The sequence below is a fragment of the Phoenix dactylifera genome, chromosome 14 (genome assembly GCF_009389715.1).
Source record: "Phoenix dactylifera cultivar Barhee BC4 chromosome 14, palm_55x_up_171113_PBpolish2nd_filt_p, whole genome shotgun sequence".
In the NCBI taxonomy this organism is placed as follows: domain Eukaryota; kingdom Viridiplantae; phylum Streptophyta; class Magnoliopsida; order Arecales; family Arecaceae; genus Phoenix; species Phoenix dactylifera.
In genome coordinates, this window is record NC_052405.1 from 4,526,829 (window position 1) to 4,670,588 (window position 143,760).

Sequence of the window (143,760 nt, forward strand, 5' to 3'; positions counted from 1 at the left end):
GCCTCCAGATCCATGTGCAATCCGGCCCCCTCTCCCGCTCTGACTGGATGACACGGGAGAGGTCTCCTAGCCTGACACTGGCCTGGCTCGATGTGCCCCATACCCTGACATCCCGCCCCCCACATCCTGGTAACGGAAGAGACCGGATCCTCGCTGCGAGGTGTACCCCAAATAGATGTCGAAGTCTAGTATCATCCCACTCTGCTCCACCTACTGCCAAAAGGTCGCTAACCCGTAGTCCCTCTACTGCCTCTACATCGACCATGGTCGGCCAACTCCTCAATGGCAAGGTGTCCACCCATGGCTCGCTGGTCACATCAATGCTCTGCCCGTCGCCGATCAGCCACCTGGTGCTCGCTAATGCAGTCGGTAAGTGCCTCACAATCTCACGCCACATGAAAGAGACTCGGCGGCCCCTCCATGCCCCCCCAGGCCCCCTCGTCCATATCGGGCTGCCATCACCTGACTCCATAGGCTATGTGGCTCAAGTATAAACCGAACTGCATGCCGAGCGATGAGCGCCTCGCGCCTCTCCATCAGGGACTGCACCCCAAGACCGCCCTCACTAATAGGACGGCAAACCTGCTCCCAAGCCACCAAATGCACTCCATGGCCTCCACCGTGTGAGCCCCACAAAAAACTCCGGAGAAGACGCTCAATCCTCAACAAGGTCGTCTTTGGCATAACAGTGTTGGCCATGAGATACATCGGTATGGATCCCAACACTGATCTAACCAAAGTCAATCTCCCCATCATGGATAGGGAAGATGCTCTCCATCCCTCAAGCCTGCTCTGTACCCGCTGCACCAGGCCCGAGCACTCTGCCACTCGCTGTCGCCGGCCGGTGATGGGAACTCCCAGGTAGGTCAGCGTCCCCTCCTGCTCTGGTATCTGCAGTAACCCCCAGATCTCCTGTCGAACTCTGGACTCCGTACTGGGGCTGAAGGTAATAGCTGACTTCCGGAAGTTCACTCTCTGGCCAGACGCTATGCAATAGTCCGTCACCACCCTGCGAAGAACCCGTGCCTCATCCGCTCGTGCCCTGGTCAAAAGAAGACAATCATCAGCGAAAAATAAGTGGGAAAGGGGTCGGGCCCCTGGTGCCGGACTATACGGCACCAGCTCCCGGCTAGCGCAAACTCTCTGCAAAGCTCGTGACAAAGTATCAGCACAAATAATAAACAAGTATGGAGATAAAGGACATCCCTGCCGTAGCCCCAATGTGATTGTTATGGCCCTTTAAAACCCAAGAAAAGACAACAACAATGCCTGCAATATAGTATGGAATAAGGTCAGAAACAATGAGGGCCCAAGCACGTATGGTATGCATCACATAGATGAGATTCATAAGGTGGATGTTTGTAAAACTGAGAAGGATATCTTCTTAAGTGCGCAAATTGTTGAAGACAGTGAAACTGCACTAAGAGTTAGAAGATGGAGATGTAGGTGTGCACAACAAAGATTTTGTGTCATCAGGAAAGGTGGGTAGATACAATACGTAGCCCAAATGGAAGTGTTAAGAAACAACATAGATTTGACCCTCAGCTAGCATAAGTGAATGGGAAAGAATAATTAAAGCCTATCTTCTATACTTTGTAAGATCAAAATTGGCTTTGGTTATGCATTATACTTGTTGAAATAGAAGAAAGAGAGAAGAAAATTGTATTTTTGTCTGCCTATTACAATGTACAGGAGCAGCCTTTATATAAAACTAGGAGGTTGACAAAGTTTGGCAGGCCAATTAAGTTTGGCACAATCAATCACAAATCAATCAAGCTCCTAATCAATCAGATGATTTTAACAATACTGGCTAGCACCTATAAATAGTTATTATCTTGTTTAAGGTTTTGAATTATAGAAGTGAAACTTTCAAGCATAATTAGTTGTTGAGGTTGAAGATGTCATTGTATTTGTCTAATTTAGTTCAACTCTTTTTCCCTATACGACATGCAAATATATTTATATGCTAAGAGCTTGAGCTTCTGGCACACACTTGCTCCTGTGGAGGTCCAAAGGTCACTATCTAGGTGAAGAGGTGACCTCACTTCTTCAGCTTTCAGCCTTTTTGTTTTAAGATCACTTAGAGTTCTGCTCCTAGAAATTAATTATATGCATGATGATGCCATTGTTTCCATCATTTAGCTATGTTAATTATCACAAACATCCCAAGTAGGTGAACAACTGTCACATATCATCTGCTTTAGAAACAAAAGCAATTTATCAGGGATTATCGGATTTGTCGTATGGTTTATAAGTCTCAGTGTAACCTCTGTAATAAGAATATCATACTTAATTACAATCACATATAGTTAATATTTTTCAATTTAACTAATGTATTTTTCTTTATGATATTTGTTCCCTGTGTATTGATGATGGGGTGTAATCTAGATCTCTTTGCTTGTCATCAATCAAGGTTGGAAGCATGGTGGGAGTCGGAAATGAGGCAACGATTTCCATGATGCAAAAGTTCTGGGATTCTGCTAAGGCCTTGAGGCATTTAGAGGATGATGATGATGATGCATGGAGGTTATCCTCAAGTGCATCCCAGAGTCATGTGGTTGTGTTCTGGTGAAAATTCCATCAAAATTGCATCTGAAGAAACTGACATAGTGGAATCTTCTTATCCTTCTTCAACCTTCACCTACTAAATTAGAATTTTAGCTCGAGGATAGAAAGGGCAGATGCATAGGTTTAGCTGCCGTACAATCTGTGCTCTCATTATCTTTCATAGTATAACTATCAAAGCTGCAAATGGGTCAGGTTGACCCATGACCTAATCTGACCTACTTAGATTTGACCCGATCTATTTTGAAGGACCCATGGGATTGGGTCGGATTCTAAAATTGGATCCGTTCTATTTTCTAGGTCGGATTTGGATTTACTACATTCAGACCCGACCCAACCTGACCCGATCTATTTGAAATTTGGATAATTTTGAGTTTTCAATCCTACGACCCAGCCCGACTCGAATTTGTAAAATTATTTGGGCCCGTAGAGATGCAAACAAGTTTTGAAGCCATTGATGGGTTAACTCGAACCGGACTCGAACTAGACCCAAATTTTTTGGACTGGGTCCGGATTATACATGTATTCGACTCAATCCGAATGATCCATTGGATCAAAAATTATAGCAGTAGATTCGATCCGACCCGACTCAATCTTCTGTTGGGTTAGATTTGGGTTCAAAATTAAGACTCGAACTAGAAATCGGGTTGGGGGCGAGGCCATTTATGATTCGGCCCAACTCATTTGCACCTCTAATAACTATCAATCTGTATAAAATTTCTGTCTTCTTAAAGAGTTATTTTAGTGGTAACCATTTCAGACACATGCAGTTTGACATACCTATATCACTTCTATCATTCAGAAGGTGGGTGATGACAATTATAGGAATCATTTGCCACAAGTACTGGGGTCTTAGAGATAACTTCCCTAATTTGTAAAGTAGTACAGTTGATGGCAGTCCTATTCTAACAAAGATTTTACAGTATCAAGATGAGGATGGAGACAAAGTCATCCTTACATTGGACAGCAACCTTGCTGCAGCTCTGGACCATGCTTGTTTTGCTGGAATTGGAAGGTATCATGGCCTTACTCAAGATAATTATCACTATAATACTGTGAACACTTCTTTAGAAACCAATAGCAGCTGTCATAAAATATGGCTTTCAACCATCTCTTTCTAGGATGCCAACCTGCTTTCAGCCACTGTCATGACAGTTAAATATTCCTCTTAGGAATAGAGGATCAGAAAGATTTTTTGGTGCTATATAATTTAGTCAATACCTAATTTATCCCAGATTAACTTAGTGTACTTCTTTTCACTTTTTCCCTTCAATTTGTAGGGTTTAAGTTTATATTTAGAGTGGGGTCGAAGCTATACCAGAGATTATACCATTTTGCTAGCCGGTTCCGGATTCAATTAGTTCGCAAAATACTAACATCAGCATGATGTCATAATTTAAAAAATAAATAAAAAAAGTGTCCGAACCCTGGCCCTGATCATGATAAGTGTAGTAGAATTTTTTTAAATTAGAAAAAATAAATTAGTAAGTATTTAAACCAAGAATTTTAATTTAGATTTCAAATTTCTATGATTTATCTGGTTCAACCGGCTCATCCAATTTTTGATCAATTTTTGACCGATCTAACTTAAGATATATATACCGGACCGGTTAGCTGACTAATTCTCAGTTCAATTGATTGAACCAACTGGTCCAGTCCGATTCAGCTCCGACAACATTGGCCGAAAAAATTGAAAGGCATCAGGATGTATGGACTATGCCAAGATGGTTGAACAGGGCATGCCCAGGAGAAAGATCAGGCTCATCCTAAGCCCACGCACGTGTATCATGAGAGCCTCTACGACCAATGGAGGTATTCGGGTGTATTAAATCATCCACGAGGTTGTCATGATACACGTGGACCATGATTTGCGGCACCATTGCATCAAAAGATTCTCCCAAGAAATTTTCGGTGAGAATTATTCTCCTTTTTGTCTAGCTGCTCTCTCCAAAGACATTCTTTAAATATGTGTGCGGATGGATCGACGGCTCATAAAATCGACAGCTCATGAGACTAAGTCGATAGTGTCTGCCAGTACTTCCAAGTACCTTGTCAAATACCGCGTGACTCGAAACCATTGGAATATTTTAAATATCATATAATATATTCTTCCCCGGTGATTGTTTGGATCCAACAGCATCGTGTGTGAGAGAGAAGGTTTGGAATATCTAAAATCTAGCGAGATGGAACACACCTACCAAAAATATTATACTCTATTATATTTTATTATATAATACTATATAATATTTTTTATAATTATTTTACTGTATTAAAATAATTTTTTTAATTTATTTACCAAATATATATTAAAATTTTATAATATTTTAAAAATATAGTTACCAAATAGCAAATAGCTTTTTTTTATAAAATTTTTACTTCAAAAACTTTAGCATCAACAATTCTGGAACTTAAGTTTGACAGCCATCACCTCATACGCTATACACGCGGCTAATTTTGGATGCTCTTGTGAATACGCATGCTATGGATCTGTCCAAACAGCAATTGATTCTTTTTTATGTGTAGATGTTTCATTGGAGTCCAGCCAATGGCTTAACAAAGGCTCATGGATGACAGATTTAAAGTTCATGTCAATGAGGGCTACAACGATTGAGACATTACTTACTAATGGAGACATCCTAAATGGGCACATCCAAAAGGCAGAGGACTTTGTCAACCAATCTTTATTATTACAAAACCACCCCAATCCTTTGTCTATGGTCCTCACGCTTCCATTACCATTGAGACTGGGCCATTTCTTAGCTAGATATTTTATACCTATCCATCATTTTAATAAAATTACATTCTCATTAGTTCATTTGATCAACAAGAATTAAAAATAAAAAGAAGTGCATTAGTAAATGTATTTGCGTAGCAGAACAAGTCTAGCTTGATATTAGTGGCAAATGCAACCTGACTTAGATGGTGATTGAGTGTGAAAGAGGGCCAAGCATATCATGTACATACTTTGGAATCACTTGTTTGCATTCTTGGCTAATAAGATAAACTTTTTTTTTTAAACATTATTACTTCCTCTAACATGGTTGTCTATATCAATTTCCCCGTGTCAAGCCTCTACTACCAGTATATATGTCCTTGTGTCATGTGTGCAATACTAGTATTATCGCCAAAATGCAATCCGATAGGTGGAAGGCCTTTAAAAAAATCTGCACAAGAGGAGGAAGATCCAATTTGTACTAGATAACCTACAAATAAAAAAAAAAGAAGATATAGAAAGTCGACGGAGCTTATTTAGTCAAGAAGTTTTTCCGATGATTAAGTCAGAAGGAAGAACTTGGAAAGTAGTAAATATTTATGTATATTGTATTGGGTATTTAGAAGGAGGAACTTGGATCCTTTTTTTTTTTTTAATTGACGGAGCGTCTTTGTTCAACATTCAAAGTCAGAGTAGATTTTTTTTCCTACTTAAATCAGTCTAACATTTTAAATTTGATTAAAATATTTTTTGATGTTATGTATCTATTCGAGATACGATGATCGATTTGGAGACATACGAAAAAGACGGCAGGTGAAAAACCGTATGTACTGCTATTTTCCAAACGTTGAGAGGACATTAACCGACCTTGTCACCGTCCGCGAGAGAGCTGCGTTTAAAATGACGGCTGCTTGCCTTTTTTTTTTCTTCGTCTCTCTCATCTAATTCCCATCTTGGTAATTTCTTTCATTTATCTTCCGCCATTTCTCCCACCAAAAAAGAAGGGCGAACTCATCCCTATCAAGGTTCAACCCGCCTTTCTCCTCCCCCTTAGTCTAATATCGCTCCAGTCCCGAGGATTTTGTCTTCTTAAACCCGTGCTCTCACTGGGGCTCCGACTAATTCCGTCGCCAATTCGAAGCTTGTGCTTTCTGCTGACGAAGATGCGGCCCGGTAACCCGCCTTTCTCCTCCCCCTTAGTCTAATATCGCTCCAGTCCCTAGGCTTTTGTCCTCTTAAACCCTCGCTCTCACTGGGGCTCCGACTAATTCCGTCGCCAAGATCGAAGCTTGTGCTTTCTGCTGAAGAAGATGCAGCCCGGTAACGCGGAATCCTTCTTCTTCTTCTTCTTTTTTTAAGTGTCAAGATTCGATTTTTCCTTGATGTTTTTGTTCGTTGACCTCGGGTCAATTGTTGTCTAATTTTTGCTTTGAATTTTCTGTCGGGAAAATTAATTAGAATTGACTTGTTGTCTTGAGAATCTGGTAGATGGATCTGAAATCTATTTGAGAAATTTTGGGACTTTTAGATCTGGGGGTGCTGCAGTTTTAAGGTTTTTGCGTCGTTTTTAGGACAAAAGATTGTTTTTTAAATTACCTTTTGTTTTGAATTGGGATCATGTTGTCATTGTTGTGAGCAAAATGGAAATTAATTTTCAAAATGGTACTATGTTCAGTTGTCAAGTTGAGATTTTTTTCGTAATCATTGGCTTTGTTGGACCAAAGTACTTTGCTCTTGACGTTTGTTGTTGGATGCTGGGATTGGGTATTACTTGAGCAAGGATGGTTATATATGGCGAATTAATGAAAAATTAATCCGGGAACTTAGGGCCTGTTTGGTATTGCTTCTGTTTTCTGTTTTTGTTCTCAGAAACCTCAGAAGAAAAAAGAACTAACTGGATGACGTGTATCATGAATCTTTTGTTTTTAAAATTGTTTGTAAGATCCTTAGAGCTTTCGGAAGTAAAGAATTATTGGTTTCAAAAAAAGGAAATATAAAAGCAAGGATAGCAGAAGTTTTGTGCAAGTTATATCTTCAATGTCAATCTCCATGTGGTATTTCACTAATTTGTGGAGAAACAGGAACAAAAACAATAACAATGCTGAACAAGCCCTTAGACTTTGTGGTGTGAACTTGTTATTAACCTTTCTCTGCATTGAAATGCTGATATAATAATTAGACATATGTTTGGTTTGTTGCTTTATGTGTTTTCTTTTTTGTGTTATTTCAGTTTATGACATAAATGTGCTTCAGCAAGACGCTCATACACGCTGGCTGAAGCCTTCTGAAGTTCTCTTCATCTTACAGAATTATGAGAGATTCCCACTCTCACAAGAGCCAGCCCAGAGGCCACCCAGTAATGCAGAATTTATCATACACTAGAAGTTTGATGTTGTTGATTCTATTCATCTATACATTCTGATTGCCTCCGATTTGTCTCCAGGTGGTTCTTTGTTCCTTTTCAACCGTAGAATACTCCGTTTTTTCCGTAAAGATGGTCATATGTGGCGAAGGAAGAGAGATGGAAGAACTGTTGGAGAAGCACATGAACGACTTAAGGTTTGTTCAAGCAACTTGCCTATGCTTGTTACATCTGCATTCTCAGAGTTATTTACATTTGTCATAAATATCACTGATTAATTATGTTTTACAGAAAGATAATGAATTGCAAAACTAGTTTGTTTGTGCAAAATGGAGCAAATGTTTAAGGAGAAGCATGCAATGTATTCTTGAGTTTTTAGCGTAAAATTCCATTACTCTTCTATACGTTATAATGGCGGCATCACCATAACACATATAAGGCCAATAAGTATACTATGCATATTGGATATATTGTGGCTGTATTATACAAATTGGCAATCGAACTCTCACTTCTCAATTTGAGGATAATCATACATAGAGATTTACAAGGAGAAAGAAGCAGTTTTGAGAAGTATGCTACTTCATGAAAAAATTGTTGAGCTGAAGAGCATATAAGAGGAAAGTTGAGGGGAAGATGATAGCAAGAAATTATGTTTGATAATTGGCAACTGACATTGTGTGCTTCATTTGACCATAGTATGCCATATTTTGTGCAATTATGTAGCACTGTCATTTACAATATATCGAAATATGTGGAATGCTGGTCTTTGTCATGGTGTCAATATGTATCTGTTTGATACATGAGAATCTTTCTTAAAGATAAAATATCTAACAGTAAGGTGATAATTGATGATCCATCAGAATTTACTTGAAACTGTAATGGACAATTTGTGGGCAAAAAGTGAGTCAGAAATGGTGCTTCGAGTGTAGCAAATTACATGTAAGATGACCACAAAACGGGGCATCACATGAGTTGCAAGAAACCAACAAACAACATGCATATTGTAGGTAATGCCAGCTCAGGAGGCCATAAGTTATATTGCATTGCAGATGAGCTGATCGCTAGAGTGTGTTTCATCTTCTGAAACTTTGCTCGTTAATGAAGGAGTTTCCTTGTATTATCTGTGCTGTTTGACAATGGAGAGAGTTTTTTTGGCATTAATGGAGTGGTTCCCAGGCATTAAAGAAGCAACCTACTGATTATGGCTTAAGAGTTTTTACAACTCTCCTATTAAAGTTTCTTGGCTTTATTCTGTACTGCTTGGCATCAAATTATATACTGGAACTTTTGGCTTTAGGATTTGCCATTCTCCTTTAGGGCTCGTTTGGTTCGCGGGAAGCATTTTTTCTTATAGGAATATGATTCCTGGAAAGCAGATTTCTGGGAAGAGGATGCTTGAAAAAGTATTTTTGGCATATTTGGTTGACCATGAAAAAGTGACAGATTTTCAGAATGCTTATGTTTGGTTGACCATCCATTTTCTTAGGAAAGTTATGTGTAATTTCTATTATACCCTTAATAAAAATTAGGTCTTTAATGCTTTGGATCAAATATGGATCCTTGATTTGATGTTGAAGGGCCTTTTTGGAAAAAAATAAAAATGTTTCGATTTCTGGCTCACGGAAAAGTAACTTTTCCATGTTTCTCATGGGAAAGACTTTTCTATGAAACGTGGGAATCATATTCTCATGGGAATACAACTTTTCCGTCTCTCTTCTTTGAAAACTTTAACCAAACAAGAGGCATCTCTTTACTTTTCCGTTGACCACACTTTCTCCCCTTCTTTTCCCGCGAACCAAACGAGCCCTCAATTGGATTAGAATCATCAGAAAAACTGACGTGAATTGAAAGGGAATCGAGAGAACAACATCATTAACTTCCTGGATGCTATGGCTTTTAGGTACTCTTATGTACATGTTTGTGTGGATGGTTTCAATGAGAGACCATCTAAAGCACATATATAATATGCATATGTGTGCTTGGTTGGTTCTTGGTTATTAGGATTTCAGAGGAATACAAAGAAATCTATCCTCATCAATAACATGATTTTAGAGTTTTTCTTTTTTCTTTTTGAAAAAAGTTTTCAGAGAACCTTTTATTGCAATGAAAACAAAATAATTGACTTTTTTCTGTATTAAGTTTCACTATTCAACATTATAAACTCTATAAGTCTCACTTTAAGATCATATGAGTTGAATTTAAGCATCTTTCTATATTTTGAGAAAATTCTACTTTTTTTTTTTGCATACTTGGATATTTTTCCTTTTTTTTGTTTAAATAAAGGAGCAAGACTTGAAAAGAAAAAAATTCCTAGATCCCATCCTTCACAAATGTCTTCATCTGACATGTCCCATTATCTATAAGAATGACCGCTAGGCTTTTGGGATAGTTGTTAATTTGGCCGACTTGATCGTACTTCAATTGGATACCAGTTTCAACAGCCACATGTTTCCAAAGAAGTACTTGGAACATGAGAAACACATTGTTCTATAACTTTGCAATTTACATCATTTGGCCCTGACTGGTTTTTGTAGAACTTAGAATTCATTACAGAGTGTTTTTGTACAACATTGTAGCTCAGTTAGATTAAATGACATAGACAATTTGCAAAAAAGAAATATTCATGCTTTCTTGGTGGTGCTTGTAGCAGGTCTATACTGTGATTAGTGAAAACCAACCTGGCTTTTGTGAAGAGGATGGAAAAGGTTGTTAGATAATTCATAAATGGCCAGGACTTTAGTAGAATCTATTTTAGGTTCCAGAAACTGGCAGCTTTAAAATGGGTTAACTAAGTTATTTTGTAATGTCATTACTGAAAAATGTCATGTTTTTGTATCTAATTTGCATTTGATGATTATTATTTTGTTAGAAGCATAAGTCAAGCATTATTGTAAATTCAAAGTATGCATACATCCAAATAGGTATTTCCAGGATATTGAATTGTGTTTCTTAAAGTTACGCTGCTATGACACATACCCTAGTGTCTGGTACCAACAGCAATAGAACTGTCCAAGCAATATGTATTTTCTATTACCTGACTTTGAATTATTTACTGCTGATTATCAGTGACCACTGGCCAGTGAATTTGTGGGACTGCAGTTGTGTTTTCTACTTGATTTGTAGGAAATGGTTGCCTCATTTGTCATCTGCAGTATATGTTGTTTATTTCTTGTTTAATCTGGTTGGTTTGGCCAAACATCATTTTTTCCCTGATGTTATTCACATGTGAATTTATAGGTTGGGAATGTAGATGTCCTGAACTGTTACTATGCTCATGGAGAGCAAAATCCTTATTTTCAGAGGCGAAGTTATTGGATGCTGGACCCGTAAGTTCACATACAAGCATTAATAGATTTTCAAATACTTTTTACTAATTTATCCTATTTCCATTTTTTTCTGTGGATCTACTATTCTGATAATTATATCTTCCAGCTTGTCAAAACGCTTGCACAATTCTAGTACACATGCTTGCCGTACTTTCAAGTTTCAACTAGTCATTCATATGAGTTTACTCTGTAAGGATTAAAGTTACAAGTGATAGAAAATTGCTCAGACAATCTTACCATGACCTATCACCTTCAATTATTTTTTTGGTCATAAGAAATCATGGAGGAAGGTTCATCAAGATGGATTATCAATGACATTTTCATAGAAGAAAAGCTTTACATCCTGTGTGTTCTGTGCTGCATTCAAATTAATGCAACAGATTGACCAAGTAATTTTTGTATATTGACATATGTTATTACCATTCATGCATAACCTACCATATTTGTACAGTCATTCATGTCGAATTCCACTTGTATAGTTGTTCTAGCCTTGTTTCCATTAAAGTACAATTGCATAACAAATTTTGCTACTATCAATTTGCCAGCTTAATTGATGGCATGTTCATAAAAATTCTAGGAGCATTTCTGAGATAAAATTTGCAGATAGATGTAACATTGGGAAAGGGATTGTTGGAACAATTTAGCATAACCATATATGCATATGATGCCATCAGTAGTTACGTTTTCTGTCCTAGTTTGGTGGAAGGCCGAAGACCAGTCAAGTTTTACAATTTTTAGTTCCCCTAAAATTGTGTGTGCGTGCAATGTGCTGTCATTTCTAGTTTACTGGGCATCTTAGCTCGCCTTTATTTGGGGGAATGGTGCTTGTACAGTGGCCCTTGCTCTTCTTTCAAGCACTTGAAGATTTATATAGCATAACATAATGATATATTCACTGCAGCAACAAAGAAACATGGCAATAATGGAATGTTTCATTTACTTGTGTCCAAAGGGTAATTTGGGATGTTGTCAAAACTATACATAAACTAACCAGTGTTTTGAAATGTGGCTATGGTGTGTAGGCAATCAAGGGACTGCATAGTGTATATATGATATGTAGGCTGCATATGTGGTTACTGGTTACTAATTTTGAATTATTTAAAAATAAATATAATTATTAAGTACAGTAAACCCATAATGCATCACAATATTAATGACAATAATAACTGACAATTAGTGCTTAGCATTTAGTATCTAATATCCAGTAACAATAATTATAACATAATTAACATTTTAGCACCATTAATACCCATATGGCCATGTCAGGCTCACCTAAAACCAATATCAAACCTAACCATCAGCTTGAACCTGGTTCATCTACATGGGCCCGCATAAGAGTGGGCTTCATATACAGCTCTAGAATGCTAAATGGACGTACATATGCAGCTGTACTGAGTAGGCCATAGATAGTCAAGCAATGCTAAATGGACCAGCTTTTTGGTCTATACATGGAATGACCACATATGGTAAGTACTGCATATAGGCAATGTGGTGCGGTCAAGGGACCGCATACACATATGTAGGCACATATGTGGCAGTATGTACTGCATTTTAAAACATTGAAATTGGCAAATGCAAATTGAAACTCTAGTCTAGCAAACCATCATGTTAATTCATGTGTTTTATCAACATTTCTACATAGAATTCAACACTCATTATACAGACCATATTTCATGAAATTGCTGGATGGAGTATGCAGCTGCTGTCATAATTAGTTAGGCATGCACATACGTTCATCATAGCTTCAAATTGGAAAATGTCACTCTCTTATGCTACTTTAGAATCACTAGAGAGGATTTCTAGTGTAAATCCTTGGATGATATGATAGTTCTAAGTTGATAACTGGCCATTGGAGTGGATTTTATGTAGTGCATTTAACTCTTTCAATTGATTTCTTAAAAGCACTATGCCCTTAACTATTATTGATCATGATCAACAGCTTCTTTTGCTTCAAAAGGTCTGGCTGATGTGCTCTACCTTCACCCACTTCAGCAAATAGCAATTTCACTTAGAATGCTGCCAGCCTCCTACTGTCACCTTTTTGTTGACCATTGACTTCTCAACTGTCCATTTGCATCTTGGAACAGCTTGCTATGATTTTTAATTTTGTTTTTTACTTAGGAAAGCTTTGATTATTCTCCTAACATGTAAACTTTAGAATGCAGCTGCCAAAGTTCTACAATTACCATGTAATTATGTGTCAGCATTTTTGCTATGGGCGCATTCACTCTATTGAATCCCCAAGTATCTCCTATATCACCATGTTCTATGGGATACATAAATTTTCCACTCTATCTGCTTGCTCTATAAGCATGCAAAACTGTGTATATTATATAACAATTTTCCATATGCACGCTGTGTTATGTTTTTCCTGAGAAAACATCATTATGCTTTCATCTGGAACTATATTCAGGAGTTTTGTCTCTTGTTTTGATTACTTTTTCTCTCTTTGCAGGGCCTATGATCACATTGTTCTTGTTCATTACAGAGAAGTGGCTGAGGTGTGTTATGGACCTTCCTTTACAAGAACTCATTTATGTTTAAATTTGTTTCTGGGTAAAAGGCTGTGGGTTTAATTAAAAAGGAAGAAGTCTAACAAGGGTTGTAACTGAAAGAATAGAATACAAAAGTAAGAAATCAAGAGGCCTCACTTTATTGGGATCTCCAGAACACTCTACAGCAATCCAAGAATGAAGAAAGAAACCTTAGACTGTCAATTTGGCTGCACATTACCAACATGAATCGCCATCTTATCGCACCATTCTTCACATGCCAGTGTACTGAAATGAGGATGTTCTATACCTCATGATGTTCAATTCTGTAAATATCATATCACCAGTTCATAGAACTAGTTATCAACATTTTTTTAATCTGCTCAACAACTCTGAAACCAAAGAACTGTTAATTTGGTTGCAGATCACTAACACGAATAACAATTTCTGTAGCACCATTCTTCACAAGCCAATATACTAAAATGAGCTTGTTCTGTACCTGATGATGTTCAATTCTCTACAATATCATCATCAGTTCATAGAAATAGTTGCGGACACTCTTTATCTACTTTAAGAACTCTCTGAGCCCAACAAAAGGACAGCACTGATTTATGTTACTTGGAGTTGCAACAAATAAGTACTTCTTGATAGTTTTCTCAAAGGTGCCTTTGTTATCCATTTGGTACTCCATGCTATTGTTGTCTTTCTCTTATGTTAATTTCTCATGTTTTTGTAAGTTAACAAAGAAGATGACTATATACCAAAAAGGGAAAAAAAGATGACCTTATTCTATTGACGTGATTTTGTAATTATTCTGCTGTCTATTTGCTCTGTATTAAGTTTATACAAAAGAAAATTACAACAAATATTCATTAGATCAAAAGTGAACTATGAAAAAGGAAAGATACGTTTGGAGTTTTCACTATGGCACTTGCTGCTTTTGTGTCGTGCAGGGAAGATATGTTTCAGGATCTATTTCAAACTTGTCAACTGAATCTTGTTCAACTTTCAATCAGAGCACCAGTGTTAGTAATGCCCAATTTCGAGGTTTCATGTCTGGAACTAATGGCCTATATGAACCATATCGGAGCTCTTGCAGTCCAGGGTCTGTGGAAGAAGTTAGTTCTAAGTTTGTTATAGAGAACCTTGAGAGCGACCGCATCAATAAAATGGATAAATCGTTAAGTGATGGTCAATCATCACGGCCAGAGGTTAGTCAAGCTCTGCGGAAGCTTGCAGTGCAGTTAAGTCTGGATGATGATGATAACTCTATCTTCTTTGATGACCTGCCTGTGTACACTGATCGGAATGAGAATTTACAAGATCAGGATTTTGGAACAAGGGACTCCTTACAGGAATCACGTGAAAATCTGCTCCATGGGTTGGAATTTACAGGGCAAGGTCAACTTGAAGAAGCCAGAAAGCAGAAAAATTACAACAGCATTCAGTCTCTGAAAACTTTTGGTATTTGTTCTTTTAATTACTCAAATTGGCGGATGGTTATCATAGATTTCCTGAATATCTATTGACATATATCGGCTCATTTGCCTATGAATCTCTTATGATACTTGAAAAGCTTGATTATGAAGTACAAAGTAGAACTGAGTATAGCATGCCTATTGTTGTTTCAGCATCGATATTCCATCTTATTTAGCTTATATTAAATCTAGTTTCACCATATGACAAGAGTTAAGCATATTTGTATTTTACAGGCTTATTTCCTTCTTTTCCTTCTATAATTGAAAACTTACTTCTTGTACAAGAAGTAAAGAGTGATGATAGAACAAAAAGCAATGGACTGTTGATGCATTGCACTGTAAAATTTTGTGAATATGTCAACATTTAAACATAAATATCATGCATGGAGATAACCACTAGGCTGTACCAGTCTATGCAGGCCAGCATGTACCTTGCTTGGGTGATTCCTGGCATCCAGCATTGGTTGGTTATGTGCCGTCCCATGCTTAAAAGTTAAAACCCTTTTTTTCCTTTGCATTTTAATAATGTTGGCAAGGCACTGCACATGACATGTCAACCACTGGCCGGCAAGCCCTGTGTTGGTGGCACTTTTGTCCTTGACATCAAGCTATTTAATTTTGGAAAATGTCTTTCCTAGCAGATCTGTTGGGAACCTCATTAACTTCTAACGTTGTAAACTTTAAACTAATGCTCATTAGCTTTCAAAGCACACTCTTTTGTCCTAGCGTTTCTTGGGCCAAGGTGGTTAACATATCTCATAATGACCATACTTGGGTAAGCATGAACTGACTTGTGATTGTACAAGCCACTCGTAGTCTTAGGTTTGTATGAGCTGTGAATAGGCCAGGTTTGGGCTTGACATGGTCAAATTAGCTAGTGGCCTAGTGCTACAATCATTCTAAAGAATCAGCTTTATAAGCAGAAGAAATAACCAAGGAGCTGGCAGTCTTTTTTTTTTTTTTTGTGGGGGGTGGTGGTGGTGGTGGTGGAAAAGTGTGTGTGTGAGAGAGAAGAGAGAGAGAGCTTGGTGCTTAACTTTATTACACCCTCCCCTATAAAATAATGTTACCCTAGTTAGGTGGCCTTTTGACCGTATGACTGAAAAATATTATCCATCTGTTGGTGTTTCGTTGTTTAAAATGATAACCTCTCCCTATCCACCAGTTAACCAGCAAGCAAAAATTATAAAATTTGTATGAAGTTCATTCATTTTCTTTTTTCCAACTTCACAAATTATTTTGTCATGGGAAGTGATTGAATTTACATTTACATCATCTGATGCAAGATGGCTGATATACAATGGAAGGATCTGCATGTAGGGTCGAAATAGAGATCTACTGTAGAAAAACCCACTAGTGTTTAAGTTGACCCTATTTGGGACATTTGCCTGAACCTGATAGCTGCTCGTATTTTTGTAGGTAAATATCGAGACATTACAAAATAAACATTCTTATCGACAATTTCCTCGCAAACATAGTGATATTCAACCTATATATGTTCCATCATTTTGTAGTGGTAATCTTTGCAATGCCTGGTGCAGATTAATTATTATGACAGTTTTACTTGTATCTTGGTTCATAGGCTGTCTTAAACCCTAAGGATAGTTTTGCTTGCTGGTTAGCTGGTGGATAAGGAGAGCTTATCAGTTTAACCAGTGAAACACCAGCAGATGGATAATATTTTTCACTCATAGGGTCAAAAGTCCATCTAACTAGGCTAAATTTATTTCATAGGGGAGGGTGAAATAAAATTAGGCACCAAGCTCTCTCTCCTCTCTCTCTCTCTCTTACACACACACACAAACACTTTTCCACCACTTTATCTCACTGACCCTGGGAATGTCAACCAAATAGTGGATAATTTTAACCGCTTGTTAGCTGGTTTGAGGGTGATTACAAACAGTTAAATCTATTCACCCCCTGGTTTGCTAGCCTGCATCCAAACAAAGCCTAAGTCTTTTTTTAATTATTATTATTATGTTTTGTTAACAGGGAATTGATAGTCAAGAAATAACACTTTTGAACCAGTTCCATTGTAGAGTCTATTTTGTTAAAAAAGCTTGAGGGCCAGATGAAAATATTAAATAGTAAATAGAGCAAAGTTGATGAAGTGGAGAGGTCCCCTGTGTAATATGGTTCAAAATTTGGGCAAGAAAGATGGTTTAACTGTCTAATCACACAGGATGGATGTTGAGGTCAATATGTGGTCAAACAAAGAAAATATCATGAGGAAGAGTATGTTTAAGGATTTGGAGAAGCTAGTCATGAAACCCTAGGTAGCGCTTGGCTGAAAGCTCGTAAAGCTGACTAGCGGACTGTATTTCATTTGGCTTCTTGTCTTATCTGTGCTTATGACATCAGGAGCTTGAGGGAATTCAGAAGGTTGTTCCTTGGTTGCATCAGCTTAAATTGTGATGGATAAGTCATATTTTTATATTCATCATTTGGCCTTATAGGTTTCATAGCAGAGCCCTCTCTTGTGAGGAGCTCAACACCAGTTTCTAGAGTTTTGATGTCAGGTTGACAATTGCTTGTCATATCTCATCACTCCTTCCATGTAGCCTTATCTACTTAATGTTCTGCCTTATAGCAAATTCCATATTTGAGAAGGAAAGGGTTGGATGATTATGATAGTGATGATTTGTGAAGCTGACTCAACCAGCTAGGGTAGATGTTTATGTTTATGATCATCCTTTCGCAAGCATTGTCTCACTGCTGTTTCCTATCCATCAATACTTACTTTTGGGCTAATATTGAATATGCTGATTTTTGGGGCCAATTGAAGTCTGGAACGTAGGAAGACCAGTTCAAGGTGCAGCTTATTATATAGTGTTATAGTAGTAAGCTATGATATAAAGACATTTGTATCAAAATTAACTTCAATAGTTATTATCTAGATTGTCATGTCATTTTCCTGGTCTGATAAGTTTTCTATATGTTGACAGGCATGCCCATACTAGTATGTCTCCCTGTGCGGTAATGCATGGGCTGAAATTAGGTTTAACCACCTATATTACCGCATCTTGATCTCACCTTGTATGTAAACTTAAATGATTTTGCTGTTTTTTATATATAGATGAATTTAACCTTAGTCATAGTGGATATATTATTATCCATTATGACCTATGTTACTAACTGATGACACCAAAGAAGACAGTCTATATGTATTTGAAAAGCTGATTGATAGAATTAGACCATTATTCTTATATAACCATGTTGTTGTCTACTAATATGTGAAGATGCCTTTCAAACAGCATTGTAATAAATATGTTATATCTTTTAATACAAGTATTTGGATGCACTCTACACACGTAAAACAAATGTCATACAAATGTATAATTGGATACACACTGCTCGATACACAACTTGATATAAATCCCCATTGCCTACAGAAAGTGGCACCTTAAACTGATACCATTAAGTTGCACAATCTTGTTGGCTAAGGGGTAGACGTCAGACCATTAACAAGGTTTCAAATACCAGTACCGTACCTCTTACCTTTTTTTTGCCAGAATTATACAGTACCGGATGTTGATACATAGTACGGGACTGCATCCTGTATGATACACTGTATAGCGGTGCTGGAAACCTGCAGGAATGGTATGGTACGTTCATACTGTCCCATTTCGGTGGTATTTGAAACCTTGAGTCCATATATTGGCCAAACCAAATGGCCCATATGTTGTAGCAACCAACCCAACCAGACAAGTCCAATTCCAATCAAGACGTTGGAGGCAATGAATCAGTGGCTTAAGGCATTGGTTTTCTAAATCAACATATGAGAATATTGTATCATGGGTTTGAATCCCATTCCTCTGGCATGGAAGTAGAATGGCTAGACAAAATTTCGTAAGAGAAGAACCTCTACGAAATGGAATAAAAGTGAAAGACACCTGATTTATGTGAACACTCATGTCCAGCTCCAAAAATCCATTGGGGATACGTATTTGAGTTGGATTTTTATTAGACACTTAGATACTTATGAAGTTCTTTGGTAGCTATTTTTAAATGTTGGAAGATTTCAACTCTTCCAGCAATGAGTTTGATTCTCTATTTTGACATCCGGAGTGATTATCTGTTCTTTTCAGATATTTGTAAAGGATGTGGATATTCAAACAACTTTGAAAATATTATTTTTCTTGTAACCTTATGTTAATTGGTTTGAATGAGAACATGTATATCGAAAGAGTTTGATAAACAATATCTTTTCAGCATTTTTTTTTTAATGTTTAAGCAGACAATTTTTAAAGGTACAAATCTATGATTTAGTTAAAATTATCATTTAACTTACGTATTCTGTATCCCCCTTTTTTCCTCTTGCCAACTCGGACACCTAGATAGGCTTCCAAATCTGATTCTCCTATATGTGACCAAGCAAAACTGAACTACACCAAACCCATGCCAAATCATGTCCAAGTGGAGCTGAATTGCAGCGCTTGCGAAAATTCATTTTATTTATTATCTAATATATTGCTGTCTCCTAGGATGACATTCATGCTCACATAAGCATTCTGATCTTGATATAGTGGAGGAATCATATTTGAAGATTCTAATATTTGAATATGTTGGATGCTTGTAATGAATTGGATCTGTATGTTTTGCAATTCTTTGCTTTTATTTAACCTTTAATAAGATATGAGAGGTTGAGTTATACTTAAAGGGTCACTTTGCACATGCATACATCCATATGCTTTGAGTATTCTCTCCCCCCCCGTCATCACTTTTAGATAAAACTTTTGCCATTTTTGGTATCCATATTTATAGAGGTACTTCAAAAGTTTTTTCTTCTCGTCCATGTTTTCTCAGTAACATTCATTCAAAAAGTTTCTTTTGTGTATCTTAAGTGTTTTAATTGTGATGCCTTTTTCACATGCATGCGGACTTAACAAACACATGAGAGTTTTCATTCTATCATGGTTTGAAAACACCAACCATATTGCATACATACAGCCTAATAGTATTATACCTACCCTTATATACCTCATGTTGTATTGCCTTGCAATGGCAAATCATGAGTAGATACAGCGACTTTCTTGCGGTATGTACTGTGTTGGACACAAGGTTGGCGGAACTGTCCCGAACCGAGTGGTCCGCTCGTTCTGAGCTGTACTGGTAGCTCACTGGTATGGTTTCGGCTGGAAAAACAAGACGATTGTTGGAGTCGAAGATAGAGAAGGAAAGAGAGAGTGAGTGGGGGAGGAAGGGAGTAGTGGCGGACGCCGGCGGAAGGCCACCTAGGGGGGGTGGCGAAGGCCGCGGCAGCCAAGGCAGCGGCCGGTTCTCTTATTTCGAACGAAACAGGGGTCTGGCCGCGGCGTCGCTTGCCGCCGGCGGACGCCGCGGCCTCCGCCGGCCCCCGCTGGCCCTCCTCTGGCCCTCCCTCCTCTGCTCTCTCTCTCTCTCTTTTTCTCTCTGCCACGGTTCCTCTTTTGGTACGGGCTTGACACGGCCCGTACTGAGTCGTCCTGCTGGGGAACCGGTACGGTGCCCGATACTAGTTTCTCCGACCTTGATTGGACATGCCGTGTATGCCTCCATTATGCGATATATCAAACCTTCATTTTGATACCCATAATGTCAAGCTGGGAAATTCAAAATTTCAATAGTTGATATTATCTTATCAAATAATTGTTATCAACATTTCATCTTGATTCCTTTTTGCTTTTTTGCTCCCAGTTTCTAATGATAAGCCTGATATGCACTATTGACCCTTTCCTTATCAGCGTAAGGTTTTGGGGCAATTGGTTAGATAACGTGATGTTAGAGCTCAAGTTTGTTGGAGGCCATGAGCTTGAATATCCTCTAGTTCAGTTATATGTTTGATTGTTCTTGATTTTTTATTTTTTTTTAATTTCTATGTCTTGACTCAGTTATCCCTCCACGTGTATGGTCTTGGCCACATGTTGGGGAGGGGGTGTTAAGCTTGGTATACATTAGTGACCCTTTCCCTAATTAGCCTAAGCTTTGGGAATCAATTGGTTAGTTAACATTGAATTAGCTTTATTAAAACTATGTTTAATCACCATGGAACCTATTATGCGGTTGCCAATGATTTGCAGGGTGAGATCTTGTTGTTACATTGGATTGAACACAAAAATAATTCAGGAGGAACCGTATCAAACTTAAGTTATATTTATTGGTCGCAGTCCTTTTAGAATTACTTACCCTAGTTAATTAAATCGTATGGATCAAATGTATTTGCTAACACATTGGTCACATTTTAATGAACCCCAGTTAATAGCTTGTGTTATCACTGCTCACATATGCAGAAAAATGAGCAAGTTTTATTGAAGCTTCTGGTATCGGTAATTGATAAAGCTTCAGAACTTTGCAGGGAATGTTATGAGCTTGCTGTCAATTTTTATTTAGTGTTTTTTTTGGAATTTATCTTGTAGTAATGATCAAAATATGTAGCTAATATTAATTGTTTTTGTTTATTGGTTTCAAAAATTAATAGAACGGATCGATGTCCTTATGATTCTATACCATCATAGTGAAGCATGAAAAGTGCAACCAGATAACTCCTTATGTAGGTTTCAAGACTCTTGTTCCTTCTTAGTCATTCTTAAATTCACTACTCTATTTAATAATCAAGTCACTGCACAAGTATGTTTTTTTTTCAATTTATAGTCACAGTTATCTCATATCCAGATGAATTTGCATTAGAAAATGAATAATTTTATGGATCAGTCTGAGAGATAAACTAGTTTTTTGATCTATCATGCTACGACATTCTCACAGTTTCTTTTCCTGCTTGTTGTATACCAAAAATGCTATCTTAACCTCAATAGTCCGAGCATCTTTTATTTTGTTTTCTTCTAACTTTTAAAATATCTGAAACTAAAATTTGTCTTATTCACATTTCACCCAGATGATCATGTAATGCAGCAAAACCAGTCACCATGCTTGGATTACGGTATTGAGAGGAAGCAATCTCCTTCATGGAAAGACATGCTGGAGTTGAGTTCGAGTTCAGCAGGAGTTGATTCCCATGTTAACACTTCAAATATCTCAGTCGTAGATGGCATTTCTGAGTCTTCCAATTGCAGCACTAGGGCATTTGGTTCAGCATCTCCTGCTAGAAATATGTTCAACCATGTAAGAGTTTCATATTTTGTTATATTATTTCTCTATCATTATATCTGGATTCTCTCTGGTTTCAGCATTAGCCACAAGGTACACCAGATTGGCTGTTATTTCTTGCATCTTTTACAAGTCCAGTCATATGTTAAATTATCGAAATAAACTATTTTGCTATGACTAAGAACTGGCTTCTGGTATGCCATCTTTGACAGGTGCATGAATTTGAGTTTTTAGTAATGGCTTCTTTTGAAATCTTTGGCTTTAGCAAAAAACAAGTCCTAAGCTTTTCCTATCTTTTTTCTTAAAAAAACAGATTTATCTTTCCTTTTGCAAAAGCATGCCATTACATAGGACATGTAATTTGGTCACCTTTCAGAAATGGACTACAAAATATTTTCATTTGCATTCTCTTTACAGGATGCGTGGATCTCTTCCTCAGAAAGGGTCGATATGTCTGCAACTCCATTTGAGGAGTCAGAAAATTTGACTTGGCTTACAGCAGAGAGTAGGCCTACTGGTAACCTGATCTCTGAGAGTGATCTAAGTTTACAGCTATCAGCAACAAGAAGATTTTTGTTAGGCTCTGGCAATCCTGTGGAGTCACCAACCTCTAGTTCACAGCTCTCAGATGCTGGAGTACACCATTCCTCTGGAACAAGTATTGTTGAGGCCAACTTTCTGCTCAGAAAAGAAAATAGCACTGATTGGATGGGGACTGTGCCTTTAGCTGCTGGGAATGATACATACACTCCTGACTTCTCGGGCTCATGGTTTGACCACAGCCAATTTGAAAGTTCTGTTGGAATGTATTCAAGTTTGACTGTAGCACAGAAACAACGGTTCAGCATTCATGAAATCTGTCCTGAATGGGCATTTTCATTTGAAAGTACCAAGGTACACTGTAGAAAGTTGAAATTGTTATTAATTATACTATCTATGTTTTTTCTTACTTTGATTCTTGTGTTGAAAGTTGGATTCAACAAAGTATTTGAGATGTTGCACATATCAAAATGTGATATGGTTACAGGGTCTCTTCATTCTTTAATAAATTAGGTGGGATTTGGCCATCCCCTTTTCACAAATTTGTAAAAAAAAAGAAAAAAAGTGATATAGGCGCAGAATCTTGTTCTCAGGTTCAAAAGAGTCCACTGAAGGATTTAACATGTGTTTTAGCAATTGAATCTTTTCCAGTTCTTATAGACATGTTTTACATGAAAGTATTGTAAGAATTACGTGGTCAGAAAATGATTTGGAGGTCTTGTATTTTTTTTTTACTGAATGTCTACAAAAGTCTTATGTGAAGTTCAAGATATCAGCTTCAAAACATGGATTCTTATGTACTCAGGTGAGGTTTCTGGTGGAGAATATTTATCTTTCATTGAGGAGCCTATGCTAAAAATGTTAGTACCCTGTACGTGGGATTTGCAAGAGTAGTTCACAGATTATGGCTTGGTATAAAATAACCACTGCTTTAATTGAAGATTTCAGTACTGATCAATTCCAAAACTTGTACCTAAAATTAGTTTGCAGCAACAATTTCTGATGCTAAGTTTGATTAAAATGAAAGGCTTTCTCATGTGTATTTTTAGAATTAATATTAGGCTGATCATGGTTAAGAACTTGGGAAGATTGATAAAGATGTCAATGTCTACGAGTTTGACTACTATTTATGCTATTCTACATGCGGACACATGGACATCTGGCTTTATAATTATTTATATTTCTTATTTTCCACAAGCATTTTTTATTCGACTTGATTTATTATGCAAATAACCAAGAAACATGTACGAAAACCATGGGAGAACTAGCGAAATACGCTTATTCTTTGTGCAAATTGATGGGAAACACCAGGTAAAGTTCCCTATTGTTTACATTGCATATTTTCTAAATCATTTTTCATTTCTTGGTTGTAGTCAGCTTCTTGTGCACATACCTAGCTTTATGTTTTTTCCTATCACTACCTGTATCTTATTCCGCTTTGTTTTGGCATCTGGGTTTATGGTCGCGACTTGGAAATGAATGTAGTTCTCTACTTAAAGCTTTAGATTTTTCTTTCGTCATGTCTTCTATATAGCTTTATGGGAAATATGGAAGGTTACCCCGTGGATTCATGAGCTTAAATTGTGTGATCAATAAGAGGACTTCATAAGCTTATATGGGCTTCATAGGTTTTATGGTAGAGCTCTCTGTTGCTCAAAGTTGCCTGGCCAGGAGATCAGTGCCAATCATTTGAAGGGTTGACAGCTGAAAGCCAGCATAAAAACAGTCCATTGTGGATCATATATTGGCCCATAAAGATCCCTTGTAGATGGGTTAACTTTTTCTGGTTAAGGTTTAGGTATCCGTCCTTGTATTTGATTCCCTTCTTAATTACAGATAAATTGCTAACAGTGTGAATAAGGCATATTTGTTTCATGACTATTCAGTACATTTTGTGCTTATCTCTTCCGTACATCATCTCTCCAATACCATCTTTTGCATTCAATATTCAAAATTGTCCATTTCCAATAAGTCATGCCATTTTTTAAAGTTGCAATCAGTTTAAAAGACCTGTTCTACTTTAGCATTTAAAGTTTACAAAGTTTTAGATTGTCCGTCAAATTTTGTGCTTCCATTTCTTAATATAAACACATTTCTGAAACTAATTATTCTTTCATATATTTCTGCAGAATTGTAATAATTGTTTTCCTTAAACAACAATTTTGCTCTCCAACTTAGTGAATGAGAAACAAGCTTATGATGCAAAACCTTGTAATGCAGGTTATTATTACTGGAGAGTTTCTTTGCAATCCTTCAGAGTGTGCCTGGGCAGTTATGTTTGGTGATCTCGAGGTTCCTCTCGAAATTGTTCAGGATGGTGTCCTTCGTTGCCAGGCTCCTCAACATCGTCCTGGTAAGGTCACATTGTGCATCACGTCTGGGAATAGGGAGTCCTGCAGTGAAGTACGGGAATTTGAATTTCGTGCAATAGCAAAAACCTCTAGTTCCATAGGCACTTCGTCATCAATAGATGCAACAAAAAGTGCTGAAGAGTTGTCATTGCTTGCCAGACTCGTACAGATTCTTTTATGTGGACATGATAGTTTAACAGTTTCAAAAGGTGCTGTCGCAGAAGTTGAACAGTCCAGAAAATTGAAAACAACTGATGATCCGTGGAGGCAAATCATCGAGTCACTCCAAGTTGGTTGTGAAAGTTCATTAGGTTCTATAGAGTGGATCATGCAAGAGCTATTAAAGGATAAATTGCAGCACTGGATATCATCAAAAAATCAAGGAAATGATGGGGCAAGTTGCTTGTTATCCAAGCAAGAGCAAGGCATTATACATTTGATTTCTGGTTTGGGCTATGAGTGGGCCCTAAATCCTATTCTTAGTGCTGGTGTTGGCATAAATTTTCGTGATGCAAATGGATGGACTGCCCTCCATTGGGCTGCACATTTTGGAAGGTGATTGAAATCTTTGTTATGAAATATATTATTTGATGATGTTTCTAATATAGACAAGTGGCCATGCATTTAACTTTGAATTTTTCTGATTGAGAAAGCAGAGCTATATGTGCTAACAAAGAAGAAAAAGAAAATGTTGAGATTTCTGTAATTTAGTGTATATCTAAAGTTCTGCTCCATAGTGGACAAATGTTATTTTTTACAGTTAAAAATGTTTTCTGTGGCAGGGAAAATATGGTTGCTGAACTTCTTGCTGCTGGTGCATCAGCTGGAGCTGTGACAGATCCCACTCCACAAGATCCAGTGGGCAAAACACCAGGTTTTATAGCTTCTGCAAGAGGCCACAAAGGTCTTGCTGGATATCTTTCAGAAGTCGCTCTAACTAGCCATCTTTCTTCTCTCACAATGGAGGAAAATCAGATTTCCAAAGTGTCCGCAGAGGTGGAGGCTGAGAGAGCTGTGGAAAGCATATCCCAGAGGAGTGTCCAAATACATGGTGGTGGAACAGAAGATGAGCTTTCACTTAAAGATTCTTTGGCAGCTGTCAGAAATGCAGCTCAAGCCGCAGCACGCATACAAGCTGCTTTCCGTGCTCACTCTTTCAGAAAGAGGCGCTACAAGGCTGCTTTAAGTCAAGATGACTATGGTATGACTCAAGAAGACATACAAGGGCTTTCTGCTGCATCAAGGCTGTTTCATGGTTCTCATGATCAGAAGTTTGATAAAGCGGCTCTATCTATTCAAAAGAAATATCGAGGTTGGAAAGGACGAAAAGACTTCCTAACTTTACGTCACCATGTAGTAAAGATACAGGTACTTAACTGCACTGTCCCATTCTTTTTATACAATGGCGCGTGTACGTGTGCACCAATGAGATTTCCAATTGCATTCACAATATTGTATGACCACACTGGGAAAGGTCCGCCGAACCATACTGGGAATTGTGCTGATTGGCCGGCGGTATAGTATGGTGTGGATCCGTACTATGCTGTTTTGGTCTGTTTCGGACTTTTTTTTTATTTTTAAATATTGAACCGAAGTCGGCATATGGTTTGCTGAATTCAATTCAAACTTCAAAAATTAAAAAAAAAAAAAGTGGGGACCGGTTCGTTCCCTTTCTCAGAGAGAGGGAAAGGGAGGGAGGGAGACAAGAAGGTGGAGGGCTGCCTTGGCAAACCCTAACCCTAAGCCGTGTACGCATGAGAGGGAGGGGGGGAGGATCGCCTTTACAAACCCTAAACCTATGGTTTGCTGTACCGCCTTGTGTCGCCTGGTACGGGGTGTACCATACTGTACCAAAAGAAAATCGGTATAAAACTTGACTTCAAGTCGGTACAAGCCCCGTATAGCCTGTACCGAGGAGTACTGCCCCATACCGACCTGTACTGACTTGTACCGAGGCGTATCGACCTGTACCGAGATGAAAATTAAGAAAAATGGTTGGAGAACTATTTTGGTACAAGGGTGTATCATATTGTACTATACTGAACTGATAAGATATCGATACGGTACCCGGTACCGAGATTGCGGATCTTGCCTAAACCTAACTTGAGTACATGTGCGCGTATGCGTGAGAGAGAGAGAGAGAGACCTACCATCTATGGAAGGGCGGACCATCGGGAGGGGGGTGCGGTGCTTGCAAAAGGGGATCGCTCTCTTGCCCTCTTTTTCGAGCCAAAGGGTTGCTCTCTCACACTCTCTGTCGATGTTTCTAAGCTAGGGGGAGCGAACTAAATACATAGCCAGAACTGTGTCTGTTGCCGACCTATCCTGCTCAGTACATCTCGAATCCGCCGATTTAGCACGGTTTGGCATTCCTTGATACCAGGTGGTTTCATCTGAAGTTTACAAGTATAAAAACCAGAGCTATGAGCCAAATAATATATGTATTGTGTCATTTTATGAACTGTTGTAAATTGAACTACCCATTGACCAACTATATATTTAGGACAGATTGTTTGACAATTATAAGCTTAGGTAAATGCATTTCTTGGATGAATTTATTTGAGCATGAAGGGTGTTCACGTTGCAAGGTCTCACGAGCTTTTCTAACTGATTTTGAAATAAGTTGAATGAACCATTTTGTTGGGAAATGGGGTTTTAGAGGAGAATCAAGTGGTTATCAAGAAGAAAGAGCGAAAAGAAAATTAAGTAGAAATATTACATACTTGCAAATTGGTTAGTGAAAATATTTTACATACTTGAAAAGGCATTCTTCAATTTTTAGTACCACAAGTTGAATATGAGTTGTTTCTTTCGTGGGTTCCTTTCTAATTCCGTGGGAATAGGGATTGTGTTACAAATCACAAAATATTCTTAGATGCTGTAAAAATGCTGGGACAGGGATGGGAGTGGTTCGGAGGAAGGGAAAATAATTGATGCAGATACAGAGATATGAATCTTTTCTGGAATATTTTATGTATTTATTTTCATAAAATATTCACATTTTTCGACTCATCAGACAATTAACCTATGAACCTGTATAAAATTTTCTCAGTGGTTATTATATGGCATTAAATCTTCAGTACCTAATCTATGCATATAGATTCTTTTCATCAGCAAGGGGATCAAGAAATTAGTTCATTCTTTAAATGTTATCTACTTGTTAGTGTTTCCAAATATCCCAAACAACTTTGTTAAATTTTCAGTCAAAATGAAAAATTACTAGAGTTCTCAAACCTGTTTCTATTTAGTTATCTAATCTAAATTCAATTTTTAGTGAATTTAGAAGAATGTAAAGAAGGCTTGCCTAACTGTCTCTCTGATTTATAATGATATGTATATTGATTGATGTTTGATTTCTGATATACCTATGTTGCCCTTGTTTAGTTGTTTGTTTCTTTGTTGATTTGCCTGACAACCCTAGACAGCGCTCTAAAAGGTGTCTGAAAGAGGATTGAAACAATGTCCCATGAAGATTGAATTGCTGGAATGTAACCAAGATCTTAAATGCATATAATTGAGAGATTGAAGTACATCTGGAAGGAGAAACGTGCATCCATTCAATATTGCATTTTTTTCTAGCAAAATATCATGAGTTCCACATCCTTTGGTGAAAAAATGCACCACACAACTTAAATAATATGCAGTTCAATTGAGTGCTGCTTAAAAATTCTTTACAAAAGCATGGAGCTTCTTAATTTCTTGTGGATTAAATGTTGTGATGAAGCAGTGGTTAAGCTTGAATATTGAATCTATTAGAACATGAACTGCAACTTCCATTCCATGACAGGTCTTGAACTCTCTCTTTTTCGCTTTTCTTTTTTGTTTTAGATGCAGAATTGATGCTTATAGGGATGATGGCTTTTTGTAATCTGTCTCCTATAATTGTTGATGCTCTTGTTGGTGAAAAAAGGAGTTGCATATATTCTTCTGATGTAGCTACTTTTTTTAATTTAAATTTTGACAGGCCCATGTAAGAGGTCATCAGGTAAGAAGGAAGTACAGAGATATCCTTCGGGCTGTCAGTGTTGTAGAAAAAGTTGTACTCAGGTGGCGTCGGAGAGGGGTCGGTTTACGAGGCTTTCGAGCTGAACCGGAATTGCTTGGTGATGAAGAGGAAGAAGAAGATGTAGCCAAGGTTTTCCGAAAGCAGAAAGTCGATGCAGCTCTTGATGAAGCTATGTCTCGAGTACTTTCAATGGTTGACTCTCCTGATGCGAGGCAGCAATACCGTCGAATGCTTGAAAGATATCGCCAAGCTATGGTAATAACCACCAACATTTATACCATAAATATTTGACAGATCTAGGACTAATTACAGTTGTTTGGTTCTATTTTCTGCCTTCAAATGTACTGTTTGCTTGTAAACCATTTGTTTCTTTTCCATTCTTGGGATATTAAACAAGAGAGGCAATCTTGAACTGCAAAGACCATCTGACAAGTTTTCATAATTTGGATTATATGGTTTTCTTTCTTTTGGAATGCGATATTACCGAACTTCTGCCAAAATTTTGGATTATATGGTTTTCTTTTAGAATCCTTTTCCCCACATAATTTGCATTCAGTGGCATATTGACTGCTAGCTGTGCTAATGGTCATTATAGTGCTTAGATTACTTTTGCCATTTCTGCCGTTTCTGGTATTCAGATAAATCTCAAACCATGTGCCTAAACTTTATTCTATGTTAATTCACAGCCTGTGTCAGATGAAGCAACATCAAGATTTCGAGATGATTTTGAGATAATAGAAAATGACGGCTTCATGAACTGATTTGAATTTGGAAAGACTTGGACTCATATTGACTCACTAGCCATCAGGTTTCGGCGAATCCAGATAGTGATTGTTTGATGATATTGCAACATTCAAGCAGCCTGTTCATAATGTACTGAATTGCTTTTGGGTCCTATATTTGTTCTTGTAAATTGTTGTTCTTAATGTTGTACATATGATCAAATGTAATCAGCAATATGTGCATGCATGGCACAGCTGCGTGCTGCTGTAAGGGTTATCATACTGTTGAAATTCTGAATCTAGGAATAGGAAGTTTGTTGAAGGATCTATTAGGCATTGTATCTGTTTCTCTCTCTCTTTCTTTTTATTATACAAACCAAGAAAGAAATGCTGTTTGGTAATTCAATTTTTTATTTTTAGTTTTTCTAAAAATCCTTTTGTATTTTTTAGAAATTGTAAAAATTAGAAACTTTTTTTTTTTGAAAATTAAACCATTCATAGGCATTATTGCCACCACCAGCACTCTCTGTGTCACTACCCATTGCAGTTCGTCGGCCACCATTCCTAGCCACTGTTATTCATGCTGCCGGCAGCCACCACTAATCATCGTTATCATCACTATCGCCACCTTTGCCTTACCGGTGGCTGTCCATAGTGATGCTTCTTTGTATTGCCATCCTTGCTGCTGCTGCTGCTGCCGCCATTTCTATCTCCTTTAGTGCCTCCACCATCAAACATAAAAGAAGTGATTATCTGTATAAAACAAATTTTTGGTTTCAGTTTTCAGAAAAAAATAATTTATTTTTGTAAAATTTGAAAATTGGAAGTGATATCCAATAGAATCTAAAGTTTTCAACAATTACAGGATGCATAAAAAAAGATATTTTGGTGGTATCTCTCGTATTATTAATTCCCCAACCTTAAATGGCATTATAGCTATGGTTTAGTGCAAGCAGTATGCTTTATCTGTAGCTTTTACCAATGCGATGTAGCAAAACTTTTTAAAATATATATTTTTGGGTTTAGGATTGCGGGCTAAAGCCATTAGCCTGCCTAAATTTGATTTGGAGTAATTGAATTATATGGTCATCTACTGCAATCCTGATTTAAATAATAGCTGTTATAATGGTTGAGGATCCTTTGTTATGCATGACAATATCAGGATAATGGCTGATATAATGGGTTATTCAGTGATACAACAGTCTGATATAAAACAAATTGCAGCTGTGATTTTATATTTGCATTGTTCTCTTAATATAATATACTTTTTTTAAGTTTAATTTTCAGAAATTTTCTGAAGTGCATGCATGCACACACACATATATTTCCACTTTCAATTTTTTTAATTAATTTTTTAGCATGCATTGCATGTATCTGTTGGTAGTGTGTATGTATGGATGTATGTATAAAAGGAAGATGACAATGGCTGTTACAATGGGTTGTTCAGTGTTATAGTTATCTGTTTTAGAACAAATAGTTGCTGTTATTTTGAATTTGCACTGTTCCTTGATAGAATAATATTTATTTCTGAAATCAATTTCTTTTATAAATTTTATCCAAAAAAGGTTTCTATCACCTTTTTTTTTTTTTTTTTAAAGTAAACAATAATGCTATTGGCTTTTCCTGTTATTGTCTATTTCTTTCAGTTACAATAGCCTGAATTATTTTATTTAGAATTAATTGGCTCTTAATTACAAGAGGAGTAAATAATGATTGTTATAATCATTAAAACAGTTAAGAATGGTTGTGGTGGTGGTCCATTACAGTAAAAATAACATTATTTTTGAAACCTTGGTACCAACCTTGCACCTGTAATTATAGTCTGAAACTGGAAAGTTCTAAATTGTGAAAGCATGCCATCATAGGACTCACCATTAATCCAAAAGATTAAAAAAAAAACTTAAAAAATCTCTGGCCTCCAAGCTTTCTCCAGTCCACCTTGCTGATGCTACTTCTAGGCCTAGCAAGGGTTTTAATTTTCCTTTTCATGTTTAATAATATATATACCTATTAAGGAGTCTTCCCCTTATTAACTAATTGTACGCTTTGATAAATTTTGTCACATCTTGTGCTAATGACATTTATATGCGGTCGGATTCCTATTAATGCTTGCAATATCATTAATGATGATATCACCTACTTTGTTGTTAACTTGCTCTTACTCATCACAAGACAATCAAATCAGAAGGCAATGGTGGCCTGCAATTTGGATTTTAGCCCAAACAGTCAGCCCTTGCCTTGATTTCTAGCATACAAATCCTTCAGAAGGGTGCCAATCAAATCATGGACTGTATTAACTAAAAACTTGGGGTGAAAAACTTTGGGTGACTGGGTGTTTTTCCACTCTCCCTTACATCAAAAAAAGAAAAGAAAAAGAAAAAGCAAAAAAAAAAAAGTCTTTGTTAACTGGCCTCTAGTTCGGTGCCTAGGTTCACTAAGATGCTCCACTTGATCTTGGGTAATAAAGATGGATACAGAATAGCCCAGACCATATACACTCGCATCTTTCTATTAAATCATTAGAATTATAAGACTGTGGATGGTTCTATGCTTCTATTCCTATTCCTATTCCAAGGGAAATGCGAATGTCCCAATTCCCCGAAACCCAATTCCAACTCTCTCTTGGTGTTCAAATCTTATTTTGGTTTCAATTCTAATTTCTGTGACGAACCAAATGCATCGGAAAATATGACCATTCTAATTTCCATTTCAATCCTTCCTAATTCCAATTCGTATTTTCATTTCGATTGCAAACCAAACATATCTTGGAATTATTATGGGGCCACTGCCCAAGTGCCCAGAAATGCTATGGCTAAATTTGCTTCGTCTTAATCATAGTTGTGCTTCTTGTCAAATAGACCAAGATGGATAGTAATTTTTGATGCAGGAATGGTTCAAATTTTTGGATTTTGGGCCTCAACTGCAGTGACCTCATAAATGATTTCAGCACAGTTGAGGGAGGTTGGCTTAAGGAATCCTTTTGGGTTGTTAATTTTAAAAGATTCATGGGATCCCATGAGCCGAACAGTGAAACAGGACACCCAAGCCCACCATAGAAAACAACAGCAGAAACTCTATTTTTTGGCAGCATAAGGAAGCTCTAGAATTCTACCTTCATCCATATCCAAACTTCCCAAGATTAAGTATTAAAATATTGTGACAACACATAGTTTGGCAAATTTCCATCAGAAAACAACATTGTCCCTTGATAATCCTTTGAGACACCTGACCTTTGATATTTGTGTAGAGTGGAAAAATAAAAAAAACTTCTGTGCAGGCTGGTTACAACAAAAATTCTCTATTTACTGGCACTAGCATGTTGATTCAATCGATCTGAGTCATACTAAAATGTTTGAAATGCTTCAATCCATGTGACAAGAGAAAGGTTTTGGGTCACAGATTGGCATACTGAAAAAAAAGTTCATTTTCCAATGAACAAATCATCCTTAGTAGGTTCTGTTGGTGTTTAAAAAAATATATCCTTAGGGGATAAAGACAAGGACCACCATGGGCGTTTGGTAGCCACATAATGGTGGAGAGTGGGCTGCTTGCCATGTGTGACAGCTGCATGAAGTTGAGTCCTTGTGTGCTTTCTTGCTGTAGGAAAAATAGACACTTACACTGACAGCTAAAAATATTTAAAAAGAAAAAGCAAACAAGCAGTGGGTGGTCAGTTGGATTACTTGCTTAGAATTCTTTTTTTTTTTTTCTTGTTCAGTATGGAGTTGGTTGAAGAGAAGGATGAGAGGTTGGAGCTGGTACATGTGGCTCTCCACCAGCTCTTGGAGGAGAGGAAGAGCACAGTAAAGGGCAAAGAAGAAGAGGAAGAGGAAGACCTCCTCCTCTCCAGATTGCTCTCCCAGGTAGTCTCTCTATATAAGAGTAGAAAAATATTTCCTTGTAAGTTTGGAGCATCTATTTTAAGGACTCTCACTTTTGAGTTATATCTCCACTTAATTAATAAAACACATTCTTTTTTAATAAAACGCATGTTTGACAGGGTATTCATCAACTGAATCACCAGTTTTATTTCCTTACATCAATTACATGAATTACTATGTTGGATTTCTAGAAGAGAAACCATGTCTTCAATCTTTTGGCACACAAGATTGCAGTTCTGTGCTTCGATTTTTTTATGTAATTAAATAACACTTCAATTGCACCAAATACATGAATTCTCCAATTGGAGTTTAATTCTTGTGAAATTTTCATATATTTATTTTTTTTTCTAAGTCAAAAAGATGTCAAGTGAACAGTTTCATTTTCTCACAACGTATACATGATATATCCACTGGGAGTTCCAGTCTAAAAACCCCTGAATTGCCTTCTTGGAATTTTAGTCTGAGAACTCCTGCACTCCATCTTTTGATGATTCAAAGATAACAAACAAACAGTTCTGTACTTTTGTTATTTGCAAGAATATCAATCAATCGAATCAGCTATTTGATAGTCTTGGATCAAATTCCTGCATTAGCTTCTTAGAATCATTGTACAAAAGTTCCTGCTTTTAGTCTTTATAGATGTAATGTAATGAACAAAAGTTGCGTTCCTCACTCATCTTAGATGGTGTCAATCAGCTTAAACAGAACTTATATTTTTCTTGCATGAAACACATTGATTATCCACTAGGAATTCTAGTATGGAAGTCCCTCTGTTCAATAGTTCAATCTAAGACAGATGAACAGTTGCCTGCCTTAGTTGTTTTAAAGGGTGTCAGTCAGTTGAGTCAAAGCTTCATTTCCTTGCATCAAACAAATGAAGAACCCAATCAGAGTTCTAGTCTAAAAATTCTTACATATTTAAGAACAAGAATGAGATCCAGTTATTTTTTGAGCAAGTGTTTTCTAATGAAATTATTTTGTTATTGTCCATTATGTGTTGTTTCTAATGTCATGCTATTCCAGAGCTCAAGAACTTATCTATTTTAGAATGTTGTGAACTTGTGATGTGTCCAGTTGGAATCCCTGCAGAAAGATGCCAACAACACCCAATTGCCTGCAGATTCACACAATAAGGAAGAGCCATCATCCTCCTCATCATCGAAGAATGATGATTGCAGCATCGATAAGGTGGGGATGGATGAGGTAGTGAGGGAGCTAAGGAGGGTGAGGAGGCAAAATTTTATTACTCATTGCCTGCTTTCTGTCATGATCATTATCACTGCCTATTGGCAGTTCAATGAGGTCTCCCTCTTGCTCGCCATCAAGGAGAAATTAAGCCATCCACTAAGAGCTGTTGGAGATATGATCAAAGGATCATTCAAGGGCCGAGCCAAGAAGCCACATAGTGAAGCACCCTCTCTCCATCCAATCAGTGTTCCGGAGATCACCCATGTTGATCTACCATCCATAACTCTAAACAACAATGCTTCTCATGCTACTTGATGAATGAATTGTGTGAGATGTCGCATCGCTTCTCATGCTATTGGAGATCAATTGGACATTCATTTGAACATACCATATCTGTGATCCTTCTGTAGTTGATCTGCAAACTACTTTCAAGAGGTTTCTAAGGTACAAATATATGAAGTCTTTGGTTGATTCATATTCTTGAAAATATACTAATTGCTTATGCTGTAAATCTGATGGATTCGAAGTGATAGTAATGGTCGCGAGGTTGGATTAATTTACTACTTACTACCTATAAAAGAGGTGGCATTCAATACTAAGAAGTTTTGACAGAGAAGAAGCATCTACTGATAGCAATCATTTGGACAAATATATCATCCCCGGGCTGATGTCTACGACCTATCCAATGCGATGTATTTTTATTTACAAATTATTCTAGTTGCATGCAAAATTTCCACTATACTTCTTCCTTCATTGTCTACAATAATCACATAGCTCAATTATGCCCTTGCACCTGATATTATGCACCATTTTTTATCCTAATGAAGTTTAAAAGGATCCTCTAGAAGTCATCTGTGCACCGGATTTTTATGTAATCACTGTGACAGTCCTTGCAAGTTGTTTTCCTCCCTTAACACATTTATCTGGTTTTTTTGTGGTTAATTTGTGTCAGCTCTGTGGCTAGTGTCTCCCTTAGCACATATAGCTTGTTTTTTTTTTTTTTTGTGGTTAATTAGGATGAAGGCATCCTTACAATAGATAGGACTTGAAAAAATTTTATCATCTGCCGCTTTTAGTCTTATTGGTAGGTTGGATTCATCTGCTAACACCTAATTGCTCATTGCATTATTGTAATAAACCTAATTTTTTTTTTCTATATAAAGAAGGATAGAATAATCCTTAAAATTGATATAAGGATTACAATTGGAAGGAATCAAAAGATAATGGCATATTGTAGATGCGTTGAAGTGGCAAGGGCAAAATAGAAATTTTGGAGTTTGATGTGACATTAAAGGGGGTTTTGAGTTGTGCTGGCAGTGGATTGGTGCTGTGGCGGTGGGATTTAAACAGAGAGGGAGAGACACAGAGAGAAGGAAGGGAGTGGTCTCAGGCGGTGAAAAAAGAAAAAAAAGAAAAAGAAGAAGAAGAAAAGAAGAAAGAGGAAGGGGATTTGAGGTGGAAGGGAGCCCCGGTTGCACTGCCAACTGAAGGAAAAAGCGTAGGTCTCTTTTTCCTCTATGCAAAGACCTCGATTTTCCAAAAAAAAAGGTAAATAACCATTTCTACCTAGTATTCTAAAGAATTTAGGCTATACAAAGGGTGGATATGGTGTAGAGAGGTTAGATAGAAGTGTTAGAAGTGGTTAAAGGAGAGGAAATCGGATTTCAACAAGTTTTTCCGAGGCTGCGGAAAATCTGTGTCGAAGTCCTGATTTTAGTGAATTGTTTCGGGGGTCAATCGGCCTCTGTTGCCAATATATTTACCATTCTGGAAATCCCTATGAGTGTGGAATATTAGGTAAAAATTTCATAAAATTTGGAGTTCGGAAATTGGATCAAAACCAGGATGAAGTAATCCGCTATCAGTCCGGGTTACTGTTCATCCGAGATGAAGAAGGTGAGAAAAATGATGGGAGTCGCCTCAAAACGCGCCGGAGTCGAGTCGAGGTCAACTGGAGTCGACTCGAGCCTCAGTAGAGCCGACTAGGGAAGTTGGAGACAGCTCGAAAGTCAGGAAAATTTTAGAAACAGAAATGATTCAATTTTTTATCGCATCTTGCCCCAATTGTAATAGCCCAAGGTGTGAGTGAGATGCTCCTGCATCAAAATACACATAAATAGCAAGTTAATTAATAGAAAAAGAAAGATTTAGTGAGAGGGGGAGTTGAGTCAATTAAAGTGTTTTATATTTATGATTGATACATAGATTATGAGTCCTTGATACAAGATTGAATATATAATTAATGCATGTCACAGTTGGGCAAGAAGCTAGGGAACAAAAGGAAGAAGTTCCCTACCGTCTACTGTAGATTTTGGAGGTGTATCAGGACCGTGCCGGATTGGCAGGTGAGTGGGAGTCATGTACTTTGCACCATGAGCATTCTTAATTTATTTTAATGAATATCGCCAAGTGTGAATTGATTCCACTTGTGCATATTGATTGATATTGTAGTAGATTCCTCTATAATCTTGTTTCTCCATGCTTGATTATTTTGTACATGCATTTGAGAAAACATTGAGAGGAATTACAAGGGGTAGAAAAGTAGTCAAATTGGTTCCGAATTGTGAAATGACTTTTTTTGTAAATTGATTTCATTTTCTCTATTTCAAAGACTTGTAGAGCCTTTTTAATGGTATATTGAGTTGCATTGCACTTCCTTGACTCCTCACTCCCAACCCTGATGTTAGTTTATGATTAGATCGTGATCGAGTGAGTGGTAGTCTTGATTATACTCCTTTTTAGTAGAGTATTGAGAGGGTGCATTATAGCATTTATGCATGGCTTGGCAGTATCTACAGGACACTTATAGTCGATGAGGTTAGACATCGGCCTGTGTGCACATAGTAGCATTCTGGGTGGGTGGAGCCCAGTCCCTTCCTAGGGGGGACACGGCCCTAGGTGTAGAATCGGCAGGTCCTGCGACTTATATCGGCTTGCCGCCGGGCAAAGTAAGACCCCGCGAGGTGCTGTTTAGTATTCAGATGTAAGATGATTTTTATGGATTTCTGTTCTGGGTACTAGCCAGCATTTACATGATCAGTATGGTGTCTTATTCTACATATGCATGTGATAGTAGGGAGTTGTTGTGGTTCGCCTGCAGCGGAAGACCCACCTTCCGACAGCTGTCTAGTAATGACTTCACATATTGATATCCTGATTTACACATTTCAGTGTTATGATCTATTGAGCATATTCATGATGTATAATTCATATTTATTTGATTATTCTATATATACTCCAGATGAGTTGATTGTGATTGTAGTGATACTGTGATGATTTACTCCATATTTCTTATGTTGAGTTATGTGTATCCTGTTATTGATGACTGCTCATATGTTCTTGAGATTTCACCTCGAGCCATGATTATATCTTGTCTCATGTGCATAATACTCTCTACTCCACTCACTGAGTATTCATATACTCACTCCTCAGTTTGATATTTTTGTTGGAGGGTAGATGTCGTTTAGAGAAGGATTAGATATTGCCTGCTGGTTGTACCGCTCCATAGTATAATGTAGATAGAGATTTATACATTTGGTATAATATAAACCTTCTGTTGTACATGGTGTATAGTTACAGTCATAGATTCTGTTGTGGATATGGGTTGACCATGGATGGATTGGGAAGCAGGTGTATATATATATATATATATATATATATATATATATATATATATATATATATATATATATATATATATATCTTGTCCAGGTTTATATTGTAGCAGGTTATGTGATTGCTGCTCTGACAGGTAGAGTTGTTGTATGTATTGATATATCCTAACAGGTAAATATAGAAAAAAGGTGATTATTTTGTGCATATATCATGCCAAAATTTTCAGGAATTTATTGATGATTATGATAAGTAAGTAAGATTCTACGTGGTGGTTGGTGGCCTTATGTCTACCTGCACCCTAGGACCGTCACGGCGGCCCGCCGGATCGGGGCGGGGGTCGTGACAATTATACTGGTTCCTGCTAGAATGGATCCTTGGCATAATCCATTAAATTTAGCTCTCACCACTCTAGTTGCAGCAAAGATCATCTGATCTGCTAAACTATATCTAATTAATGTGCTTTTTCAGAGTTTGCAGTTAAACTCCGCTCTTTAGAATGCTGCTACTTATTCCATAATCCAGTGTTGTGATCATGAGATGTATTTTTTTTTTCTTTTTTCTCCTGTGAAAGGAAACTCCTTTGGGTATCTGAATTTGTTTTGCAGCTCAAGTTCCCTAGTGGTTGGAGTTTGTGTGACATTATTCTTTATTGAAACATTCTTTCTTCAAGGCTGAACCTGTCCTCAGTTGACTTTGCCTTGTAAAAGGCATTCACCCAGTTCCTAATCTATATCAATACTGGGTATCACCCTTAATTATTAGGACCAAGTCAAAGAAAGATAGCTTAGGATTAATATAAAGATCATTCCACATGTTCCCATTGAAGAGTGGAAGAGAATGCTGGAGGCCTCTCGATGATGAGCTGCTTGAGTCGTGCGAAGCTGCAGTCTCTTCGGAATCGCCCTAGAGAACTCTGCTTGGGTCCGAGACTTTGATCCACAGACAGGCTCCAACCTGAAATCGGAAGGACGAAGAAGTCCTCTTGCCAAAGAATATCTAGAAAGAACCCTCCGATGCTTAAGTCAGAACGATGCTTAGGAAATAAAGGAGGTTTTCGAAAGTGATAATGCCCTGGTTTGCCAAAGTGCAAAAGTACTTATTTGGAAAATCCTCCCAAGAATGCATTGTATAGGCGAGAACCAACATCCGTTGTCGAAGGATTCGAGCACGTGAGTTGGTCATGATCGGCAAGTCACCACACGTTTCGAGAATTATGTACAAATGTTTCACACGCGCATCACGCCCTGTGCATCTCACTGGCGCAGTTTTAAAAACTGTCTAGAATCGTGGCCAAGGTTAGAGGATTTTCAAATTTGAAAGATCGTTAAATTCTAATTGGATCAGCGGTTTTCTGGATAGTTTTAGGTGGCGAATCTATTAGGTGAGCTGTAATCGGCTCTGAGGCATATCAGCACATAAGTCCAATACTAGCGTGTGAACATAGCATTAAAACATTGGCAATATGAGTAATAATTTACACACGGACTTCATTCCCTTTGGATACAGCTTTTTGCGTGTTTGTTAATGCATGGACAAAATGAAGTCGAACCAATGTGAGTCTACTACACCATGTTGTGGCATGTGGTATCTCGGTGGGTCCTTTTGAGGTTCGACGTACAAGGTCGTGAATTCCAACCCATGGACATCACGGCACGTTCCACTTGGCCTTTTCTTATGTGGGGCGGCACAACTTGGAATTTAGCCACAAATGATGCTTGTCTCTTTCTATGGGCTAATGATATCATGGACCTAAGGTTCAAAGTGGGACCATAGCTTACTCACCTGTGAAATTAGTTTGGTCTGTAAAAAAACTGTTCCTTTGATGTGTCCCACCTTTAATGGTCACAAATCCCATCTATCATTTTTTTTTTCAATAATTAATAATTTCTCTTCTCTCTTTTTTGTTTTAATAACAACGAGGGATTCTAATTGCATACTTCTACGCTCTTTTTTTACTCGAGCGGGGTAGATCAAGCCTAATATTCCAAGAATACGTGTATGTTTGTCCAATTGAGGTACTAATAAATGATGCCTCTTGGTATCGGATCTCTATCCCTTGCTTTAAGCGGCAAGAGATCATACAATTCAAACTAATATTTGGCAGTTCTATACGGTCACGATGGTCATAGAACCCATGAGTCGATATAATCAAATCCGCAACAACCATCGAAAGTTGAGATTTTTGGAACATTTGAAGTTCTGGTCAAAGCTGCAGTTAGGTCATACCATCCAGCCTAAGAAAAAGAAAGTTTTAACAAATTTTTTTTTTCAGATTTATATTTTTTTAACAAATAGCCGGGTTCCAATAATTTTTGAGTACTTCTCCTTATCTCTCTCTAACCAATGTGCTCTAATTTATCCTTAAAGAAAAATAGAATGCACATAATTTTGAGTAAATATTTTTAATACCAAATATACATATTTATTAAATACTACATGCATATATTTTTTTATTCGCAATAGTTGGAGTCTATTGATAGGATTAGAGACAAATGCAAACTGTAATCTAAAACTGGATCTTCCAAATTTTGAAGCCTGACTGTGTAAAGGTTTTGCCTTGAACGCTCGATAACTTTGTTGTTCCTCAGGAAGATGTTACCAGCCCACGGCTAGCTAATTAAGCTCTGGCAGCCCCCCGTTTCTTTTCGACGTGGGCGGTGCGTGGGACCCAAAACACTTCAATAACCAAATAAAAGTACAAAAAAATTAAAAAAAAAAGCATCAACCAAGCAACCAAAAGCTGCCTAGAACAGGTGAACAATGTCTCCCGTGGGATATATATATATATATATATATATATATATATATATATATATATATATATATATATATATATATATATAATTATGGATGAGTTTACGACATTTCGAGCTATTTATATTATTGGAAGACGAATAGTGCGGCCGACTGTATTGCCTGCTATGCGATTAGGACTGCAAATAGGTCGGATCCTGAGTACTCCGATCCGACCTAGTTTTTTGTTTGAGTCTTAATTTTGGATCCAGATCCGATCCAGTTGAAAATCGAGTAAGGTCGAATCGGGTCCATGCACACGAATTTTGATCCAACGAATCATTCAGATCGGGTCGGATCCAGATCGAGTCTGAATCTATATATTTTTATATTCAAAATTTCACTATATAATAATAAATAATATCAAGCAAAAAAAAATGGATCGATTCGGTTTATGAGTCGACCCAATTTATCTGCAGCCCTATATGCAACGCACCATTTAGAAGAATTTCGTTGGACAAGCCATGGAGTCTACACCCTTGCTGTGTAAATTGCCGTTCTATAAAATAAAAGAAAAGAAAAGAAAAGAAAAGAAAATTCCTACAACACCATGTAGATCATGAGAAATATCTCCACTCCTCCCTCTACTTTTGAGACCCTCTTCACTGCTTCTTCCACCTTTTCTTAGAACAGTCTCCAACCCAATGCCCACATCCACTTCACCTCTCCATCCCTTCATATCAGTTCTCAGAAATAGCCAGCTTCTCTAACAACATCTCTTCAAGCTCTAGAAGTCGTCAAAAGATCCATCTTTTCCCACTCCATTTCTAGTCCTCAAGCATCTCCATCCAATATCCATGCCAAGATCCAACTCCACACCCCAGCTCTCCCTTCCCGTTCTTCTCTTGCTCCTCCTCGCCACCTCGCTTCGTCCCTACCACCTCAATGCCGCCCAACAGCAGCCCATCAAGGCCATTGTGGTCCTTGTCTTGGAGAACCGCTCCTTCGACCACATGCTCGGCTGGATGAAGCAATCCGTCAACCCGGCCATCGACGGCCTCACCGGCAACGAATGCAACCCGCATTCGACGGCGGCCCCCGATTCGCAGCGCGTCTGCGTCTCCGACGATGCCCAGTTCGTCGATCCCGACCCCGGGCACTCCTTCGAGGACGTGATGGAGCAGGTCTTCGGCTCCGGCACCATCCCTTCCATGTCGGGGTTCGTGCAGCAAGCGCTCACCATATCCGGCAACCTCTCCGACGCCGTCATGAAGGGCTTCAAGCCGGAGAGTGTGCCGGTCTTCGCCGCCTTGGTCCGAGAATTCGCGGTGTTCGACCGGTGGTTCTCGTCGATTCCCGGCCCGACGCAGCCCAACAGGCTGTTCGTGTACTCCGCTACATCCCATGGCGCGGTGAGGCACGATAAGTGGAATCTCATCCGAGGGTATCCGCAAAAGACCATCTTTGATTCGCTACACGAGGATGGATTGGATTTTGATGTCTACTTTCAGAACATTCCCACTACTCTGTTCTACAGGAATCTGAGGAGATTGAGGCACATCTCAAAATTCCATCTTTTCAAAGCCTTCAAGGATCGTGCGAAGAAGGGGAAATTGCGGAACTTGAGTGTGATCGAGCCGAGGTACTTTGATCTGGCGGCGCTTCAGGCGGACGACGACCATCCTTCGCATGATGTTGCTAATGGGCAGAAGCTGGTGAAGGAGGTTTATGAGGCATTGAGGTCGAGCCCGCAGTGGAATGAGAGCCTCTTGATCATATCTTATGATGAGCATGGCGGATTCTATGATCATGTGACCACTCCTTATAGAGGAGTTCCCAATCCTGATGGAATTATGGGACCGGAGCCATTCTTCTTCGGGTTTGATCGGCTGGGAGTTCGAATTCCGACGATCATGGTCTCACCCTGGATCAACAAAGGAACAGGTAAAAATGCAAGATATTGTCTCTTTATTTGTTTAGCTCATCTGTTTTGTTTATGATTAGATTTTCTTTTTGATGTCTTATGATACTTCAGTAATCAGTGGCATGTAAGTTACATCTTGGCTCATAATAATGAATGTTTCTTGGGTTTTTATCTGCAAAGTAACATCTTGGGGGGAGTTCAAGTATATTGGTATTTAAATTTCGTAGTGGAAATTCTTAAATCAAAGTTGTGTAGGGTACCAACTATAACGGGTTCGTATCAGAAGAAGTTAACATTCAAATGGTTGGGTACATTTATTTTTTTCAATCATAATGTCATGATAAGATGGTAAAGTTGTTGGAATGATATCTTGTTCAACTGTGGTCATATGTTTATAAGGAAGAATAGATTGCTTATATTGAATTATTGTTTGATAGTTGTCAAGTTTTCATCATCTAATTGAAATCTAAGAAAGTATTGGGAGATTCTGAAGAAAATTGTTAGGTATTTTTTTTCTATGATATGGTATAAATAGAATATTCCTGATGGCTTGCTAGGGGCAGAGCCTGAAGACTTGTTTTCAAGCCATAACACATTGTTCTTTTTCGAAATATATATTTTACAATATTTATTAGTACGAAACTTCATTAAATGTATGATGCATAAGTATGAATTTCCTTTGATATGGTTGTTGTTTGTTGTAGTCCTCATTCTGTTATATATTGCCCTTGACTGCCATGAAAGGTTTACTTAATGAATGGAGATGTCTGTTGCCACTTAGGTAAATAATCACAATTTTTAGGTTACAATCTAACACTCAAGCTTCATCACAAATAGGTGCATGAGGAGAGCATCTTTTTTCTCATCTTGTATAATTATAATAGAGGTTCGGTTTGTACATCTGATCATTTTCTGATCTGATGCAGTGGTAAACAGACCAAATGGACCGAGTGCGAGCTCGGAATATGAACACTCTTCGATACCTGCAACCATAAAAAAGATGTTCAACCTCACATCAGATTTCTTGACGAAGAGAGATGCCTGGGCAGGGACGTTTGAGCACATTGTAGGTGAATTATCGTCGCCAAGAACAGACTGCCCAGGTATGCTTTCCCATCCTTTCCTTCACTTGCAGTCTCTTATCTAGCAATGTAAGCGGCAACAACTTTTAGAAGCGACCAAGAGAGTGTATGACACATTCCATGCATCAATCGATGGTACAGATTCTCATGATTTCATTAGTTCCACTAACATATATTTGTTATCAAGTTCTTTTTCATAGTGGAAAGACCACTATTGAGGCAAGTAAAAGTTTCAGAGTTTCTCTATGAGCATCATTTAAGTTATACAATTATAATTTTAAAAAACAATGTATGTCTTCATTGAGTTTTATTTAATGCATATGATTAAAATCAAAAACATCTAAAGATATTTAGTGATTTTAAACAAATGATACATAATTAGTTTAACTCGAAGTTACACAGGCAGCATGTAGTTCTTCATAGCAGTTGGTATTACCTTTTTCATCTTGACATCACTGTTTATGCGCCTCTTTCATGATTTCAGGATGGGAACTACAGTTGTGATAACATGAAATTGTGGAAGACGTAAATATTAAACAATCTGATTCAACCTTTATTTCCATAAAGTTTAAGACCTTTGTAAATTCTTTTACCTATTTTGTTTGATTTACCTACCTAAGTTAGTTGGAACATGAATTGATGGTTATTGCTACCGTTTTATTCTGTTTTAACAAATCTTATGTTTTACAATGCGAATTTACAATTCAATTTGGTGAGATGTTACCATAGTTTTGTAATCCTCTTCAAGAACAAAACTTTGACCAACCACAATCATGATACATCTATCAGGAAGTGAAAAGAAGGGGAAAAGTTTAGCTTTCTAATTGAGGATATAGTACCTCAAACCTGATAATCTGGGAATGCATGCTAAATCCTTATTTGAGGTTATGTGATTGAAGGATATAGAAAATAAGGTTGTGAGTTTGGTCTGCGATGCTAATCTTTCATGATGCGTCAAATGATGTATAGAGAATACTTTTAGTTTTTTCTCGCCAGTTTACTTGTTTGTAGCTTGGTCTTGGCATCGACATTTGACTTAGTTCTTTCTCTTTTTCAGACATTCTGCCAGATGTAGCTCCTTTAAGACAAGCTAAAGCGAAAGAAGATAACTGGCTATCAGAGTTTCAGGGCGAGTTGGTTGAGTTGGCTGCTGTTCTTAATGGTGACTATTTCTTAAACAGCTTCGGCCATGAAATGAGCAAGAAGATGACTGTCAAGGAGGCAAGTGCATATGTAAACCAAGCTGTTTCAAGATTCCTGCAAGCAAGCAAACAAGCCATCAGGTTGGGTGCAGATGAATCGGCCATTGTAAATATGAGGTCATCTCTGACATCCACCACCACAACCCCATGATCAGTAAAACCCAATCCGATCATTGTCTCTTTCTCATGCATCTACACTAAAATGATTACCATCAGCTCCTCAAGATTGTCCTCTAACTCCACTCAAGGGAAGAGACAACTTTGAGAACCTTGTAGAATACTAGCCAGAGAGTATAGCATAATGTAGCTTATATGACCACCATAACAGCCTTATAAACATCAGTATGTTGTGAATTGTGATATAATGGTAGCTTATACTGCATGCTATGTTACAATTAAGAGCTTCTACCAAATAAATTTGAGTACTTCTAGCGTATATTTTAAAAATAAGAGCCTTAATCCTATAAGGATTCTTCGTCCGTATTCATTCATTTATCTATCCTTTCTAGTTTTCCTACACATTCATCTTAACATTCTCATTTCTACTATATTTATTTTCATGTTCTTTATTACCCAATAATTTGGGCCATACAACATTATAGATTTTACTGTTATTCTATAAAATTTTTTTAAAATCATATCCACTAATTCTCTACTTTTTAATTTAAAATTTCAATTTCATCATTCTACGCAATGATAGTACAGATACAAATTTATATAAGAATAATTAAGTGACTATAATCTATGAGAACAAAGTAAAACAGCCATTGCTTATTTGTCTCCATCATATTGTGTTGAAATGTGGTTGGACAGGTATCAACCAAATGGATCTGATAAATTTCTGACTACACCACTCCATCGGTAAAACAACTTACCATCAAAATGGCATGACGTCCTGCAAACAAATATTACAATTTACAGCTGAAGATGCACTTCCCTCAGGTGCAGAACAAAAGAACATTCACATGCAGCAAATGAGCAGCTCACCTCGTGCTGTAAACTTCGAGCCTCAGCCTCGATTGATTGACAAACCAGCAATTCCATAATACTTTTGGTAACCAAAACAACTAAGAAACTATCAGCAGACCATTGATTATTATTTCATCGAAGGGCAGGCACAAGTCAGAAGATTCCAAGGATTTTTCTGAAGAGTAGAGCAATTTGTATTTCCAAAATCATACAGTCTCTCTCCTCCAAATGTATCGCCCAATCATGCATGGAAAACCAAAATATTCACCTGGTGCAGCCTATAAAACACAGCAGCCCATGAGGCTCACGAGGTATCCCTAATAGCATCATGAACAGATTTATGCATGTCATGACAAATTTTCTTCTGTAGGATCACAAGTACCAGTTTCCAATGGCTAGTCCAGATCTTCCAATGAAATCACCCCAATAAACTCACAAGTACCGGTTTCCATTGCAAAAACCTTCACCTTAGTGTTAGCATCGGACTTTTTGTGTAATTTGGGTAGCTGCCCTTGGAAGCACTCATTTCATAATTCATCTACTTTTGAAGAAAACAGAATGCGTCTCCCCTCAAACAGTAAGAAATGACATATAGAAATGATCATGGTTTAATTCTTGTAAAACTATGAGAGGTTTTAACATTCCTTTTTCCAAACCATCCATTCAACAGAAAGGGAAACAAACAGCTGAACAAGAAAACAACAATCCTCATTCCATAGAAAACCCGTCACACAAAACAGTTTATCTCCTGGTATTCCTATCACAACCTGCTGCTTTGTGGCTCCTCATGCATAGTTCAGCCGGAATATGTCATTCAGCACATAGAAGCTTCCTTGAGGGATACCCAACAAATGAAACATCTACGGAAGAAACAAACCCAGTATGGCTTTTGATTAGATGTCATGATCATAGAGATAAGCACAACAAATACACCCATGTCTCTTGAAATGACAGGAAGCAACATGCACAAAGCAAAGAAGACAATGAATAGCAGTATTATATCCATTGGGTATCAACTAACACAATCAACAAAAATCAAATTAAATTCCAGATCCGTCATTCTTTTATCTGAAGATTTTTAATCAAAACAAAGGAACGGGACTACTTTGGTCTCACATAGCCTGTTCTACCGACTCCCAAAACAGACAGTTGACCAGGATTGCACTAACCTGCCATCTAGTGTTAAAAAGAAACAAGCGATTTATTGGTTGGATGGCAGGGATTATTTGGTCCCATTCACTGAAAGATGTTCTAAATGTATTTTTATAATAAAAGGGTATAGTTCTAGGATTAGGCAGAGAATGGGGGATAACATGTCTAAATCACTTTATTTAATATCAAATCAAATATAATTACCATGTTTCAGAAAACCAAGAGAAGAAACAAGAGAATATAACCACAGAAAAATAGTATAGGAAAATGGAATGCCATTTTAGACCTTAGTAAAGCATGTGGTTAGTGTTCTAAGAGGATTTACCGTGCCAATATCCACTGGCCTATTTTTTTTGGGAATCACCTGATTTGCTGCCTATCAGTGCCAGAGAAAAGATTCTTTTCTCAAGGTGCCAAGGTGGGGCAATAACAAGAAACATTTAATATATGCATGTCTACATATTATATCAATATTTATAGGTAAAAAAGAAAAACAAAATAAAACAAATTTAGTGAGGCAATATTTCACTTGGTGACTTATACTGATCAAATTGTCATTCATCTATTGTAATATCTCATCTGACTGTAATTGTAATTGACCTTTTATGATTCTGATTATCCAATCTTATCCAGCCTTCAAAACATCAAACTGTTCAGAATATACGAAAACAGAGATCTTGTATCAGTACTCTCTAAAACTAACCATAGAATTCTATTGGCAAGTGAAAATTGTTTAATCATCATTACCTTCTCTTTATTTTTATTTTTTATTTTAGCTTTACATTTTATCCTTGTAATGCACGTACAATAACAAAGCTTTCATCTTACAACATTTAATAAAACTTGCGGTCCTAGGGAAATGAAACATGAAAAAAAAAAGTGCAGATGCCTCAGAGATTCTGAACATAAATAACCCCTTCCCATTGACTTTCTTTTCCTTCATGTTCAAGATGGCAATCATCTCTAGTCCTCCCTTAGCCGCTTTCCCTAATCCTTGTCCCTTTCTTCTTTCATATGAGAACCGCCTCCTCCATCCATTTTTCTCTTCTACTTCAATCTAGAAGCCACCAGACAGCCTTCTCCTTCTTTCTTTCTTCAATGTAGTGACAGCAAGATGGAGGGTCAAGAGCAATCCACACATGCCAGCTGCTTTTTCTATCATTAATACCTACTATTTAAGATAAATTCTGACGAGGCATGGTATGACTCTGCAGTTCATGGCAAATTTTTTGCCTTTCTTTTGCTTCTTAAGGAATTCAGTTGGAATTTTGATAACAAACAATGCCATAACTGTTATAGATAGACTTTATGCCAGTGCTTCTTTTCTTGTTATTCCTCCCCACCATCGATCTTGTCATTCTCTCCCTTCCCTTTCCTATTTCTCCTTCCTTGTTTCTTTTCACACTTTGGTTCTACAATAACAGATATAATTTCATATAAATCCCAATTTCTGCATAAAAAGCCAACAGAACCAGTTGGTGCCATCTCCTTACCTCCTAGACAAAATCCTATGCTATCTCACCCTCTTGGATCCAGCACTAAGAGAATTTCTCTTAACCGCATTTTTTCCTCACCTTGACATCTTTCCTATTAAATCAAGCACCTGATGTACCTCGTTCTGCATAAATGAAACACCATTGCACCTTAAACTTTAGCTACTTCAATCCTTGACCCCTAGAAGACCCATAGCCTTTTCATATCATCCCAAAAGTTTGCTGCTGCTCATCTCAAGTCAGCAAGCCAGATCATCTTAAGCATTATTTCCACTCTCTTAAGTAGTGCTATATGTGATTATTAACCTAAGGGCTCAAATCACAGATAGCCCCTTCATTAATTGTTATATATCCAACACTCCAGGCACATAAGCTTGAAAATATATCAACAACTCAGAATTTCATAACTTACCAAAATCTACATCCCTTGATATACCAGTAGAGTTTTCCTAACATTTACAATGCCTCGGACAAGCATAGGCAAGATCCTTATGCGGGAACATCCAATCTAATAAAATACATGTCTGATAGATATACATAGAAATTTTGATCTCACGTCATCATATTAGATTACCTTCTCGTATAACACACCATAAATTATTTGCACCATATTACAAAATTTTAAGTGTAAACAACAAGCCTTCAAGTAAAGCATTTTCTATGAATGGAGTTAACCTTTCTTTGCCTCCTAAATTCAGTTAAGGGGGATAAAAACCAAATATTTAGCAGCATTCTAACAATGTCTACAAGCAAGGTCAGAAACAATGCATTCCCTATCTAAGCCATCTCGTATACCATGGTGGTGTAAGGGAGCATCATCACATTTGCATCTTCTTGTATCTACTTAACTGGTTCAGCTCACTAATCCTTCAATAAACATTTGTTTTTTTATTAAAGAAACATTTGATTCCTTAAAGTAACTTGCAGAACAGTCCCATTTATTAGGTAATAGCACAATTATCTGAACCAGTAGAATAATATATACCCAAGGGCCAAGCATTCCAACATAAACTACTTCAATCCTAAAATTAGACAATCTATCTTGGAAGTTCATAACTTCACTTACAGTGAACAAGTTTTTGATTGACCACAGCAATTCAAACACATGTCTAAGCATTTGTATTTTTATAGAAGTGCAACAGTCACTATCTACTTTGGAGAATATATCACTCATATAAGTAACAACAGATCAGAAAAGCTAAAAGACATTATCCATTTCGTTACAACCACATGATTACCTTCCTCACGCCCAAACCGATTCCACAAATAAAAGCACCAATCAATTTCCAAAAAAAAAAAAAGAAAACAAAAAGATCGCATGTCGACAACCACTACCGGTGACAACATAATTTTACTCTTTAAAATCGCAAGTACATAAAACCTTAGGTCAGGTCATGTAAAACCTAGTTCCTAACCACCAACTCATCAGATCGCAAACGAAACGAACCCTAGATCTATCATCCAAACCCAAATGGAGAGAACAGATCAAACCGGCAATGAGATCGAGATAAGAAAGATGGAGATGATGTGATGTTGATCAGAATACCTCGCTGAACTTGAGGGGGTACTGCTCGCCCGGGAGCTGGAGGGAGCCGCTGACGAAGACGAGAATTCCACCGGCGCCGGAGGGCTGGCAGTCGATGGTGGAGACATTGTGCTGGCACTGCTGGAAGGGGAGGCTGGTGAGCTTGGCGACGATGGCCTCCACCCCCTTCTTCTTCACCCCCTCGAAGGTCAGCATCGAGCCCTGCCGGTAGAGGCTCCCCAGATCCGCCCGGCTCTTGTCGAACGTCTCGTAGTAAAGCCCCACAAACGCCATCGCCAGCGTGTCCGGATTCATCGCCGCCGCTCCCCGAACTCCTCCTCTTCCGCCGCCGCCTCCGCCGCCGCCTCTGGACGACGATGATCGCCGCCTCTATCGGAAGGAGAGAGGGCGACGCAGACCGAGAGAGAGAACGTAGAGACGATGAAAGAACGCGAGTGGCGTATGTGAGAGTGACGAATGGGTTTATATAGCGCCAACTGCCAAGGCGGTGGAGAGGACACGGACCGGCCTAGACCGGACCAGGCCGGCCGGACTAGCTGTTTTACCGGCTCGGGCGCAGGAGCCGGCCGGATAAGAAGAAGCCATCAGCGCAAGGAACCTCTCTATCCCCATTCCAAACCATACACAGGACTCAGTTGGGTCCATGATCTCCAAATCATAATGGACCCTCTAATCACAACTGATATATTTTTGTTAATAAATATTATTTAAGGAACATGTTGATCAAAGGATTAATTCTTGTATATATATGTGTGTGTATATATATATATATATATGTTTGTATGTATGTACGTTATATTTCTTGTATGAGATGTCCCTGATACCATAGATTAACTCAAGTTATACATGATTTTATAGATTTTGCTTGATTTGTTTTTCTTTTTTTGTGGTGATGTAGGAGGTATGAAACCTCAAGATATATATAACGTACAGCCCGTAATATTAGCTCCAACACGAACAACCAATTGTGGTGGTAGGCTAGAAGAATTTGCAAAGTCTTCAATTATTTTTTTTTTTCAATTCGCATTTTCATGAATGTGAGGAGTTTTTATTGTCTGAATGTTCTGAAGGAGAGGATGTTGTAACATTTTAGGGTTCGTAAACTTGTTAATCTAGTAAATAGTAGTTGTTGAATCATCTTTGGTCAAGTTTTTTGTCAACTTTATGGTCTATTTGGCTATTTCTATAGGATTAGGCTGAAATTTCTATATGATTCGTGGATTGGGCCATCTATTTAAGCATAGCACTGTATCAACTAAATTCCATCCAGCCTAAATCCTATAAAAAGAACAAAAAAAGACTTCCATGAATCTTTTTCTTCCTTCATGCAGCTCCAATGCTAGAATTTGGTTAGGTTTGGATATGTTCTTAGAAAATAATAGCTAGATGGACTAACATACTCGATTCTTATAAATTTTTCAGCTCAATTCCATAAAAATATCCAAACAGACTCTTAAGATTTTTGCTGACTATTAGCTTTACAGGAACTTAACTATGTACCGAACTACATGTATGAAAAAAAATATAGATTTTTAACTTGCTTTTCTGAAGTTTTTTTCAACCTTTTCTAAATCTACCAAAATTTTCAAATTCATAATTTTCAAACCTCGCCAAATTATTTCGGAATCCCGATCTTATCACAATATCCTCTAATACTCCATAACCTGCCCAACTTCAACGAAAATGGGCATGGGGACTTGATGTAATTCTAGCTGGCACATTCCTTAGTCTACGTTCATTTATTATTGTAGGTTTCTATCCATCAAATGCTGAAATTTGTGATTTCCAGCAAACAATCATTCTTTAGGTCCATGTCAATGTCATAGAATAAGGCAAACATGTATAACGAGCCCTGTCCATAAAATAGAAGGCCATGTTTTTCTCCTGAAAATTATCCAAACCATATGAAATCACCATCCTTCATGCCTGAAATTGTTGAATTTGTAGATCTACATTTTAGTATCAACATTAATTCAACTTCCACGCATCATCTCTCCATGAATTATACAACTGCCACAGACTATTTTGAATGAATGATCATCATAATTGTAGCTACAAATTCAAATAAAAAGTTCGAAACTTAAGAATATTTAACATCAAAATTATCATTTTCATTACACCAAAATTAATGTCTAGCTTTGATGGCCTAGAAATAGTAAATCTGCTGCACCATTCTTAAATGTTTGTTAGTTTGATCTTTCTCCTTCCCATTTTTCATCTCCTTCTTTCTGCTTATCCATTGCCACGATGAGATGATGATGCCTTGTGTTCATAGAAGCTCCCTAACCATCACTATTGGATTCTATCATGTAACAACCAGGACCCAAAAAAGCTAGCTAGAAAGAATTACTTGGATTCTTCAGCCCTACATATGTATGCAAGATCTACCTAATATATAAGTCAAATAGGATTAAATGCATGCTCATATGGATCCTCACAAGCTATAGCATCCTCACCAGACTAAGAGTCCAAATCCAATCATATATAATTACAAATACCATGGTCAGTCCATGGGAAATTCCAAAAGGACTCGTGCTGTAATGTCCTCTAATCATACATTGGTCATGGTTGGGTCAGTTGTATACTATTTTTAACAACTTAGTACGTCACCTAAAAGGGCTAACCATGAGACATTGCTTGAATCTATCGGCATTGTATATGTTCCAAAGATCTACATGCAAAACCAACGTGGGACTAAACTTATACTCGTATGGATCCTCACATAAGTGTGAGGATCCATACAAACATGTGTTTAGTTCTGCATTGGTTATGCTGAGAAGGTCTTAGGATATTTATATAAGGCCAAGGAATCAAAATAATAACTAGCTAGTATTTTTGGATGAGAATCGGAATTGTTACAAATGATATCATAGGCCTATGGTACATATAGACTAAATGTAGAGGTGGCAATTGGATCAGATTGGACATGATATGTGTCAGGTTGGATATATGATAGATCAAAAATCTAACAATCCGAACTTGACCTATTTATTAAATATGTTAAAAATTCAGATCCAAGCTTAACCATTTTATTAAACAAGTAATCTAGCTCGATTTACAATAGGTTGATACAAGTTAAACATGTTAAATAGTTAATCAGTACTACTCCTAACCAGAGGATAATGTAGTATGGACCCTTCTAGGGATAACCGCTGCCCAATCATAGGGTATGTGATTGGATTTGTACTCTTACCCTAGCGAGGATGCCAGAGCTTAAACTGTAGGAGTGTCTGAGGGCCTGTGCGGATAAATATTTAGTCCCATATCAATTATATGTTGAGAACATCTTGAGTGCTTATATAGGGCTAAAAAATCTAAATAACAACCTTCAACGACTTCTTGGTGAGCTCCTAGATCTTTACATACCATGTCCTCTCTACACTCCTCTTCCTCTACCTTTGGAATGAGCAGATTACACCCACCATTACCACCCCATCCTTCTCTACCCTCCTCCTTCATCCCTTCTTCCACCTATACCCTCGTTACAAGTCCTTCATCCCTTGTTCCACCTATACCCTCGTTACAAGTCGATGACACCTCATTATCATTAGGCCACCACCACCATCACTGCCACCTTCTTGCCATCCCTCCTCCATCTTCCTCCTACGTCCTTCTCCTCCTCCTCCTCTATCCTAGAGCCAGATAATTAGAGGGTTAGAGTTTGTTGTGCCAGAACCGGAGCCCAGACCGATTATTCGACGACACGAAACAGTATGTCTCAGTATCGTTCCGTGCCGGCTCTGTATCAATACAGTAGAGGAGGCGGAGGAGAGGGCAAATAAGAAAGAAAAGGAGAGAGAGAGAGAAAGAGGGCTAGTGGAGGCCAACGACCCAGGTAGAGGAGGGCCAGTGGAGGCCGACGACCCAGGTGGAGGAGGGTCGTGCAACCGAATCTCTTAGTTCATTCAAAACAGGAGTCTGACCTCTTTTTTTTTTATTTTTAGAACTTTTAAGTGAAGTTGGCAAATCACTTAAAAGTCACAAAAATAAAAAAGAGCTCAGACCTCTATTTCGAACGAAATAGAGGATCCGACCGTGGAACCCAAAACTCCGCGCAACTTGCCGACCTCCGCCAGCCCTCCGTCGGAAGGCTAGCCTCCACCTCTTTATCTCTTCCTTCATCTCCCTCTCTCTCCCTCTCCCGCTCACTCTCTTTCCTTCTTCTCCCGCTCCGACGAGAATTTTGTTTCCATTGTCAAAACTATCCCGGTCCGCCACCAAGATGGCTTGATACGACTGAAACCGCCCGGTTCGAAACGATTCTACCCTGTTCGGAATAGTTCCACCGACCTTGTAGAGAATACAAAAAACAAATCATTTCTCACCCCTAGTTACTAATTAATTGAATTACTATTGTTGGGCATAAGAGGGAAAAAGACATTCGTAGTATAAAGGACTAGTTTCGACAATTTTAATACATTGTCACCTACTTATTGGCACATAAATTTATTTTTTTTACATACAATATCAAAACATATAGGCCGAAGATGCATTAGTATGAAGTAGTGATTTGATGCACGCAGAAAAAATAGAGTTAGAATGAGATATGGTAAAAGGAAAGACTAGATATCGGTGCATCTTTCAAAAAATAAAAGCCCTGAACAATGCAAAATGGAAAAAAATGATTCATGTAGCGAACACCCACTAGTTTGAGATTAAGACTGAATTGGGTTGAGTCGATGCAACATCAAATCAAAGCTATTTAATAGACGCAATACCTAAGAAATATTATTCCTTTTCTTTTCTTCCTTGTCCAATTGTAAATAGATGCAACGTAAAAAATTCACATAGTTTCAACATAAAAATAAAATACATTAGCTGTATTTCTAAAAGTTGTATACAAAATAAGTGGGGGAAAAAAGAGACTGAAGTAAACAGCTAATTATCTGGCTCAAGTTTCATGCTGAACAGGGGCTTTGCCACATTGATATGTCAGTAATCAGACTTCGAAGTTGATCAATAAGATGCTTAAGGTACTTGTTCTTGTTTTCAAGCTCCTGCAATCAAGTAACATTGGGTTTACTCCATCAGTATGGTCTACAATGTGTTTTAACATGTAAGTCAGGTCAGGTTAAAACCATAGCATAACATTTCACACATGCGTGTGCACACATAAACACAAATATGCAGCATACTTTATACCACAACTCGATACTAAAGCTACGTGCCACTCAGCTTCTGCAAAAATATAACAGAAGAGTGATCTTCCTCTCAAACAACCAATGTGATAGTGGATCTTGAAGAAAAAATAGCCAAAAGAACATGTTGACCAATAACTCATTTACCCATGAGATCCTTGGGCAATGGCCCTAACTCCAATATAGATCAGAATTAAAAACGCCAAATAGGAATGACTTTCCAGTTTATACCATTTCATGATAAATACTATCAACTAGCAGTTTTAGCTTAAGTTTTTATTTGCATGTTATTAGACACCTTAGTGTTCCTAAGGAAACAAATAGTTACTCCCATTACTTTTATGTTTATTTACCTAAAGCTTAGAATTCAAACATGCCCCCCACCAGATGGAGGATGTATTGGTCAATGCAAATGTGAATTACCTACTTGCGTGTTTACATGCATGTATAAAAATTCAAGTTTTCAAACAACATATCTTGAAACTTACTTTTTTAGACCAAATAGAGAAAATGCTTTGGCAGCATATACCATCTGTGTCTTCATGTAGAAGGCCTCCATAAAATTCGTACAAGAGGGTAATCTCCACTTTAATCACTTAGAGTAGGAAAAATCACCAGCCATGTGCATGCAAGTGTCATGCATCGTTGATGGTATTTTCCTTTGCTCAAAACTTGAACTACAACGTACAAAAAAAGATTTATACTATGACCATCCACTGATGGAGCAGTCTTACATCACATGCCACTGTAAACCCAACAATTGAGAATAAATAGTCTGCAACGGTGGGATTGATTTCCTTAGCAGCAACACCAGCAAACAGAGACACCATATAATTGGCTAAGCAAGTACTGCTGATTAATTATGGAAAATGGATAAACTAAATGTTAAATTCCAAGAGAATACACTGAACCAGATACAGAACTGGAAATTATATATTTAATGTTAGAAGGAACTGAGTGCATTAGGTTCATCCAGGCTAATGAAAGAATCACTAGTCTTCTCAAAGAATTTACAGTTATTTTATTTTCAAAGTCCTATCAAGATGCTGAAACATCCCCTGTACCTTCTGCTTCTCCATACTAAGGTAAGGGTAGATAGTGTGATTGATTACCATGAGAGTTATGTAGCATCAGTGTGAAGCAAAATATGTTTTTGAAAGCTAACAACCCGGTAAATCTGAGTGCAATCACAATGGCATGAGTATGAGGGAATATCAACCATCAGAGGGAGCACACCTACTTTACATATTCATGCACTTCAACAGAAGATTATTGATTGCAGTAACATTTCATGAAGTGGTTAACTTGAAAATCTGTTTTACAAGGCACCGCAAGGTTCTGCACTACTTAAATAAAGTGCAACAAGTCTCAGATCATCGGTTAGACCATAATATGATCTAACTCATAAATGACCATGCAGTTCTTAGCTCAGAATTCTTCATCATGATGATCGTGCCTGCCTATAACCTTCTTCAGAGCAATAAAAAAAGAATACCACCCTCAGATTAAGCAAGATCCTCCAAAACAAGGCTAGTTCGACCCTTCCTCCCATCCTTAGCAATCATCTTATATGTCACATTCAAAAACAAAATACAACTAACAGGAGCACAACTAAATATTCCTCCATAATTTGACTCATTCCCCTTAACAAGTTTATACTTGGATATATGTTAAACCATTGCAGCACCTTACAAATATCTCCACAAAGCAAAAGTATTGCAAATGCCCCTAGAACTCCTATTTCAACTCATTTGATAACACTTATTGCTCAAATCTAACTCCTAACTACAAAGATTACTTTCCTTATTCCCTAACCTACACATCACTTGCCTCCTATAAGCAACTTGATATCAAAAATTTTCCTGAACATGGTTGCATTTGGAAGCAGAATAAGTTAACCCGGAGTAAATGGGTTAACTTACTCCTACTCTTCCTTACTCTGAAATAAATTACTCCACCCTATATGGTGGAGCAATTTATTCTTGGATTAAGGCCCGGTTTAGTATTGTCATAGGTAGTAAAGCTTTTATCTGTAGAGCATTAAGCAATAGATCTTTCAATAAAAAGCTATTTTCTGCTTAGTAATTATATTTTCTAAGTCTTGTGGAAATTTACTATCTATTTAGTAACCAAATTAAGAAAGTACTTTTAGCATCAGCAAATGACAATGAAGGACATAGTATAGTGCTTTCAATTGCCTACCAATTGTGCTGTCAAAATCAGTAAATCAGAATAGTATAATAAATAATATTTATTATTAAATATAATAATATTTTTATAATATTATTTTAGTATAATAATATTTATTATAGTATTTTAATACTATTATACAATAAGAATATGATAATGATATGATATGATATTATATTGTATTATAATACATTCTATTATATTATAATAATATCATATTGTAATATATATTATTATATTATTATAATCATATTATTTTATTATATTATAATATTACAAACTATATTACATTACATTATATTATATTATGAAGAATTAGCATGGGCATTATCATCTCTATAGAATTTTCACTAAAATTGAAACATCTTCTCGTGTGTTCTTCAAATTGGAGCTTCCCTCTAATATATTTTTTTCAACTTCTGGAGGGGTAGAAAGTTGTTCCAAAATCCGTCTTAGCCTTTTAAAAAAGTTATTGAGCGTTTGGTTGAAAACGGTTAGGCTAACTGGGTTAAGTACCTTTTATTCCCTCTTAGTCCCCTTCCAAATGCAGCCCAAGACAATCCTTCTTTCTTAACAATATCCTCCTTACTTCACAAGGTGCAAATCTTTTTTCTACCCTTTGAATCTATAACACTACTTAGAAAGAAGTAACTTCGAAAGCATATTAAACTAGCAGACTTTGAGACATGAATCTTGAATTCTCATGAGATATACAAAAGATGTATGGATAAGACAACTACTCCCCATGATCAATCTCTAAATGCAAAAAAGTTACAATTTGACCCTGAGAATGCCTGACTACTCTTCAAGCCGCATACTACCAATCAAATCTCCTAGTTGGGCTAGCTACGAAGGAAGCCTTGGAAACTTGGTTGTAAAAGAATCCACCTTAAAGCTCACCAATTTCTTGCCTGGGCATTCCCACAAAATATATCTGGAACACATCCAAGGAACTGCTATGCTAATAAATTGTACATCAACCATCCTCTAGAATTGAGGAAGATAAAGCTAAAGGCCCCAGCTCAAAAGTCACTAAAAGTTTATGTGGTGTAAAAACAAGGGGAAATAAAGGCATATTGAACCTCATTGAATGTTGTCTAGGCAAGCCAAGCACATGTAATGTAAAACACCATTAGAATCATACTCAACATAATTATGAAAAACTGAATTCTCATTAAATATTCTTGTTAATAGTTTCATTAGTGTCAAAAATCAAAATTACCATAAGAAGGAGACTAGACCAGAGCAGCCAATTGTGAACTTCAGTGACATCATGTCATCCAAGGAACCCAAAGAAGCAACAATTAACCTCAACCGACATGAGTCTCAAGTTTGGATGAGATTCATTGCCTTAAGTTGAAGAAAAAAAACTTGGCGAATTGTGAAATTCAGGAAACTTGAGTTTGTCTAATATGGGGCTTTATACTTCTACAATGGGTTCATATGCATGCTAGGCTATGACAAAGGACTACTATGTATTGGAACACAAGATCATGTCGAGGTGCCCCACAATGTTAGATGGGTGCTTAATGAATGAGAGGAGGAACAAAATGAAGACAAAAAAAATAAAACTAACGGCGCACAATCTAAATGTTGCAAAGTGAAGAGTGAAGGATAACTCCAAGCCCACAAAATCATCATGGTAAAAATTCAAAACCTTATTCGGAAACAGATATATCACATTTAATGAGCTTCTCCAGAACTTTTGCTGAAGAACAGTAATGGATTAGGAAACATGATGCAAAATTACCAAAAATTACCTTTCTTAGATCTGAAACACGCTCTTCTAATCTTTGTATTTCAGCCGGATCTGCTTTGGCTTCCAATGCACCTGTCTCCTGTAATTTTACAGAGTTAAATTATTGTCAATTCTCAACAGTGAACATGCATAAAAGTTTCTGGTGGCATCGAAACTTGTAGCTTACAAGGATAAGATACATCAAGCTCAAAAGTCACAAAATCTACAATTAGAAAACAAAGGCTTTCCTGTAGCCCTGTAGTCACCTGACTTGCTCAACGGACATAACACCATGTCAAAGAAAAATGGTCATCTGATTCAATAGGGATATTATGTTTCTCAAATATCTTTCCTAAATTCACTCTTTTCTTTTATTTCCACATAATGCATTCTTTCTAGCCATCATGGTTCACAACATCGAAGGATTGTAACATTATAAGAAGTGCTCAATTATCAAAACAGCACCCACTCACAGCACAAAGACAACTTTAACCAATTAAATCAATAAAAAAATTCTCTTTTATAATAAATGATCATTTCCAAAATCTAATTTTTACACTAAAACAGAACACTTGTACCAATTTATACCTGGGGAGAGCTGGGAATGGCGGCAATGACAGCACGCAGGTTCGCGATGGCGGATTTGTAGCGGAGGCGGGCCTCATCGAGCGCTCCCCCGCCGCCTCCACCTCCTCCGCCGGTGGAGACCTCCGAGTGGTGGGAGGAGGAGTCGGAGGAGCCGTCGCCGCTGGCCGGCGGGTGGGCGGCCGCGGGGGATGTGGACCAAAGGGCGGGGTTGCAGAGCTCGTCGTTCATGGAGGAGAGGATCTGGAACGCCGCGTTGATGGTCTCCTCCAGGTGCCTTTGGCCTTCAATCCCAAGCTCCTGCCTGCTCTTCGCCGCCATTAGCCTCGAGAGAGCTCCAATCTCCGAAACCCTAGCCCTCTTCCCCCCTCTGTCTATCCCAAGACCCTGATTCCATCTCAAATCCCTAATTCTCTCCCCGGAGACCCTAATTCCAAGTAAAGCGGGAAGAGCCGTTAATTTGTCTCGCGGATAAGACTAACTACTGCTCAAGACAAGTGGACCCCACGGCACCCTTGGCTTAGCGGCCTCCACTTTTAAAATCGTCTCTTTTTGGAGGTTCATGTTAGCTATAAGATCATGAAGGAGTATCAGAACATTAAGGAGTTTTAGGGGCAAATCCCTTCTCTTCCCTTCAGAAAGAAATTGTTACCATCAGTTCATTTGAGAGGGAAAATTACATCATCTTCTTTATATCATTTTCCACTCATGCTTTTAGTTCTTTTTAAATTTTAAAAATTTAGTTGATTTTACAGGATGTGGAATCTTGAATTTAACATTCTTGTTCAGTATTTGGGATCATCGGGGAAGGCCTTCTATGAAGAAGAAGCATGTTTTGATCTCAAGAATAAAAATACACTTGATTGGTTGAGTTTATAAGCTTTTTTTGTTTTTTATTTTTTAATAGGTCCCAGTCAAAGCTGAATTATAATTGCGAAAGTAATAGTATTCTCTTCGGGGGAGAATGTACCGCAAGTAGTTGGATAGAAATTTTGCTTGCCTTTATTCATGCATTCGGCAGAATTTAAATAGACAATGGATAACAATCTCTGCTAAACTTACGACCATAGTTTCCTAGAATAAAGACTCTGACTGTAAAATAATAGCTAACAAACAACAAAATAATAGCTAACAAACACTCGACTTATTCCATGCATGTGAACGTTAGAATATGAACGTTATCCAGCAGACTGGATCAATTCTTTCATTAAAACAGCAATGGTCTTGGATGACCAAGTCTTCCAATAGAACTGCAGCTAGTTTAGACCAGGTCTTCTTCATTAGTCCCCATGCATGCCATGCACGACGTTCCCTCACTCCCTATTATACTTGCGATTCTTTATGGGTGTGCGTTGGGTCCGCCTTAGCCTATCAATACCCCCCTCTTTTAGTGGATCCTTATCCTCAAGGTCCATAGATGGAAACTAGTCCCTCAGCTCCTTAGTGTTTTCCCAGGTAGCATCCTCTGCAGGGAATTGCCATTTAACCAAGCTCTCCTCAACAAACTTCGAGCCTTTCTTCACCCAGCGAGTATCCAGCAAAGCTTCCGGTGCCAGCATGATTTCTTCTTCATCAGTAACAGGTGGCAAATCAATACTGGTTGCATTAACTTCGCCTAACTTCCTTTTAAGCAAGGACATGTGAAAAACAGGATGAACACGGGACCCCTCTGGAAGTTTGAGCTTATAAGCTACCTTACCCACTCGCTTTTCAATCAGATATGGCCCATAAAATTGGCTAGCTAGTTTTTGATATGCCTATTTAAAAACTGTTTGCTGCCGATAGGGATGCAGCTTGAGGAAAACCAAATCCCCCTCTTGGAACTCCACGTCGCGCCTCTTGGAATCAGCTATTTATTTCATGCGGTTATTGGCTGCATGCAAATTTTCCTTCAATTGTCGTAGCAATACATCATGGGAGGAAAGGCTTTGGTCCACTTCGTGGACTGGAGATTGGCCCACTTGGTAGTGCGGAATGGTTGGGGGCAGCCGACCTGTAATAACCCCAAAATTTTTTATTATTATTATAAAAAGGGATAGAATAGTCCTTTAAAATTGATATAAGGGGTAAAATTGGAAGGAATCAAAAGATAATGGTATAGTTGTAGATGCGTTGAAGTGGTAAGGGTAAAATTGGAAAGGAATCAAAAGTTAATGGTATAACAGTAGATATGTTGAAGTGTTAGGGGCAAAATGGGAATTTAATAATATTAAACAAAGGGTGAATAGTATTTTGCTGTGACTTAATTAGGGAGGGTTTGCTGTGGCTTTTGGATGGAAACCGAGAGAGAAGGAGAAGAAGAAGAAGAAAAAAGAAGAAGGAAGAGGGATTCGAGGTAGAAGGGAGCTCCGGTTGCACTGCGAGCTGAAGGAAAAAACGTAGGTCTCCTTCCCCTCTACGCAAGGAGTCAAGTTTCACAAGAAAAAAAAGGTAAATACCCGTCCCTACCTAGTATTCTAAAGAATTTATGCTATAGAAATGGTAGATGACAGTTGTAAAGGGTGTTAAAAGAGGAAGAATCGGATTTCGACAAATTTTTCCGGCACTACGGAAAAACTGTGTCGAAGTTCCAACTTCGGTGAATTATTTTGGGGGTCAATCAGCCTCCGATGGGGATGCATGTTACCATTTTGGAAACTCCAATGAGTGTAGAACATTGGGTATAAATTTCAAAAAAATTGGAGTTTGGAAAGTGGACCAAACCCGGGATGAAGTAACCGGCCGTCGGTCCGGATTACTGTTCATCCGGGTGGGAAAATAGAGGATTTCATGCCATAATAGGGTATTAAGCCTAGATTAAGCTAAGGAGACCTTGTACTTGAAAGTGAATCCTAGGTTCTTCGGTGTTAAGCATGCGGATTTTTTTTTTTTTTTAAAACCATGGCTGAACCTGATCGGGTTGCCTACGTACCCCTTCATAAGGGGGATCAAGCCATACGTAGTTCTTTTTAAGTTTTAAAACGCAGCGGAAAAATCGAATCAAACAATTTAATTCATGCATGCTTACAAGATCAAATCTAGAAATCAGCACCTTAAGAACACATAGGATTATGCCGGAATCGTTTAAACAATTATGCTAAAACTTTCATGCATGATTAACTATCAGATCTGAAACTTAAGAACTCTATTCCGATTAATCTCCGAATATCCATTGAATGGATTCTGGAGATATCTCCGTGAGGAGCCCCAAAAGAGGGTAAAACCTCGGGGAATCAGACCTAGATCTTGACACCATAATAAAAGATTAATGTAGGATTAATACCTTTTATGATGGATGAAACTTGTGGATCTGATCCTCGACTTCGCAGCCACGCACACGAATGGCCTCTACGAGAAGTCCACGCGAAGTTCCTGAAGAGATCCAATCCTGCGGAAGTGCTAGCTTGCGCAGAATTTCTTGAGGCTGAAATTTGATCTTCCAAACACTATCAACTTTTGATCCGCCTTCTTGGAAGAACTTGGAGGAAAAGTTTAAAGGGATTGAAGAGGACTTAGATCTGATCTAAAGACTCTTATCAGGGACCCCTAACACTAATGGCGCGATGGACTTAGAGGAGGAAGAAGTCAGCTAGATTGAATGCAGAATTTTTCCATGCATGAACTAGGGTTCCTCTCTTTTCTTTTCCCTTTTTTCTTCTTCTTTTTCTCTCTTTTTCCTTGAATTCGACCACCAGATGATGGAGGTCCTTTTAATGTTGCTCTCCTACCTAACTTCATGCCAACCATCCCATATTTGTGGAGGATTTTGTGGGGTTTTGAATTTTGAATTCAAAATTCAAGTTCATGTGCCATTACATGATGAAGCTTGATCTAATCTAAACCATTCATCATGTTGCCACTTCCCTCTTTCAATTTCGAAATTCCCACGCCCCTAATCAGATTAGAGGGTCACGTGGTGATTTTGTGGTGATTAAATTCGAAATTCAACCTTAATTAGAAGTGAGATAAAGATAAGGATGGCATATGTCATGAAGAGAGAGAATTTGATCTTATCCAATTCTTTTCATGAATTTATCTCTCCATTTCGACCCATCTAATGATGAAAGAGGTCCCTGATGTTGCCAAGTGTCCCATGGCACCATTAAATAAATTAAATTAATTTTTAATCATATTAAAAATCAATTTATGACGCCATGCATGGATATGTGACAAGTGGATTTCAAGATCCGAATAGTTTCAGATCAAACCCTTTTAATTTAATTAAATCCTAACAATTAGAATGATTCAATTACCATGGGTTGAACCTAATCCAATTAGGTCAATCCCTAATTAAGCACAAATTTAATTTTAATTTGGTCAACCTAAGTCCTCTTGATTCAGACCTAATCCAATCAGGTCAAAAACCCTGATTGAGCCCAGAATTGAATCTAATTCAATTTGGCTCATCCTTAGTCTAATTACTCAATCCAATTGAGTTCATTAGCAATCTAATTACTAATTAATCCTCCGATAATTACTTTAATTATTTTATAAGATAATTTGCCAATCGAATTGACCAAATTACCCCTGAATGATTCTTAATCATTCATCAGCCTTCTTGATCAATCAGGAATCTTCTATGCGTGTGACCTCATAGGTTCGAACCTAAGCCGGTAGTATAGGAACGACTTCCTACACTAATCGATGTGACCATCTAGCAATGGTACCCGACGTCCGAATAGGCCGAATATATGCGAAGCAAATATTCTGGAACCCTGAACTATGGTTACTGTATAATTCAATCCCTTTGACTCTTAATGCCAGGATGACTTAGAGCTCACTGTCAACCCTATAATTAGTACATCCATTATGTGATTAACTTTAGATATCCCGTGACTCCTCACTGGGATTACCCTGGCCAAGGTTTTGCTAAATTAATCACAAGACATTATTCCTGTTTCCAGGAGGGGTCAATTCCATCTTGACTCACAACTGACTACGCAAGTACTTGACTGCACCCAGTGACCTTCCGTCACTGAATTAGAAATTCAGGTAGTCCGGTACCAAAGTACAGTGAGTTGCTTGCTAGTCACAGGTTGCGGTCTCAGGTCAGAGGGCCAAACTTATACCCATATCCACTCGGAATATCTCTCGACAGTAGAGCATTCCGGAATTGGTCACGTTCAGTGAAATGTACTCCTACACTTCACCTGTATGGCATACCAATGTCTCCACACTCCTTGGTTAAGAGGACAACCAACGTATATGTCACACAACGACCTAATCTCGATAATGTTGTCGTCCTAGTAACAACATATCATTTGGTCGCGAACAAGTTTAAGGACTCAAAGATAAATTCTCCTTTATCATAACATAAGTCCTAAGGACTTCATCATATAAGAGTTCATTTGAAGATGAAATGATGAATAATGCCAAATAATACTTTATTAATTTGTCAATTTATTTACAATATTCAATCATCAATATGCTGACGATTGACATTTAGGATACAATTCCCAACAACTCCCACTTAGCCTAAAGCCAATCGGCACAGTATTTAATACCCATCTTCGACTTGTGTTCGTTGAACTCTTTGATGCCGAGGACTTTGGTAAATGGGTCAGCCAGATTTTCTTTTGTGTCAATCTTCTGAAGATCAATATCACCTCGTTCTATAATCTCTCGAACCAGGTGATAACGTCGCAGAATATGCTTGATCCGCTGATGTGCTTTAGGTTCCTTTGCCTGAGCTATGGCTCCAGTGTTATCGCAAAATATAGGAACTGGACCATCAATGGAAGGTGCCACTTCCAGCTCGGTGATGAACTTGCGCAACCATACGGCTTCCTTGGCTGCATCAGATGCTGCAATGTATTCTGCTTCACATGTAGAATCTGCCACTGTATGCTGCTTGGAACTCTTCCAGCAGATGGCCCCACCCTTAAGAGTGAAGATATATCCCGACACGCTCTTGCTATCATCTTGATCTGACTGAAAACTTGAATCGGTATATCCCTCAAGTTTTAAGTCAGAATCACCGTAGACAAGCCACTGATCTTTAGTATTTCTCAAATACTTAAGGATGGTTTTGACAACCTTCCAGTGGTTGCTACCTGGATCAGACTGGTATCTACTCACTACTCCTAGTGAGTATGCCACGTCTGGTCTAGTATATGTCATGGCATACATTATAGATCCCACTGCCGAAGCATATGGAATTCTATCCATAGTCTCTCTTTCTTGAGAGGTTGTCGGACAATCCCTTTTAGAGAGGTTAATTCCATGGCCCATTGGAAGATAGCCTTTCTTGGAATTAATCATACTGAACCTTTTCAGTATAGTATCAATGTATGTGGATTGGGATAATCCAAGCAATCTTCTAGATCTATCTCTATAGATCTTCATCCCTAGGATGTAAGATGCTTCTCCCAAATCCTTCATGGCAAATTGAGATGATAGCCAAACCTTTATTCCTTGTAATGCAGGAATGTCATTCCCGATTAAAAGAATGTCATCCACATACAAAACAAGAAATATAATAACTGAACCATTTGCCCATTTATAAATGCAAGGTTCCTCTTCATTCTTAATGAAGCCATATGATTTGATCACCTTATCAAATCGTATGTTCCAACTCCGTGAAGCTTGCTTTAATCCATAAATGGATTTTTGAAGCTTGCACACCTTAGACTCATCTGCAGATATAAAACCTTCTTGCATCATATACACCTCTTCTTCTAAATCTCCATTTAGAAAAGCGGTTTTAACATCCATCTGCCAGATTTCATAATCTAAGTGTGCTGCTATCGCAAGCATAATCCGAATGGATTTGAGCATTGCCACAGGAGAAAACGTCTCGTCATAGTCAATACCATAACGTTGACGATATCCCTTGGCAACCAGACGGGCTTTATAGGTCTCCACTTTTCCGTCTGTGCCCCGTTTTCTTTTGAAAATCCACTTACACCCTATGGGTTTAATCCCTTCGGGTGGGTCAACTAATGTCCATACATCATTGACCTTCATGGATTCCATTTCGGATTGCATGGCTCCAAGCCATGCATCAGAGTCATGCCTCTGCATAGCATCCATATAGGTGATCGGATCCTCATTGTTTTCATCAAGTTCGACAGGATCCCCGTCCTGGACCAAGAAACCGTAGTATCTGTCCGGCTGACGTGGTACTCTACCTGATCGCCTTAATGGTGCATCTAAGATGGGTTCTGGATCTGATCTAATCAAATCTGACTCAACTAGTTCAGTAGATGGTGTCGGATCTTCTACATGTTGAACTTCCCTAAGCTCAACATTAGAGCTTTTAGTTCCTTCACTAAGGAATTCTTTCTCTAAGAAAATAGCTCTATTGCTTACGAATAACTTTTGTTCTTCAGCAAAGTAGAAGTAATATCCTTTAGTTTCTTTAGGATAACCAACAAAGAAACATTTGTCAGACTTGGGTTCAAGTTTGTCTGTCTTCAAACGTTTGACATATGCTGGACACCCCCAAACCCTAAGGTGAGACAGCATTGGCTTACGTCCAGTCCACATCTCATGTGGTGTTTTATTTACAGACTTACTTGGAACCTTATTTAGAATGTAGCAGGCTGACTCAAGTGCATATCCCCAAAAGGATATGGGCAGACTTGCAAACCCCATCATGGATCGAACCATGTCTAACAGAGTTCGATTTCTTCTTTCTGATACACCGTTATACTGTGGTGTACCAGGAGGAGTCCATTGGGAGAGAATCCCATTCTCTCCTAAATATGTCAAAAACTCATTGGAAAGGTATTCGCCTCCTCGATCTGATCGAAGAGTTTTAATACTCTTTTCAGTTTGTTTTTCTACTTCATTACGATACAATTTGAACATTTCAAATGCTTCAGATTTATGTCTCATTAAATAGACATAACCATACCTAGAAAGGTCGTCTGTAAACGTAATGAAATATGAATACCCACCTCTAGCATCTGTGCTTATTGGCCCACATACATCAGAATGTACAAGGGTCAATAAATCACTGGCTCGTTCACCTTTTTCGGTAAAAGGTGATTTGGTCATCTTACCAAGAAGACATGACTCACAGGTTGTCAATGATTCACAATCATTAACATTGAGGATTCCCTCTTTACTTAACCTGTTCATCCTGTTCTTGTTAATATGACCTAGCCTATGATGCCAAAGGTAGACATCCGTGACATTATCTATTCTAGGACGCTTACTTGACGTGTACATTACATTAACAGGTTGTGATAACAAGTAGATGCCATTGCTCAATTGTCCATTCATTACAGTAACACCATTCATAATGATATCACAAGAATATTTCTTTATTGAAATTTCATAACCGTTCATGGCCAAAAGGCCTACGGAAATTACATTCAATAAGAATGCAGGACAATAGTGACAATCACTCAAGACAACTACATGAGAATTGAAAACAAGTTTGAGATTTCCTAAAGCTAGAACTGGAACAGATCTTCCATCTCCAACATTCAGGAATCTCTCGCTGTTTTCAAATCTCTCATTGACCTGAAGTCCTTGCAATGAATTGCATATATTAAACGGACTTCCAGTATCTAATACCCAGGTTGAATTATCACATATAGAGAAATTACAAGGTGTTATCATATAAATACCTTGATCAGCAACTGATTGCCCTTTTCTCTTGCTTAGCCTGTTCGGGTCAAGTGAGGTAAGGTACTGAGGACAATTCCTCTTCCAATGCCCCTGCTTCTTACAATAGAAGCATTCTGCCTGACTTTGGTCATCCTTAATCCTTTTGGTCTGACTATGCTGAGTTTTCAGCTTTCTATACCAATTATTGAAGTTGGGACCAGTCAACTTGTCATTATCCAATAATGAGCGAAGTGACAAACTTGTGGCCATTTCTACATAAAAGAAAATTTGGCTATTAGTATATGAATTGACTAAACACAGTAGACTTGGACTTTAGTCTAAAGATACTCCCACTATTTTATACAAATTGGTAGCCTCTACCTCCAATTCGAAAAATTACTCCTAATTCTTTAGTGGGCACTAGAACCCAATAGATCGCATATAGGCCCGAGTGTGGCTCGGCTAACCCATATGCACCTATTGGTAGGTTCTAAACCAGTTGCTTCACCAAGCAACTTCTAGTGATAATTTTGCCCTAGATTCTTCGGCAGGCGTGTGGCGCCTCCACCGAATACCCTAGTCAGGTCCAACCATTAAATGATAGGGTTAAGTCTAATCAACTAATAGACGACCAAGCCCGAGTGTGGCTCGGCTCACCTGACCGCCTATTGAAGGTACACTTAACTCATCATATATTGAATGACAATTCCAATACTTGATAAGTACCAGGCGTGTCGCGCCTCCAATAATTATCAAAACATTGGACCCATTATCACCCAACTTAATGGGAGGCTATGACCTAGTTATCCCCATAACCATTTCATTTTAAGGACCTAATAATTTTAGAGGATTTCATAATTAGGATAGATGAGAAGATCCGGTTAGTCTAATTTCTCCCACTGACTTCACCAAATCAGATTAGACTCAAACCGGTTAAGGAGACACCTAAATCAGTCAAACTGATTTTCCTTATAGGCATGGGCTAACTCGAATCATTAAGTGATCCAATCAAAATGTGATTGACCATGTCGGCCAGGTAAGTGAGATCGGTGGAAGGGATATGCCATTAACTCGGCAAAGACGAATCAGTGCGAGTAGCTCCCAATTAAAAACCACCGGTCAAAACTGCCAAACTTACCTTAGACACCGACTGGTTAATCAATTTCGATTTGATTACTCAAATGACTCGGGCTACACCTCTGAGCCTAAATCAAGTTCCATCTTGGTCTAATCAAAGACATGGACTTGATCCATCTACAACTATTGTAAATTGATCTAGAATTTTCTTGACCTAATCTTGTTACTGCTTAATTAGATTTGATCAATTAATTCTATTTGTCCATGTATGATTCTAACCTTAGGTCTAACCCAATCCTAGGAACTTGATTCAAGCTAACCCATATGCCCAAAGAATTATGCAATGTCAATTAATTGAGTTACAATTCTATTTCATAACACTTAATTCTCAATTAAGTTTAGACTTATGAAAGTTTTGATCATTGCATATTTCTTTTTAATTACATATTAATTACAATCTTTCAGTTCTTAAAACATATTTTCAGATCTGAGTTTTTGTAATTAATCACATGTAATCAGATTAAATTTATGTTTAAGTCATTATATTTAATGTTCATGCATCACATATACATAACAACATGAATTAATACAAACAACATACATCTTATGTATTTGTTTTTTCACTTTTATTTTCAGATCTGATTTGTTCATTAAAATCAGAGATCATATGAATCATAAATTTTATTTAGATCTAATCTAAACAATATTATGATTTCAGATTTATTTATGTTACAAATCTTAACACAAACATGCATCATATGCATTCAAAATTTCAGATCTAGTTAATCATGCATAATCAGCAATTAAATCAATCATAAAAAATACTTTAGATCTAATCTAAGCATGCTCATGATTTCAGATTTAATTACAAGAATTAAAACATAAAAGTTTAAACATGAACCTGGCTCTGATACCACTGAAAGTGGGGGAGTCTCCACTCCTACATGGGTTCGGTCCTATTAAAAATAGGGTGACACCCATGTATACCTATCAGAGCACGCATCTCTATACGCCTCCGGACGGAGAGCCACGCTTCGTCACACGATCACGCGTGAGAGTTTCCGGAGATCGGTCACAACTCTTGGACCTTTGCTCTGATACCACTGAAAGTGGAGTCTCGGTTCTTCGGTGTTAAGCATGCGGATTTTTTTTTTTTTTAAAACCATGGCTGAACCTGATCGGGTTGCCTACGTACCTCTTCATAAGGGGGATCAAGCCATACGTAGTTCTTTTTAAGTTTTAAAACGCAGCGGAAAAATCGAATCAAACAATTTAATTCATGCATGCTTACAAGATCAAATCTAGAAATCAGCACCTTAAGAACACATAGGATTATGCCGGAATCGTTTAAACAATTATGCTAAAACTTTCATGCATGATTAACTATCAGATCTGAAACTTAAGAACTCTATTCCGATTAATCTCCGAATATCCATTGAATGGATTCTGGAGATATCTCCGTGAGGAGCCCCAAAAGAGGGTAAAACCTCGGAGAATCAGACCTAGATCTTGACACCATAATAAAAGATTAATGTAGGATTAATACCTTTTATGATGGATGAAACTTGTGGATCTGATCCTCGACTTCGCAGCCACGCACACGAATGGCCTCTACGAGAAGTCCACGCGAAGTTCCTGAAGAGATCCAATCCTGCGGAAGTGCTAGCTTGCGCAGAATTTCTTGAGGCTGAAATTTGATCTTCCAAACACTATCAACTTTTGATCCGCCTTCTTGGAAGAACTTGGAGGAAAGGTTTAAAGGGATTGAAGAGGACTTAGATCTGATCTAAAGACTCTTATCAGGGACCCCTAACACTAATGGCGCGATGGACTTAGAGGAGGAAGAAGTCAGCTAGATTGAATGCAGAATTTTTCCATGCATGAACTAGGGTTCCTCTCTTTTCTTTTCCCTTTTTTCTTCTTCTTTTTCTCTCTTTTTCCTTGAATTCGACCACCAGATGATGGAGGTCCTTTTAATGTTGCTCTCCTACCTAACTTCATGCCAACCATCCCATATTTGTGGAGGATTTTGTGGGGTTTTGAATTTTGAATTCAAAATTCAAGTTCATGTGCCATTACATGATGAAGCTTGATCTAATCTAAACCATTCATCATGTTGCCACTTCCCTCTTTCAATTTCGAAATTCCCATGCCCCTAATCAGATTAGAGGGTCACGTGGTGATTTTGTGGTGATTAAATTCGAAATTCAACCTTAATTAGAAGTGAGATAAAGATAAGGATGGCATATGTCATGAAGAGAGAGAATTTGATCTTATCCAATTCTTTTCATGAATTTATCTCTCCATTTCGACCCATCTAATGATGAAAGAGGTCCCTGATGTTGCCAAGTGTCCCATGGCACCATTAAATAAATTAAATTAATTTTTAATCATATTAAAAATCAATTTATGGCGCCATGCATGGATATGTGACAAGTGGATTTTAAGATCCGAATAGTTTCAGATCAAACCCATTTAATTTAATTAAATCCTAACAATTAGAATGATTCAATTACCATGGGTTGAACCTAATCCAATTAGGTCAATCCCTAATTAAGCACAAATTTAATTTTAATTTGGTCAACCTAAGTCCTCTTGATTCAGACCTAATCCAATCAGGTCAAAAACCCTGATTGAGCCCAGAATTGAATCTAATTCAATTTGGCTAATCCTTAGTCTAATTACTCAATCCAATTGAGTTCATTAGCAATCTAATTACTAATTAATCCTCCGATAATTACTTTAATTATTTTATAAGATAATTTGCCAATCGAATTGACCAAATTACCCCTGAATGATTCTTAATCATTCATCAGCCTTCTTGATCAATCAGGAATCTTCTATGCGTGTGACCTCATAGGTTCGAACCTAAGCCGGTAGTATAAGAACGACTTCCTACACTAATCGATGTGACCATCTAGCAATGGTACCCGACGTCCGAATAGGCCGAATATATGCGAAGCAAATATTCTGGAACCCTGAACTATGGTTACTGTATAATTCAATCCCTTTGACTCTTAATGTCAGGATGACTTAGAGCTCACTGTCAACCCTATAATTAGTACATCCATTATGTGATTAACTTTAGATATCCCGTGACTCCTCACTGGGATTACCCTGGCCAAGATTTTGCTAAATTAATCACAAGACATTATTCCTGTTTCCAGGAGGGGTCAATTCCATCTTGACTCACAACTGACTACGCAAGTACTTGACTGCACCCAGTGACCTTCCGTCACTGAATTAGAAATTCAGGTAGTCCGGTACCAAAGTACAGTGAGTTGCTTGCTAGTCACAGGTTGCGGTCTCAGGTCAGAGGGCCAAACTTATACCCATATCCACTCGGAATATCTCTCGACAGTAGAGCATTCCGGAATTGGTCACGTTCAGTGAAATGTACTCCTACACTTCACCTGTATGGCATACCAATGTCTCCACACTCCTTGGTTAAGAGGACAACCAACGTATATGTCACACAACGACCTAATCTCGATAATGTTGTCGTCCTAGTAACAACATATCATTTGGTCGCGAACAAGTTTAAGGACTCAAAGATAAATTCTCCTTTATCATAACATAAGTCCTAAGGACTTCATCATATAAGAGTTCATTTGAAGATGAAATGATGAATAATGCCAAATAATACTTTATTAATTTGTCAATTTATTTACAATATTCAATCATCAATATGCTGACGATTGACATTTAGGATACAATTCCCAACAGTACTCATGCAAGGAAGTTCCTAATACACATAAATGGTAAGTTAATTAATAAAAAAAGAAAAAGAGAAAGAGAAGAAAAGATTTAGGAAACGGGGAAGTTGAATCAATTAAAGTTTCATATATTTATGATTGGCACGTAGATTATGGCACTTGATACAAAACTAAATGTATTGTAAATGCATGTATCAGTTGGGAAAGAAGCTAGGAAATAAGAGGAAGAAGTTTTCCACTGCCTGCTGTAAATTTTTGGAGGCGTATCAGGGCTATGCCGGATTGACAGGTGAGTGGGAGTTTGTACTTTGCACCATGAGCGCATTCCTTATTTATTTTCATAAATGTTGCCAAGTGTGACTTGATTCCACGGAGCTTATTGATTAATTGTTGTAGTAGATTCCTCTATGTTTTGTTCTCCATGCTTGATTATTCTGTACATGCATTTGAGGAAACATTGAGAGGAATTACGAGGGGTAGATGAGTAGTTAAATTGGATCCGAATTGTGAAATGACTTCTTTTGTAAATTGATTTCATTTTCTCTATTTCAAAGATTTGTAGAGCCCTTCTCATGGTATATTGAGTTGCATTGCACACCCTTGACCCCTCACTCCCAACCCTGATGTTAGTTTATGATTGGGTCGGAGTCGAGTGAGTGGTAGTCTTGATTATGCTCCTTTTTAGTAGAGTACTAGGAGGGTGCATTATGGCCTTCATGCATGGCTTGACAGTATCTACAGGACACCTATAGTCGATGGGGTTGAACATCGGCCTGTGTGCACATAGTAGCCTTCTGGGTTGGCGGAGCCCAGTCTCTTTCTAGGGGGGACACGGCCCTAGGCGTAGGATCGGCCAGTCCTACGACTTATATTCTGCTTGCCGTCGGGCATAGTAAGACCCCGCGAGGTGCAGTACGGCTTTCCGCGGATGTAGAATTCCCGCGAGGTGCCGTTTAGTATATAGATGTGAGATGGATTTCTGTTCTGGATACTGGCCAGCATTTACATGATCAGTGTGGTGTCTTATCCTGCATATGCATGTGATAGTAGGGAGTTGTTGCTGGTTCGCCTGGGGCGTAAAACCCACCTCCCGATAGTTGTCTAGCATTTATATTATCAGTATGGTGTCTTATTCTGCATATGCATGTGATAGTGGGGAGTTGTTGCTGGTTCGCCTGAGGCGTAAAACCCACCTCCCGACAGCTGTCTAGCATTTACATTATCAGTATGGTGTCTTATCCTGCATATGCATGTGACAGTAGGGAGTTGTTGCTGGTTTGCCTGGGGCGTAAAACCCACCTCCCGATAGCTGTCTAGCATTTATATTATCGGTATGGTGTCTTATCCTGCATATGCATGTGACAGTAGGGAGTTGTTGCTGGTTCGTCTGGGGCATAAAACCCACCTCCCGATAGCTGTCTTGTTGATGATTCAGCCTATTGATACCTGATTTATATGATTCAGTACTATGACCTGTTGAGCATATTCATGTTATCATACATACTTATTTGATTATTCTATATATGCTCCAGATGAGTTGATTGGGATTGTGATGATTTACTCCTTATTTCTTATGTTGAGTTATGTGTATCCTGTTCTTGACAACTGCTCATATGCTCTTGAGATTTCACCTCGAGCCATGATTATATCTTGTCTCATGTGCATAGTACTCTCTACTCCACTCACTGAGTATTCATATACTCACTCCCTAGTTTGGTGTTTTTGATTGCAGGGCAGGTATTGTATAGAGAGGAGCAGGATTAGTGGTTGCCTGCTAGCTGTGCCGCTCCATAGTACAGTATAAAATAGATAAAGGTTTATACATTTTGGTGTATTATAAACCTTCTATTGTATATAGTGTATAGTTACAGTCATAGATCCTGTTGTGGATATGGGTTTGACCATGGATGGAATGGAAACCAGATTTTTATACAGATGAGTTATATGCCTGAGATGATGTATTGATATATATTGTCCAGGTTCATTATGTGACAGATTATGTGATTGCTGCTCTGACAGGTAGTGTTGTTGTATGTATTGAGATAATCCTGACAGGTCACTATAGGAAAAGTGATCATTTTGTGCATGTATCATGCCAAATTTTTCAAGATTTATTGATGATTGATAGGTAGTAGGGTTCTACGCGGTGGCTGGTGGCCTTATGCCTACCCGCATCCTAGGACCGTCGCGGCGGCCTGCCGGGAACGAAGCGGGGGTCCGGACACGACCATACAGAACTTGGAAGGGGGTCATTCCTGTAGATGAGTGATAGGCGGTATTATACCAAAATTCGGCCCATGGAAGAAGAGAATTCCATTTTCATGGTTGTTGATGGACCAAGCAGCGAAGGTATTGTTCCAAACACCTATTTACGACTTCTGACTGTCCTTCCATCTGCGGGTGGTAGGCGGAACTCATTTTCACCTGTGTTCCTGATAACTTGAAGAATTCGCGCCAAAAATTGCTAATAAAAATGGGGTCGCGATCACTTATGATAGATCTGGGCATACCGTGGAGTTTAACCACTCCCTCCACAAATTTTTCAGCCACGGTCTTTGCAGTAAATGGATGAGTCAAAGCTAAAAAATGTGCAGACTTACTGAGGCGATCCACCACCACTAAGATGGTATCCTTGCCGTTGGATGGGGAAAGATCTTCAATAAAATCTATAGTGATGTCATCCCATACTTGGCTGGTGACAACGTTTCTGCCTTAGCCCGCTGACAAACATCACAAGAGGAGACATAGTTGTGCACCGTGTGATATATCGACGGCCAATAGAATTGTTGGGAAAGTCTGTTTTTATATAAAATCAACCCATCACGCCACGTGTAAGGAGCCCCTGGTTTCTCAGTAGCTAACTTGCCAATTTTCTCCATGTACACGTCTCCCATAGCTGCGGCCTTAATATCATCCCATAATTGGGCCTACAAAAAAGACAATGCATTAATAATTGGGCCACCTGCCACTCGTGAGAGTGCATCTGCTGCACCATTTTCTCGGCCCGGCTTATAAAGTATTTCATAATCATAACCCAGCAGCTTTGCCACCCATTTCTGTTGCTCTGGTATGACCGTGCGTTGCTCCAATAAATACTTGAGGCTTCGTTGATCCGTCTGAATATAGAACCTCCGACCCAGCAGGTATGGTCGCCAAGTTCATATGGCTTCAATGATGGCTAGCATCTCCTTGGCGTATGTGGACCACGATAGTTTTGAAACTCCCAGGGCCCGGCTCATGAAAGCAATTGGTTTGCCTTGTTGAGTTAGAACCGCGCCAATTCCCTCTCCTGAAGCATTAGATTCAATAACAAATGGCTCATTAAAGTTAGGCATAGCAAGAGTAGGAGTAGAAGTTATAACCTGTTTGAGGAAAGTGAATGCTGTCTCAGCTTCATCTGTCCACCCGAACTGCCCCTTCTTCAACAGATTAGTGAGTGGTCGCGCCAATATCCCATAATTACGAACAAATTTTCGGTAGTAGCCTGTAAGACCTAAGAAACCACGCAATTCTGAAATATTAGTAGGTCTAGGCCAATCTAGCATTGCCTTAATTTTGCCTTGGTCTACTTTTACCCCTTAAGGAGTAACAATGTGACCCAAATATTCCAACTCCTGTTGACCGAAGGCACATTTGCTGATCTTAATAAAAAATTGGTGATGCCTTAATATTTCAAAAGCTTGTTGAACATGTTCAAGATGCATAGTCCAATTGAGGCTATAAATTAAAATGTCATCAAAAAAGATCAATACAAATTTACGCAGATAAGGGCGAAATATGGAATTCATAATGGTCTGAAAAGTAGAAGGTGCATTGCAAAGACCAAAGGGCATAACTAAATACTCATAATGACCATTGTGGGTACGAAAAGCAGTTTTATGGATATCATATGGGTGTACTCGTACCTGATGGTAGCCGACCCTTAAATCTAATTTTGTAAAATAGGATGCGCCATGAAGTTCATCTAGCATATCATCGACCGTTGGGATAGGAAATCGATCTTTGATAGTAACGGAATTAAGGGCCCGATAATTAGTGCAAAAGCACCATGTACCATCCTTCTTTTTAACCAATAGGACAGGTGATGAAAAGGGACTGATACTTGATCTTATAAGCCCCAATTTTAACATGTCTTGAACTTGTTTTTCAATGTCAGCTTTTTGAAAATAGGCATACTTGTAGGGTCGCACATTGATTGGCTATGTGCCTTCTATAAGAGGGATGCAGTGGTCAACCTCCCTCTTTGGTGGTAACTGCGTTGGTTCTTGAAAAATGTCAGCATAAGCCTCCAATACGAGCTGCATATCCGGTTGAACATCTTTCCGTGGTACTTCTTCGAGTGACTGCAGACAAATTGCAAATATGGAACTCCCTTGTCTCAACTCTTTAGAGACCACCTTCAGAGATGCAGCTTGAATGGGCTGCGCATCAGTTTCTTGTAATCTTCGAGCTTGATTCTCCCATTGGAATTCCATTGTCATATTTTTCCAATTACAAACAACCGAACCCAATTGCTCTAGCCACTGTATACCCAATACTAAGTCCAAACCAGTTAGTGGTAAAGAATAGAGGGTAGGGGAAAAAGGGATACCCCGATGCACGTTCTCAAATCTTCCCTGGCACTGCAATCGATTTCCATTAGCAACCCGCACCGTGAATGGCTCGGTAGGAACCACAGGTAAGTGAAGCAAACTAGCCACCTTTTCACTAATAAAATTATGGGTAGAGCCGCTGTCAATGAGCACAACCACTTTATGATGCCCGACTCTAGCCGTAACCCGCATTGTTCTAGAGGTGGACCATCCAGTCAACGCATGCAAGGATATCTCTGGTTCGGGCTGAATATCGGATATAGGCTCTTCTGCAACCTCGTCAGTAAATTCTTCACACGTAATGTTGCCCGCACTAGTGCTTCCTTCAAGTAGTAAGAGTTGCGGCCCTCTGCACTGTGTCCCACAGTGAACTTGTCATTGCAATTAAAGCAAGGACCTTGAGCTCTTCTTTTCTGCATTTCTTCCCACGTTAGGCGCTTCACTGGGAATGCTGGTGTGGATCTCGTTGGAGTTGAAATGTCCAGCTGCGGTCGGCTGAGTTGAGGTGGCCGTGTAAATCTTCGTTGGCGCAGGAGCTGGTCGTCTCGCATGCGGGCAAGGCTGATAGCCTCCTTCAATGATTTCGGCTTAAACATCCGGATGCCTTCTGCTATTTCGGGCTTGAGACCTCCCATGAAAGTTCCCACCAATGCCTTCTGCATCCACCCATGCACTCGGTTGCCCAGTCTCTCAAACTCTTTCTGGTAGTCTCGCAAGGAGCCCATCTGTTTGACCTGTGAAAGTGCCTCATCAAAATCCTCACATTCGGTTGGTCCGAATCAAGCCCACAGTTCTTCCTCAAAAATGGTCCAGGTCACGACTCGCCCTTCCTCCTTGTATGCTCGGCGCAGCCACTGCCACCATTGGTTGGCTTCGCCTTCCAGATGGAACGAAGCCAAGGAGACTTTTTGTGCTTCAGTAGAGCCTTGGTACTCAAATAATTGCTCTACGCGGTTGAACCACTCAGTGGGGTCATTGCCAGAGTATCTTGGAAACTCAGGTTTGGCCATCTTTGAAGAGAAGATCTGCCTTCTTCCGTCCGTGTCATCTCTATTTTCTTCCCTGTTGGTGCGAGAATGACCATCTCGGTCATTGTTGATGTTACTGGAGCCTTCCTTAATTGGAAAACAAAGCCTCAGACAGTCGGTTGATGGTCCCCTCAAGTTGGTGTAGCTTGTCAGCAACTCCCAGCTCCATTCGGTTGATGCCATCTTGAAGTCCTCCAAGCCTTGCTTCTAATCTCTCGATCCTCTCCTTGTTAGTTGCCATTGTAACCCGGCTCTGATACCAATAATAGGTCCCAGTCAAAGCTGAATTACAATTGCGAAAGTAATAGTATTCTCTTCGGGTGAGAATGTACCGCAAGTAGTTGGATAGACATTTTGCTTGCCTTTATTCATGCATTCGGCAGAATTTAAATAGACAATGGATAACAACCTCTCCTAAACTTACGACCATAGTTTCCTAGAATAAAGACTCTGCATGCAAAATAATAGCTAACAAACAACAAAATAATAGCTAACAAACACTCGACTTATTCCATGCATGTGAACGTTAGAATGTGAACGTTATCCAGCAGACTGGATCAATTCTTTCATTAAAACTGCAATGGTCTTGGATGACCAAGTCTTCCAATAGAACTGCAGCTAGCTTAGACCAGGTCTTCTTCATTAGTCCCCATGCATGCCATGCACGATGTTCCCTCACTCCCTATTGTACTTGCGATTCTTTATGGGTGTGCGTTGGGTCCGCCTTGGCCAATCATTTTTTGAGTTTTATTAAAAATTAGAGTAATGGTTGCAATGGTATGGCCTAGAAGAGAATAGTAGCCTAAAATATTAAGCTCTCCTTGTAGTCGATCCATTAGAGATTAAGAGGTTAGTAACCCAAGAATGGACAAGATCTTTTAAGAGAAGTGGGAAACTCAAAACAGTTTTTGTTGATGAAGTAGTTGTCAATCTCATGCTTGAGATATTTGGGCTGTGTTTATGGATCCATGAGATGACTGATGATACTAGATCAATTTTTAACATGTTCTTCATGCTTGGGAATTTAAAATAATGCAAGTAGATTAGTGTAAAGGGGATTATCTGAACTGAAACAAAGTAATGTGTAGGCTAAAATTGAAGTTTCTTTCTTAATGTTAGAAAACATGGTTATTTGGTGGATGGGTAAAGTTCATTCTTCCCTCCAACCCCCCATCAACTGCGTTTCACAAATTTTACATGTTCATGAACAAGTAGTTAAAGCTTTACTTGCAGTAATAGTCTAGCTTTTACAGCTTGATATATGCCATATGTTATTTACAAGTTCTAATCTAACCATCTATTTCCTTGTGGATTTGTAAGTGACAAGAAAGATGAGCTTGATGAGTAACAACAGAGTAATATAGAGAAATTTAGGAATCGGCACAAACAAAATTATGGGGAATTGAGAGAAATGATATGGACCTGTTGTGATGAAAGAGCAAAGGTGGCTTCAGTTGAGGGAGTGGTTCCATTAATGTGGATATATTGAATAGGTCAGGGATCTACTATGGCAATTTATTCAGGGTTGCATACTTTGTGGGCCAAACCACCCCAAACTCAACCCCCCAGCCCAAAAGAAAAAGTGTTGAAGAATGATCAGTGGAGCCAACCCCAAATGAATGGCATAAGGCTTGCTGGTTATGCTAATTGTTGTGCACATAATTTATTCAGTTAACCATGATGAGGAAATCGGCATGGTCATACCATGAGCTTTTAAGGCTCGGTATCTTGTTCGTGTTTGAAGCTTATCTATTGGTTTGGCTGTTTGTTCCATTGGTGTTGATTGGTGTAGGAATCTGTTACTTGGGATATCTGAAGCTTCATCGATTGGTGCTTTGTTCCTTTGGTGATACCAAATTTGCTCATAGTCAAATTATCTGCCCATGATGAGATGTTCAATATCGAAGACTAAATTTTATTTATCGGCAGCCCTGATTAGATTCTGATTATAGGAAGCCTTTTGGGCTGTCTATGAGTTTGGAAGATGAGTTCATCCCTACCTGCGAGTGGCAAAAAGGAAATCTGATTTTGATTGTTTGAATTGTCCTGAAGGCCTATTTGGAGTGGGAGGCCATGCAAGTTTAATGTCAGATTTATGTGTTAAGAAGTAGAGAAAGAAGCATGCTGAGTCATTTGGTCATCTCCACTTTGTCTGAAGTGGGATATTACCTACTACATCCTAAAAACTTGCAGATGATGAATGAATCTTATGCATTCAGTAATTTGTTCAAGGTGCTTTTGCATATGAATAATTCCATTTTACAAACAGGGGACAAGTGGAAAGATGCAATCGACCGACCTATTTTTTTTCTTGTGTCCGTGCTGCCTTCCCTTAGATAAATTACAACAGCAATTGAAGCAGGAAATAGTTGATCCGAATTTTTTTTAACATGTAATTCCTTATAACTCTTTCAACTATTAAATTTGTTACCTTTATCAAATTAGCTATTCATTTAGATACATTGCCTACTTTACAAGACAAACCAGACCATAGGGTGAAAAGCCAATTTGCCAATATTTGCCCTAGTATATCCAAGATTGTGGTTCCATTACAAGTACACTTTATTCTCTAACAACTACACTCCTTTCAATGATCCTATGTAAAATTTTCGAAAGGTGAACATGGATACATCAAATTTACATGGTATGCTTCTTCTGATACACATTGGTGCATTTTACATCTGCCTCGAAATCGAAACTCCATAACTAATACAAGTTCGCCTGCAATTTCCACGGCTATGCACACTTAACTTTTTCAATGCATGCATTAGGTGTGGATCTATAGCAAAAAATTAGCTCCCTCCTTAGACCTAGATTGTACTAGATATCATTGCACTTTTTTTGGTGGGCATTGTGCATTTCACTAGCACTTGCTTAGTGCTGGAATGATTATTCTATTGGTGCACCATTAAACACCAATGCAACCTAGAGCAGGAGAGAGAGAGAGAGAGAGCACCAATGTAACCTGTAGCTGCACTCCTTATATGTAATATAAGTATAAATGAGTTAGTAGAGAGAGAGAGAGAGAGAGAACACCAATGTAACCTGTAGCTGCACTCCTTATATGTAATATAAGTATAAATGAGTTAGTAGAGAGAGAGAGAGAGAACAGTATCAGACTTTCCGAGTGTATATATCAGTTTTTGGGTGATGCCTTTGACCTTTTCAACATAGAGAGTGAACGTGACCCATGTCCAAATAATGGACACAGATTTTGTTTCAGCATCATCCAGTAGTGGATAAGTCAGGAGAAAGAGGGAGGAGGAAGGAGAAAGAAAACATAGGGATGTCAATCACTAAAATTCTCTTCTCTTCATGTTCCTCCAACACTGTCCCCAAGCATCAGACTCCAACGGCTAGTTTCCAGAATTCAACCATCAAAGGGTTCCTTCTATCTTCTCTGGCTCCCCTCACCCTTGCCATGACATTAAGCTCACCCATTGCCACTCTAGCCATCCCTTCTCCCAGTTCCCAGCCTTCTCTACTCCCCTCCACCACTCCCTACTCCCAATCTCAGAATTTGCAGCTTGGATTGGAGAATGGGTAACCCCACCAAGAGCTTCTACTTTTTTTCCAAACTGTCTCATACCAGAAACTTTTTTTTTATTAGTTTTGGGAAGATATCTATCTGAAGTTAGTGTCTTAATGCAGGAAAATTAGGCCATGTCCATCCACAAATCCTGGTTGTCTGTCGACGAATCCAAAGTCATCATCTTTTGGTTTCCCATGGGTGATTCCTGAGAATTCCTCGGAGAGTGCTGTTCAGGTGAAGAAGTTTGAGTTCTTTTGCATGCTGTGAGTTATGAAAATTGAGTGTTGTGGGTTTTAAAGCTTTCGACATATTGCATCTCCGTTTTGCTCCAGAAATTGCGAGATGCGATCCTGAAAACACAGAGGAATGCAGAGATCAAGGTTGATGAGAAAACTCCCAATGGTAATTTAGTAAAGATCAAATGAAGATTGTGTTTTTCTATGATAGAAACTTTTCGCAGACCAGTAAAACTAACTTTGCGTCCATGACAGCAGAACAAAACATTCCAAGTAACTAGCTAATTCATTGGTTTTTCTGTACTACCAGTGGTGTCTGTATGGTTCGTGAATTGAGGATATGAAAACAAGCTTTTTATGTTGGTTAGAAGATCATTTTCAGAATTTGATCTTGCATTATACTGAAGACTACATCAAAGGGTTTATAGTGATCAGGTGTTAGGCACACATTTGACCATATGGCATGTTATGAATAAGTATAAAATAGGTCAATTTAGAATCTTGGAGGACCACTGTTGAAAATATTATTGTTGCCACATTAATGTTCATCTTACTTATTTCTGTATTTATGTTTCAACATCTTTGCCTGGTCAACAATCTTATTATCTTATTATCTTATCATGTTTGTTATAATGAATGAATCATGTAACAGTTGGACCCAAGTAAGTTGAGACAAATTACAGGTTCTGTTTGCTTATATATAGAATTAGAAAGAAGTTTGATATGTGTTCGTATGAGAGGTTCAGGAAAGCTACATGCTTAGGTCTCCAAGGAAAGTTCCATGCTTGGTTATTTCTTATTGTTATTTTGCAATAGCTATATGTAGTTTAGTTTTCATTGAAGGATAACAAATTAAATGACTACGATATTTATTGCGTCATGATATTGATTGCATGATATCCTCTACCTGACTATCTTCTTCCTCATTCCCGGATCTACTACATTTTTAAGATTTCGAAGTTAACTGCTTATGCATAGCACAGGGAATCCTTTTTTTTTTTTTTTTGCTGGTGAACATTGCTTGGTGTGTAATGATGTTAAAAGGTAGATGGATTTCATTTGTAATAAATAAGAAACAAGCTTACCATTATTGTGCAATTATCAGGCCACTATTTGCAGGCCGAGGTTGATGGAGGATTTGGACGTGATGTGATGGAATTTTTGGTTAAAGCAGATGTTGTTGCCTACAGATCTATGGCCACAAAAGTCACATATATATACCCATTCACAACAGCTTTTGGTGACTCCAAAGGACAGAAGGAAAGGATGAGTAGAATCATGGAAGATTTGGGTTGGTATGCTCCAAATTTTGAATCAATGGACTAATCAATTCGGCTATTGTAAAAGAGTGATTGATTTCAGTAATAATATATGTGTCCATACTTACTGACCTATATTGGATTTCTTGAGTAAAAGCTTTATAAAAAAATTACCTTCTTTAATATATGATCAAGTGATGATGCTAAACTGGTATTTGTATGTGAACTTCTCTCTGGTGTATTAGTTAAGCCTAGTAGATTTGCTGGTATAGAGAAGATAGCACAACAGAGGTTAATCAAGTACTTTATGGAACACATCTCTGGGATCATTGCATTAATGAACACATAACCATGTACATCTCTCAACAAAACCCTTTTCTGGGGTAGTAGGTGGTGAAAATCTCTGTTTACAATGACTATTAGCTAGAAATAATGGATTTTTTCAAATAAACATCACAGTTAAAAAAAAAAGAAAAACGTATTGCTCAGAAGGAAAAGTGAAGAAATTAAAAAGTACTTGAAGTCATGATATTATAGTGCTCATGCCTTAATTTCTAGGAGAATTGCTTGCTATCGTTTTTATGTTTATTCAATGTAACATAATTCTTTCGAATATCAACTCTTTCGGAATATGCATGCTACAGAAAATAAGCCACCTATCTCTACCAACATGAGGATGGGGATTGTAACATTCGCGTGAAAGAACAATTCCCCTTCCTTCGCACCATTGGATCACACAATGGTTGCTTCAAGATCCATGCAGATGGATGAATAAAAGAGTGTAGAGTGTTTTGAGATCTATGCAGGGTATGAACCAATGGTCGATATCGTGAAAGAAGATCAATCATTCTTTCGTGCAAAAGATCCAACACAAACCCCCAACATGATACCTTTTTGTGTCGGAATGTATCTATATCGACTGGTCAATCACCAAAGAGACTTTAATCAGATGGTTTCAATGTGATAATGGACGCAAAAGAGGAACAAAAGAAAGCTGAAGACAAGGGAATTTGTGTACCACTTCACTCTCTAGATTATATTACATATACTAATTTTCAGCTTCGGCACATGCAAAAGTTGAGTCCAAGGCCAGAAACCACATTACCCTCTTCTTCGTAGGATGCAAGCCCTCTAAATTTGTGCTGAAGCATAGAGAAATGGAGGTGCCCCCTGTGCAGAAGTGCCTCACTGAAAAGCTAGAGAAGGAAGAAGCTATAGCTTTCGAGTAGCTTGGATGAAGCAGCTAAAGAGACGAAGGCTTAACTCCCCTCCATGGCGAACATTGTTTTTAAGTTCGTCCTATGGATGCCTACATAGGAATATCTCCTTATGGTTTTTGTACACTTAGGATCAGTGTATGTGTGTTGATTCTAATAGTAAGGTTCTAACTGGATTCTGATGTTATCAATTAAACTTACCTCTCTAGTCTGCAACAACTCTTTTTGTATGAACTGGTGCATTCAATATAATGGCATTATTATTAACTTGGAATATTAGATATCTGAATGATCCAGTGAAAAGGAAAACTGTGAGAGACTGCAGCATGCTCGGTTTACAGGAAATAAAATTGTCAGACCCTCACTTTGATAGTTTTTGTTCATTTGAGGAAGGGGTGTAAATTCTTGATCATCTTTGTCAGCTAGAATTCACAGATTTTGATAGTTCAGGTCAAGCCATTTCTACTAACTTAAATGGTCCGAGTGATAGATTTGAGAAGGAAATATGCTAGAACCTTGGATTATTAGAGGCGATCTTATTGCTGCTATCATGTTGAACGACAGAAAAGGTAATCCTCAATTAAGCTTAATTTCCATAGCCTTCATTTTCTGCATAAGAAGGCTGCAGTCGGTGGAGTTACCTTTCAAGGTAGAGATTTTACATAGAGTAAACCAGCTGTGGCAAAGTTAGATCAATGCTCTCTCTACCAAGAAAGACACTTTGAATCCATTATCATATCAAGAAAAGCACTTCCCAACCCTTGCTCGGATCATGCTCCACTGCAACTTACCTTTGATGAAAATAAACTATCAAATAAGATATTTAGATTTGAAAAATAATGGTTCGCGAAAGCGTCGCTGAAGTCATGACTAATACTCAGAAGTCTACTGAGACCATGGATAATCCTGCAAGTGCTCGTCATAAAACTTAGGAGCACCAGAGAAGCTCTTAAAAATTAGAGCCGTTGCATTAAAACACACAAATATAATTAGAGAATGATCTCCTTTGCCTCATTTAGGATTTAGATATTAAACGGAAATCCACCATCCACTTAAACAGTGAAATGGAAGCTAGAAGGAAGGTTAAAGCAGATCTCAGCAAAATTTATGTGGATGAAGAGATTTATTGGAGGGAGTGCTCAAAGGTGAAATGGCTCAAAGAAGGAGACAATAACTCCTTCCTACTTGCACTAAATTGTGAGTACACCTCATAAAGCGAATCAAATCACTGTTTCTGAACACTGGGACAAACGCAATCAAAAAGAAAAAAAGCCGCTATATCCTAATACCTCTAGCTTCTCAGTTCAATGCAACTTTATTTTCAAGTTGAGGGCTAAATCTCTTTTGCTTGGACATTTGACTTACACAAATATAACATAAAACATCAAACCTCAAAGCCTCTGGGCTTTTTCAGCGACCAAGGATATATTAACTAGCCTTCTCTTTACTATTCTTCCTAGATTATAGGGCAAGCTTTAGCACTTAGAGAATTTCCATTATGCGTTTTTATAATGTTTGCTTTTGATACATTTCTTAATCTTCCTTGGAAGAGCAATAGCTCTATAGTTAGGGCTAGAAATGGGCCTGAATACTATTAGCCCCACATGAGATTTGTAAATACGTGATTGTCTGATAATGAGCAAGAAATATCCATCTTTCTATTAAAAAGGATCTGTTGCTGGAAATTGGACCCGGGGGCAATCTTCGGTCGAGGAGAGGGAGCAGCGGGAGGTCACCACGGCGGGGCGGCGACCAGTCGGCGGGCGGCGTCCTCCGTCTGGGGTGGTCGGAGAGAGGGAGCAGCAGGTCCTCACAGCGGGGCAGCGATCCGTCGGCGGGCGGCGTCCTCCGTCTGGGGTGCCTGCAGACAAGCCGGTGGCCGGGTTTTCCGGCGCCGGCCCTCCGACGCTCAAGTCAGGGAGGGGGCAAATAGTGTAGAGAGGAGAAGAATAGTGTTTGTAGGGTGCGTAATTTTACCCAACCCCCCCACCTGAGGGGCCAAGGTTCCCTTTTATAGGCGGGGGTCGGTTTACCTGTGATGTAACGGGGCGAGGCCGTAGTACGGCTCGGCATGTTGTTCAGGTCGGCGCACGATCAGGTGAATCATTGCGTTGATGTCGGCGGTGAAGTCGTCGTACGACCTGGGCTCGCACGCTACCAGACGAATTATTGCATTGGTGTCGGAGGTATGGCCGAGATCAGAGACTTATCATGGTTGACTAGACTCTGCTGGGCTAACTTGCCGTGGAGAGCTGAGAGTCCGTAGATGACAGGAGCCATGCGCATTAAATGTGGAGTAAGCCGGAGATCCGCATTAATTGTGGAGTAAGCCGGAGATCCGCATTAATTGTTGAGTGAACTGGAGGTTTACAGTAGCCATGCGCAATAAATGCCGGGGGGGGGGGGGCGTCAGAGTATGGTCCTCGGCCAGACCTCAGAGGGGCATGGCCGTAGTAGGTGGCTGATAAAGGTAGACTTTGAACATCAGGGTTTTCCTAGGTCGGAGGTCTCGAGGTCGGATGTCTTGAGGTCGGGCGTTCCGAGGTCGGACGCCGACTTCGGCTGTCCAGGGTCGGCGATTGTGCGGCTTCTCGGGGGCATTCGTGTCATTGGGGGGGAAAAGTCTTATTCCCCCAACACTACCCCCGACTTCCGAGTTCGAGCGGCTTGCGGGCTCGGACGTGGGAAGTAAAGTCTATCATTAAAGTTGGGCGAATCTCGTCCGCGCCCTTGTGTTTGTCGGAGTTTTTATGGTGAAACTTGCGCCCTTTGGTGCCTCGAGGTTGCTTTATTCAGTGAACTTATGATGAGGCTTGTATCCTTACGTTTTTCGAGGCGGCTGTAACGGGGGTGGCGCCTCTTGGATCACCGAGGTCGCTTCGTGCGGCGGACCCATGATGAGGGTCCTCGAGCTCGGCGAGGCGGCGCCTTGATCCTGTGGTCGAAGCTCCCCGTTCATCAATGAGTGTGCCGTTTTGTGTTTTAAAATGGACACGCGGCATGATCTGAGGTCGGACGTTTCCGATCTCGTGTTACCGGATCATGGATCTGGCGAGTTGGAGGCTACATCGGGGCTCCACGTGCCCCAGGGCCTTATTAAATGAGGGGAGCGGGGGTGCCGTCCGCTCGTTCTTCAAGGCGATTCGATTCTGCGGGCCCATGATGAGGCTTCGAGATCCGATGGGACAACATTTCGATTTCGTACCCGATTTATTGATCCGGAGTGAATACGGTGCCTCGGCCTCCAAGGTCGACACGTGGCGCAATCCGGCCGGGGGATGGGAACCGACCCTGCCGATCTGGGCGGTCAGGGGGGCCTATATAAACCCCTCGAGTTTGCCCTAAAGGTTTTATTTGGCTGCCTCTTATTTTTGCTATCCTCCTTCTTGCTCTATTCCCTGTCCAACTCCTGCCGTCGGTGCCCGGAGCGATTTCCGGCGATGTCCAGTAGGTCCCTACCCTGCAACTGCTAGGGTTCCTCTTCCTTTTCCTTCCCCAGTTTTCATCCTCCATTTTCAATCTCATTTCGCTCTTCTGTAAAAATGGGTCTCGGTCCTGAGGAGGTTGGGTCAAGTCTGTCGGGGGAATAGTTGGAATTAATCCGCTCCCGATTTTTCTTCCAGCCCAGGTTCCGCCTCGAAACTGCGGGGCCGGAAGATAGGGTGACGCGGCCACCCCCAGGTCGGATCACGGTTCACCGCGAGACCCTCTGGGCCGGCCTGCGGTTCCCCGTTCACGAGTTCGTGAACAGCTTGCTGGTCGAGTACCAACTCGTCCTAGCACAGCTTGCTCCGAACTCGTGGAGAACCATCATCGGGTTCCTCTCCCTGTGTCTCGGGCATGGGATCCCGATTACCGTGAGCGTCTTCCGTCGGTGTTTCTTATTAAAGAAGAACCCGGCGGACGCGGAGTGGCTATACTTTGCCTTCCGAGGTGGTATGTCGCTCTTTCACGGGGCCCTTCCTCTATTCATGAGTGGAAGGGGAAATTTTCTTCTTGGCGTCCGAGGCGCCGTGGGGGTTCAATCCGAAGTGGGGACACCCTCGGTTGAAGGCCCTCAACAAGCTCTCCGAGCCCTCGGGGAGGGAGCTGAGGGTCCTGGACTCTTTACGAGCCCTCGGGAAGGGCTACGACCTGACCGAGCTCCTACGGGAGGACGCCCTGGCGAGCGTGGGTCTGAGCTCGGCGCGCCCCGAGGGTAAGAGCAGTTGCATTACCTTCTTGTTTGTCTTTTCTTTTCGTTTATATTGGTCTAACACTTGGAAAATTTTTGATTTCAGACATCCCTCACATGCCAACCAGCAACGTGTCCCTCTTCTCCCGCCTGAGGAGGCGTGAGGCCGAGGCCGGGGGAGCTATGCCCCAGCCTCGGAAGAAGGCGAGGTCGGCCGGCGCTTCCACGTCGGCCGGGACGAGTGGCCCCGAGGCGGGGGCCTCCACAGCCGACCCAAGGCGGGCGCGGGTCGTCAGCAACGCGGGCCCAGCGGCCCCTCCTTGCCTTGCCCCCATTGCCCAGCGGGAGGGCCCGGCTTCGGGTTCCTCACAGCACTCGGGGCCCGAGCCGACCAGGGGCCCTGAAGCAAGCGGCCCCGAGATCCCGAGGCCGGACGTGCCGAGCTCCTCAAGGTACTTTCAAGAGGAGTCGGATGAGCTGGACTCTCCTATCCCCGAGGGGAGTTCAGCTATTCATGATGCTGAGGTCGCACGCGCCGTGTTCCGGCGTGCGATGCTTCCGGCGAACCGGGCCGAGTTCCGGAACATTTCGCTGGAAGAGGTCGTTGACAGTACCTACTGCAACACCGCCCGGGTAAGTCCTTTTCTCAATTTCCTTAAAGTTATTAGCGAATCCATATGTTTTTAACTCACGATCATTTTGTCTCTTTCTCTACAGCATGTTCACGAGCTCGACACCCTGGTGTTCATCGCCCAGGGATGTCAGGAAGAGACCCGGCGGGTCAGCCGGCAGTTGGAGCCGGCTAAGAAAAGAATCGCCGAGCTGGAGGCGGCGTTGGCCGAGGCCGAGACTCGGCGAGAGGCCACCGAGGTCGGGCGCCTTGCTATGGCGGAGGCGCTCGAGGAGGAAAGAGCCGCCCACGCCTTGACCAGGTCGGCTCTGCGCGCCTCAGAGGCGCGCCTGAGGGAGGTCCAATCAGAAGTCGCGGGCCTCAAATATGAGGACGGGGTTTCCCGCCTCCGAATCGAGCAGCTTGAGGTCCGAGAGAGGAGGGCACTCGAGCGAGCTGAACATGCCGTGGAACTCTTCAAGGAGTCGGAAGAGTTCCGCGACATGTTAGAGGAGGAGACGGTCGACGGGTTTCTCCGGGGTTTCGAGAACTTCCGGCAGCAGATGGCCCAGTTCTGTCCCCAGTTCGACCTTTCGACGGTCCGTCCGAGGATGAACCTGGGCTACGGGTCCGACACGGAAGACCTTCCTGCCATTTTGACCTCCGAGGCAGGATTGTATGAACAAGATCCCGCCGAGCCTTCGACGAGGGTGGCCGAGACGGACGGCGTCCCGAAGGCGGCACCCGAGGCCCCTGCCCCCGACCCCGAGCCCGTGCCGGCTGAAGGTCCCGAGGTCATCACCGTGCCAGACGACCCCGCGGATGTCGCTGCCGCCGCTTAAGACTTGGCGTATTTTTTTCTTTTTCATTGTATCCGAGGTTGGCTTTTGGATGGCCGACCTCCAATTTTGTAATTGGCCTCTCCACCCTTTATCAATGAAAAAATGCTGTCATCCTGTGCTCGTCTTTCCTTTTCTTGTCGTGAATGAGGCTAGAGTCTTAGCTAACCGTCTCACCGACTTCTAACTTTGTATTTTAGTTTTCGGACTGCTTAACAAAGTCGCCCTTTTTCCTGGGCTATATCTGGGCTTTCTCGGATCCCAGTCATTCCGACCAAAGGGAGCTCCGAGCCCAGGTGCTACGATTTTAATCTTGCTCTTTTAAAAAGGGAAATTAAACGTAGGATACCCCAAGTATAGGGTGTAGCAAAGTAATATTCTCGGTGAGTCCGAGATCGAATCCACAGGGATTTGACAGTGAACAAAAACTAAAGGCTAAATAATATTCGGATTGACAAAATATAACTAAGGCATCAGGATTCAACCTAGCACTTCATCATGTTTTTCCTAAAATCATCTATTATCTTAGTTAAATAGATTTAGTTTTATGGGCAGTATTACAGTAATTCTATTTTAAACTACAGGGATTTCTAAGCATCTGTTATACCCGGGGGAAATAACAAATCAAAGAAAATATATAAGTTTGAAATAATTTCTATAAATTTCCTGCACCATAAAATAAACATTAAAATCCCATTGATGATTAAATGGAATACATGAAGAAAATGCTAGGCTTTTCCCTAGCCTTAGCTAGAGAAGATTTAGCTACTCATATGAAATGGGAACATTTTATAAAAGGGATTAGCATAGAATAAATAAAATAACATAAACCCCTTTTTTTATCTTTCTTCTATTAGGAAAACAGAGTGCTCTGTTTCTCCCGTGGCCTCTCCTCCTTCGTCGCACGGCTAAGAGGAAAGATCGGAAGAGGGAGCTTCCTGGTTCCCTTGGCCTCTAGCTGTCCTCTTCTCCTCTCTCCCGTCGGCGGCCTAGATTGGAAGAGAAGATCCTCCGGATGGCTCTCCCGATGATGCCTTCTCCCTTCGTGGCCCGGCTGGATGGATCCGTCGCGGCTGCCTTCTCTCGGACCGCTCTGTGACCTCCCCTCTCCTCCACCGGATGATTCTCTTGCTCCTCTCTCTTGGGTTCCTTTTATAGACACCTTCACTGGATGGGGAAGCTGGAACGCTGCTGGGACGATTCGAATGGGTGGGGAGCGTTGAACATGGAAGCGACACAGGCAGATGGCTTGCGGACGGTTTGGTTTCGTTTCTTGGCGGATGGGATGCCATGATGCTTGGATGAGAAGCTTGGAACGCAGCTGAAACGCATGGAATACGTGGGGGCAATGCGGATGAGCTGGGAAGAAACGCTCGGAGATGACGAACGTTTAGAAGCTGCTCACGGACGGTTCTCTGTTGCTTGTAATCCAAAAGAGCTTGGGGAGTTGTTTCACGGATGAAAGCCGGTTTGGCTTTTGGATTTCCCTCGCTGCCGTTGGGAGCCACGGACGGTTGAAAGATGCTGGGACGTTGCAGACGTTTGGGAAGCTCCAGATGTTGACGTTGGGAAGTTAAGAAGACTCGGCTTGGGACTCTTCTCCTCCGATGGCTGCTGGCCTCCTCCCTTTCCGTTGCACGCCCATGCTTGGATGAGCCTTTTAAGCTGCAGCATGCAGTAGCTCATCTTCATTTCTTGAGGAGATGCATAAAATCTATAACCTCTGGAACCAATGAAAACCACGAAACGTTGGAACCATTCCCAAACAATGGAGAACAGTCATCCAAGTAAGTTCAGCTTTGTCAATGTCAGAGATGAATACGGAAGGACCTTTTCTTCGGCCAACTGCGAGATATGATTCATGTTAGGTGCCTGCTTCCCTACGTGCATAAATTCTAGTGCACACCTTTAGTTCCTAAAAAGTAAAATTAGAGGGATAATAGCATCCAACGCTGATCGAAGTCTAGCTAACAGCTTGAAGAAAAAGATGGCTTCAGGCTGCCAGGCATTGGGCTCAAATCCAGAGTTCTTGGATTAATTTCACTCAAACATAAATAAAACATTAATTAATTAATTTTATTAATAAAAATTAACTATAATACTAATTAAGATAATATGAAAATTATACTTTTGTACTCTTATCACACCCTCCAACTAACTTATTGCTAGTCTCTAGCAATTTAGTGTGAAAATGATAAAATGAGGGTGCAAAAGTATTGTTTATTTTATTAATATATATATCAATATGCATGAATTAAAATAAATACTCACTTTCGTAGAGCATTACGATTGCACTTAGCACGTGCAACAAGCCGTTAAACCCCTAGGTTACCCCTAGTGGACGAGTGTTATCTCGTGAGGGTTTGCAGTGATGTTACCCACAAACATCGTTTTTAAGTTAGAAAATACTTTAAAACATAGCAACCCTTAAGGCAAATGTAAATGTGACATCTCAGAATACCTATACCTCCACCATAATTGAGTACCCTTTGAGTTCTAGGTGCACTACTCAAATTCACAAGTGTTAACTACCATTTGTTAGCTCCCGATCCACTAAATTTTCCGAATACCACATGTTATTTATCCAGAACGGTTCGCATATAAAAATGAAGCTATCAATCCCAACTAGACATTCCAGGTACACAGAGTTCTAAAACAATGAGTCAAACCAGTCATCCACATGTCACTTGGTTTAAGTTTAACTAACTTACTCATGTTTAATTTATTTTTATTTTTATATATTTTTTTTTCACATAGTGACTACAACAGTCCAACTCCATTAGGCTCTAGTAAGGTCCATGTAACGAGCTTTGGGTCAATGACTCTTGATCCAGTTGGCTCAAGGCATTAGGTGAAACACCCCTCGGACTTAATTACCCGAACCAGACTACGCCACGAGGCCAGACTAGTCACTTATTTCAGTCATTTTCACCTTTTTACGCGAACACTCGCTGCTTTGTAGGCAAGAGGCCCTGTTACTCAGTGAAGACAAACTGTATTATTTCTCTCTCTTTTTTTTCTTTTTTTTTATATATATATATACATATGTAACGTGACTGTATTGTGACTATAGGTCAACCAAGGTTAGAACATAAGGCACCCAGGCAATCTAGCCGGGAATTTCAAACTCAATCTTTATGTGAGAACCAAATCATGAACTTTAGGATAAGGACACTCGTACTTTTCTTGCGAATAAGGTCAACAAACAAATAGGTAAAACAAGTGAACTCCTGAGGCCTTCCTATTGTCATTGAATACTTATGTGGGGATCTAGTAATAGGTCTCTGATAAGTCATAATGCGCTCCTTGCCTTAATAGCTGCACATGTTTATTTGCTTAGAAAATTAAAGTGGTAATTAAATGCAACAAAATATATTTTTGTTATTACTATTATTATATTTTTGTATTATTTTTTTATTTATATATATATATATATTTTAAATAGAGATTTTTTTATTTTTATTTTATTTATTTTTTTATTATTTTGAAATATATATATTTTTTTTTGAAATATATGACAATTGGTATGATATATAGAAAAATATAGTAATCTCTCCCCCCAACTTAAATTGAACATCGTCCCCAATGTTTCAACATGAATGCATTAAATATGATTGTATGAAGGATAATAAGGCTGAAGGTTATAATTTACCTGATAGAATGACTGCACACTATTGTTGCTCACCAATTGTCATATGAAAGAAAGAAAAATTATGTACAAACAGAGGATCTCTAGCAGATATAGAGATCAATCCTGATAAACAGGATCTCCCAGATTGGTTGATTCAACCTCTGGGGTAAAGTTGTCCAAAAATAACTTCAAACGTTGGCCATTTACTTTAAAAATATTACCGGTGTTTGGATTCTCTATCTCAACAGTTCCATACGGATAAACAGTTTTAACTATAAATGGGCCGGTCCACCTAGATCTCAATTTTTCTGGAAATAAATGAAGTCTTGAATTATACAATAGAACTTTCTGGGAAGGCTCAAATGTTTTTCTCATAATATTTCGATCATGAAAGACTTTCATTTTATTCTTATAAATTCGAGCATTCTCATATGCTTCATTCCTGATTTCCTCTAGTTCATTAAGTTGAAGTTTGCGTAGTGAACTAGCCTTATCCATATCAAAATTAAATTTCTTAATAGCCCAGTAGGCTCTATGCTCCAATTCCACAGGCAAATGACAAGGTTTGCCAAAAATAAGACGGTACGGAGACATACCAATCGGAGTTTTAAAAGCAGTACGATAAGCCCAAAGTGCATCAGTTAAACGCAAAGACCAGTCTTTGCGATTTGGGTTAACCGTTTTTTCCAAAATATTCTTAATTGATCGATTTGATACTTCAACTTGTCCACTTGTTTGTGGATGATAAGGGGTGGCGACTTTATGGGTGATCCCATATTTTCGCATTAAAGCCTCAAAAGGCTTATTACAGAAGTGTGAACCCCCATCACTGATGATGGCTCGAGGTGTTCCAAATCTGGAAAGAATGTTTTCCTTTAAAAATTTTAGAACAGTTTTGTGGTCATTATGTTTGCAAGGAATTGCCTCAATCCATTTGAAGACATAATCCACAGCTACTAGGATGTACAAATTTCCAAATGAAGGAGGAAATGGACCCATGAAATCTATTCCCCAACAATCAAATATTTCGATAATTAAAATTGGGTTGAGAGGCATCATATTCCTACGAGTTATCCCACCTAACTTTTGACAACGCTCGCAAGCTTTGCAAAAGTTATGGGAATCTTTAAACAAGGTGGGCCAATAGAAACCGCACTGTAAAATTTTTGCAGCCGTTTTCTTAGCAGAGAAATGACCACCACAAGCTTCAGAATGACAAAAGGAAATGACACTAATAAATTCGTCATTAGGTACACATCTCCTAATAATTTGGTCTGGGCAGTATTTGAAAAGATAAGGATCATCCCAGAAAAAAAATTTTATTTCAGTCAAAAAATTTTTTTTGTCTTGTTTATTCCAATGACTTGGTAGTTCACCTGTGACTAGAAAATTTGCAATGTCTGCAAACCAGGGTGAAGATGTGATCTCAAATAGTTGCTCGTCAGGGAAAGTGTCTTTTATTGGTGAATTATCTAAGGAATCTGGAAGAGTGAGACGGGACAAGTGATCAGCTACTACATTTTCTACCCCCTTTTTATCTCTTATTTCTAGAAAAAATTCTTGGAGCAGAAGGATCCACCTAAGCAAACGCGCCTTAGCATCCTTTTTTGAAAGAAGGTACTTAAGGGCAGCATGGTCAGTGTAGATAATGATTTTGGATCCAATCAAGTAAGACCTAAATTTTTCTAATGCAAATACTACGGCGAGTAGTTCTTTTTCCGTAGTGGTGTAATTCATTTGTGCACTATTTAAAGTCTTACTTGCATAGTAGATAACATAAGGTTTCCTTTCTTTTCTTTGCCCTAGAACTACCCCAACTGCATATTCACTAGCATCACACATAATTTCAAAAGGAAGTGACCAGTCAGGTGGTTGCATGATGGGAGCAGAGGTCAGTAAGCTTTTAAGTTTATCAAAAGCTTTTTGACATTCTTCAGACCACACAAATTGGGTTTTCTTTTGAAGGAGATTACATAAGGGTTTAGATATTGAGCTAAAATCTTTAATGAATCTCCTATAAAATCCTGCATGACCCAAAAATGAGCGTATGTCTTTGATAGTTTTTGGGTTGGGTAAATTAGCAATTAAGTCAATTTTAGCCTTGTCTACAATTCCTTCAGATAAAATGACATGCCCGAGAACAATTCCCCTAGTTACCATGAAATGGCACTTTTTCCAGTTTAAGATTAGATTCTTCTCCTCACACCGAATTAAGACTAGTCTTAAATGGTCTATACAGTTTTCAAAAGAGGAGCCGAAAACAGAAAAATCATCCATGAAAACTTCCAAAAAGCGCTCAACCATGTCAGAAAAAATACTGAGCATGCATCTTTGGAAGGTTGCAGGAGCATTACATAATCCAAAAAGCATTCTCTTGTAAGCAAATGTGCCAAAAGGACATGTGAAAGTGGTCTTTTCCTGATCTTCAGGATCAATTGCAATTTGGTTGTAACCTGAATAGCCATCTAGGAAGCAATAATATTTATGACCTGCTAACCTTTCTAAAATTTGATCAATAAAAGGTAGAGGAAAATGATCTTTCCTAGTGACAGAATTAAGTTTCCTATAGTCAATGCATACACGCCAACTAGTGGGGACCCTAGTTGGAACTAATTCATTGTTGGCATTTTTGACTACAGTAACACCAGATTTTTTCGGGACCACTTGGGTTGGACTTACCCATTTACTATCTGAAATTGGGTAGATCATACCCGCATCCAGAAGTTTCAGAACTTCTGCTCTAACCACATCCTTCATGTTTGGGTTTAATCGACGTTGAGGTTGACGAGAAGGTTTGGCATCAGCTTCTAAGTGGATTCTATGAGTGCAAATTGAGGGACTAATTCCCTTGATATCAGCAATTGTCCACCCTATTGCTCCCTTATGTTCCTTGAGAATTTCTAATAATTTTAATTCCTGATTTTGTTCGAGTTGGGATGATATGATCACAGGAAAGGTCTCTTCTTGACCAAGGTATGCGTACTTGAGCTCAGATGGTAAAGGTTTTAGCTCAAGTTTGGGTGCTTGAACACTAGATGGTAGAGGACTATTGTTGCATGTGGGCAATTCTTCAAAACGAGATTTCCACCTATCTGTATCCAACAAAGGAGCTGAATCTAATATAGCACTGATTTCTCTAAAGTTTTGGTTGATATCTGTATTTCCGAAATGAGTTAGGCATGTTTCTAAAGGATCAGAAGAAAGAGATGGGACAAGAACATCTTCTACAATGGAGTCGATCAGATTAACTCCATGAATTTCATCATTTTCATTGTCATTATCGGGTTGTTTACAAATGTTAAATATATTAAAATCTATAGTCATATTCCCGAATGACATTTTCATTATTCCATTTCGACAGTTGATTAAAGCATTGGAAGTAGCTAGAAATGGGCGGCCTAGAATGACAGGTATTGGAGTGGTACAATTCATGACAGGCTGGGTATCTAATACTATGAAGTCGACTGAAAAATAGAATTTATCAACTTGGACAAGTACATCCTCGACTATACCTCTTGGTATCTTTATAGATCGATCAGCAAGTTGGAGAGTAACCTTGGTGGGTTTTAGTTCACCAAGTCCTAATTGTTCATAAACTGAATAGGGCAGTAAGTTAACACTAGCACCTAAATCCAGAAGTGCTCGTTGTATCCTGAAGTTTCCTATGATGCAAGATATGGTAGGACAACCAGGATCTTTATATTTAGGTGGGGTGTTGTGTTTGAGAATAGCACTCACCTGTTCAGTTAGAAAAGCTTTCTTTTGTACGTAAAGCTTTCGCTTTATGGTACAAAGATCTTTTAAAAATTTGGCATAAGATGGGATCTGCTTAATGGCATCTAATAGAGGAATGTTAATCTTTACTTGTTTAAAGATTTCCAAAATTTCTTGATCAGGTATTCCCTTTTTAGCTGCAAGCAAGCGCTGAAGAAATGGAGCAACTATCTTATGATGCAGTATTGGATCATTTTGTTCATTATCATCTTCATCATTCTTTTCAATAGATTTTTTAAGTTTGTCATCTTTTGTTGGAATTTCTTTGTTAATTATTTTTCCACTCCGAAGGGTTGTGACAGACTTTACTTGCTCAAATTTAGGTTGGGATGAACTTGCTTCATGGACCTCATGTTGACCCTTTAGGTTAGATTGAGGTTGGGCTGGAAATGTCCCTCTTTCCCTAACATTAAGTTGAGCCTCAATTCTACCTACAGAATTTTTAAGTTCTTGGAGTGATTGCATTGTATTCTGATTTATTTGAGTCTGCCCTTGCATGAAGGTTTGCAAAGTATCTTCAAGGGATTTCCTATGTGGTGGCACATAAGGAGTAGGAACAGAATTTCCTTGAGATTCATTGGCAGTGGGTCCATGTCTCCAGCTAAAGTTAGGATGGTTTCGCCAACTAGGATTATATGTTTCTGGAAATGGTCTTTTATAAGTATTGGTGAAATTTGCTTGATCATGCAACACTTCTTGAAAAGCAGGGATTGTAGGACAATCTTTGGTTACATGTGCATTACTCTCACAAATTCCACATATACTTTCAACAATAGTTTGTGCTTTTCCTATATTGGCTTTGCTTAATTCCATGGCTTCAACCTTCCTAGTCAGATTAGCAATTTTTACATTGACATCATTATCATCTTTAATAAGATATATTCCTCCTTTTGCATTAGATGCTATTTTTGATTTTCCATTTTTATCTGTTGTATCCCAAGCTTGTGCATTTTCTGCTAAAAGATCAAAATAATCCCAAGCTTCATTTGGTTCCTTACTCATGAATTCACCATTACACATCATTTCTACAAATTGTCTCATATTGGAGGACAAACCATCATAAAAGAAACTAATGACCCTCCAAATTTCATATCCATGATGTGGGCAAGCAAGGAGAAGGTCCTTAAATCTTTCCCAACACTGAAAAAATGTTTCTCCATCTTTTTGTGCAAAGTTCATGATATTTCTTCTAAGTGTGTTTGTTTTATGTGTTGGGAAGAATTTCTTTAAAAATTCTCTTATCATTTCTTGCCAGGTAGCTATGGTCCTAGGCCTTAAGGAGTGTAACCATGACTTAGCTTTTTCCTTTAAAGAAAAAGGAAATAACTTAAGCTTAACTACCTCTTCACTGACATCATTGAAATGAAGTGTTGAACATACTTCATCAAATTCTTTCAGATGCAAATAGGGACTTTCAGAATCAAGTCCGTGAAACTTTGGAAGTAATTGGATTATTCCTGGTTTCATGTCAAAAGCTCCCGCAGCAGTAGGAATAACCATACAGGATGGGGTACTGGTCCTAGTGGGTTGTAGATAATCACGAAGCGTTCTAATAGGTAAGTCATCTTGAAATTCATTATCTCCCTGATTACTACCATTATCTTCCATTTGATTATTTGAATTTTGAACAATTAAATTTTTATCTTTTGATTCAACTCGAAATAATCTATTCGTTTTATCTCTTTGCCACAACCGCATATACTAAGTTTTTTATTATTTTTTATTTTATTTTATTATTTTTTATTTTTATTTTTAATATTATTATTTTTTTTTTACACAAACACCCTAATACAGCAAAACAAAAGTTTAATTAAAACATGCATCACCCAACAATTTCTAAGGTTTTCCTAAAAATTCTAGACAGCTCCTAACTGGGTTGAAGAGTACACTTAAGCCTCCAATCCGGTCTAATAACCTAGTCGACCAGGTAAGCTCCCAGGTAAGTGGAGGGGTCACGATGCATGTAGCAAAGGTCCCACTTAAAACCCACTTTCCTCGAACAGAAACTGTCTCCCTTTAATTACTTAGAGGGACAAAGCTTGCCTAGACATCGACCGGGGTCATAGAGCGAAATTGGTGCAACTTTCAGTGGTCTTCGTCCTATTGAGCTCGATTATCCTTAGGGGCCAACGTCTAGTTGATTTTAATTAGGCTTAGGATATTTATGCACTTGGATGATTTTTGGGCTAAGGACGAGTGATGAAATCCCGACCTTATCTTGTTAATGGGTTCAGCCCTTAGATTATTTTATGCAAATGCTTTATACTATATGCAACAATCAAGAAGATTTTTATCATTTCATGTCATGTCATTAAATTGCAGTTGAATAGTTGATCAAGCAAACTAGCTAATTTTTTTCTTTTAATTTATTTATTATTTTTATTATTTTATTATTTTAATTAATAATAATTTTTTTAATTTTTTTAAAACAAGAGTAAAATTCTAATCTAGGAAAAATAGGACTAGTATGAGCAAAACAGAAAAATTAATTTAAATACTCACAACCGGAGTTCGTTCACTCCGGAAATCCAAAAAAATGTGATCTTGATCTTCCTCGTTACTGGTCCTGCTTTGTGTCGCCCTTGAATCTGAAAAGATTTGAAATTTCAGCTATGTTAAAAATAAAGAAAAATTGAAGAACTAGAAATTAAATATTTGAAATTTTTAGTCTTGTTCTCGTTCGCACGTTGCAAATCCCCGGCAACGGCGCCAAAAACTTGCTACGATTTTAATCTTGCTCTTTTAAAAAGGGAAATTAAACGTAGGATACCCCAAGTATAGGGTGTAGCAAAGTAATATTCTCGGTGAGTCCGAGATCGAATCCACAGAAATTTGACTGTGAACAAAAACTAAAGGCTAAATAATATTCGAATTGACAAAATATAACTAAGGCATCAGGAATCAACCTAGCACTTCATCATGTTTTTCCCAAAATCATCTATTATCTTAGTTAAATAGATTTAGTTTTATGGGCAGCATTACAGTAATTCTATTTTAAACTACAGGGATTTCTAAGCATCTGTTATACCCGGGGGAAATAACAAATCAAAAAAAATATATAAGTTTGAAATAATTTCTATAAATTTCCTGCACCATAAAATAAACATTAAAATCCCATTGATGATTAAATGGAATACATGAAGAAAATGCTAGGCTTTTCCCTAGCCTTAGCTAGAGAAGATTTAGCTACTCATATGAAATGGGAACATTTTATAAAAGGGATTAGCATAGAATAAATAAAATAACATAAACCCCTTTTTTTATCTTTCTTCTATTAGGAAAACAGAGTGCTCTGTTTCTCCCGTGGCCTCTCCTCCTTCGTCGCACGGCTAAGAGGAAAGATCGGAAGAGGGAACTTCCTGGTTCCCTTGGCCTCTAGCTGTCCTCTTCTCCTCTCTCCCGTCGGCGGCCTAGATTGGAAGAGAAGATCCTCCGGATGGCTCTCCCGATGATGCCTTCTCCCTTCGTGGCCCGGCTGGATGGATCCGTCGCGGCTGCCTTCTCCCTTCGTGGCCCGGCTGGATGGATCCGTCGCGGCTGCCTTCTCTCGGACCGCTCTGTGACCTCCCCTCTCCTCCACCGGATGATTCTCTTGCTCCTCTCTCTTGGGTTCCTTTTATAGACACCTTCACTGGATGGGGAAGCTGGAACGCTGCTGGGACGATTCGAATGGGTGGGGAGCGTTGAACATGGAAGCGACACAGGCAGATGGCTTGCGGACGGTTTGGTTTCGTTTCTTGGCGGATGGGATGCCATGATGCTTGGATGAGAAGCTTGGAACGCAGCTGAAACGCATGGAATACGTGGGGGCAATGCGGATGAGCTGGGAAGAAACGCTCGGAGATGACGAACGTTTAGAAGTTGCTCACGGACGGTTCTCTGTTGCTTGTAATCCAAAAGAGCTTGGGGAGTTGTTTCACGGATGAAAGCCGGTTTGGCTTTTGGATTTCCCTCGCTGCCGTTGGGAGCCACGGACGGTTGAAATATGCTGGGACGTTGCAGACGTTTGGGAAGCTCCAGATGTTGACGTTGGGAAGTTAAGAAGACTCGGCTTGGGACTCTTCTCCTCCGATGGCTGCTGGCCTCCTCCCTTTCCGTTGCACGCCCATGCTTGGATGAGCCTTTTAAGCTGCAGCATGCAGTAGCTCATCTTCATTTCTTGAGGAGATGCATAAAATCTATAACCTCTGGAACCAATGAAAACCACGAAACGTTGGAACCATTCCAAAACAATGGAGAACAGTCATCCAAGTAAGTTCAGCTTTGTCAATGTCAGAGATGAATACGGAAGGACCTTTTCTTCGGCCAACTGCGAGATATGATTCATGTTAGGTGCCTGCTTCCCTACGTGCATAAATTCTAGTGAACACCTTTAGTTCCTAAAAAGTAAAATCAGAGGGATAATAGCATCCAACGCTGATCGAAGTCTAGCTAACAGCTTGAAGAAAAAGATGGCTTCAGGCTGCCAGGCATTGGGCTCAAATCCAGAGTTCTTGGATTAATTTCACTCAAACACAAATAAAACATTAATTAATTAATTTTATTAATAAAAATTAACTATAATACTAATTAAGATAATATAAAAATTATACTTTTGTACTCTCATCACCAGGTTTTTTAGAAAATTCTTCCAAGTCCTATAACTCGGATCTTAGAATCGCAGGAGTTGCCATGCCTGGCCTTTAGGTTCTTAAAGGCATCGGGGTCGGGCCTTAGCCCTTCAAGTAAGACCGGGCTAGGTCTGTTCGTGCCGCTATACGGGGAGTCTAGTAGGGTTTCCGAACTCGACTCCCGGGTCCTTCGTAGGGAGCGCGGGCTAATAGTCGAATTATCGCCGAAGGTTTTCATAGTTATCGTTCTCGGGCTTTGCCGAAGTTTCGGTGAGCAAGGCTAGGGTCTTTAAAGATTGCCTTGGTATCTGTGTTCGGCTGATACACTCGCGGCCGAAGTCACTTTCTCAGCTAGACATCGGAGTCTAGGTATGGGGGCCGGGTTGGGCCCTAATTTGTGAAAACTTGTACGAGTTGTGGAGATTTGACGAGCGGAGCATGCATAATGTCATCAGGAGATCGGTCTTAAGCCGACCCATTGGAGTAGCCCGACTTTGGGCGAAATAAGTCCCCAACGTTAGATGAGACTCTGCTTAGCAATATGTAGATAAAATTTGACAAGGAGGGCATCGAGTTAGATGTACCTCTCGCATTCTCAGAGTTGTGCTCCACATGGCGGAGTAGGGTGCTTCCCTTCCTCGTCGACTTCCGGAGTCATTTTTGACTTGTGAGGGCTCGGGCTTCTCACGGACCCGACGACACCCGCCGAAGTTGAGAGGACCTGGGGAGGCTTTATTGATTTGTAGCTCTTTTCGAGGTCAAGGGAGCTTGAGACCCTATGGTCGGACCTCGGGGCGCCCCAACCTTGGTCGAGGGATCTTACGTCAGGTCGGCGGGTCTGAGGACGCTTTGCTGACCTGCAGTGCATCCCGAGGTCGAGGGAGTTTGGGACTCCACGGTCGACCCTCGGGGCATCCCGACCTTAGTCGAGGGATCGTTCGTCAAGTCGATGGGTCTGGGCACGCGCTATCGACCTACGACGCTTCCCGAGGTCGAGGGAGTTTGGGACTCTACGGTCGACCCTCGGGGCATCCCGACCTTAGTCGAGGGATCGTTCGTCAGGTCGATGGGTCTGGGCACGCGCTATCAACCTGCGACGCTTTCCGAGGTCGAGGGAGTTTGGGACTCTACGGTCGACCCTCGGGGCATCCCGACCTTAGTCGAGGGATCGTTCGTCAGGTCGATGGGTCTGGGCACGCGCTATCGACCTGCGGCGCTTCCCGAGGTCGAGGGAGTTTGGGACTCTACGGTCGACCCTCGGGGCATCCCGACCTTAGTCGAGGGATCGTTCGTCAGGTCGATGGGTCTGGGCACGCGCTATAGACCTGCGACGCTTCCCGAGGTCGAGGGAGTTTGGGACTCTACGGTCGACCCTCGGGGCATCCCGACCTTAGTCGAGGGATCGTTCGTCAGGTCGATGGGTCTGGGCACGCGCTATCGACCTGCGACGCTTCCCGAGGTCGAGGGAGTTTGGGACTCTACGGTCGACCCTCGGGGCATCCCGACCTTAGTCGAGGGATCGTTCGTCAGGTCGATGGGTCTGGGCACGCGCTATCGACCTGCGGCGCTTCCCGAGGTCGAGGGAGTTTGGGACTCTACGGTCGACCCTTGGGGCATCCCGACCTTAGTCGAGGGATCGTTCATCAGGTCGATGGGTCTGGGCACGCGCTATCGACCTGCGACGCTTCCCGAGGTCGAGGGAGTTTGGGACTCTACGGTCGACCCTCGGGGCATCCCGACCTTAGTCGAGGGATCGTTCGTCAGGTCGATGGGTCTGGGCACGCGCTATCGACCTGCGACGCTTCCCGAGGTCGAGGGAGTTTGGGACTCTACGATCGACCCTCGGGGCATCCCGACCTTAGTCGAGGGAATCTTGCGCCAAGTCGATGTTCCATCGTCCTGCGATACTTCCCGAGGTCGAGGGAGTTTGGGACTCTACGGTCGAACCTCGAGGCATCCCGATTTTGGTCGGGGGATCTGGGGATCACAGACGACCCAACATTAGAAGAGAATTATGATTATCAAAATGGGAGAATTATTTGCAGAAAAGAGGCTGAGTCTATTGCCCTGATTGTTTTGAACCCCTCGGAGTTTCACTGGTAGTACATTCGTAGATTCTCGGAGTTCCAGCTTCGCGGGATCAGGGTCCCCTCTAGGGACTTCAATTTGTATGCTCCGGGTCGTTGTACTCGGACGATTTGATATGGCCCTTCCCAATTCGGGGCGAGCTTTTCTTGCTCGGTCGGTTGAGAAGCCTCGACTCTCCTGAGGACGAGGTCCCCTACTTTGAAGAGCTTGGGCTTGACTCTGGAGTTGTAGTATTGGGCCATTTTCTGCTGGTATCTTGCCATACGGACCCGGGCGACCTCTCGTGTCTCTTCGACGAGGTCCAAGTTGCTCCTGAGCTGGGAGGAATTGGTGTCGGGGTCGTAATGCTCCACCCTTGGGGAAGGAAGGCCGATCTCTAGCGGGATGACGGCTTCAGTGCCGTATGCTAGGTTGAAGGGGGTCTTTCCCGTGGGCAGTCGGAAAGTAGTCCGATACGCCCAGAGGACGTTATACAAGTCCTCGACCCACTGTCCTTTGGACCGATCGAGCCTAGCCTTGAGTCCCTGCAAAATAGTACGGTTAGTTACCTCAGTCTCCCCGTTTGCCTGGGGATGGGCAACCGAGGTAAAACGGTGATCAATGCCGAGCTCAGAACAAAATTTCCTGAAATGGACATTGTCAAACTGCCGATCATTGTCGGATATAAGGATACGAGGTAGCCCGAATCTGCAAATTATGGACTTCCACACGAAGTCCCGCATCTTTTGTTCGGTGATCCGGGCTACAGGTTCGGCTTCAACCCATTTGGTGAAGTAGTCGATGGAGACGACCAGGAACTTTCTCTGTCCGGTGGCCAGGGGAAAGGGCCCCAGGATGTCGATCCCCCATTGGGCAAACGGCCAGGGGGCGATGATGGAGGTCAGCAGGGCCGAAGGTCGGCGCTGGATATTAGCGTTCCGTTGACATCGGTCGCACTTGCGGACGAAATCTGTTGCATCCCTCTGGAGTGTGGGCCAGTAATATCCTTGCCGCAGGATCTTATGGGCCAGTGCCCGACCCCCCAGGTGATTTCCGCAGATTCCTTCATGGACCTCTCGGAGAGCGTAGTCCGCCTCGGAGGGGCGGGGGCATCTGAGCAGGGGAGAAGTAAATGATCGACGATAAAGTCTATTCTCGTACAAGACATACCGGGGGGCTTGGCGCTTGATTCGGCGAGCTTCTGTCCCGTCATGAGGTAGGGTCCCGTCTTGGAGATAGCAAACGAACCCGTCGATCCAGCTTGGCTCGGAGTCGATGCACATGGCGGGCTCTGGTTCCTCCGTGCTGGGGACCTGAAGATATTCGAGCGTAGTTCCCTTGGGAAGCTCGCTCATGCGGGAGGTTGCCAATTTGGACAGCTGGTCTGCCCTGAGGTTTTCCGCTCTGGGAATGTACTGAATACTGAAGGAGTTCAGGGCAGACGAGAGTTCCCGCACCTTTTGGAGATACTTTTGCATGGATGGCTCTTTAGCTTCAAAGTCTCCTTGGATCTGGTTCACTACCAGCTGGGAGTCGCTGAAGGCTTTTAGGTCCTTCACTTTCAGTTCTTTCGCCAGCTTGAGCCCGGCGATGAGAGCCTCGTATTCAGCCTCGTTGTTCGAGGCTGAAAATTCGAGGCGCAAGGCTTGCTCGGCCACCACTCCATCTGGACTGGTGAGGATGAGCCCGGCTCCGCTACCCCCCGAGGTTGAAGACCCGTCCGAGTGTAGGACCCATGGTGGCCTCGGTGCTTCCTCCGTGGATACAGGAGGCAACTCGGGGTCGTCCGGCAGAGTACATTCCACGATGAAGTCGGCGAGTATCTGAGCTTTGATGGCCGGCCTGGGCCATATTTGAGGTCAAATTCCCCGAGCTCGACCGCCCATTTGGCGATCCTTCCCGCACGATCCGACCTTTGCAATATTTGCTTCATAGGCTGGTCGGTCAGTATAGCAATTGTGTGGGCTTGGAAGTAAGGCCTGAGTCTCCGAGCTGAGATAATGAGAGCGAAGATGGTCTTCTCAAGTTTAGAATATCGGGTCTCAGCATCCCTGAGAACCCGGCTGGTGTAATAGACCGGCTTTTGGAGCTTGTCCTCTTCCCGGATGAGGACTGAGCTCACTGCAGCTGGGGAGACGGCCAGGTATAAATAAAGGACCTCGCCCTTCTGGGGCTTGGTGAGTAGCGGGGGAGAGGCCAGAAGGCTCCGGAGCTCTTCAAAGGCTCGCTGGCATTCTTCTGACCACCGGAAGTCTTTCGGCCGCTTGAGGCTCTTGAAGAAAGGGAGGCAGCGCTCAGCTGACCGGGAGACGAACCTTCCCAAGGCGGCAACCCGCCCTGCAAGCCGCTGCACCTCCTTAACTGTTTTCGGAGGCGCCATTTCTTGCAGCGCTTGGATTTTCTCGGGGTTGGCTTCAATTCCACGTTGGGTGACAATGAAACCCAGGAATTTGCCCGAGGTGACTCCGAACGCGCACTTCGCCGGGTTGAGCTTCATTCGGTATCTCCTGAGCTTGGAGAATGTCTCGTTGAGGTCAGCTACATGGTGCTCCACCGCTCGGCTTTTCACCAGCATGTCGTTCACGTAGACTTCCATATTTCGGCCAATCTGATCTTTGAAAATTTGGCTGACCAGCCTCTGATAGGTGGCTCCAGCATTCTTCAGGCCGAAGGGCATCACCTTGTAGCAGTAGGTGCCCTTGTCGGTGATGAAGGCCGTCTTTTCCTCGTCTTCCGGCGCCATTCGGATTTGATTATACCCTGAAAAGGCGTCCATAAAAGTTAGCAGTTGGTGTCCTGAGGTGGAGTCGACGAGCTGGTCGATGCTCGGGAGGGGGAAGCTGTCTTTCGGGCAGGCCTTGTTCAGGTCGGTGTAGTCCACGCACATGCGCCATTTCCCATTGGCCTTCTTTACGAGGACTACGTTGGCGAGCCAGTCCGGGTAGGAGACCTTCCGGATGAAGCCGGCTCCGAGGAGTTTGTCCACCTCCTCGGCCGCAGCCCGTTGTCGTTCTGGGGCGGAGCCCCTTTTCTTCTGCTTCACAAGTCTGCTAGTTGGCTTCACCTGGAGCCGATGGACCATGACCTCAGGGTCAATTCCTGGCACGTCCGCGGGCGACCAGGCGAAGACGTCAGCGTTGTCCCGCAGGAAGCTGACGAGGTGGTCCCTCTCGCAGGCGCCAAGGCCGGAGCCGACCTGCACAGTTAGCTCAGGAAAATTTTCTCGTAGTGGAACTTGAACAAGAAGCTCACCGGGCTCTACTTGCTTCTTCCAAGGGGTGTCCCTCGCATCGAGGGTTTCTATGGGTAATGAGGGGCCCGTTGGCTGAATCGTTGCCCCGGTTGGTTGCTTTACTCCGTGGGCCGCCATGTAGCATTGCTTGGCGACCAGCTGGTCTCCGCGGGCCTCGCCTACTCCTTGGCCGGTGGGAAATCGCATGAGCAGATGGCGGGTTGAAACCACGGCTCGAAGGGCGTTTAGCCCTGGCCGTCCAAGGATGGCGTTGTAGATTGAGGGCAGACGGACCACAAGGAAGTCCGTCCTTACCGTGCTCTCCCGGGGACCGAGGCCAACTGTGACAAGGAAGCTGGCCTCCCCTTCAACTGGGACTGAATCCCCAGTGAACCCAACCAGTGGGGCATTAATTCTCCGGAGATGTCCTTCTGGCAATTCCATTTTTTGGTAGGCATGATAATACAAAATGTTGGCTGAACTTCCATTGTCAACTAGGACACGCTTTACATCAAACCTATTTACAATCATAGAGATGACCACAGCGTCATCATGAGGGGTCTCGACCCCTTCTAAGTCCTCGTCCGAGAACGAGATGACTTCATCAGTGCGTGGGCGCTTCGGGGGTGCTCTCTGGGCGGCCGTTCCTGCCGAGGCCCTCCCAATCATGTTGATAGTGCCGGCAATAGGCCTGTTGTCGTCCGGATTCTCGGACGGTATGGTATTCTCCGCCGGCCTCCTTTCCTCATGTCGGTTCCTCACGAACCGGTTGAGTACTCCCCGACGGATGAGTGCTTCTATCTCGTCCCGGAGCTGGAAGCAGTCCTCCGTGTCGTGCCCACGGTCCCAATGGAAGCGACAGTACTTCCTGGGATTACGGGGAACTCCCGTGTCTCGCATAGGAGGCGGGGGTCGGAAGAAGTCCCGACCCTCGATTTCCATCAGGATCTCGGCCCGGGGAGCATTGACAGGCGTGTAGTTCTCGTACCTCCCCGTGTACGTCCGATGCCGTGGTGGAGACCTCGGTCGAGGAGGGGTCCTCTGCTGAGGTCGTCCCTGCTGCTAGGGCGGGCTCCTCAGCCGGGGGAGATTCTTCTCTCGACGGGGAGATCGACTCCTTTGTCGGCCGCGTTCCTCGCGGCGTTTCTTCTGCTTCTTTGAGGCGGGCTCAATTGCTCCCCGCCTGGAGGCGACCGCCTCCTCGGCCTTGGCGTACTTCCGGGCTCGGGCCAGTATCTCGGTGAAGTCGGCCGGGAAGCTCTTCTCGATGGAGAAGAGGAATCGGTAGGAGCGAACCCCAGTCTTCAAAGCCGACATGGCTATTGACTGGTCTAGCTCGCGAACTTCCCAGGTGGCGGCGGTAAAGCGGTCCAGGTACTCCTTAAGGGATTCTCCCTCCTTCTGTTTGATGTCCAAGAGGGAATCTGACGTCCGTCGTTGGCGTCGGCTGGCAGCAAAATTAGTGGCGAACTGCCTGCCGAGTTGCTCAAAAGAGGATACCGTGTTCGACTTCAGTCCAGAGAACCAAAGCCGAGCGGTCCCTCGGAGGGTTGCTGGGAAGGCCTTGCAAAGTATGGCCTCCGAGGACCCTTGTAGGGCCATGAGGGCCCGATAGCTCTCCAAGTGGTCGAGAGGGTCGGTGATTCCGCTGTAGGGCTCCACCTGAGGCATTTTGAACCTCGCGGGAACCGGCTCGTCCTCGATCTGGCGGGAGAAGGGGGACTTGGTAGTGAACTCAAAGTCTCCCTCTTGCCTCGCCTTCTTGCTGTGGAGCGCCGCAATCTGGCGCTCCAGATGCTCAACTTTTCGGTCGAGCTCCCCCGCCCGCGGTATTGTTGCCGTGATCCGCGCCGGTTCGCGGTGGTCTGGGGCTGACTCAGCCTCAGAAAGTTGGGGTCTCCTGTCGAAATCTTCCCCCAGTGGCTCCCTCCGAGGAGAAGTCCGTTCTTCGTTGTTGGCTCTGGAGGAGCCACGCAGATTTTGGCTTGAGAAGACCGGGCCGTTGGGGGGACACTCCGGCGGGACCTGAATCCGCGGGGGGAGCGTTGGTAAAGCTTCCTCGCGTCGTAGGCCCTGAACGGCGGCGGCCAGGGCCTGGACTTGCTGTACCAAGGCATTGAACTGTTCCGGCTGGACCTGAGGAACTGGGTCAGCCGGAGTTGGAGAATTCTAGACGGAGCGTCCAGGACTTTGCGGGGGACGCTGGGAGATGTTGGAGGCTCCCTTACTTCTCAACTTCATGATCGCTACTCGGGCCCTTCCTCTAGCGCCAACTGTTGCTGGAAATTGGACTCGGGGGCAATCTTCGGTCGAAGAGAGGGAGCAGCGGGAGGTCACCACGGCGGGGCGGCGACCAGTCGGCGGGCGGCGTCCTCCGTCTGGGGTGGTCGGAGAGAGGGAGCAGCAGGTCCTCACGGCGGGGCAGCGATCCGTCGGCGGGCGGCGTCCTCCGTCTGGGGTGCCTGCAGACAAGCCGGTGGCCGGGTTTTCCGGCGCCGGCCCTCCGACGCTCAAGTCAGGGAGGGGGCAAATAGTGTAGAGAGGAGAAGAATAGTGTTTGTAGGGTGCGTAATTTTATCCAACCCCCCCACCAGGGGCCAAGGTTCCCTTTTATAGGCGGAGGTCGGTTTACCTGTGATGTAACGGGGCGAGGCCGTAGTACGGCTCGGCATGTTGTTCAGGTCGGCGCACGATCAAGTGAATCATTGCGTTGATGTCGGCGGTGAGGTCGTCGTACGACCTGGGCTTGCACGCTACCAGACGAATTATTGCATTGGTGTCGGAGGTATGGCCGAGATCAGAGACTTATCATGGTTGACTAGACTCTGCTGGGCTAACTTGCCGTGGAGAGCTGAGAGTCCGTAGATGACAGGAGCCATGCGCATTAAATGTGGAGTAAGCCGGAGATCCGCATTAATTGTGGAGTAAGCCGGAGATCCGCATTAATTGTGGAGTAAGCCGGAGATCCGCATTAATTGTTGAGTGAATTGGAGGTTTACAGTAGCCATGCGCAATAAATGCCGGGGGGGGCGTCAGAGTATGGTCCTCGGCCGGACCTCAGAGGGGCATGGCCGTAGTAGGTGGCTGATAAAGGTAGACTTTGAACATCAGGGTTTTCCTAGGTCGGAGGTCTCGAGGTCGGATGTCTTGAGGTCGGGCGTTCCGAGGTCAGACGCCGACTTCGGCTGTCCAGGGTCGGCGATTGTGCGGCTTCTCGGGGGCATTCGTGTCATTGGGGGGGAAAAGTCTTATTCCCCCAACAGGATCTATTGAACTAATAATTCATTAGAGACTTTTAGGCTAGTTTCGAGTTACACCTTGGACCATGCTCGAAATTGTTTTTGGCAGTCTTGAGCCTAAACATAGGGCTTGAATAAGTTCAGACTAGGCTCAAGCCGATGCTCGGCCTAGGCTAGGCCTGGCCCAAATCCCTAGAATAAATTCTGCCCAAAGCCCAAGGAGGAACCTTGCTTGATTTGGCTCGAATTCATCATCAAAATCTTCTACCAAGTGTCTTATAGGTTGGTGATCTCAAACTCTTACTCCGTCCCTAAATGAACTAGCACCAACCATCTACTTCCCATCTCTTACTAGAGCTTCAGCCATCTTTGGAGCATGGATCCTAGTATTTTCTCTCAATAATTTAAAGTATATTTAAAAAATTCTGCAATCAATTATCATATACTTAGGTTGCATGGTAAACAACATTAGTAAAAGGCTAATCTCATATGAAAACCTCAATTTAACTAAATTTACAATCCTAGTGTTATTGATCTAAAAGCTCAAATCAACTTGATCTAAAAGGCTTGTGATGAGAGCACAAAAGTGCGATCTACATGCTCTTAAATTAGTATTACTGCTAACATATAACGATAAAATCACTAAGTTAATATTATATTTTTGTTTGGCACATGTTAGTATAAATTAAAGTTTAAATGCGCATTTGGTAGGGTTTAGAGGGATGCATCATGGCTCCAAACCGCGCGGGCCCAATCCTGCCATGATCTGATCGAGCGCATTTGCACCCAAACATCCGAGCTCGCGTGCGATCTCCCAGTGATCCTCGCGTTCCCTCCTTTCCGGATTAGCACCTGCACTCTTTCGGAATAGAGATTCCCACTCTCACTTCATCACAAAGAAAAAGAACTTTTTAACTTCCAATCCCATGAAGAATAGCTGAAAATACTATTCATTCCTAAAATTACTATTCAGGCTGAAATCACTGTTCATATGAACAGTGTTCCGAGATAACACTATTCATATGAACAGTGTTCCGTGAAAACACTGTTCATATGAATAGTGTTACGTAAAAACACTGTTCATATGAACAGTGTTACGGGAATTTTTCTTAAGTTCACTGTTCTTCTTCCTCCCAGCTGCTTTCGGCCGTTCCATTCCAGTGTCCAAGTTCCATTCCTCTTCTCCCCGCGATGCATCAAGACCGACGTCCATGCAATTTTCCAGCATCCTCTGCATACCAGCCGCCTGTTCCACGTTCCCAGCTTCCTTCCAAATCAGTCGATCCATCAGCTCCCGATCCTGCCATTTCAGCCATCCGGATTCACATCATCTCCCACGTCCGCTCCTCCCAGTAGTCAGCATTCTTCACGCGCGCCCCATTCCTCTTCAGCGATGAAGCATCCTGTGATCGCGTCTGGCTCCACCCTCTTCCGGAAACCCAGCAACCTCCCATGCCCGTCCGACTGCAAGCGGGATCCAAACATCGCATCCAGCCATCCCGCCGATCACGACTGCAGCTCCTCCGCCTTTGCTCCCTTCCGTTTCCGCATCCAAGCATGCGTGGCATTCAACCTCCAGCCCTTCATCCGAATCAAAGATCTCAGCCTCATCCGTCCGTGCGCCCATTCCGCCCATTCCAGCACCCATCAACGATCGAGCCGTGATGCAAGCCGTGATCCGGCGTCCTCCTGTCGACCCCGCAGCAGCCGGTCTGTGCGTTTCCTCCCATCGATCACGGCAGACCCCAGCTGCCTTCCGCTTCGAATCCGGCGTCCGTGATCCACCTCTTCCGCAACGTCCCAGCAACAAGCCGTGATCGGCTCCTCCATTCCAGCCGTCGGCATTCAACGCCCAAATCCTAGCGTCCCAGCCACTCATGAAGCACCTCATCCGCGCCGGATCTTCACGCGTTTCAGTCTCCCAGCGTCACGCGATTCATCCCAAGACTGCGCAGCCCGGACAATCCTCTCAACGTAATCAGAGGGGGGTGGATGACCTATTTAAGAGTGGAGGAATAGGGAAGAAAGGGAGCTCGGTGTGCGGGTGGAGGCCAAGTAACAGGAGTGCTCGGCTGGTTCAAGAAGGAACAGGGGAGAGGGCTCGTTTTGAAGGAAATGCTCTGTTTTCTCTTTTGAAAACAGAGCATGTTCTAATATGATTTTTTGTTTTTCTTTTTTTTTTTTTTAAGAGTTTTATTTATGCTAAAGTTGTAATTTCTGTTGTTTTTAATTTCCGTTCTTCAAATTCTGTAATCTTTCTTCTTTTTCATACAATATATGAAATTTTCTTTTATGCAATTTATGTTCCAGGTTTCAATCTTCTTAGCACTATTTTCATCCATGCCAAAGTAGTCCTTTGAATAGTTAAACATTTCATGAATTTATAAATGCTCTTTGATTTCTAAGAACTTGTCTTTTTATTATTTTTAAATAAAAATTATTCTCCGGTAGACTAGAGAATCTATTAACATCCCCGACATAATGTTTTTCTTTTGTTATTCAAAAATCGATTTCGAATTCGAATGAACGTTCTAATTTTTATGCAACTCCAATCGCCTCCCTGTGGATCGACCTCTTACAACCACTATTCTTCGAGTAGAACATGTAAGAGTAAATTAAATTAACTTTTGTTCGTCGGTTCTAACAACGATCTGTCTAGCATATTTTTAGTTATACAGGAATCGGACGAACAGCTTGCCTCAAAAAAAACTTAGGTTTTACCTATCTAGATTCTAATCTTTTTTAAACAAAAGATAAATCTAAAGCTTTATAAAGCAGACCACTTGACCCTAACTTGGATATTCAAACAGCTTGGTCCAAACCCCTCCTTGACCAAGTTGATTAATGGGGCCAGCCAAGTTAATAACTTTGTGTCTTCTCTAATGACGGCACGATTATGATTATTATTATTATTATTACTATTACTACTACTATTATTATTATTTATTTATTTATTTTAGGGTTTGGATTTAGGGTTTCCTCCAAAAGTTCGCCGATGAATGGAGACCGAGATTCTTTTCATAATTTTTGAAATTTTTAAATTCCTCACGATGCCTCTTCCTTCTCTCCTCCTTGCCCTCCTCCCAATTTTCAATCCATTTTTTCTCTATTAAAACCTAAAAATAATCTCCGATTCAATCATCTGATACCAAATCCATCTCTCAGAGACCAAGGATTGGATTTTCTCGTTAATCAGTGCAGTACTCGTGAATTCTGAGAAGAATTTCTCATAAACCCGTCCCATCTGTTCAAAATGTTATCTCAAAGCCATCTCTTTGGGAGCCTTTTTTAGCTTTTTTTTGTCATTTTTCTGTGTATTTTAGATGGAAAAAGGAATTTTTTTCTTGTAAAATAGGGCAAAAGTTCTATTTGATGAGTTATTCCTTAAGATTGTAATCTAAAAACTACTATTGAAGGGGGCGAAACTCCAATTATTATCTCGAATTTATGCTTTTCTGATCGTTCTCTGTGTCTATGGATGCCAAAAAAGCTTTTTCTGTCGTAAAAAGGGTAAAAAATCCGATTTGGTGGGTTACTTCTTATGATTTCGATCTAAAGACCGCTCTACAAAGGGAAAGATCCAATTTTTATGTCGAATTTTTGGAACTCTCTATCTGAGAGGCAATGGGGAGACTTCAACGGAGGTTTGGATCCTTCCTGAACAACAGATGGCTGGTTTTTGCGGCTGCAATGTGGGTGCAATACGTCGCAGGGATTGGTACCTCTTTGGGGAGCCTCTCGCCGGTGATCGAGAGCTCCCTGGGCTACAACCAGCGAGATCGCCGGCTTTTGTGGCTGCAATACGTCGCAGGGATCGGCCATGGCTGTGGCTCAGATTCTGGTGGCAATTGGACATTTCTTCTTTGCCATGGCTTGGCCTGGAACAATGTACATTGGAAAATTGTTGATTGGACTTTGATATGGAGCTCATTGGGCCATTGTGCCATCTTCTGCTTCCAATCTGTTTGGCTTGAAAAACTTTGGAGCCTTGTACAATTTTCTCACTGTGGCCAATCCTGAAGATTTGCTGATCTTCTCAGGTCTAATTGCTAGATCACTGATCAAGAAGCAGAGAAACAAGCACACGCGCATAAAAGTTCTGCATCTTAGCTCCAGAGGTTACTTCATGATACAAGTTTCCAGGTGGAGGAGCCACTAAAATGCAAGGAGGCCATTTGCTTTTTCTTCAGTAATTATGTCAAGACTGTGCATTATTTTGGAGCTAGTTTCAGTCTGATTCTTGTTTATAGGACCAACATTGTCTATCAGAATCCATATGTAGATACTCGCACATGAAATTTTTCTTTCAGGAAGCTTAAAGTCTGGTACTAAAGATTGGTTTTTCTTTGTACCATCAATCATCAGAGTATCTGATTCAGAATTCTCTGGGGAGGGAGATTGATGCAGCCTACATAGCGTTTCATTGTTTATTTTTATGTAAAGAAGTCATTTTATTTTGTGGGCATGGGATTTCTAGCATTGTTATCATTGTATATTATATTCTGGAGCATTGCTTCCACCTTTATCTTATTTTTTGGGAGGTTATTTTTATATTGTAGCTTGTGGTACCATTAATATTTGTTGTCTTCTGACATGGAAGTATTTTATTTGAACAATTCATAGCATCTCATTTACATTACAAATTAAAATATTGTCAGGGAAGTCTTAAAGACTCCGTGAGTTGCCTGAATCCTTCACCCTGCTTCTTGTGTTTGGCTTCAAAATTGGCATTTTGATAAGTAATCTGGTGGTGATTTGTCCTCAAGTCTGTTGTATTATAGATAGTTTTGTTTTTCAGTTTCTTTCTTAGTACTGCAATACCTGAATTTGTCTATGCTGCTTTTGGGAGGATTTCATAGTCCAATGGGAGCACTTCTTCTGCGTGGATTAATTAAGATGGTTTCTTTAATAGGTATATTCTTTTCCTTTCTATGCTTGAGTGCTTATGCAAGAAAAACTAAGTTTTGCAGTCAACTTAATACACTCTTATCTTGTAACTACTAATCATTAAATTTCTTCTGCATTCTTGGATTTCCATATTGATGCAAGTCGATTGAATTGCATGTACTTGTTAGGCTTCTATCGCGTCCTTAATTCTCTTCTCCAGGCTAAATATTTTTGATCTATTCTCTGCCAACTTCAATGCTGCATATGCTTGAGGTGTTTAACCCTGCACCTGAGGCAATAAACTTGTGGATGACTCAACAAAATTTGTGTAGATACTTGCAAATTGCAATGCATGCCACATCTTTGCAGTGAGATTTCATAGGTTTTCAGCTGTCAACATTCTGGATGGAGAATTCAGCGGTAACTTCTCATGAATATCCAAGTTCAGCTATAAACGATCTACTTCTTAAACAACCCTTAAGCTCCAATTCTGAAGCAAAAGTTCATTCCTTAAATGCAGAAATAATTCATGGACAAAAAAGTTTTGTTACACCAACTAGCCAGTCTCATCCATTGCTGTGATGGGAAACTGCTTATTAAGTCAGCCACTGCAGTATGCCTAACTACTGATCTATTTTTGTAGTCTTCTCACATTATGAAATCAAAGTCAGTTACCTGAATAACAACAATAATTCAAACAATTACTGAAGCTATACATGTTATGTACCAAAGTGGTACTATCAGTTCTTGCAACTCCAAGCATATAACCAGAGGCATGTACCCTAACTATAAATTCAATTAAAATAGCACTTCTGAATGCATTATATGAGTAAATTACTTATATTTTGTCAAATTAGGGATCTTGATGGCAGAGTGGGGGATCCCATCTGTGTTGGAAACCTCTGTTTCATTCTGTCCCTACTATAAACAAGAATTAATGTAAGAAAGGAGGGATGATTACATATAGCAGCCTCACAAAAAATTACAAATAATTCAGTGTTATGATGCAAACTCAAGAATGTGTGACACCATTGCAGGTAGTTTTCCTTTAGAAACACATGTACTAGCATATCTATGAATATATCTACTATAGTTAAGGAAAAGAATACCCTAATGATCAGAGTGTTAAAAAAAAAAAAAATCTATTTTTTTTTTATGAAAGTGTGGAAAATGATGTAGAGGACTCTAAAGCAAGCAAATGGGTGGGCTCCACATGCAAGTGCTTAAGGGTTAGGGATCTTTTGGTTGTCTCTAGTGCCCTATCCCCTGGACCAAATGTCCAAGCTTATCTAACCACAAGGGGTAGAACCTCTAACCCAGGATCCTAGTTGATCTAACCACCATGGTAACTCTTTACCCTAACAATGACAGTCACTTAACCTAACCTTCTCCATGGGCTAAAAAGTCCTAAAATTTCACAACCTCCCACATGGATATTTATTAGCTTAGAAATCCTTCACATATGATGTCCTTGTTGATCTATATATTCTAGGAAAAATATCAAAAAAAAAAATACAAAATTTGGAGATTATACTTGATAAGTTCCAAGTGGAGATTAATGTTTTTTTTATACTGCATCCAGATTTATATAATACTCATATCAAATATGAGTATACCATGGAGTATACATTGCTAGTATTTTATTTTATTTGATATTTTTCTATTTAGAAGAGTAGAATGCTACAAATTGACCAAAATGGCAAACCACCCCTTGGGTTAGGACTTAACCCTAGTTAGGGTTTCAGCATACATGTATAAAGGTAGGTTAGGATTAAGGCAAAAAATAATTTTAAAAAAAAGGGGGTGTGACCTTTTTCTTTATTTTTCTTTCTATTTCCTTCGCAGGTATTTGGTTTTTGGGAATTTTTGTATTGGGGTCTGAGGGGGCTTGCCAAAAAGTGTTCAATTTGCCCCCCAATTTTTAACATTTTGGTGGGCAAAAAAAATTTGGACTTGGAGGGCTTCTCAAGGCGGCGTCACGATTCAAATTCCTCCGTCGACGTGGATTCGATCCGAAGGGGTAATCTCTCGTTCCTTAAGAGGGATCGGGCCGGGGTCTCTGGGCAGAGATCGGGCCATCTAGGGTTTCTAGGTTTTACGCTCAATAGATTGGAATTTTCCGAGCCGTCGTTTTTTTAAATTTCTCTTAAGCGCCTGTAATCTTTGTAGATCGATCGAATTTTAGTTTTCTGTGGATGTCTAGGTATTGTTTGTGCTGTATATTTACTCTCATGCTCGATTCTCATCTAGGGTTTCGTTTTTCCAAGGGTTTGGTGCTTTGGAGATCCGAGATTTTGTGAGAATTATGGATTTTGAGCCTTAAAACGGGGTGAGGAAAGTTGGGTTTCTCAATTTATTGTTGTATGAAAGGAAAGTCCGTTTTTTTTGTCATTTTTTATAGCTTTGATGTGCCTGGGAAATGTGATTTTACTGTTGCTTAATTGATGCTTCTATTTGGTTATATTGAATGATAGATATCGGCATCTTCTGATTTGAAAACAGTTCACCATAAGGTTTTAGAATTCTGCCGTTGTGAGTTTAGATTAGGGTTAAATGGGTGAGGGGAGGAACTGAATGGTTGATTTTTATGTGTTTTTACTTGTTTTCACTTGCATTAAGCTTTCAATTTCTTATCATAATAAGATTTTGAGAAGCGGATTGATCAATTGTGGTTTGGTTTTACTTGTTTTTATACCCATTACGCTTTGTATTTTGTGCTTGTAGGAAGCCGTAGAAGCTGAAATGATGGATGTTGAAGGGTTTTTATCTGTTGTTTGTATGCAGTACACTTCATACCTTGTTGCTTATGGTTCTTTTTGAGAAGCTGAGTAATGAGTTCAGTGAGCTTTTACATGGTTGGGTATACATCATGCTTTATATGTTGTACTTGCAATAAGTTTTTGAGAAGCTGAATGATTGATGTTCATATGTTTTTGCTTGCTTCTGATACACATTAAATTTTATGCTTTGTTATTGCATCAAGTATTGAAGAAACCAGAGGCTTAATCTTGATATGTTTCTGCTTGTTTTGGTAGTACACTTCGTTTAGTGCTTGTAATAAGATTTGAGAATCTGAATGATTTTCTGCATGCTTTATTTGCTCCACATTATAATTTATAATTTGTTCTTGTACCAAGTTTTTGAGAAGTTGAATAATTGTTCTTAGTGCATTCTTGCTTGTTTCATTACACATTTTACTCTTTGTGATGCATTAACTTTTCTTTTGGATTTTGTGTTGTTTTGCCATTTAGGACACGGGAGAAATTAGCCAGACCATTTGGTTTCAAGCATTGAAGAATTGTTTGTTTCAGTTAGTAGAAGTGTACATCGTGTTGTTGGTGGTCCTGGGTGAAGTATTTATACTTGGCAAGATCATTTATGTGTAGATAAAACTCAGATAATGGAATGCAATAGGGATGAGGCCCTCAGGGCAAAAGAAATTGCTGAAGGAAAGTTCAATGCAAAGGACATTGTGGGTGCCAAAAAATTTGCTTTGAAGGCCCAAAATCTCTTTCCGTCGCTCGAAGGCATCACCCAGATGATAGCAACTTTTGATGTTTATCTTGCATCAGAAATGAAAGTAAATGGAGAGAGCGATTGGTATGCAATTCTCTGTTTGGATGCTTCAGCTGATGAAGAGACCATGAAGAAACAGCACAGGAAGCTAGCTCTCCAGCTTCACCCTGATAAAAACAAATCAATAGGTGCCGAAGGTGCTTTCAAGCTTATTTCTGAGGCATGGAGTGTTTTGTCTGATAATAGTAGGAAAATGATGTATGACCAGAAGAGGAACGTAAAAGGATTCCAGCAGAAAGTTTCTCAACCAGATAGAGATCATTCTGTTCCTAATTCTTCCAATGGTTTCTACAGTTTTGCCAACAACACAAAATCCAGTAAAAGAGCTCGCAAGAGCACCAGTGGTGGGGTTCAATCTTCTGCCCCTCCTCCTTCTCGTCTGTCGGGACTTGATACATTCTGGACCTCATGCAACCGATGCAGGATGCAGTACGAATACCTCAGAGTATACCTTAATCACAACCTTCTATGCCCCAACTGCCATCAAGCCTTCTTGGCTGTTGAGACCGGGGTTCCTACTAATGGACCTAACTCCTCTATTTCTTGTTCAACTAAGCAGCACCAGCAGAACTCAAATCATAATTCTTCAATGAAGAATGCTTATGGTCATGGGAGTAACTCCACCTTTCCAGGAACAGGACACCCAGGATTCCATCATGGAGGAAATGTTGACTCCTATAGCAGCACAAACTTCCAATGGGGTTCATATACTAGTTCAGCTGGTGTTGCTTGCTCAACAGACTCCGCTGCTCGGGCTGCAGATACGATTCATCAGACATTTGAGAGAATAAGAAGAAAATATGAGGAAACACAAGGAACCATTAGAAGCGAAGAGGCTCTTCAGAGTAAGAGTTATGTCTCAAATAACACTTTTAATGGTTCTGTAAGTTACGATGCTTGTGCAAGTGAACGGTCTGCTTCTAAGGTTGGCAGACCTGCAAAGAGAAGAAGAAACAATAGTGGCAACACTGGCCATGGCGGAGATGGGACAGAACAAATGGCAACAGGGACTGGAAAAACTGTTGCTTCTGAATTGGAAAGGGCTAATGGTGTTTATGGGGATTATGGTAAGGTTAGAGTGACTGCCAGGCAGAACAATTTCAGCAGGGAGTATGCACAAGTTGACATTAGGAGAATTCTGATGGAGAAGGCTAAAGCGGCAATTCATAAGAAGTTGGAAGATTGGAATTTGGATGCAGCAGCCAAACTGGCGGAGAAGGAAATGTCAAAGCAGAAACACAATCAAAAGGATAAGGATAATGAAAATGTAGCAGATAGGTTTAATGGGGTTGTTGCTGATAAAACCCAGTCAAATGACTCCAGAATTGGCAAAAAACAATTTCCTGGTACCAACAAAGATTCCGCCGATGACTGTAATGTAGATTTAGGTAAGGAAGCCACTCAACCTATATCAATTGATGTTCCTGATCCTGATTTCAATGATTTTGACAAGGATCGTACAGAAAGCTGTTTTGATGCTGATCAAGTATGGGCTGCTTATGATAATGAAGATGGTATGCCTCGTCTATATGCCCTGGTCCAAAAAGTCATCTCACTAAAGCCTTTTAAGATTCGCATGAGTTTTCTCAACTCAAAGTCCAATGATGAATTGGGTCCATTAAACTGGGTCACCTCCGGTTTTTCGAAGACGTGCGGAGATTTCAGGGTGGGAAGATATGAAGTCAGTGATACAGTCAATATATTCTCTCACAGAGTTAGATGGGAGAAAGGACCTAGGGGAGTTATTAAAATTATTCCTAGAAAAGGTGATATCTGGACACTTTACAAAAACTGGTCTCCGGACTGGAATAAGCACACACCTGATGATGTTATATACAAGTATGAGATGGTGGAAGTGCTTAATGATTATGATGAGGAGCACGGTGTGTGTGTCACCCCCTTACTGAAAGTTGCTGGTTTCAAAACAGTGTTCCATCGACATCTAGACCCAAAAGAGGTTAGAATGATCCCAAGAGAAGAGATGTTTCGTTTTTCCCATCGGGTTCCTTCTTATTTGCTTACAGGTGAAGAAGCTGATAATGCTCCAAAAGGTTGCCGTGAACTGGACCCAGCAGCTACTCCTTTCGAACTTCTTCAAGTAATTACAGAAGTTAAGGAAGATGTGGTGATGGAGACTGCTGAATAAGAATCTAGTTGATGGTGGTGTCTGTAGGTGCAACTTTCTGATGCCAAAATAATGAAATAGTTGCCATGAACTGTACTAGTTGATTGAATGATGGAAGGAGCAGGGTCTACTTTGAAAGGCGCCTATTAATTAACCGATTTTATTGGACTTGTTTGGCTTTCTTTTAGCTTCCCTTCACCTGTCCCATATATGAAGAGCAAGAGGAATCGGGTTTGGGTGAGCAATGAATCTACTCGTACTTCCTTACTCTAGTGGTAGTTCGAGCTCGCTTCTCATAACCTTATTGCTACTTCTTGAATCAGATCTCTCTCCCGAGCCAGCAATTAAACATTCATTGGACTCCAAAAATCTATGACGTCATCTGTTTTACCTTTTTGGCTGGTGACTTGGATTAAGATGCGAGGTTGAACTTATTGTTTTGCAATCTTTTATGATAGTCATCATTGGGCATATCTAACCTTTATCTTATCTCAAAATGGAGATTATTTGGACGAGGTTCTCAGAATTGGTTTGTGGAGACTTCATGGTTTGATGCCAGAGTCTTGTTATGGTGTTTTCACCTTTGTATGATTAGCAAAGTGAATGTTTCTCAAGTACTTGTTCCAGCTACTTGATTTGCCAACACAGATAAGATTCCAGATGTATCCCTACCTTACGTGTTCATTTACTTGTTGTTATGTATTTCTTGGAGGCATTTGCTCCTAGTTTCCAATATGTTTGAACTTCATGATTCTGATTAAATGCTGAAAGTACATCAGATTCTATGATAATATCAAGTAACTCATTTCAGTGATGCTTTTATTTGTGTTCATGTTTTCTGTTTCCATAAAGCCTAACATTTTTAGTTACAATCATGGACTTTTAACAGTTGACACTTTCATAGCTTGATATGCAGATATATCTCAAAAGTTCCAATCATTCTCATCATATTTTGTCAATTCTTATCAAGAGGACCCTTGACTGGTACATGCTTGAGTCATAACACTGATTCCATGCGTCATTGGTATTATGTGTATTTTTATGCCACATGTTTGTATTCCAATCACCCAACCTTCTAAAAAAAACTATTCCTAGTTTCCCTTTGACAGTCATATGAAGTACTTGTGTTTGTCTAGAGAATTGTGAGTATAACTACTCCAACATATATGGAGTTACCCTGTAAATCTAATCCTAATTGTACATTATTTTAGGAACTTAATTAGCAATTGTTATTTGGGTTGGTTGTACAATCATAAGAGTCTATTTTTATAAATAGTTATTTTTTTTTATTTTTTTTTGGTGTATCGGCGTCTCCCTACATACACACAAAAAAAGAACGACAATTTCTTCTTGCATATTGGGAGATTGATTTGCATAAGTGGAATCACTTGTCACTGATCTTGAAGTCTCCAACTCCTCTTTCTGAGTTTGCACATTTTTGGTATCTCTCCTGTAACTATTATGCTTCCTGGAGTAGCGGAAACTTATTCTTTCTCCTCTTTCTTTTGGGCTATTTAGCCTTGTTTATTTTCCTGTTAAATTGGCTTTGCAAGTGAAGAGCTATGTTTTTACTTTTCTGGGGTTCTTGTATGTGACTGAACTTACAGGAGGAATGCTTGAATAGGGCTCATGTGTATTTATGGTTCACTAGCAAGTGGACTGACATGGTGGTAGATGTGCTTCTCGAGGTTGTTGCCATGAGGTAGCAAATGGACTGACATGTTGGCACCCCGACCCGACCCTGAACCACTCGATCACCGTAGCTGAGTCCTCCTGAAAAAAAAAAAACAATCCGCACCCAATTGAACTTTTCTATATCTTATATATATTTTTCTTTCTTATGAAAATCTTATTCTCATAAAAACTCCAACCTTTTTTTTTTTTTTTCCTCGGTTGACTACACTTTTCCTCTTCCTGTGAGAGCTCGTTCAAGAACCTTTGGTCGCGTAACCGAGCCTTATCTCGGAACAACCAAACAGATTCTTAAATAATGTATCACATTCCTATGCTTTGATAACACTGACCGTTTTCAAACCAGAACTTAAAAACAGAGTACAAAGAAGACAGAACAAAAGCTGGGGCCACAAACAAGATGGTCGAATGAAGTGGCAGACACAGCAAAGCCTCGGCAACCTCCTATAGAACACCCTTAAAGGCCGCTTATGATCCAAAGGCCCTGCTTTATGGAAGATGATTGAGAAGCCATCAGATAATAGTCTAAAGTGGGAAGCATCATTACATCAAAATGCCCCCACCTGACAGCATCAAAGTGCAAGTTGAACATATCATTTTTTTTCCAAGTCAAAAGGAAAAGGTTAACAGTGCTGGAATAGGGGTCCAATCAAAATGAACAAAGTTTCTTCATGCTTCAATATTTGAAAAGCCCAAAAGCAGCATCATATATCAGATACAGCACCTTGCACACAAGCATGCTTTTAAGTAGAGAGAAAGCTCCATCAAAAGGGGGAAAAAAAAATTACAGATGCAGAATGGTACTCGCAGCTTAAAGTAAGATGCCACTACTGCATTGAGCATCAAGTTCCCAAACACCAACCTAAACTTATATGTTGAAGAGCAAAGATCTGTTGTGCCCATCTCTTCCATAAAAATCAGATAAAGCTACAAATGTTCTTTTAATTGGGTACACCATGCACAAATTAAAATTCGTGGCAGCACTGTCATGCCCCTTCTGCAAGCGTCCTTTTTGAGGTGCTGATATAGAGAACTGCATCCACAAGGGAGGAGACCAAAATTCAAGCCACATCCATCTGGAAAGAAACAGGAAAGAATATAGATGATAAAGAAGTAGACGGAATACCATTATTTCCTCTTATAAAAGCATCCCCGTATTTGTTCTTAAGTTGACCGTTGACATATTCTTCTGTTTGCTCCATTGCAATATTCATATATCCATCCAAACAAGCTAGAATACCTGCATGAGAAGCATATGATTGCTAAACAAGAGGATTCAAGAAGGGCATACTGTCTTGCAGAAGATACGGCATCGATGGAATTGCAAATTCACAAGCTCATTAGTAGGTAATGAAGTTTGTGATTCTACAACTACAAACAGGGACAATCACTTGACATAACGGCTTCCTTTTTGCTGGATGCATAAAACCAAGAAGAGCAATTCAATATATTCTAATCAGAGAAGGCTGGTAATTTTTTTTTGAAAAAACAAATTGATATTTGATCTAAAATTGTTATAATTTGTTGTCATTGGTCCTAAAATCCTTGATGGTACAAATTTAAAGGCAAGTAATCTGGCAAACTGCAGGTTCTAAGAACAAAGACAACCATCAAACAGATACTCGTTCCATCCCAAAGGCATGGTGCTAAGTTGCACGAGGGATGCTGGATTTATTCTGATACAAGATGCATCGCACTGAATAGGTCTCGCAATAAGTCAGCCTATGTATTAATCTCTCTCGCACATCCTTTTAGCTTCTTTTCTGCAGCTTTTTGCCCTTTTTGGTTGTGATAAGTTGTACTGCATCCATAAGTGCATTCAACATGGATAAAGACCAAATGAGAAATCCAATACCAATACAGAGGTTTCTCTCATTTTTTTCCTTTTTTTTGTCTGATGAGAATTTATTTGGAATAAAGGGACACGAACATGATTCCACATAGGGTAGAATCTGTGGAAGCAAACATCAAGGGCCACAACTTTAGAAAGATCACCTGGCAAAAAAACAGGCTAAGAAAATTGGCAGGAACGACATATACACATGGTATCTTGGCAAGCCACTAATGTCTAGTAGGCCTATTGACACAAGATTTCACTTCCTTTCTCCATCAACTATTAGTGGGAAACTGAAAGAACTTGCATGGTCTTAAGCAAATAAACAAGGCCATCGTATGTCTCGATCAAATAGAGGACTGCTTCAAGCAAGATGAACTAATACCACATGAAAATCTAACAACTTGGACAATGCTGGAGGGGGCCAAACAAGGAAAAGAGTACTCAACAGAATTTAGTTTTAACTCAGCTGTCAAGTTGAAATTTTGGCATAAGGTTATCTACGATGGGTCAATAACAAAACTTTCCTTCCAAGTTCTATGCCAATTTGGAAAGGAAAATACAGCTTCATTATTTTGATCGTAGACAACAAATGAGTCTTTCTATTAAAGAGGAAGAGATAATTATCAGCTATCTCCATATATCGCTAGACTGCCATTTTTTCCCTATATCCTTTTAGTTTTGATAGAGCCATAGAGAATTTCTCAAGCGTCGAACTTGAGAAAGAGGCCTCTTTATCATCAGTAATGCTTTTGGCAGGCCTCTGCTGGTTTCAACCGTTTTTAAGAACTCAATGCATGTTCACAACACCTTTTACACATATTATTTCTTGTTGCATGTTTTTCAACCCCTTTTATGCAAGAGGAGAAGGAGGGGTACTTGGCTTGGCTTAGCCAATTTCAATGATAAACTCCAAAATCAGATAGATAGGGACTGACAAAGTGCTTGTGATGACAAGTTTTGTAAATCTTCTCTTACCCTCACTTGGTGATGATGGGCAAAGAGGTCTGGATTGCAGTAGCAATCCTGGCTCATAGATTAACCTAGAAGATGACTTTAGTCGAATCCTAATTACTTACATTAATCTGGACTCACAATGATCTGTTCTGATCATCTGTTTTAGGTCTAAACCTCATCTCTATCTGTATTGTGGAGTGAGGTGGCAAGCCCTAGAATGGCGGCCCAATGAATTTAACAAGTTCCCGCATAGAGAAGTGGAAGTTCTCAAGCTAATGAGAAATCTCAGAAGATGTCAACATCCACATCTGATGCAATAATATCTTACATCTGGCCAGAATATCAGACATGACAAATTGGGTTGGGCACAAGGGTGGTTTGTTGGAGGTGTGACCATATGTGGTTGGGTTTGGACTTAAGTATCATACTAGCTACTTGGCCATCGTGACCAAGGAGGTGAAACACCAAGGCTGCTTAAAGAAAAATCTCCATTCTTTATGTATTCAACACAATCATGGCTAAATTTTAGCATATTTTTTCTTTTTCTCGCAACATTTCTAGATAAACCAGTAATTAGTGCACTAGGCCATCATATGAATGAAGAAATATGCTCCTTGATGAGACACATTCTTTACATTTTATTCACACCGCTAATCTGCAAGTAATAACATCCCTTTGACCTGAAGATAATCATTTTCTCTATAAAAAATGTTGGAAAATGTTTTGCTTGAAATCTTGGCAATCATAAAGATTTTAACCCAAAAAGTCCCCCCCCCCCCCCCCCCCCCTTTTTTTCTCTTCACTATGTTTTCTCTTTAAAAGTTACATAAGACAGCCTCAGCACATTTATAACTGAATTATTCAAAGCCAAATACCGTCAGTCCCCTCATGACTTTGAACAAACAAAATGACTTAAATGTTATACCCTTTCACCCTTCATGGTGATTTAGAAGGTGATCGGTAAGGAAACAACAGAACAACGGCAAATATTTTTGGTTAAACAATAAAATGTATATGTCAATGCTAGCTTGGCTCAAGACAGTGGAGAAGTCCAAAGATAGCCCTCATCAAGATCTCTTATAACAAGAGAGTTTTTACTTATTATATCGTGATACTAAGGAACTAATTTTGGTTTCTTTGTGCTCTCTGACAAGATCCCATAATCAATTCATCATAACTACTTAATGATACAAAAACAAAAACAGCCCGAGATAGCTGATGCCTAAACTAGAATTGACCATCTAATTACTAGTACATATATAGATATTTCCAGATATGAATTTTCTACAAAAATCCCAAAAGATAAGTGGACTACTAACTAAGCCTACTTGCAAACTTTCTTGCCTTTAAACTAACACATTTTCAGGTAGGATATATCCAACTTCATCTTAATTCAGATCCTTAAAAGTAGAAGCTAGCACTAGCAAAAACTAAAGCTCTCAATAGAAGGGTACATAAAGGTCGGCCCATATCAATGAGATAAAGTTTGTTGTTTATGGATTCTCACTTATTATTTTTGGTTTAAAAGGCACTGAGTTCGGATAGAGTAGAAAATATATCCCAAAACAAGTACAGCTACCGAAGTAAATTTACAGATATAACTAATAATACAGCATCAACTTCCTTATTTTGATGGAGGAGAATGAACAGGATAGATGAATGAGGGAACAATGCTTTTTAGATATTGAAGACCATGAAACTACTAGCCATGGCATCATGACAGAAGTAGAAGAGTTCGGGTCAAGAAATAGTGCACAAAGCCAGCCCAAGGGCTATTTCCTCTTGCAGTGTAATACATCTATCCTGTCAATTACGCAATCCTGTCAAAGAATTAAACTTGAATGCCTTAATATGGCAATATGGGTAAGGGAGAGAGAATATTGACTTAGTCCATTAGAAGATAATATTATAAGCTCCATCTAAGCAGTAAGAAAATGCACATACAGTAGTCAGAAAATGTAATGAGCCAAAGAAATTGAATGATGGAAAGTGTTTCCTATTTTCTTTTTTCTTTTTTTTTTGAATTATTAAATTTTAAAAAGTATATGCGTGAGTCATCTGGTCAGACAAATTAGGATACTAGAAAATGAGGTCAATTTATGAAAAAGAAATTTGTAGCATGCTAATTCATACCGAGAAAGAATCCGACAACTAGCTTTTCTTAGGTGCGAAGGGATACATATATAAGCCATCACAAGTTAATTAGTAAAGGGTGCAGAAGTAATGATGAACGATAGTGCAAGGATCCCTCCTACAATGATGCATACCATGACTTTACCACTAAAAACAACATAGGCCTTGCGAATGAGGAAAAGGCCAGTAAGAGGTTAATATAGTCAAGCAGTGGGTATTATTGGCATGCTTGAGCTTAAACATGTGAAAATTTGAAGGAATGACAAAAAGTAACCGATGAATTTAGAAAAAAGTTTCTCAATAGATTCATTATAATGCTTATAAACTGAACAAGATATTAAGGAGCTTCAAAGCCACAATTGTTTGAAAGATAATTTCAATTAGAAAACAAGCTTTTGTATAGGTTATGCTCATGGAAAAGAAACAAATCCTTGATCGATTGCAAAGCAAGAAGTTCTCTTTACAATCCAACAGATCCTTGCAAACTATAGGAGTACTAGGTTGCCAAGACTCCATTCTTGATCAGGTTATGTTTACAACTACAGATCCTAGAGTGAAGAAGGATGTAAAAGACAATGAAAAGCAGCATACATTTGAGAAAAAGCATGATAGCATGTTGAACATACAAAGAGAAAAACATAAGCATTGCGAGTATATGGCAGTGAACATGTGTAAAAAATGCTACAGATAGGAGAAGGTAATTCTGTTACACAATATAAGAATCTAACTTTTGTAGATGTGCAGAAGCATTGAGCAACCTGATCAAATTTAATCTGGGAGCCATCAGTATAATAATCCATTAATTTTATCTTTCACTATCAATAAATATGGCAAAAAAGGATTGAGAAGCATAAACCCCTCTAGCTGTCACAAGCTTTTCAAATTCAGGGATAGCATACTCCTCCCTCCTAAACAGCAATGGTTCACTGATTGCACTCCCTGTGCCATAATCATCACTAGCCAGAGGAAATCAACCAGCCTTTTATCCACCAAATGTATAGACATAGTTGTTTACCACCTTGAAATCTTCTAGGAATATTGGGTCCTTTCACACTTGAAGATGAAGCTACTTTTATCTATCCAACTAATGGCCCTTCACAGAGGATTAATTACAAAACGTTTCAAATGATTAAGAGACTTGTTGGTCTAGATCTTGAATCCATTGGTCTTGATCTTCCTCATGATTTGTTATATGTATCTTTAGTGAATCCAATAGAAATTTTTCTAAATGTCCAGACCTGTCATGGATAGCTATTAAGCATGCATACCAACTACCTCATTCAAGCATGGAGGTACCTAACAATAAAACATTTGCCTTAAGGAATAAATAATTCAATGGTCAGAGCAATTGGGAGACAGACATTGTGTCAGAACATTATTATGAAATGTTCCAACCGAACACCACCCTGTAGATACTAAAGTTTCATTGGTCAAATTGCCTAGCAGATATGACAAAAACACATGTAGTCTAATCGCAGAAATAGGGATATGAAAAAAAATGTCCAAGGGAAAAATCAGAAATAAAGGAGAATAATAAACACTTTGTTCAATGTTTTAGTGCTTACGTGAAATATAAAGAAATTTCAAATTTGCACTCGTAACAACCAGTGTGATTTTATGTCAACTATTACATTTCTAATCTAAGTGATATTAGTCATAAACTTTATGAATTATGAGGATGAAACTGTTATACAAATTCCTCAAAGCGATCATTAGGACTAATCAACACAAAAACTAGCACAGCTTCTGAGATCAAAGCTTCAAAAGATTGCTCTTTTATATTTATATTACGAATAAATAGTTACCATAAAGCACCGAATTGAATGTCCACGACTGTTAGATCATCCAAAAACCAACCCTAATTAATGGCAGAGATATAATACAAAATTTCCAACAAATTTCATTGAAGAACAGAATTAGGGTTAAGCATCATAGGGTTTTTCTTGTACCCTGATCCCAGAATAAGCAAGAAGGTTGAATAAAAAGCTTAAGCACGGATTAAAGGGTTTGAAGAGTCAACGAAAAGGCTTGGACTTTGCTCGAATTGGGGACCAATATTGGAAAGGGAGACGCTATAGGGGAATATAAAAGGAAAGACCCTAGAAAGAGGAGGAGAGAATAACCTCTGTAGTCGACGCCGGAGTTGAGCTTGACGACGACGGGGCGTCCCCGGATGGATTTCAGGAAGTCCGCCGGCGTCTTCACCGCGCCACCGCCACCGCCACCGCCGCCGCCGCTCATCTCTCTCTTTCTGGCTTTTTCTCTTTCTACCCTTTCTCACTCGCGGTTCGAAAGCAGGGGGTGCAAACGGACTTCAGATGGTCTTGAAATAGACTGAATTATATTTAGTTCCCGTATGGACTTGGGCCGGGCTTGCATACATATGTATGTATAGAGAGAGGGAGATGGGATGTCCACTTTTATTTTATCTTATTTTATTTTTTTATTTTTTATTAGACCGATTTATATCCGACGAGTAGGGATACATCCAATAAAATCAGAAAACAGAATATCTCATAACGCCTGAGGCAGCTCTCCATCTTCAGCCCACAAGGTACTACCAGTATGGCTGGCCACATAGGTGGTCACCTAATTTCCAGTCCTATTAGCTTCAGAAAATAAAATAAAATAAATTATAGTTCTTTCGTAGCCTACCGATCTATAGATATTTCTAATTAAATACTTACTATAAATATATTCATATTAATGGATGTACATTATACACAAGATTTTAGTTCCTATAATTATCCAAGAATTATTGCACAAACAGCCTAAGACAATTTATGTATACTTTTTTCTTTTTAAATTAAAATAATTTTGTTTAATTTGGTGCAGGATATCTCATCGAAAAGGGCATGATGACATCATTCTATTTTTATTGGGGTAAATTAAACACTTGTTAGCTTTTAATTTAATTTTCTTAACTCATATAAATATACTTGTAATATGTTAGGCTTTGTTTGCATTTATTTATTTTGTTTCTCGATAAACATTGTAGATTGGAAGTGAGGTTGTTATGAAAGACTATAAGTTGCCTCAGGAGTTATTGTGATTAAAGATTCACTCACCATGGAATGAAAAGATGTTCTTGGATTTCATTTTTGGGAAGCATAGATTAATGTGGCATGTGTATGTCAAGAGCTTTTGATAAAGTCTTGGAATCGACTAAAAAGAATTATAGATCCTGTGGGATATTCAATTACCGAGCCTTCAATCTATGTATCACACTAAATGCAAACTATTTATATATTTACTAAAAAATTTATTTTGCTTAACCATAAAATATATTCTGCATCATAAGCTAATTATATGTTCTTTTATTCTTGCAAGTGGCACTCACTAATGATTAACTAAAGCAAGACTTTTTTTGGAGTTATGATGAACATGAGACATAAATGATTTTGTTTATATCAATTAAAAACTTTTTTACTACAGTTGCTAGGACTAGATTTTTTTATGGATGTTATTTAGTGTGTGTAGCTATGTAAACTCAAAGTATTTTTATTTTGGTTAATTAAATTCAACTTTTGCTGTATCTTTGATTCATGTGGATATCAATAATATATTAGAAAATATATTCCTAGCATAGTATACATATCGATGTTTTATACAAGTTTAAATGCTACTAAAAATATTATAAAAAGTTTTTACAGAGGATCTCACCTCCATAAGTATTAAATCTCTGTATTTTTAAATGCAGCAAAATAAAAATAAAATTTTCATTACATATGACTTTTCCGATACTTTTAAATGCTGACAAGAATTATGGCAAAAAGTCTCCAAAAGCACTAAATTTTTTTTTATTTCAAAATGCCGCAAAACATAGGTGATATGTAAATAAAACGGCCATTATAAATAGCTTTCCCAAGACTTACGATATTTAGAAATATCAAAAAGCACTAAAACCTCCATATTTTATAAATACAGGAATACAATCCCCCATACCATATCAGTTGATACTTATCCGGTATTTTTAAAAGTACAAGGATATGATGGGGGTATTTTTTTATTTTTTTGGATGGTTTTTTTTTGGGTACTTAATGGATGCGGGCCGTTCCATGACTTTCTTAAGAACCCCCCCCCCCCCCATTTCAAATCTTATGAAGTAGACCTGACTACGGTCCGATCCTAATCAGAAAATCGGATCGAAACCGGAATCCTGTCTCATGGTTCTTAACCGAACCTGAACTTTGAGCAATACGGTTCGATTAAGGTTCCGGATTTGATGGAACCGAACTGAAAAAAAAGAAGAAGAAAAGAAATGAAAAGAATGGCGCCATTTCTCTTAAAATTCAAACGGACACATGACCATTTTAAATTTCCAAATGGCCAACGGCCATATGGAAAGTTTCCATATGGCTCCTAATTTTTTTTACCATATTTTGCATTGTACTCTTTATATAAATTAATAATATTATTTTTAACAGTAAAAATAATATTTAAAACATCAATATCTTCTTCAAAATGACCTAAACAACTATAATATGCATGCAAATAATCTGTCAAACCATCTAATTTACTACGTGGATCATATGGAAATTTTCCACATGGCTGTTGGCCATTTGGAAATTCAAATGGTCATATGACCGTTTGAATTTTAAGGGAGATGGCGCCATTCTTTTCTTTTTTTTTCGGGTTCGAATCGAAACCGAACCGCCGATTTCGGTTCCGGTTCGGTTCCATCAAAACTGGAACCTTAACCGAACCGTATTCCTCAAGGTTCTGGTTTGGTTAAGAACCGTGAGATACGGTTCCGGTTCCGTTCCGGTTCGGATCCCCGGTTAGAATCGGATCGTGATCAGGTCTAGAGCCATGCTGTGGTAACTCAAAAGCTTTATTAGTTATTCTTCATCAGTCCTTATCCTTGTCTTTTCCCTTATCCTCTGATAGCATGTGTGGTCCTTGTGACTCCTTTATTTGGATGATCTGGAGTGATGCTAATTATTCAAGAGTTTATCACGAATATGGGAGCCATGCGTTATTCCAAGTGTCATGAAACCAATATATTTTAGGAATAGCTAACCTTGGTGCAGAATGATCATGTCCCTATTGTTGGAAACATATATCCACTTTTCTTCGAAGACCTGAATAAGCTGTCATAAAATAACTTAGTCCAAGACTTGTTGATATTGAGCTATACCGTATCTGATTTAGAAGCAGCTTAATTATTTCGCATTAATCTGTGCTCATAATGCATTCATAAACAAATATGAAGGCCTTTTGTCATCTTATTCAGTTTGCTAGTTGCTGCTTTTTTAGGCCATAATTTACCTAGCTTTGAGGCTTTATTATTTTGACATAACCCATTGATATGTATGATATGATTTTTTTCCCCATCATTTTATGAGATAATGTTTTGACTCATGCACTTGTGAACATATAATATATGTTTGTTTAATCTTTAGGGGTATTTGTAGCACTGGATCATCCCTCGCATGTATAGTCATTAAATAGTCTATGCATGCTATGTCTTTGTAATTTAGATTAGAATGGCATTTGAATGGATGAATTGCTTGTCAAGCATATATGCATCGTTATCTTTCTTTTTGTTGCGAGTAATTTAATGGTATGCATGTTTTAATTAGATGGTATATCATAGATATCACTAATCCTACCCATAGCATTGATCTGTAAATGCTATATGCATTCCCCAAAAGTTAGCCAAGTAACAAGTAATAAGAAACTGAATATAAGATTCTACTGCAAGTCTTTATAGCAAAAGGCAAGACATATGCAAAATTTTTACTTGGACCAGGTCCACCGTTGAGCTGGTAGACTCGTGTATTGCGTTTTTTTTTCTTGTTGTATGTGTTGCTTCATGGCTGGACTGGTTCATCAACTCAGCAGTGGACCTAATCCAACTAATAATTTCTCGCATAGAAGAGAGAGAAATAGCACGAGAAAAGAGAGTGAGGCCGTCTCCTCTTTTTCCCTCTCTTCTTACCATCGGCATACAATGGTGGTGTTACCACTATTGCATCTTAGCGATAGGCTGGAGGACCTCTATCTTGGTAACGATAGTGGCACCACTATTGCTAATGATGATCTTGCCAGAGGTGGAAGCGATTATTTTATCCATGCCCTTGGGGCTAAGGCGGGTCTACTACCGTGCAGATGGCGACGATATTGGCTTAACGGATGTCGCATTGCTTGTTGTCGACATTGCTCTCCATCTTTTAGAAGGAGGCACGATTAGGAGGGGGTGAATGCGGTGATAGCAGCCACCATGGGAGCTTGAGGAGGACGAGGAGGGAGAGAGCGAAACCCTTGATGTGCTAGTTTGGAACCAATAAAAAGTCTTGCAAATTCCAACATAGACTCTCCCACTCTCTTTATGATGCAAGATGTTCAAGTCGAGAAATTATATTTTGCATCGTATGCACCATGCTAATCACCTCGGGCCATTTCTATGGGTTCCATTCATCATGTGATCGTCCTGATGATTGGCCTACAAAAACGAGTGGAGGGGATTAGCATGGTACATAATCGCAAAGTGCAGGATATAATTTTTTGTTCAAATCATACAGATGCAAGATTTATTTTTAGCCAATATTTTAATCTATAACTTAACAGAAATTTAGTCAAATCGTTAATCTTAAATGGTAAAAATTTGTAAAATGATCAAAATAGCTTTAAGGGCATAAGAAGATATATGTATTTTTTTTACTTAAAGTTAATATTAACTTTTTTATATAAGATAAATACTTTTATTAATGCCATTAATTTAATTGGATATAACTGTAAATTTTATACACTATTAGACGTAAGTATAATGAATATACTTTTTTTAAAAAAAATTATATAATTTACTCCTAAATGCAACATGGCAGCCAATATGCCGAGCTTTAAATCTACTGTAACGGCGGCAGAGGAGGAGGAGCTCCGGCGAACACTGGGGGGCGGCGATCCGTCGGCGAGCGGCGTCCTCCATGGGGGGCCTGCAAAAGAAAACCGGTGGCCGGGGTTTCCGGCGCCGGCCCTCCGATGCTTAAGTCAGAGAGGGGGCTTAATTTTTTTGAGTAGGAGAGAGGAAGGAAGGAGATATATTCTGCTGGGCTTTTTCTGAGTCTAACCCCCCACTGAGGAGGAGGGGTTCCTTTTTATAGAGGGGTCGGATTACATGTGATGTGATGGGGCGAGGTTGACGTACGACTCAGCACGTCGCTTGAGTTGGTGCGCGACCAGGTGAATTAATGCCTTGACGTCAGAGGCAAGGCCGGGATCAGAGAGTTGTCACGGCTGACCGAACGCTGCCGAGTTGATTTGCCGTGGAGGACCGAAGATCCGTAGATGATAGGAGCCACGCGCATTAATTGTTGAGTAAGCCGGAGATATGCATTAATTGTTGAGTAAGTCGGAGATATACATTAATTGTTGAGTGAGTCGGGGGTTTGCAGAAATCATGCGCATTAAATGCTGGAGGCGGTGGCAGGGTATGGCCCTTGACTGGACTTCAGAAGGGTGCAACCGCGGTAGGTGGGCGGCGAGGTCGGACTTCCGAGGTCAAGAGCCCTGAAGCTAGACGCTTGGTGGGGCACCAGGTTGGGCGTATTAATTGTGGAGCAAGCCACCTAAGGCGTGATCCTGCGTCGGTCCGTAGGGGAAAGTACCCATAGTGGACAGTTGGTGGAGTCCGACTCCCGGGGTCGGGCGCTCTTAAGTCGGGCATCAAGTTCGGCTGCCCGAGGTCGGCCATCATCCGGTCCCGTACCGGCAAGGTTCTCATGTACTCGGGGGAACTTGCATTCCCTCAACACTACCCCCGACTTCCGAGTTCGAGCTGCTCGCGAGCTCGGACACGGGAAGTAGTAGTCTTTATTATGGTGGCAGGGATCGAGGAGAGTTGAACTATGCCGGCGCCCTCACGCGTCCCGAAGCTTTTATAACGGAGAGGAGGCGGGGGGTTGCGCCTCTTGACCCTTCGTTGCCGTCTCGTATGGTGAGCTCATGATGGGGTCCCAGGACCTGGTGGGGCGGCGCCTCGGTTCCATATTCGAGGCATCTTTCCTGAATAAATATGCGGTCTCAATCCTCGAGGTGGACATGTGGTGTGATCTGGATGGAGGATGTTTATTGAATCGAACGCCTTGAGGTCGGATGTTAGATTAGCCGTTCGGGGCCTAAAGCCAAGTCGGTCGTCCGGGGCTGAGAATTAGGCCAGTTGCTCAAGGTCGGACGCACTTAGTCTCGTATCGACCGAATGGGGCTTGGGAGGCTGAAATTATGTCGGCGCTCCGCGCGTCCCGGGGCTCCTTTAATGAGAGGAGCGGGGGTGGCGCTTGCTCGCCTTTCGAGGCGATCCAGCGTAGCAGGTCCATGATGAGGCCGCGAGATCCGATGGGACGGTGCCTCGGTTCTGTATTCGAGGCACCAGCCCAGAATGAATGTGATGCTTCGACTTCCGAGGCCGATACATGGCGTGATCTGGACGGGGGGTGGAAACCAGCCCTGTCGATCTGGGCCGTTAGAAAGGTTTATATAAACCCCTCGATCTAGCCCTAAGAGAAGTCTTGCTTAGTCGCCTTCTCTTTTCCGCCGTTTCTATCCTCGTCTTCTTTCTCAGTCACAACAGAACCTCCCCGGCGGTGCTCGAAGCGATTTCCGGCGATTCCTCCCGTAGGTTTCCTCCTTGTGTTAGCTAGGGGATCCTCCTTTTTCCTCCTTTTTCCCGTCTCCTTCGTATTTTGGTCATTTTTCTTTCTTCCGAAATGGGTCTTGGTCTGGATGAGGCTGGATCTAATTTGTCGGGGGAGGAGCTGGAGTTAATCCGCTCCCGGTTCTTTTTTCGGCCTGGGTTTCGTCTCGAAACTGCGGGGTGGGAGGACAGGGTGACGCGGCCGCCCTCAGGTCGGATCGGGATTCACCTCGAGATGCTCTGGGCCGGTTTGCGGTTCCCCCTTCATGAGTTTGTGAACAGCTTGCTGGTGGAGTACCAACTCGTTCCAGCTCAGCTTGCTCCGAATTCATGGAGGACCATAGTCGGATTTTTGTTCCTTTGCCTTACGCACGGGATTCCGGCTTCGGTGAGAATTTTCCGCCGGTGTTTCCTATTAAAGACAAACCCGGCGGATGGAGAGTGGCTATACTTCGCCTTTCGGGGTGGTATGTCACTTTTTCAAGGTGCTCCTTCCTCTATCCATGAGTGGAAGAGAAAGTTTTTCTTTCTTGCGTCCGAGGTGCCATGGGGATTCGACCCGAGGTAGGGGCACCCCCGGCTGAAGGCCCTTAACAGGCTCTCCGAGCCCTTGGCGAGCGATCAGAGGGTCCTTGACGCTTTGCGGGGCCTCGGGAAGGGTTTCAACCTGACCGACCTCCTAAGAGAAGATGCCTTGGCGAGCGTTGGCCTGAGTTCGGCGCGTCCCGAGGGTAAGAGCAGTCACATTATTTTGTCTTCACCTTATTCGTTTCTTTCTCTCGTTCTTTTGATGTTGGTCTAACACTTAGAAGGATTTCTTCGTTTCAGACATTCCTCACATGCCGACCAGCAACACATTCCTCTTTTCTCGGTTGAAGAGGCGAGAAGCCGAGGCCGGCGGGGCTATTCCTCGGCCCCGAAAGAAGTCCAAATCGGGCGTCATTTCTGCCTCTGCCGGGATGGGAGGCCCGGAGGCGGGAACCTTGGCAGCCGTTCGAGGGCGAACATTAGCCGCCGGGGACGTGGGCTCGGCGGTCCCATCCTATCCTGCCCCCATCTCCCAGCGGGAGGGGCCGACGATCATCCAGCTGCGGCGCTCGGAGCCCGAGCTGAGCAAGGGCCCCGAGGTCCCGAATGCCTCTCACCCCCAAGCCCCAAGTTCGGGCGAGCCGAGCTCTTCGAGGGGCCCAAGGGGAGAATCGGCCGAGCCAGGGTCCCCACTCCTTGAGGGGAGCTCGGCCTTCCACGATGCTGATGTTGCGCGTGCGGTGTTTCGGCGCGCCATGCTTCCAGCGGACCGGGCCGAGTTCCGAAACTCGTCGCTGGAACAAATTGTCGACAGCACTTACTGCAATACTGTTCGGATAAGCCATTCTCTTAATTTTTCTTCGGCTACTAGTGTATATATATCTTTTACTTATGATTGCTTTTTCTCTTTTTTTCCTGCAGCATGTTCACGAGGTTGACACCCTGATATTCATCGCCTAAGGATGTCAGGAAGAGACTCGGCGACTCAACCGGCAATTGGAGCCGGTCAAGAAAAGGGTCGCCGAGCTGGAGGCCGCGCTAGCGGAGGCCGAAGCGCTGAGGGAGGCAACGGAGGCCGGGCGACTGGCCATTGTCGAGGAGCTCGAGGAGGAGAGAGTTGCTCACTCCCTGACCAAGTCGGCCCTGCGCGCTTCGGAGGCGCGTCTGATGGAGGTCTAATCTGAAGCTGCGGGCCTGAAATACGAAGGCGGTTGAAGATCGAGCAACTTGCGGCCCGGGAGAGAAGGGCGCTCGAGCGAGCCGAGCATGCCGTGGACTTCTTCAAAGATTCAGAAGAATTCCGCAACATGCTGGAGGAGGAGACCGTGGATGGGTTTCTCCACGGCTTCGACAATTTTCGGAGGCAGATGGCTCGGTTCTGCCCCCAGCTCGATCTCTCAACGATCCGTCCGAGGATGGGGTTGAGCGCTGACTCCGACGACGACGTTCCTGCAGCCCTTGCGTCCGAGGAGGAGTTTGCCGAGGTCGAGGCGGACGCAGCCGCGTCGGCGGTGATGGAGGCTCCCCCTGGCGAAATCACCGAAGATGCTCCCGAGGCGCCCGCCGAGGTCCCTGCAGCAGACCCTGAGCCCGCATCCGCTGAAGGCCCCCAGGTCATCGCCATAGATGACCCCGAGAGTGACGCCGGCGCGACTGTCGCCCCTTAGGACTTAGATTCTTTTTCTCTTTTTCATTCGTTTTCTTTAGTTGTAAGCAAGGTCGGTGCTTCAACTTATTGTTCTGCCGACCCTCAATTTTGTATCCTAGTCTTTGGGCTGCTTATTAATGAAAACATGTTTTTTGGCTATGTGTTTTGCTTTTCTTTCCTCCGACTTGTTCAAGTATTCGAGTTCCGGTTGCTCTGATTAGGGGGACTCCGAGCTCGGACTCTAGGAAGATTCACCAAGTCTTGGAGCTCGGATTTGAAGCTCGCAGGGGTCGCCGGATTTGGCTTCTGGATTTCTAAGGCACCAGGCTCGGGTCTCGGACCCCCAAAAGGGGTATTGTTAGACCTGCATGGGTCACTACTGGGGTATTTGGCCAAGCTTTTGAGTTCGGCTTTTTCGAGCATAGATCCATAAAAATGTTAGGGTTGATCCCTAAAAGGGGATCGTGAGCCACTAGTCGAACTGTCGTCGGGGCTTTCATAGTTGTTGGCCTCGGGCTCAGCCGAGGTTCTGGCGAGCGGAGTCGGAACCTATAGAGAGTGCCTTGGCCCTCTTGAGCTCGATCAGCGCGCCCGTGGTCGAGGTCGTTTCCGCAGGTTAACATCGATGTCTCAACGTATGGGGGCTGAATCGAGCCCTTATGCAGAAAGGTTTGTATGAATTGTCATGGGGATCACCAGTAAGGGAAGCGCGCATGAGGTCGGTGGGACCTCGGTCTTGGATCAACTTGGAGGGGCGACCCGGCCTTGGCCGGGATGAGGTCCCGATCTCAATCGGAATTTCGCTGGCAATACATAGGTAGATGAATATAACAAAGCGGGTGTCAAGTGGGATGTACCTCTTGCACCTCCGAGATCGAGCGCTTCGTAGTGGAGTAGGTCGTTTTGTTTCCTGGCCGGCCTTCGGAGTCGCCCTTTAGCTTGGGGTCTGTTTCGGGAATATCAATCGAGCTGGGAGGTATTGCCGTTGTCGAAGGTTTTCGCAAACGTTGTTCCGTTATTGCTGTCGAATGTCCCGGAGGACCGTCAAGGCACTGTCCCCGGTCTCCTTAAGTTAAGAGAGCTTGAGCTCGCCATCGGCCTGGTGGTACTTCCCGAGATCGAGGGAGTTTGGAACTCTACGGTCGACACACGGGGCATCCCGACCTTGGTCGAGGTGTCGAGCGCGAAGTCGAGGGAGCTTGGGCTCCCTATCAACTTAGCGTCGCTTCCCGAGGTCGAGGGAGTTTGGATCTCTACGGTCGACACTCGGGGCATCTCAACCTTGGTTGAGGGATCATACACGAGATCAAGGGATCTGGGACCGCACTGTCGACCCGCGACGCTTCCCGAGGTCAAGGGAGTTTGGAACTCTACGGTCGACTCTCGGGGCATCCCGACCTTAGTCGAGGGATCATACGTGAGGTCGAGGGGTCTGAAAACGCACCGTCGACCCGCGACGCTTCCCGAGGTCGAGGAAGTTTGGAACTCTACGGTCGACTCTCGGGGCATTCCAACCTTAGTCGAGGGATCATACGCGAGGTCGAGGGGTCTGGGAATGCACCGTCGACCCGCGACGCTTCCTGAGGTTGAGGGAGTTTGGGACTCTACGGTCGACTCTCGGGGCATTCCGAACTTAGTCGGGGTCTCGAGCATGAGGCCGAGGGAGCTTGGGCTCATCGTCGACCTAGTGGCGCTTCCCGAGGTCGAGAGAGTTTGAGACTCTACGGTCGACACATGAAGCATCCCGAACTCAGTCGAGGAATCTGAGGATCACAAATGTCCCAAGATTAGGAGAGACATAACATCATTGCGAGGAGGTAAATCATTGTAAGGAGGAGATGGGATTCATGTTTCTGATCACCAGGGACCCCTTAAGGTTTTACTGATAATACATCCGTAGATTCTCAGAATTCCAGCTTCGTGGAATAGGGGTTCCTTCGAGAGACTCCAACTTGTACGCTCCGGATCGTTGTACTCGGGCGATTCGGTATGGTCCTTCCCAGTTTGGAGTGAGCTTTCCCTGCTCGGTGGGCTGAGAAGCTTCGGCTCTTCTGAGGACGAGGTGCCTTACCTTGAAGAGCTTGGGCTTGACTTTGGAGTTGTAGTATTGGGCCATTTTCTGCTGGTACCTTGCCATGCGGATTCGGGCGACCTTCCGTGTTTCTTCTACGAGGTCCAAGTTATTCCTGAGCCGAGAAGAGTTGGAGTTAGCGTCGTAGTGCTCCACCCTCGAGGATGGGAGGCCGATTTCCAGCGGGATAACAGCCTCCATCCCGTATGCCAGGTTGAAAGAGGTCTCGCCAGTGGGTAATCGGAACGTAGTCCGGTAAGCCCAGAGGACGTCGTACAGGTCCTCGATCCACTGTCCTTTGGACCGATCAAGCCTAGCCTTGAGCTCCTGCAAAATGGTACGATTTGTTACCTCAGTTTCTCCGTTTGTCTGGGGATGGGCGACCGAGGTGAAGCGGTGGTCAATCCCGAGTTCGGAGCAAAATTCTCTGAAGTGGATGTTGTCGAACTGATGGCTGTTGTCAGATATGAGGATACGGGGGAGTTCGAATCTGCAGATTATGGACTTCCAAATGAAGTCCCGCATTTTTTGCTCGGTGATTCGGGCTTCAGGTTCGGCTTCGACCCATTTGGTAAAGTAGTCGATGAAGACGACCAGAAATCTTCTTTGCCCTGTGGCTAGGAGAAAGGGCCCCAGGATATCAATCCCCCATTGGGCGAATGGCCAGGGGGCGATAATCGAGGTCAGCGGGGCCGAAGGTCGGCGCTGGATATTGACATTCCGTTGACATCGATCATACCTCCGGACGAAGTCCGTTGCGTCTTTCTGAAGTGTGGGCCAAAAATAACCTTCGCGCAGGATCTTATGCGCTAGTGCTCGGCCTCCCAGATGGTTTCCACAAATCCCTTCATGGACCTCTCGCAGAGCATAGTCTGCCTTCGAGGGGCGGAGACATTTAAGGAGAGGAGAAGTAAATGACCGACGATAGAGCTTATCCTCATATAGCACATACCGGGAAGCTTGACGCCTGATCCGGCAAGCCTCCAGCTCGTCGTGAGGGAGGGTCCCATCCTGGAGGTAGTTGATGAACCCGTCGATCCAGCTTGGCTCGATGTCGATGCACATGGTCGGTTCAGGTTCCTCTGTGCTGGGTGTTCGGAGGTATTCGAGCGCCGTTGCCTTGGAGAGCTCACTCATGCGGGAGGTCGCCAGCTTTGACAGTTGGTTCGCCCTGAGGTTCTCCGTTCTGGGGATATGCTGGATGCTGAAGGAGCCTAGGGCGGATGTAAGCTCCCGCACTTTTTGAAGATATTTCTACATTGGCGGCTCCTTTGCTTCGAAATCTTTCTGGACCTGGCTCACTATTAGTTGGGAGTCACTGAAGGCCTTTAGGTCTTCTACCTTCAGCTCCTTTGCCAACTTGAGTCCTGCAATGAGCGCCTCGTACTCTGCCTCGTTGTTTGAGGCTGGGAACTCGAGGCGTAGGGCCTGCTCAGCCACCACCCCATCCGGGCTAGTGAGGATGAGTCCCGCTCCGCTACCCCCCGAGGTCGAGGAGCCGTCCGCATGTAGGACCCATGGCAGCCTCGGGGTCTCCTCTGTGGGTGTGAGTGGCAGCTCGGGGTCGTCTGGCAAGGTGCACTCCACGATGAAATCGGCGAGTACTTGAGCTTTAATGGCTGGCCTGGGCCAGTATTCAAGGTCGAACTCCCCGAGCTCAACCGCCCATTTGGCAATCCTTCCGGCACGATCCGACCTTGCAGTATTTGCTTTATAGGGTGGTCGGTCAGTATGGCTATGGTATGTGCTTGAAAGTAGGGCCGGAGTCTCCGAGCTGAAATAATCAGGGCAAAAATTATCTTCTCAAGCTTAGAATATCGGGTCTCAGGATTCCTGAGGACCCGGCTGGTATAGTAGACCGGCTTTTGGAGCTTGTCCTCTTCCCAGACCAGGACTGAGCTCACTGCGACCGGGGAGACAGCCAGATACAAGTAAAGAACCTCGTCCTGCCGAGGCTTAGTGAGTAGCGGGGGGGAGGCCAGGAGGCACCTGAGCTCTTCAAAGGCCTGCTGGCATTCTTCCGACCACAGGAAGTTTTTTGGCCGCTTTAGGATCTTGAAGAATGGAAGGCAGTGCTCGGCTGACCTGGAGACAAACCTCTCCAAGGCTGCGATCCGCCTAGTGAGCCGCTGCACTTTCTTAACTGTCCTTGGAGGTGTCATCTCTTGCAGCGCTCGAATTTTCTCAGGGTTAGCTTCAACTCCATGCTGGGTTACTATGAAGCCCAGG

The 143,760-nt window shown here is 40.8% G+C and overlaps 8 protein-coding genes and 1 non-coding gene across 12 annotated transcripts; 6 read left to right on the forward strand and 3 right to left on the reverse strand.

Moving 5' to 3' along the window:
* Nucleotides 1-6,237: 6,237 nt before the first annotated feature.
* Nucleotides 6,238-30,008, forward strand: LOC103719811 (calmodulin-binding transcription activator 4-like). Its single transcript, XM_008809220.4, has 12 exons — nt 6,238-6,598; nt 7,509-7,634; nt 7,722-7,837; nt 10,878-10,966; nt 13,422-13,467; nt 14,412-14,922; nt 21,808-22,034; nt 22,437-22,913; nt 24,780-25,465; nt 25,693-26,278; nt 28,875-29,171; nt 29,603-30,008. Exons 1-12 carry the CDS (start codon nt 6,589-6,591, stop codon nt 29,675-29,677), a joined length of 3,246 nt encoding a protein of 1,081 aa, XP_008807442.1. The 5' UTR covers nt 6,238-6,588; the 3' UTR covers nt 29,678-30,008.
* Nucleotides 30,009-33,228: 3,220 nt separating this feature from the next.
* LOC103719810 lies at nt 33,229-35,218 on the forward strand. Its single transcript, XM_008809218.4, has 2 exons — nt 33,229-33,501; nt 34,594-35,218. Exons 1-2 carry the CDS (start codon nt 33,358-33,360, stop codon nt 35,020-35,022), a joined length of 573 nt encoding a protein of 190 aa, XP_008807440.1. The 5' UTR covers nt 33,229-33,357; the 3' UTR covers nt 35,023-35,218.
* A 6,436-nt stretch (nt 35,219-41,654) lies between these two features.
* Nucleotides 41,655-45,710, forward strand: LOC103719809 (non-specific phospholipase C6). The gene is made up of 3 exons (XM_008809217.3): nt 41,655-42,999; nt 43,906-44,082; nt 45,119-45,710. Exons 1-3 carry the CDS (start codon nt 41,913-41,915, stop codon nt 45,412-45,414), a joined length of 1,560 nt encoding a protein of 519 aa, XP_008807439.1. The 5' UTR covers nt 41,655-41,912; the 3' UTR covers nt 45,415-45,710.
* A 1,085-nt stretch (nt 45,711-46,795) lies between these two features.
* LOC103719808 (nuclear transport factor 2B) lies at nt 46,796-50,885 on the reverse strand. The gene is made up of 2 exons (XM_008809216.3): nt 50,424-50,885; nt 46,796-47,092 (listed from the first exon to the last, which is right to left on the reverse strand). The coding sequence occupies exons 1-2, from the start codon at nt 50,715-50,717 to the stop codon at nt 47,018-47,020; spliced, it is 369 nt and encodes a 122-aa protein (XP_008807438.1). The 5' UTR covers nt 50,718-50,885; the 3' UTR covers nt 46,796-47,017.
* A 4,244-nt stretch (nt 50,886-55,129) lies between these two features.
* On the reverse strand, nt 55,130-77,880 carry LOC103719807. Its single transcript, XM_039133931.1, has 5 exons — nt 77,613-77,880; nt 76,662-76,898; nt 60,078-60,538; nt 59,512-59,589; nt 55,130-55,420 (listed from the first exon to the last, which is right to left on the reverse strand). The coding sequence occupies exons 1-5, from the start codon at nt 77,878-77,880 to the stop codon at nt 55,322-55,324; spliced, it is 1,143 nt and encodes a 380-aa protein (XP_038989859.1). The 3' UTR covers nt 55,130-55,321.
* Nucleotides 77,881-82,268: 4,388 nt separating this feature from the next.
* LOC103697760 (thylakoid lumenal 17.9 kDa protein, chloroplastic) lies at nt 82,269-84,235 on the forward strand. The gene is made up of 4 exons (XM_008779683.4): nt 82,269-82,568; nt 82,677-82,791; nt 82,890-82,959; nt 83,899-84,235. The coding sequence occupies exons 1-4, from the start codon at nt 82,312-82,314 to the stop codon at nt 84,117-84,119; spliced, it is 663 nt and encodes a 220-aa protein (XP_008777905.3). The 5' UTR covers nt 82,269-82,311; the 3' UTR covers nt 84,120-84,235.
* A 15,152-nt stretch (nt 84,236-99,387) lies between these two features.
* On the forward strand, nt 99,388-99,494 carry LOC120113199. The gene has a single exon (XR_005515002.1). It is a non-coding gene; the product is annotated as a small nucleolar RNA R71 (small nucleolar RNA).
* An 18,633-nt stretch (nt 99,495-118,127) lies between these two features.
* On the forward strand, nt 118,128-122,847 carry LOC103697819. Of its 4 annotated transcripts, XR_602615.4 has the most exons (3): nt 118,129-118,352; nt 119,584-122,270; nt 122,357-122,847. XR_602615.4 is itself a non-coding variant. In XM_039133383.1 (2 exons), exon 2 carries the CDS (start codon nt 119,733-119,735, stop codon nt 122,052-122,054), a length of 2,322 nt encoding a protein of 773 aa, XP_038989311.1. In that variant the 5' UTR covers nt 118,128-118,352; nt 119,057-119,732; the 3' UTR covers nt 122,055-122,847. The 4 variants fall into 4 exon arrangements, 3 of the variants coding, with proteins under 3 accessions (XP_038989311.1, XP_008777980.1, XP_038989312.1); XM_039133383.1 differs by having other exon boundaries at nt 118,128-118,352; nt 119,057-122,847; XM_008779758.4 differs by having other exon boundaries at nt 119,584-122,847.
* Nucleotides 122,848-124,365: 1,518 nt separating this feature from the next.
* On the reverse strand, nt 124,366-130,994 carry LOC103697821 (U6 snRNA-associated Sm-like protein LSm6). The gene is made up of 3 exons (XM_008779761.3): nt 130,773-130,994; nt 124,852-124,965; nt 124,366-124,758 (listed from the first exon to the last, which is right to left on the reverse strand). The coding sequence occupies exons 1-3, from the start codon at nt 130,888-130,890 to the stop codon at nt 124,712-124,714; spliced, it is 279 nt and encodes a 92-aa protein (XP_008777983.1). The 5' UTR covers nt 130,891-130,994; the 3' UTR covers nt 124,366-124,711.
* Nucleotides 130,995-143,760: the final 12,766 nt, after the last annotated feature.

What these genes read in the sequence shown, in the direction of transcription:
- LOC103719811 (XM_008809220.4), top strand. An exon ending in ATTACAGAGAAGTGGCTGAG is followed by an intron (nt 13,468 to 14,411) that starts GTGTGTTATGGA and finishes TGTGTCGTGCAG; the next exon opens with GGAAGATATGTTTCAGGATC. An exon ending in AAAGATATCGCCAAGCTATG is followed by an intron (nt 29,172 to 29,602) that starts GTAATAACCACC and finishes GTTAATTCACAG; the next exon opens with CCTGTGTCAGATGAAGCAAC.
- LOC103719810 (XM_008809218.4), top strand. Translation starts at nt 33,358, where the DNA reads ATGGAGTTGGTTGAAGAGAAGGATGAGAGGTTGGAGCTGGTACATGTG. An exon ending in TCTCCAGATTGCTCTCCCAG is followed by an intron (nt 33,502 to 34,593) that starts GTAGTCTCTCTA and finishes TGATGTGTCCAG; the next exon opens with TTGGAATCCCTGCAGAAAGA.
- LOC103719809 (XM_008809217.3), top strand. Translation starts at nt 41,913, where the DNA reads ATGCCAAGATCCAACTCCACACCCCAGCTCTCCCTTCCCGTTCTTCTC. An exon ending in CTGGATCAACAAAGGAACAG is followed by an intron (nt 43,000 to 43,905) that starts GTAAAAATGCAA and finishes GATCTGATGCAG; the next exon opens with TGGTAAACAGACCAAATGGA. An exon ending in GCCAAGAACAGACTGCCCAG is followed by an intron (nt 44,083 to 45,118) that starts GTATGCTTTCCC and finishes TCTCTTTTTCAG; the next exon opens with ACATTCTGCCAGATGTAGCT.
- LOC103719808 (XM_008809216.3), bottom strand. Translation starts at nt 50,717, where the DNA reads ATGAATCCGGACACGCTGGCGATGGCGTTTGTGGGGCTTTACTACGAG. An exon ending in ACCCCCTCAAGTTCAGCGAG is followed by an intron (nt 47,093 to 50,423) that starts GTATTCTGATCA and finishes TTTCTTCCGTAG; the next exon opens with ATGTTTCATTTGTTGGGTAT.
- LOC103719807 (XM_039133931.1), bottom strand. Translation starts at nt 77,880, where the DNA reads ATGGAATTCCAATGGGAGAATCAAGCTCGAAGATTACAAGAAACTGAT. An exon ending in CTGCATCCCTCTTATAGAAG is followed by an intron (nt 76,899 to 77,612) that starts GCACATAGCCAA and finishes GTGGTTTCTTAG; the next exon opens with GTCTTACAGGCTACTACCGA. An exon ending in CCATTCCCAGCTCTCCCCAG is followed by an intron (nt 59,590 to 60,077) that starts GTATAAATTGGT and finishes GTAAAATTACAG; the next exon opens with GAGACAGGTGCATTGGAAGC.
- LOC103697760 (XM_008779683.4), top strand. Translation starts at nt 82,312, where the DNA reads ATGTCAATCACTAAAATTCTCTTCTCTTCATGTTCCTCCAACACTGTC. An exon ending in CCTCGGAGAGTGCTGTTCAG is followed by an intron (nt 82,792 to 82,889) that starts GTGAAGAAGTTT and finishes GTTTTGCTCCAG; the next exon opens with AAATTGCGAGATGCGATCCT. An exon ending in TGATGAGAAAACTCCCAATG is followed by an intron (nt 82,960 to 83,898) that starts GTAATTTAGTAA and finishes TGCAATTATCAG; the next exon opens with GCCACTATTTGCAGGCCGAG.
- LOC103697819 (XM_039133383.1), top strand. Translation starts at nt 119,733, where the DNA reads ATGGAATGCAATAGGGATGAGGCCCTCAGGGCAAAAGAAATTGCTGAA.
- LOC103697821 (XM_008779761.3), bottom strand. Translation starts at nt 130,890, where the DNA reads ATGAGCGGCGGCGGCGGTGGCGGTGGCGGTGGCGCGGTGAAGACGCCG. An exon ending in CTCCGGCGTCGACTACAGAG is followed by an intron (nt 124,966 to 130,772) that starts GTTATTCTCTCC and finishes CTTCTCATGCAG; the next exon opens with GTATTCTAGCTTGTTTGGAT. An exon ending in TTTTATAAGAGGAAATAATG is followed by an intron (nt 124,759 to 124,851) that starts GTATTCCGTCTA and finishes TTGTGGATGCAG; the next exon opens with TTCTCTATATCAGCACCTCA.